Source organism: Cydia strobilella, chromosome 17, assembly GCF_947568885.1.
Source record: "Cydia strobilella chromosome 17, ilCydStro3.1, whole genome shotgun sequence".
NCBI lineage: Eukaryota > Metazoa > Arthropoda > Insecta > Lepidoptera > Tortricidae > Cydia > Cydia strobilella.
Genome location: NC_086057.1, coordinates 12496968 through 12641146, shown reverse-complemented (window position 1 = coordinate 12641146; position 144179 = coordinate 12496968). Strand labels below are relative to the sequence as shown.

General features: G+C 38.2%; 1 protein-coding gene and 1 long non-coding RNA gene across 2 annotated transcripts; one reads left to right on the top strand and one right to left on the bottom strand.

Annotated features, from left to right (window-relative positions):
• The first annotated feature begins 50730 nt into the window (after window positions 1-50730).
• On the top strand, window positions 50731-51464 carry LOC134748889 (uncharacterized). Its single transcript, XR_010128439.1, has 2 exons — window positions 50731-50934; window positions 51369-51464. It is a non-coding gene; the product is annotated as an uncharacterized LOC134748889 (long non-coding RNA).
• Window positions 51465-79242: 27778 nt separating this feature from the next.
• On the bottom strand, window positions 79243-142700 carry LOC134748726 (RNA-binding protein MEX3B). Its single transcript, XM_063683499.1, has 2 exons — window positions 142309-142700; window positions 79243-81572 (listed from the first exon to the last, which is right to left on the bottom strand). Exons 1-2 carry the CDS (start codon window positions 142556-142558, stop codon window positions 80686-80688), a joined length of 1137 nt encoding a protein of 378 aa, XP_063539569.1. The 5' UTR covers window positions 142559-142700; the 3' UTR covers window positions 79243-80685.
• Between the last annotated feature and the right edge of the window lie 1479 nt (window positions 142701-144179).

The window sequence follows — 144179 nt, the reverse complement described above, 5'->3', positions numbered from 1 at the left end:
TGTCGTATCATATCGTATCGTATCGTATGGTATGGTACATATTATAATACTTTTTTTCCTGTTTATTCTGTGTAATTAGAAATACATTTTAACCTTTAATATGTTCTAACTACTGAGGTGAAAAATTATGTGTGCAACACGAGAGCAAATAACTATTACCTGGTGGGAGAGTTATGATTTTTTAAAATCAGTTCGACAGTTTCTGACTTTAAAAAACCGGACAAGTGCGAGTCGAACTCGCCCGCCGAGGGTTTCGTACTTTTTAGTATTTGTTGTTATAGCGGCAACAGAAATACATCATCTGTGAAAATATCAACTGTCTAGTTATCACGGTTCATGAGATACAGCTTGGTGACAAATAGACGGACAGACAGACGGACAGAGGAGTCTTATTAATTGGGTCCCGTTTTTAGCCTTTGGGTACGGAACCTCAAAAACATCTCGCCAAATTGAGAACCTCATTTATGTTTCATTTAAGGGAAAAAAAACAATGCTCAATTCAAAAAGAAATTGCCGTCAGGTTAATTATTTTTGCTACGTTTATTATAATAGGTACATTTTCCAACGGAACTATCCGAATAAAATCTTAAGGAATGTGTTTAATAAAAATCAGTGTGAACGCCATTGTGAAATGATTTAACTATATAATCGCCCGAGGCAGACTTCGATGCCAACATTCGAATAAAATATAGAGTTGAGACAAAATATTCTACAATTTACCAAAACGTCTGGAGGTCTTCGTGTCATTTAGGTAATTTTATATTGCTTAACAACATTATTTGTACCTAAGATATCTAAACGTGAAAATATAGGGGGGCCAGTGATAAATTCTCTTTTCGTATTGACGTCTTTCGTTAAAATGCATTTATCATTGGCCCACCCTATATTTAAAGAATAGGCTAAATTACGTAACCTCTATATATACCCTCTATAACCTCTAAAAAACCAGAAAGGGTAACTTACACAGACACACTTAATAACTTGCTTAAAGGGGCCCACTGACTATCAGTCCGCCGGACGATATCGGCCTGTCAGTTGTTCGGAACTGTCAAATTTTTGTTCTAACTGAGAGGCCGAATTGCACCTTCTCATACAAACGTAGTTCCGCTCTCATTTTAAAACTACATTTTGGATTGTAATGCAACTTTGCACATACAATGACAATGAAATTAGTTTATATACTTAGCTCCAGTTTATAAAACAAACGAAATAGAGCAAAACAAGTTTTGTATGAAAAACTAAAATTCGCTGTATTTTTTATGTTTAATTATGCTATCTGAAGCTACATAAACAAATTACAGACATAGATATACCTTATCCTATTGTAAGTACAAAGTTTCAGAGCAATCTAGCTAGTTGTTTTGAAATGAGAGCGGAACTACGTTTGTATGGAGAACCGAGCTTGCCGGACACGGACTTAATAATACAGGCCTACTTATTGCGAAACTTGTTGCTCAATCTTCATTAGCTGTATTAAATAATAATTCATAATACGTACGTTTAAAACATAAAAACATACGGCGACTCAACTGACAACTGTCTACCAAATGGCTCATGAGATAAACCCACTGACAGTAGACGTACCTATAGACGGACGGAGAGATCACACTTCGTGTACGAAACCTAAAAAAATATACATAAATTTAACGTCGTGAGGTTGCGACAACTATCGCAAAGAATGACAGCACCAACGTATTGTGGAGCACCTGACACATGTGCTCTATAAAACTGTGAAATAATACTTCAATGAGTCATTTTGTGTACAATAAATACCCTATCATATTCCTTGTTGACAACGCATAGCACGCGATTTAAAAACAAATACAAGCGGACAAAGTTCCCCACCTGCATCCCGGAACGTTATCACGGCTGTAGCCATCAGACTCAAAGCCTTTATTGAGAGCCCTCGGAAAATAAATCAAAACATGCCCCGTCTGGCACACCACGCTGTATACGGTTGGTATACAGTATAGAACGCGGGAACGTATAGTCTGAGAGACAGATTTGAGTTAGAGGCCCCACTGCCTCCACTGGTGCGTTGCGTTGCGTCGCGTTATTTCGTCGCTAGGGTCGTCGCAGCGTCTACGCTGCGTTCGTTTTAAATAAAGTTTTTATTACATGCCACATTAAATGCGAGCGCAACGCAACGCGCCAGTGGAGCCTGCTGGCCCTTAGGCGTAATGTTGTTACAATGAGCACAAAACTTGAATACTTATTGAGATGATGTAACTATAACTACCTACATGTGTGAAAGACCCAAAAGTACAAATTTAGTATGGCACCCAACCAACCTAATAATATTATCGAGTTTTGGTCTGCAGGTATGCCACAATAAGGTCATGGAGGTGGAGGAAGAGATGTGTTTGTATCCTGTTCTTAATAATAAGTAATTACTATACATATCGAGTTTTCCCTTATGGGTGCAAGTAGAAATGGCGATCGCGCAAGTGTCCTGTGTTGTAGACAGTATATACCTACGTAATTATTGTGTTGTGTGATTTCTTAGAAATATATCAAATTCAAATTCAAATTCAAATCACTTTATTGCCAAAACATGATAGTACAAAAAATAGCAATACAACAATACAATACAAAAGTTCTAGTTTAAGTATAGTGTTAACTTATTCTAGGTTAAATACTAACTTATTGTCTAATCTAATAGATAATCAAATTCTGCAATACATGTTGGCCATGGGTACCAAGCTCAGCATGTGCTAGACTGAAGTCCAGCGCTGGTTTTCAGTTTGGCCCCTTTTTTGGAGGTCTGACGAAGTACATGATGATCTTTTCTGAGCCGTTATATGTAAAATGATGAGCAGTTATGAAAAGCAATAGTATAAAGAACAATATTACAGTCAAGTGGTTAGCGTATCGTGTGTTTGTAACTGTTTACGAGTGTCATCTATTGTTGTTACTGTGGTTGGGTGAATAGGTATAGCCGGTGGTGCACGGGATTTGTACATGTGTGTATGTGTGTGTGTGTGTGTGTGTGTGTGTGTGTGTATATATATATCGCTGTTTTTTTATGTTTGCCTTTGTAATTCAAGTAAATATGTATATTTTACACAACATAAATTATGTTATTATACAAATATAAAGAAAAAAGGTATCATCTTATAGACAATACGACTGATAAAAATAATTAACGATATTATTTATTTATTTATTTATTTTAAACTTTATTTATTTAAACCTTTGGGAAACAAACAGCCAAAAATAACACACATAGAAAATCAGATAACACATTCACAAGCCACACAGTTTCCACTAATGAATGATAACAGTTATGTTGCTCAGAAACTAAAAAAACAACACACACACACACACAAAAACACATAAAAAGCACAACACATAAAAAGTGTACAACAGGCGGACTTAATGCCATTATAGGCATTATTATTATTGATATTATAGTTTGGTTTCGTCTGGTGCCAATACTTGATGACACATCAGAAAATGAATCTATCTCTCGTACTACATAGACGGTGCAAAGTTAATGTATAGAGTATAGACAGACGGACAGACAGATCAATTTGCGCGCCCCGTCGCCGCTCCGCTAAAAACGGGAAATTAAATATTTAATACCCCTTCTCGGCGAACTATGGGGCGCTTTATTAGCTGACGACGGGATAAGGAAGGATAAATGAACAAAACAGTGATAGAATCTTATATGAACGTATAAAAGGCCAGGTTACCCTGGGTGCGTAGACAAGATGCCAATCGTTAACGCTCTGTAGCGAACGAAACGCAACTATCTCTGTCGCACTAATACGGAAGAGTGATAGAGAGAGATAACTACGCTACGCTACGGAGCGTAAACGATTGGCATCTTCTCTAGGCACGCACCCTGGTTTACCCTTATTAGTTATTATTCTTTAATCTTACCTGCTTACCCAATTCATAAATACCTAACAAACCTAAGAACTTTATGTTGGTAAGCGTGTACGTCTGAGCGTTCATCGTTGTCCAAGTACATGTCATTTTTAAACTTAAACCAGTGATATCTTATGTTTCTTAGCTCGTGACTACAAGTCAAACAGTACCTATGGAAATTTCTGCCCATGAAAGGTATATTTTTATAAATAAAATAAAAATAAAATAATCTTTATTGGTACTTTAAATTATTATATAACATTGGTTACTGGCTATAATAGAGGCATTTAAATAAAATTTTCTAACTTTGTTCAACAAATAATCCGTTCTACTTGTGAGAACCTTATGAAAACATATATGCGACGTGATTTATTCTCATTAGTTTCCAATTCGTCGCAGGAGAAGTGGCGGGAAACTTTGACAGTACGTGACGGGGTTGAGAATTGCCACGATGTGTGCCAGTGGTTTAATATATTGATACTTGACTTAGTGTAAGTAGGAATCTCGAATCGTTTTTATGGGACTTGGCGCTTACAAAACTTCCGAGTTTTTTAAGCGCAACTCAAAAATATGACTCCGTCAACAATTTTGTAAGTTCTATCTAGAGGATATAACCAAACGGAGTAGCCATTAACAGGCGTTCCCCTCTGTCGAAAATAGTCGGCCAATGATCATACACAATGTATGGACTAAGGTATGGACTGACGTTTATCGGACATGGCTATTTTGACTTTACGTATACATTTGACGTTCCCCTCCCCCGCAAAAATTGCCAGTCTATTTTGTACAGCAAATTACATAGCGTAAGCCGTTCGCATAAAAAACCGCAAATCGATGTACAGGTTAGCCGTTTGGCACACGCATACTAGAGGTAAAAACAAATTTTTTGACCCGCAGTTCCTAAAAAAAATTCCCTTAGGAGGAGAGTGCTGAAACATTTTTTTTTTTGTATTGAAAACATCTTTATTTCAAAAACCTATCGTGTGTTGTATGTTTTGAAAATTCTTTGTTTTAATAAAAAAAAATGGCTAAAATGTAATGATGTGGTATATTTTTAGAATCGCCTCAAAAAGCCCTTTCGTATCAAAAAAATTTGGCTGTTTCATACAGTGATTGTGGCTGGTCCATTTTCTATGGGAGGGTATATTTGTTTTCACGATTTCGTGGTTGGTCCCATAGTAAAAGTGGCTCAGTATAATCCCAAGACCTCCCTGGCAACGGGAATGCACTTATTTTTTAGCCACCCTGTATATCAAAGTTGATCGAGCCTGCCGGGCTTTCCCACAGCTGAGAGAATACTGGAAACAGATCGAATAAGTAAAACTCGAATTGGCCTGTTAAGGTTCGAATACCTCTACCTATCACTCCGGGAGGCCTATTTTTGAATAGGTCTCTGCGTAACTTAAAAATGATATGGGGCATTTTCTATGTAAAGGGACCTTATTGTCGATGGCGCTTACGTCGCACAGCGTCGCGCGGCATTGTATTTTTATCGGAGCATCGTTTATAATGGCGTAAGCGCCATCGACAATAAGGTGCCTTTTTATAGAAAATACCACATATTAATTGATAACTAAAATTATTGATAATTAATTGATGAATTAAAAATAACAATAATATGCGTGATATGCGTAATTGCGTATATTTGGTTTAATTCAATATTAGTCCAAACACAGTAAAAAGCGATGTATTCCCATCGAAATCAAATCGATATCACAATTACGGGACTGAAACACGCGTCACGTTTAGTGTTGTTAGAAGACAAGTCTTGATGAATTTCGAACATTATAGACTCGCAAACCTTGAAGGTTCAAGCTTTGAAGACTCGAGCGTTAAAGGTTTTGAGCTCAAAGAGGGTTCAGAACCTTAACGAGTCAAGCTTTTAATGAGCTTTTAAGAGTAAGTGTTAAGGCTCGGGCCTCGTAGAGAGCTCCAGCTCTAAGAACTCGGCCCTATTGAGAGCTCAAACCCCCGAATCTCGAAGGCCTGAGTCAAGCGTTAAGAGCTTAAACAATGACCGCCTTAGGATTAAGTATTATTATGTATTAGCTTTTGCCCATGACTTCGTCTGTGTGGAATTAGTCATTTGGGTAGCTTATTCAATTCAATTCAATTTATTTGTGTCAGGTTGTCACGAATAAATGTCTCCTGTCCTCTCCTATCCTCTCCTACTCTTCACTTCTCCTACCCACCTCTCCTCATAAAAAATTCTCCTCTATAATCTTCCAATAAAAAAATCTAATAATTACCTGTCACAGATTGATCTCATTTGTTTGGCTTTTAACGTTTTCTAAATGCTCCAAACCTTATAGAATTAGAAGGCTTAAGGCCTAAAGACTCGAGGTTTCTGCGCTCGTAAGCAGCAACTCGAGCTTTTTACCACGAACCCGTTGACCACGAACGCTGTAAAGCGTTCGAAACGTCGGGATGTATTATGAATTCAATATACGCGATGTAATTCGTTTGTATAGTTTTATTTCATGAGTAACTATCGCGGTAACCGAAGACAATATTTTGAGGCTAAGGTTCGAGGCTTGTAGACTCAGCAGTCGCGACTCGAGTCTTCTAGTTTACGCCTCGAAGCCTAAATTCACAACACTAGTCACGTTGTTTTGGGCTCGGAGCGTTGTCCGGGGGCGCGCGGAGGCGGGCGGCGCGGCGGTGACGCAACGCTGAAGGCTGCAGCGGGCTTACGCAAGGAAACTCGCTTGATAGCAAGGGTTATGATACGGCGACGGTTCGCAGAGACATGCTACAAACAAAATTAGTTATGAATAATTAACAAGTTTTTCATTTTTTTTCTGGAAATAATTACAGGTTTTATGGCGTTTTTGATTTTAATCTGATAGACCAAAAATTTTCCAATAAAAATGGATAGATCGAAAGAAAATGTGTCTACGAAAATAAGGCGATATAAATAAATAAATATTATAGGATATCTTACACAAATCGACCTAGTCCCAGAGAAAACTCAATAAGGCATGTGTTGTGGGTACTAGACGACGACATTTATATATATATATATATATATATATATATATATATATATATATAATACATATACAGATAATGATCTCTCTCTCTCTCTCTCTCTCTTCCAAGCTATATATCCCACATGGTGATGGGGTCAGCTTTTCGAATCTTTCGCTTTCACTTCGCCCTATCCCGACGTCGAAGATAACTACTTAAATATATAGAAAACATACATAACTCAGTAACAAATATCTGTGATAAACACACAAATAAATGCCCCTTACCAGGATTCGAACCCGGGACCTCCTGCTTCGCAGCCAGGTATGGTAGTAGGTACCTAGTAGTTCTTTCAAGCAAACAATCGATAGAAGAAATATGTCCCACCCTTTACTGCACCCTTTATTAAATCAATACTATTTGACTATCATTATTAGGCTGATTACTAACGTTTCCATATAGCGTCACACGCAAACCTTTTGCCCATAAATCAAGCCCAGGGCGTTGTACCCTGCGGAAGCGGAACCAGAGTCAGTGCACCCTCGCACACACCCTCAACACACACACACTGCAAGTGACACAAATACAGTAAAACGCGGAAGTCTCACATTAGCACAGTTTTTCCACGCACACAGCTACGTTTCTTACTAGGCGCGAACGCACACAGTTGCACAAATTTTCCCGGGGCTTTGAGTGTGTGCGTGCCGCCGTGTAGCGATAAGGTAGGTGTGGCGTATATACGCAGGCCCGGCGGCTGCAGGAACTGGGTGGGTGCGCGTGTGTGCAGGGATGCTTGTGTGCGTATGGTACAGGCTGCTCTTTAATTAACCGGCTCAAAGCTTTGTCTCGTGCCGATTTAAATTGCGTGTGTATGCTATTTTTAAATTATATTGATAAATAATTATAAAAGTTTCAGAGGGTAGTTTTTATAAAAAAAACATTATTTTTAAACGTGGATAAATTTTAGCTCATTACGCTGAATTACATCTATTTTCATGTATCAAATTTAGATGAGAGTAGGTACTTATATTAGAAAAATGGTAATACACTTTAAATTGGTTTGCAACGTGTATGTAAAATTCCTGAAATTGTAGACGTCCAAATGCTATGGTAACTGCTACCCATCAGATGGGACGTATGCTTTATTGCGTCGTATTGGGATATGTGATGAAAGTTTATTAGTTATTTGCTTTCAAAGTAAATGCTATATTTCCTGTGAAACATGCTGGTTGTTTCATCCTTACCAGGAATAACTAAAATTAGAACGTCTCTGAAAGGTAGTTAATTAAAAACAAGTTTTTGCGCAGCGGAAACGCACTTGCCAGCGCTTGTTAAAGTAAGATTCTTTAAATGAAATTCTAAACTAGGTAGCCTTCTGTTATTATTGTACCTTTGACGTTGTTTTTTTTTTTGTTTTTAAATCTCAGTATATAATGAAGTACGGTTTATCCATGATATTTCCCATCACCGAAAAGTGATTGGCAAATAGTAATTGATATTTTGACCATAAGTTCAGAGAAAGTCTTTGGTACGAGCCGGGGTTTGAAGTTTGGTTTGATATCGATGATAATATTGACTAATTAATATTGTAGATAAATAATATTTTAAAATAACAACTTCTATAAACGAATCTGAATATTTTCATAATTGCATTAATCTTTAAACAATTAAGGCGTATTCGTTGCGCGTATATGTGATTTGATCAATTATAAATATTATTATTTATTTTTGTAGCTATAAAATAGCGTCCACTTAAATACAAACGAGTTTACCTCTACAGAAACAAATCGATGTATATCTCGCCCGGGCATCACCCTGTATCTGGGAGGGGCGCACGTGGCCCCCCACCGCCCCCGTTCACGGCCAGGGGTCGCCGACCGCGCCCGGCGCCGTAACCTCGCTACGACGCTACGGCTCGGCTGTAGCTTCCTCTATTGTTTTACTTTTATATAGCTATTTATTAGGTCATCTTGATTTGATTATAGTATATTTCCAATATTTATTTATTTCAATGTTATATAGTAATTACATAAAAGTAATTTAAGGGCGAATAGTAGTCCGCGACGCCGCTACGGCCGGCTGCTGTAGCTTTCTCATGTTTTTATTTTATATAGCTAATGTATTAGGTCATCGCGATTTTGATTTAATTATAAAGTCCGACCAAGCTATTCTGCATAGTATTTGCAATGACAAAGAGTGGCAATGCTATCATTAATGTCAAATTTCTATGAAAATATGTCGTTTAAAATGACACTGCCTCACTTTGTTCTGTTCAAGTTGGTGCAAAGGTAGATTACACGGACTCTAGAATATTTCGTTTCGTTTGTTATTAATATTTATTTAATTTTTTGTTGCGTATAATGCGAGTAGTGGCCCGCTACGCCGCTACGGCTGTAGCTCCCTCTATAATTTTCATTTTAAATACACAGCTATTTATTAGGTCATCGTGTTTATTTTTATTATAGTATTGCGTTTCGTTTGTTTTTAACATTTATTCAATTTTATGTTATATAATGGATTATATTCGCAAATAGTAGCCCGCTACGCCACTACGGTAGTGGCTTCCTTTATTGTTATAATTTCATGTAGACATTTATTAGGTCATCGTTATGTTGATGTTGATTTGATTATGGTAATTGAGTTTGTTTTTTTATGTATTTTTATATTATATAACGTATGAGAAGTAGATATATAAAAATAAGTTATATTTATCTACAAAGCTTGAAGAACTCCTTGCGAACGTACGTTGTTTATATTTCAACGGTCCAATTATAGTTTATTTGTCAATAATCAATACTAATATTATAAATGCGAAAGTGTGTGTTTGTCTGTCTGTCTGTTACCTTTCACGCTTAAACCGCTGATCCGATTTAGTTGAAATTTGGTATAGAGATAGTTTGAGTCCCGGGGAAGGCCATAGGGTAGTTTTTATCCCAGAAGTCCTTTTAGGGGGTGAAAGGGGGGGGGGGGGTGTGGAAGTTTGTATGGAGAATCGATAAAAAGCATTGGATAAAAAATAAGCTACCCAAATTACTAACTCCGCGCAGACGAAGTCGCGGACAAAAGCTAGTAAATTATATTTTTATTGAATTATATACATATATGTACATTCTACGAATATACTCAAGTATAAGTATAAACGTCTACTCCTGAATTGTTGTAAAAACATGGACGAGGGTGGATAATTTTTGTGTCAATAACCAACTTTAAGGGGCCCACTAACTATCAGTCCGCCGGACGATATCGGCCTGTCAGTTGTTCGGAACTGTCAAATTTTTGTTCTAACTGACAGGTCGATATCGTCCGGCAGACTGATAGTCAGTGGGCCCCTTTATGTTCATTATTTTCGTTTAATATCATCACATCATCAGCTTCGTCATATACCTACCTACGAGTATTATTAGTTTATTATTAAGGTGTCCGAATACTCAATATTACTTAAGGACTCTTTATTTATGATATAGGAGGCAAACGAGCAGACGAGTCGCCCATGGACACCCGTAACATCAGAGCAACGCCCGCAACGCTTTCTATAATGCGGACCAAAAAACTAACTATACTAATCAATGATGTAATTCATGTAGTCCTCTACTAGCTTTGACAATTTAACCGTTAATTAAAAACCTAGTTACAAGGACCCGGAAACGGTAAAGGTTGACTAGTTAATGTAACTTTAATCAAAGGATTTTAACAGTGGCTGAGTATTAAACCTTTGTCGGCCATGATTGAGTTGGGAGATAGAATTATGGTGGTTAATTGTCTTAAAATAGGCAAGTTTCTGGAGATGGAATCTGTGGTTTTCAAAAATAATTATAAATTGGATTGATACAAGTCGTTACCCAGAATAATAGAATAATAAGAGAACACGGAACCTCGAATTGTTTGCCTTGCCTACGGTTCCTAATAACAATGTATCCAATAATGCGCCCGTCTTTAGAATGTGTCGTTTATATAATAACTTATTAGATATTGATTTTGATATTTTGAGTTTTTCTTTACCTAAGTTCAAAAATGTTTTGCTGTCTCAAAATTTGTAAGTAAATACTTATTATCTTACCGTGCTAACAATTTATAGTGTTTTTACTGTGAACTTTAATAACAGAAGATTTTATAGTCAAAGTTAGTATTTAGCTTAATAATTATTCCACGATAATGTTGTGTACAATTGTAATCGTAATGTAAGTAATGTGTAAGTTGTTTATGTAAGAAATATTTTACAATGTTGTTTGCCTGCATTATGTTATTGTACCTATCAAAAAAAAAAATGTTATTGTCATTAATACTACATTAGTTAATATTACATAGTACAAAACATGGGAGCCTATAGCCAATTTCACATTCTATAATAGAAAACACTAATCGAAACTTACATAATGTATGGAAATAGTCACGTGACTTTTCGTAGCATCTGTCAAAAAAAGGTATGTAAGAAACTTAATAGATTTATATATGTATCATGGACTCAAAGAAACGGTTTCACAAAAAACAGCTCTCGTAACATACCATGCTTTTATCAAGTCTATTTTTAGATATGAGATCCTCTTATGGGGGAAACTCAGTTGAAATAGAACTTGAATAAATAAATTAAAAATAGTTAATTACATAAATTAAAAACTTTTACTTCATTTTGACATGTAAACTTTTGATATAAATAAGAAAAATAGATTTAACTACAATAGTTTGATGAACTGTAGATTGACTATAGATTGAGGCTGAAACTTGACGTTTGTATTTAATAATTTAAATTTAGATTTTGAGCGCTGGTGGCTTAGCGGTAAGAGCGTGCGACTTTCACTCCGAAGGTCGCGGGTTCAAACCCCGGCTGGTACCAAGGAGTTTTTCGGAACTTATGTACGAAATATCATTTGATGAAGGAAAACATAGTGAGGAAACCGCACTAATCCCAACAAGGCCTATAGTTTCCCCGCTTTCGTAAAAACAAGTGCCTACGCCTCTCGGGATCAGTTTGTTCGTGGCATAAAGCCAAGACAACGCGAGGGAGATGATGATGCTATGCGATGCGGAGGACTAAAGCTCCTCATTATGAAGCAAAACAAGTTTAGCAGTTATTAACTTACAATCGTGAGTGTCCTTTTTACACGACTGCCCATAAAAGGAGTGTATTGCTTTCAGGGTTCATGTTTTGTAATATATTTTTTGTCCTGTATTTTTTTGCTGTTCTGAAAAGAACGGCTTAACTATAAATAGATTTAGCTTCCGGGTTTCCGACCTCTGCACTGGGTTTTGAGAACTCCGATATTTGTTATTATCCTCAATTCGATTCGATTTATAAAGTTCCGGTAGCGAGGTCGTCGACCCCGCGGTCCCGGCAATTTTAGTGACGTTTAGCGCTCTTAGCTCTTCAGGATGAAATATATCAAGAGGTCCTATTTAACTTGAGAAAGTGACAAGACGTGGCTATTATATCGCTTCTTTTGTGATTGGTGGCTACCTAACTACTGTCAAATTTTAATACATGTCAATTGTTAATATTTTGACCAAAAATCATTCAATTGGTTGCTGCGCTTTTTTTTACAAATTTAGTTCAAAGAAAAAAACATGAAACAATAAAAAAAGGTAAACAAAAAACGCCCACGCCGTTCGGGTGATGAAAAAACAGACAGATCGGATTTTACCTTAAACCGCGAAGGGCCTGAAGCAAGGCTGAAGCGAAGTAACGGGTCCTGTAATAAGTGATGGAGGGACGCCGAAATATCAATGAATTCTAAAACAGACCAAAACTTTCAAGATGCATTAACAAGGAATTTTCGTTGAGCTCTTTTTCCCTTCTTCCTCGCGTTATCTCGGCATTTTTTCCACGGCTCATGAGAGCCTGGGGCCCGCTTTGACAACTAATCCCAAGAATTGACGTAGGCACTAGTTTTTACGAAAGCGACTGTCATCTGACCTTCCAACCCAGAGGGGAAACTAGGCCTTATTGGGATTAGTCCGGTTTCCTCACGATGTTTTCCTTCACCGAAAAGCAACTGGTAAATATCAAATAAGTTCCGAAAAACTCATTGGTACGAGCCGGGGTTTGAACCCGCGACCTCCGGATTGAAAGTCGCACGCTCTTACCGCTAGGCCACCAGCGCTTTGAATGCTCAAGGAATTTTCGTTGAGCATTCTTTTTTATTGTTTTATGTTACCGTAATACTAAGACTAATACTTACCCAGATCTTGGCCATAAGCTTCGAACTATGGTACAGTCGAAGTCAAAAATATGTTTACACTTTTGCACCTTACTCCTTTGTAATAAGGCGAAAAATGTAAACAAATCTTTGACCTCGACTGTACAAAACTAACTCGAATATCTTCGTTTTTTTATCGGCTAACGATTTATTTTTATCATGTAGGCCTTAGGGTCTGTTTACATATTGATTAGTGTTTAGTATGAGTGTATACATTTGTTGTGTGTGTTGAGTTGTATACTAAACGCAAGTACGATCGATATTCGAAATGTCATAGTTTTCAATTGTTTGGAGGATTTAAATATAACGTCCGAGTTACCGCAACGCTAGAGTTAGACCAAGAAAAGTCTACAGAGATTTTGACAGCACACGCAGTGCCAGTGTTATTTATACGTCATAATTTCATAGAAGTTTGACGTTTAAAATAACTCTTGCACTGCATATGCTGTCAAAATATCTGCAGACTTTTCTTGGTTAAACTCTATTAATAATTACAAATTTTCACAAAAAAAAACAGGTGCAGGGGGACAATTTTGACTGCGGAATAATTTCAACTAATTGAAATATCTTCCATGTTATACATTATTAACTAGAGTCACACAAATCTTTTTCGCTATCTGGACATACATATATGGCACTCTAGTTAATAATGTAAGACATAGAAGATATTTCGATTAGTTAAAATTAACCCGCAGTCGAAATTGTCCCCCTGCACCTTCTGCCATTCAGTTTCCTTTAATGTACTTAGCCATATTCCGAAGTTAACGGAATCTATTACAGATTTGCCTTAGGCACGGTCAATAGTAGCGGATGAAACAACGTGCCAAAAGTATCAGCCACCCTGGAATACTTTTCCAAATAAAGATGAAATAAGCCTCTACAGTTCGCTGGCCAAAGTACCTATCTGTTAAGGTCTTGTTCTACATATAGATCAATGAGTATATAATAAGATAGAGCGGTACTGTCATAGTAAATTTTGTAACCACTGTAAATTCACTGCCATCTATCGACATACTTTAAAACTAAAAATGAAAATTTATAAAAATACGTTAAAATGTATTTAAATATGGATAAATGATTTTTTTATTTGCATTAATTATTTTTATATGATTTTGACCCATGTTCTTTCACTGGTACGCGTTAAAATTATAAATAACAAACGAAACAGTCAACGCCCTCTATACGAGAGTAGGTCAAAACTAGTGGCGCCATCTGATCGAGAATCAAATTTTCGTGATTTTCGAGGTACGTTTTTTCCTTAGACTGTATCCATCTATTACGGAGTTATATCTATCTTTGATATAGATCAATATACCGGGTGTTTCCTGTAACAGGAGCAATAAATTAAGCTGTAGGCTGTACTCCTCAAACTGACCAACATTAGTTTAGCAACTTTTAAAAATAACGTGTTTTGATTTTTATTACACTTTAAAGTTTATTCTAAGACGCAATGTATTGCAAAATTTGTTATGTTTAAAGGGTGACAAGCAACGTCAAACACACTGATGGCAGCGTACATTGAAAATAATATTTAATAAGTAAATTTCATAATTTAAAAAAATTGCTAAACAAATGTTGGTCAGTTTGAGGCGTACAGCCTCCAGTTTAATTTATTGCTCCTGTTACAGGAAACACTATATGTTTGTTAAGTAGTTAGAAAATGGTAGAAGGTACTTTTGGCTCGTAGTTTGATCCGTTATTTTTGATGCTGACTGTACCTGTTTCCTACTATTACAACCTCCCAAACTATTCTCGTTTAGTAAACCGTAAGTAATTCCTTACCATTAACACATAATTTCCACAGTCTCATCTGAAAACCCTGTACCCGGAAGAACACAACCGCGTCACGGTTACATAACGTGGCTACGCAAGTACGGGGCGGGTGGGAGGGGTGGATCGATGCCCGGCCGTTCACCCGCCTGCAATGCGCCTGCAGCGTGCGGCGTGCGGCCCTGGTACAGGGTACAGGCTGTGTTGACAGACGGGTTTTTTATTTTATTATTAGTTGTTTGGAAAGCGGGGTGATCTTTACCTAGTGGTACATATAGGTTAATATAAGCATATATTATGTAATAAGAATGTTTTTTTTATAGTTCGATATTGCCTCTGAACTGAACTAAATAGTAATGAACAATAAAATTATGGCCCCTTAGGATGTCCACCATGACGTTCAATAAGTATTTACCTCTAATTTTAATTTTATTATAAACAACTTTTTAAATTATTATTTCTTTAGGTATTTATAATTAAGATTTAAAGAGAATAAGCATTAAAAGTCTCGACACACGTCAAATCAAAAATTGCCAATTTTTCACTTTTTAAAATGAATGGCTTTTCGATGACTGATATTGTTGTATTGTTTAGCTCAAAATGAGTCCTACGGCTAGATTTTAACTCATATTTACATTCGGGACAGGACAAATATGAAGTATTTAAATGACGAACCGACTTTTATTCAATCAATGCATACACGGTTTTTCCTTTTTTTTACGTTTATTTCTCCTATCGTATTTTACATACGCATGTCAAGCATTTTTCGTGGGACACGATCAAAAGACAGATGGGCGCAATTTTGGTAATGGGGAAATTTGCTAAAAAGAGGATTTTTTACTTTTTTTCTACTTATAGGCTTCTTTCAAATTTAATTTTGACTGTTCGAAATGTTTTGGTTATTATTGGCTTCAAAAATATTTACGCCACTAAAATGTTATGTTGTTAACGTTCACTAGCTCTATTTTGAGAGTTGCAGTTAAAATATTGCGTACGCACCAAAAAGAAAGGTATCATATAAAACCAAAGATAGATATAACTCCGTAATAGAGTCCCGTATACAGTCTAAGGAATAAACGTGCCTCGAAAATCACGAAAATTTGATTCTCGATCAGAGGGCGCCACTAGTTTTGGCCTACTCTCGTATAGAGGGCGTTGACGGTTTCGTTTGTTATTTATAACTTCAACGCATATCAGTGAAAGAACATGGGTCAAAATCATATAAAAATAATTAATGCAAATAAAAAAATCATTTATCCATATTTAAATACATTTTAAAGTATTTTTATAAATCTTCATTTTTAGTTTTAAAGTATGTCGATAGATGGCAGTGAATTTACAGTGGTTACAAAATTTACTATGACAGTACCGCTCTATCTTATTATATCCTCTTTGATAAAACGATATGTATAGACATAAAACAACGCTCTAATTTACTGTTCTTATTTCGACAATTTTTACACTTCCTACACTTAGTTTGGATAGATTATTGGAAAGTAGTTGTTGTAGTTAATTAGGAAATAGAACAAGATGTATTTAGAGCTGTATTATATACATATATGCATTTTTAATTGAGAGTCGGCGTAAAACAAGGAAATTAGAAAGGAACAAAAGAGCATATTTATATAACAATAAATAATTTAAGCGCATGACAAAAACATATTCATGGATACATTTGGAGGCACCTACAATAATGTCAAAATTTGTAATTAAACTTTTTTTTTGCGTTCCTCTAAATTTGTCCATGAGTGTAGATCATTCAAATAAAATTCAAATCTTAAGGTATGTAACTATTTAATACAATAAGAACAATTTTGCTTAATAATTGAAAGTTTATTAATATTTCTCTAGACGTATTATTATATTCTATAGACGAATATAACATAATGGAAATGATTCGACGCGTAACGCATGTCAAGCGATCCATCAAACGAATGTGCCCTCCATGTAACAATAAAACACATTTTATTGCCGACCCCCCCGTTTCTACCTACTAGTACAAATGTAACCATAGAAACGAATTAATCAATTTGGGTTGCTTTTTACAGGCGTTACAAGTATCTGCCTTTAACTTGAGAAACAGGTCAATTCGAGCGTACAGACGTAGGTACACTGACATGGGAATGTTTTTTTTATACTACGTCGGTGGCAAACATGCATACGGCCCGCCTGATGTTGAGCAGTCTCCGTAGCCTATGTACGTCTGCAACTCCAGAGGAGTTACATGCGCGTTGCCGACCCTAACACCCCGCACCCTGTTTGAGCTTTGGCAACCTTACTCACCGGCAGGAACACAACACTATGAGTTAGGGTCTAGTGTTATTTGGCTGCGGGTGGAGGTACTTCCCCAGTTGGGCTCGGTTCTAAATCTTAAAATAAAAACGTCACATTTGAAACTGACACATCTAATCCATATCGCTTCGTAATATTTGACGTATCTTAAAGTTCGAATCGGGCCGAAAGTCAAAAACGTTTTGAAAATAGAAAGAAAGTTTACGCAAAAACATTTCAAACCGTATTGTTCACGTAACTTTCGATTTGTAGAAAACTCTTATAATTAATTAATTGAATAGCCGTCCAAATTACAAACATAACAAACATTATAGGTACATAAAACTAATACGAGTACGTACACAATAAACATGTTTTTCCTCTACACGACTAACCCGTAGCCGAGCCTACGCCGAACGCTACGCCGTAGACGTGCTACGCATACATCGAGAATGGAAAGCCACTCTCAAACCACGTTCTAAAACATTGCGTGCGCTCGCTCGCTCTAAAGCGCAGACATACGCGTGGGAGTGTGATGCACTGATATTCAAATCAAATTTGTTTAGTATTTTAGTTAGCAAATACGGCTTTTGGTTTCAATTCTTTAGGCATGGATTATAAATGGAGTCCATTAATATTAACGTTCGGGAAATTCAATAGAAAGGGTGTTGTGTTGGAAAATCGATGGGTAATTACACTTGTTCAGCGTTTAGAGGCGATTGGAAATGGGAACAGCCTGTATGGCGATTAGTGTATTCGGTTGTGTATTTTTGTGTACCATAACGGTGGCAAACTAGTGTACGGCCCATATGATTGTAAGAGGATACCGTTGCTTATGAAGACCAGCATGCTGCCGATTCTTTAAATGAATGAAAGTTTATTACATATAGTACAGTACAGTACAGAAGATGTTATATAAGCGTTTAAGATGCCAAAGCGCATAAGCGTTTTGGCATCTTAGATGTAAGTTTGTGCATTTGACTAAAATAAAGAAATAAAACAGTTATTTACGATACAAGTGCGGAAAAGAAGATTATCTGTGGTGTTCTTTAAGGCGGTTTACTTCCCCAGTTGGACTAGTTCAGGTTATATGACATTTCGCTGTACCAACTAGATATCAACTAGATATCCACTAGATATGAAACAGAAACGATAATGAGATATTTAAGAAAGTCATGTCAAATTTGACATTTCCGCGAGTTCGAATGTCCTCTTGAACGATCTATTTAAGATTTGCTTAAGATATTACTGGATATCTAATGGATATCCCAAAACGTCACAATAATTGTAGCGTGATATGACAATTGGTTTCTCGAATCGAACTGCAAAAGATAACTAGTTGAGAACTAAACTATAACGTATCTATTACATCATTGTATTGTTATATCGTACTGTTCTCGTATCTAGTAATTATCACGTTGTTCAAATTGACCGGTAAGTTCTAATTCGTCTCTAATAAAAAGCAATCATAATTTATATCAAATATATTAAGGTCCTTCATTGCCTTAGCGTTGGGTAAGATTAAAAAAAACAATCTTCTCCTTAAATCCAGGAGTCAAATATACATCTCTATTTTACTAGACCAGTTAATTTTCCTAACATCTATGCAAGCAGATAAAAGCATCCTCAACATGCAACATTGCCCTCTAACACCGCGCTACAAGGTTGAAAACCGCCTGGCTTGACAAAGCACAGTGGTTTGCACATTTCCGCAGCTTCCTGGCCTGTCAGACTTCGGCCGTTTCCGGCAAACATCGGCGCGGCTCGACACCCCGCGTCTACCAGCTCTATAGACCCTTTGAACTTTACCTAGCGGCACCATTGACAGAAAAAACTAACCAATATTATGCCTTATTGAAACTAGGTAAGGTGTAACACTGGAGAGTTAAATCTGTTGCTGTGACTACGTGTCTACTCAGTGGTGTTACCGGGAGGTCGCTGCTGATTGGTCGGGATCGTATGCGTTGTACTAGCACTGGTTATTGATAAACTTTATCCCGTTGCAATAAGAATTACGATTAAAATGTAAAACGTGTATGTGTGTACTAGTGAACTTTGATAATGAACTGTGATCGCCCGGGCCCTCGCCCGATGCAACGACAGAGCCAAAAAGCCGTTCTTTTAAAAGCCATTTTTTAAGGATATTGCAGTAAAGCCAAAAGGAAGAGATGATTTTAGCAGTCGGCAGCAGCTTGCTTTGATTATGAACTGACTGCATCTCAGTTTGCTTATTTAGGAACTGCACATTGTCTTGGAAAATACTAATTTGTTTTCTATTTTTCGAAGCAAAGTTGATACTTGTCTTACAATCAAACTTGTTTAAATATTATTTTGCGAAACTGGACAAAATCGCGTAAAGGTCCTTGCCTACATTTTTTATGCGTGTCTTGACTTTAAATAATATAATATAATATAATATAAAATAATAATAAAAGAGATTTTTTCGCCTAAGCTTTATTAATAGGTTATATTTTAGCTAAAATAATGTTCAATTTTCGTGGCTGAGTACGTGCAGCTAGGCATTCTCTTCTCGAAGTTCTGTCTTTAGTACGAGTAGGTATAAATTGTTGACACAGTTGACTCACTCACCATTCATAATTTTTATTTAAAAAAAGATGTAAGTTCTTACCTACGTATTGCCTCCAGTCTTCAGTGTGTTGCTGTTATGACCATCGTCAACCGTCAACACTGTTAAGAGGAGGTTAACGCAAAATTGTAAGTTTTATATTGTTTATGCGTTTTAATCAAAGGTCTTGAAATTCACACGGAAATTAGACTATCGGCTTAAATCCGTATATATTTGCAAGGGTGGACTTAAGCCAAACCTTAAAAGCTGGCTCGATAGGGAAAAATTACGAAAACATGTCTATTTTTCATTCTGACGATTTGTAAACCTTATTGAAATGACATGAGGCTTACGGTGGTCAGTTAAGTGTTGCTGTTAGTAGGTACACAAGCGATAAAATTATACAGAACACGGCTCAATTCCCCACTCGGCTTGTTTTCCTACCTACGTGAAATGTTTACAGGATTTGAATGCGAAAATATTGCGGTGGATTATTCACTTTTTAATATGTTCCGTGAATCTCAATGCTTAGTGAAATTTTTATTTTTTTTATTTTTATTTATTTTATTGGTATTAAGGATAACAACAGCCGTAGATATAACTAAGACATAACTATGTTTACATAAAACAAGGCCAATAATAGTCATCCATTGAGTTACATTATGTGACGATTAAAAATAACAAAAATAACAAAACACGAGAATCTACATTACATAAACACAAAATGCTCGCTGCGCTAGAAGTACTACATATTGGTTGTAAAATATTTAAGTAATATAGTTTAATTTACTTCTTAAAATTATTTTAATTTCACTTAATCTAATTCTGATACAAAAACATGAAACATGCAATAGTTACGAGTCAGACATCAGCCAAAATCCACAAAATAAGCACCTGGACCTGAAGTTTTATAACTAATAGAATAAGTAGGAATTAAAATTTAGAAAGGTATCTTTCTATAACGTAGGTACAACTTCCATTTCCCTGGCACCCAGGAGCACATAGCTTGAAAAAGTTAATATGATAAACCACCACGCCACAAAATATGTTTGCCACAATAAAATGAAATGATAATCATCATCATCATCATCTCAACCGAAAGACGTCCACTGCTGGACAAAGGCCTCCCCCAATTATCTCCACAACGAACGGTCATTCGCTCAACACGCGGACTGAAAATAATATAACATAACACACATATATGTACCTATACATATTACGTAGTGCATTGTTAAAATAATAAATACGAAGATAATGAATAAATATATCCTTTTATTATTATTATTATTATGAGTCCATATTGTCCCACTGCTGAGCAAAGGCCTCCCTCTTATTCCTCCACGTATATCCTCGGAAAGCTCTCATCAGTCTCTGTCAAAGGCATGTCGAAGCCCCCAGGAAACCCTTTTAAATAAAAATAATAATCTTCTAAAAGTCGGAGGACATAATACAATGGCCTCTGACCGCCTAATAATTCAAACTAATGAAAATACTGTATAAAAGGTACTTTTTAGGGTTCTGTACCCAAAGGGTAAAAACGGGACCCTGTTACTAAGACTCCACTGTCCGTCTGTCCATCTGTCTGTCTGTCCGTCTGTCTGTCACCAGGCCTGTATCTCATGAACCGTGATAGCTAGACAGTTGATATTTTCACAGATGATGTATTTCTGTTGCAGATATAACAACAAATACTAAAAACAGAATAAAATAAATATTTAAGTGGGGCTCCCATACAACGAACATGTTTTTTTTGCCGGTTTTTTTTTGCGTAATGGTACGGAATCCTTCGTGCGCGAGTCCGACTCGCACTTGGCCGGATTTTATTTCTCTTGGCGGCTACAGGATAAGAAATGACAAAAATCTCAACTAATTCAGAACATTCTTCTTTTTAAAGTCTGTTAAATACCCAGTAAATATTGAAAACTGCAAAATATTTTAATACAAAATTTCATTAGAAAACAATTTGGTCCAAAGAATTCAATCCCCCATGACGCAGATGCATGAAAGGCTGTTATTTCAAGCTTGTCATGATTAACCACGCTGTTAAGTTAATTTATCTCCCACTGTTATGAAACCATTATGATTGTTTAAAATATACATTTTCCTCGATTCTGAAAGCTAGTGTTACATCAGAGGGACGTTATTTGGTGTGTGAATTTAAATGCAGTTAAAACACCTCGTACTCAAATTTGTGATATTTTCGATCTGATTTTCTATTTAGCAAAAAATAAGTATTTGTAATTTTTTTATTTATATATTTAATCCATAAAAACGAGATTACAGAGTAATAAAAGCAATTATCTGCCAAACTGCAGAACAGAACTGCAGAAAACTAAATCAGCAGACAATTTAAAATTTAGAGGCCAATTTGAACGTAGGTATATTTGACATTTAAACGGTATCGCACGTTGATGTTGCTCGGAATTTTCCGTTCATGTAGTAGCAAGGGAGAGACGCATCGCGCATGGGCGAATGGGAACAAAATGAAATCAGTTAGAGAATGATCAGTCCAAACGAACGTACACTGACATCAAAATCATATTTGAATCATAATAAGATACTAAGATGGCATATAGTCGAGAAAGTAACACCCGTCGAACCGGGGTATGATCATAAAGTGTGTAAAAACGCGATAGGTCACCTATCGCAATTTCAAAACATAATTTCTCCGATGTTTCATTTGAACGAACGTGTTTTATATCCGTCGAATTTTGAGAAGGGTCAATCTAACCTAACCTAACCCAACGTCTTCTACAGAATGCTTTTTTCAAAAGCTTAGAAAAATTAACAGTTTAAAAAAACACGTCGGGGGTGCGAAACTCCTCGCTTTACTTCGGGCAAACTCGGCTCCATTTGGCTCAGCATTGCTCCGAGAAATTATTAGGGTTGGCACAATTTTTTTTTATACCACGACGGTGGCAAACAAGCATACAATTTGATATTCCTTGCACGACCACAAATAAGATAATGACCTGAATTTTGACAACCCTAAATAGCCGAAAGGGATAGTGCCATATATTAGAAAGGGACATCATGGTGCGACCCTGAACCGCTGTCAAACTTCGGTTTTGTAGGACATTTCGTCTCTGTACGGTAGTACTATTATTTATTCTGTGGTTCGGTCAAATGAACATTTCGCAAATGAAACATCAGGCAAACATATTTTGATGTTGCTGTATGATACTAACGCGTCACAAAAATCTGGAATTCCTTCCGTGCACACTGCAGCCATACCTGACCTACCCCGCGTGCCTAACCGGCGGCACGTCGCTACGTATAGCCGCCCAGACTGCAGCACTAAATTATACACCACTAGGTTTATTGCGGGGAGGCGTGCGGACACTAAGGACTTCGACACTCTTTACTACCCCATTCAGCGCACACATTGGCACTCGTAGCGCCTCGAGCGTAGTTTTGCAGTCAGACCAATGGGGTTGGCAACTGTCAAAGGTTTGCAGAGATGGCGCCATCATAGCTTGCCCCTTTTTCTATGAAATTTGACTTAGAGGGCTGGCATCCAGGGCATTAAAAAAAACAAAAAATTGACACAATTCTAGGGATTGACAGGGCAAGATATGCTGGCGCAATCTGCTAAATATTTCGACCGGCCAATCCCATTGGAACGTACACTGACATCGGAATGATATTTGAATCATGCTATTTAGTTATCGTGCGTCTCGCCCGCGCCAATACAAACGGACAAGTACGAGCGAAGTGCACGATAACCCCTAGTGTAAATTTCATTCTATAGCGTGACGTCAGTACGCGTTTCATTTTGTATGGGATTTTGAACAGCGCGTCAAGCGGGACGTTTTGGAAACTCAAAATCCTACTGACTCAAAGGACTATTGAATGACATCGGTTAGATATTACGATCGAACTGGCTGTCAATCCTCAATTTTTATTTTTTATTTATTGAACCAACTTACATTTACAGTAGATTGCTAAACATGAAAATTATAGGTCACAGTACAAAAATATAAAATTATTAATAGCATATACATTTAAGTTTATTGGTAGGTGTCAATTAAAATTTTAGTATACATTAATTTTTGTACACATTTAGACGTAATATGCACACGCTATTTAATATTGTATTGTGGTAGGAGTGTTAATTGACTCCAAATTGCGAGTGGCTTTACAGGCTGTGGCCAGAAACATTAGGTATGGAGCACCAATGCAAAAGCTCGTGCCAATATAAGTAGGTACACCGTACTTGTACGGAGAAGTACGAGCGTAATGCAAAAACAATCATACAGCATTCGACCTTGAAGTATTCGCCCAAGTCCGCAGTTTACCCAGCGCGCCAGACAGTGTCTGCAGTCTAGACGTGGGGTTCCAAGTGCATTTTTCTGTCTGGACCCCCGCCAGCCGAACCCCATCACGCATATACGGATACCATTCATCTCAACCAACATTTTGCATCTTTATCCCCTCTCATTAGAGGCCATAGTTGATTGGCCAATCTAGTTAAAGTCTGATCTGCGTTTGATATGATTTAGTATTTTTGGAGGGTCGGGCGATAATTGAAAAGTCGGTTGTACCTACATACGGCTGTATGATTTTTGATTATGAGAGGGGCTTTAAGTATTGAATTAATTGTGAGGGTCAACCGATTTGTTACTTCGCACATTACTTAGTTATTTTACTATAGTTATAGTTATTTTATTATCCTTTTGCCGCATAAAAGTTTGTACAGATCTTATGTTTGATCTCAAATACACTAGGGGTTTGGTTCGCAAAAGTTTGATTTTACAATACAACTCCGCGTACTTCTTTCATTTGTATTTATACATCATACAAAATATAAGCTGAGGAACTAACAAATCAACCGGCCACCCACGTATAATTTTAACCAAGATGCCAATTATGGGAACTCACAGGTAGTGACATTATACTTCACTTAATAAATTTTTGCTGAAGCTGAATTAAATTTTTGTTCGTTATTTGTCCATATTTTTTGCACATCAGCCAACATCTCTAAAGCATTTGCAGCACTTTGCGACTCTTTATGGCTTAGCTATAAGTACCTACATTGTGCAACATGGGGCGTAAGTTAAATATTTCAAACGAGAGTAGTTAAATCGCGACGGCTTGCCGGAGCGATTTATAGACTCGAGTTTGCAATATTATTACGCCCCGAGTTACACACAATGTTTTTCATCACACTTGCGACACTAAAATGAAGTATAAAGACAAAAAACTGTTAATTATGGTACTAGAAACTTCATAACTCCTTAGGGAAAATGCTTTTTCTATAGTTCCCGCCAAGCCTGCGTGCAATTCCACATTTACTGAGCGAGTGTGATGAAAACGTTCTTTGTGCCTTCGGTTTTTTGGCATTAAAAATGTTAAAGGCCAATTCGAACGTAGGTACACTGACATTAGAGTGATGTTTGAATCATATTTAAATCATATTATTTATTTGTTATTCGTCTCGCCCGCTCCATTCACGATATTTGAATGACAACAGTTAGATGTCAGTCCGATATCAGTGTACCTACGTTCGAATTGACCTGTTATTTAATACATTCGCATACTTCATCCTCACAGGTGTAGCAAACTCTACTTTAATATGTTATTTATATAGTTCAGTTTCTAATGAAACCTTTATTCCTGAAACGGAAAATATATTCCCCTGATATTTGCCTGTAACATGAATTGCAATCAAAGGATTCATTCATTAATTTCATTAACGAAGAAGAATGATAATTAAATATATAATACAAACGATAATTAAATAAAGATAAATGTGGAAGAGCGGGGCTTCCCTGTCACAGGTAGTATACATTCTTACTAGGAAGTCCCAACCATGAGAGTGTTGTACTATTTAACGAAATAAATGCTTTTTTTTAATAGATATAGTATTAAACATACGACGCTCGGTCTGGCCTAGTGGGTAGTGACCCTGCCTATGAAGCCGATGGGCCCGGGTTGGAATCACGGTTAGGGCATTTATTTGTGTGATGAACATAGATATTTGTTCCTCAGTCGTGGGTGTTTTCTATGTGTATAAGTATGTATTTATCTATATACGCATGTATATCGTCGCCTAGTAGCCATATTTAGTACAAGCTTTGCTTAGTTTGGGGCTAGAAGATCTGTGTAAGGTTGTCCCCATATATTTATATTTATTTATTTATTTATATTTATCCGCCATACTATCCATTTACTAGCCATTGTCCGTGATTTTGTCTGCGTACTTACCTTAGACACTGACAGATCATATCCATAACAAATTTATTAAAATTCAAGACCTGTCATAACTATACTCACTCAAGTTTTTTACATTGTAACACCAAAGATAGATATAACTCGTAACACTGAATATTTTCTTTATTTGTTTTAATAAGATTTTATTTGATTCTACTTAGGTTAAAGTGCCACAATAAAAATACGTCTCTAGGTATAAGAATGATTGACTATATAATGCTTAATGCATACGGGCCAATTCAAGTTTTAGTTTTGCGATCTGATTCAAAAGTGACGTTTTCGGTTAAAGAAATGCCAGTTTTGACACACAGATCAGTATCGTATCGGAATCAGATCGCACAACTAAAACTCGATTTGGCCCGCTAGTGCAATACTTGATATCGAGTGGGCGTCAAAACTAGTAACCATAACCATCAGAATCTCCAAAGGGCAGTCAAGTCGATTTATATTTGTTTGCTTTTATCTGCCCACTCTCATTTCCCGCTGCTCTAATTGCCCATCACTGCCTTAGGTACATAAGGAAAAATTTGCAGATTATAGAAGAGTGTTCTGTAAGAAATTGAGTCTTAGAAATCTTTACTCATTAATGCGAACCTGCTTTTGAAAGACATTAAATCATTTTACGGTTTAGACTCACTTGTTTTAGTCACTCGCGCGACATGTTTCGGAGAGCCTAGGTCTCCTTTCTCAAGCACTAATAGTGCGAGCAGCGTTCACGATGACCGTGTATTGCGTACTGCCGCTGCCGCGCGCCGAGAAAGCCGGTTGGGGGAGGTCTTGCGCTATCGTTGTGGTGTGTTTGGGTTTGGGTCACCTAACACTTGTAGCGACACACAGCACGAACTCACCACGTCCACTACACTGTCACAATTGTTTTGCTTTTGAAAGTGTTCAGCAAACTTTATTCACGTGTTAGCCGCACCTCAGACGGGTTATCAGAAAGTTAGTCCTGAATCTTTAAGGTCTGCGTGGAAGCTTTTGCCCGTGACTTCGTCTGCATGGAAAGATGGCGATTGATAAAAACATTAAAAAATTATATGTCCTTCCCCAGTCTTCAAACTATCTTTTTTAATGGGATAGTCAGCAAACGAGCAGACGAGCCGCCTGATGGGAAGCGGTCATCGTCGCCCATGGACATAAGCAACATCGGAATAGCCACTTAAGCGTTGCCGACTCTGGAGAACCCTGAATACCCGATTCTTGAAGAACCCCATGTCATAGCGCAAAGGAAATACCTCAGGAGGTAAGTAACACATTCCACATTCTGCGCGTTCTGGGAAGGACGATAACCAACGAGGAGTTAGCGCACGCGCTGATCCAATTACGATACATGTATTACCGTAGATTAGGAATATTATGATAAGCACTAGTTAATACGGAATACATTAGTCTAAGTTTATCTGCCAAAGGTACCTTTTACTCATTCCGCCGCTGCCCCTAAAAGAACAGAACTATTATGGCTTTGTTGTAGTAACTTAGATAAAAAATTGCGTATCACCAGTATTTTCCATCAATAAACACTGGCGTATGCAAAACTTCCCAATAGCATTAACGACAGCCGTCTGCAGGGGTGCCAGTAGACGCGTTAATTATATTTAGTTCCTTTTAAAACGCATTCCGTCGTCTGGATACACCCTTATGTACTAGGGTTACAGCTTTATTTCAATCGCTACAGAGCAGATGCGAGTATTCATCTCAAGGGCAGCAAATTTCGGCGTGCGAGCCGCATGTGACTTAATATGGAGGACACTCTTTAAAATTAAAAAAAAATTTTTTTTACTTTAATCTGTTTTCTTGAAGTTTGCCGGCCCCTGACGCGGCATTAGAATTTTACTTTTAAACTGATTCTAGGGTGCGTAGCCAACATGCCAATCGTTTACGCTCCGTAGCGAACCAAACGCTACTGCCACTGTCGCACTTATATGGAAGAGTGATAGAGAGACAAAGCGTTTCGCTGTCGTAGCGCAAGCGATTATTACCTTGGCTAGGCACTGAGTTTCTGATTAAGCAACTTGTTAAAGTTTTGAACTTGTTATGATAAGACCTTGACACGACACGCAGTGCATCTCACGCGCACCAATAAGTGCAAGGGGAATGCGTATGCGACCAATCATTGTGCGCGATCGTCAAGGTCGTATCATTACAAGATTTAAACCTTAACAAAATGTTCAATCTGAATCGGCCTCCTGTGCTTTATTGCTTGGAGCGCTACGTCGTTTTCCCGCTAACTATGTAGCGAAAATGGTACGAAGAGGCGTAACGACAGCTTATCGTGATTAGCTCTAAATCTGATAAGAGTGTGGCTAATACTGGGCAAGGCGGCAGACTAATTTGGCCTGCTTTTAAAGACCTGTAGGAAATCTTTGCAATCGTTAAAATTCGGCAAGCTGACGTAGGTACTAATCGAGTTCTATGTTTACCTCGCTACTGGTTCACACTATACTGGTTTCATATAATGTAAAAACTTGCTCGCTTAATAATATACTGGTCCAGCCCACATACATTGAGGAATCAAATGTATAAGTATGTGTATGGAATATCAGATCTGTCGGAGGGTCTCACAATACAGGGCACTAATTAATGAAATGCATTAAAGGATTGGTTTTTTGCGGAGGCTTTGGAGCTTGTGTCAAAACGGTGTTTTATGATTTGTTTTCTTTTGAGGCAAGCTTATTATATTTGAGAGTAATTTTTTTTCATTGAAGTTTTTATTTAACTTACGTTGCAATAATTTTACGTACTTAGTTTACTTGCAAGCAAGTCTATAAGTAGTATTTTTCACAAAGCTTGGGTACGGTGACAGCTGTCATCTCCATACAACTTATAAAGTAAAGTCATGACAGGTCATGGAACAGGCTGAATTGATGTTGGCTAATAGAAACTCTGCAGGAATAGATCCGACATGGCAAAATAAGCGTTTAATGAAAGTAATATATATTTAAAGCTAGAATATCTGCTAAAACCAGGTAAAAGTTGTTAAAACTATTAGTTATTCTGTGTTAAAAGTGTACATCTGGAGCATATCATTATACGATAGCGAAACGTGGGCGATGCTTCACGAGCCAGAAAACGCCTTGAAGCTTTTGAAATGTGGTGCTGTCGGCGTATGGAAAAATAAGCTGGACGGAAAAAGTAACTAACGAAGGAAACAGAAAGGGGGAAGGGGGCATAAATTGTTCAAGTGATGGAGAAAGTGAACGGCGTGTCGTATCAGGCTGTCAAGGAAAAGGCTAAAGAAAAAATACATACTTGGAGATTGCTTCACCGACAAGAGCTCAGCTCTTAAGTTTATGATGATGGTACCACCTTTCAATACAACATCTCCTAGACCTTCTTATAATTTCGCTATTAACTGCGCAATTAACTAATAGCTTATTTGTAAGCGGTCGAATCTGCACCAGACCGCACTGAACTTGTTTTTGACTCCGTCCGTCTGCGTTTCAGCTTTCGGATGTTCAGAATGTTCGGATGTTCTCCTCTGCAGGTCGCATTTCGTAACCGATTCTCGTGAAATTTTGTAAACAGGTAGTTAGATAGAATTTTTTTGTCATTATTTTTTTGGAAAATATTCAATATGACGGAAGTTCGCATAAAGGACTTAAGCGCCAGTAGGATCTATGGCACTTAAGTTGAGTCTTTAAAGTTAGCTCAACGAAGTAAGTTTTTTTTTTCATTTAATCCAGATAACATTGATCCATAATTAAAACATACAAAACATTTGCAATAAAAATTAAAAATAAATAATATTAAGTATAAAAGATAGATCCATTAAAATTAAATTGACTAAGCATTTGATAATTGAATGATAAAATATAAGAGACCTTGACAATTAATTGATGGGTAATAATAAAATTAATTGATTATTAAAAAGATAAAAAATTTAAAACTATAAAATTGAAATATATGCACAGTCAAATTTAGTTAAAATGTCAAAACTTAAAACTAAAAAAAAATCAATAAAATAGGTATATAATATAAGGATCCATGACTAGACATTAAAACTAAAATAACTGGGCATTTGATAAATGATAAAAATGAAATTTATAATTGTAATTATAAAATTCACATATTAAAATTAAAAAATTAAAATTAAACGCTCTAAAGGTATGCGCTCCTGACATTCTAACTAAACTTGACTAGTTTAGTTAGAATGTCAGGACTTAAAACTATTCTTAAGTTAGGATAATGTGGGAACATGGAGACTATCCCTATATTTACTTTTAAATTTTTAACTGCGAGGTTTACAGCTCACAGAGCCACCAGTATAACCTGCACTACGGAGAATATTTTTTTAGAGCACACAAGGTATGCAGAAACATTGGAAGCCGAGAGAACGTAAAAATTCAATATTTGAATATTGCGTACAGTTTATTTTGCAAGTAGGCCGCACCTGCCCGCGGTGTTCGGATATTGATATTTCCCACTTTGCTTCGCGGTCTTAGGAGGTGTAAATACGAGGACACTGAAACGATCGGGAATAAACAAAAGTACATGTATTGTGTAGTACCTAAGGAATAAAACAGAAAAGAAAGGTTGGAAGGTCAGGGGGCAGATCTTCATAAAAACTTTAAACTTAGTGCCTGAGGTACATATTCTTTGGATTAGGTTGCCGAGCAGATCAACGGACTTTAGGCTGATAATGATGATGCATTGTGTTGTACATAAGTACTTACGTTATATCCTTTAGCGACTCACCATACAAGAAAAAATGACAGTCTGTTTAATCAATGGTGTTAGAAAATAGATTTGAATTTCTTTTTCAAATCAAACGAAATAAATCATCAAACATTAAACATTTATTCAGCAAATAGGCCACAGGCACTTTTACATGTCAACTTTTACAAACAATAAAATTAACCCAAAATTACAAAAAAACAATTACATAAATACACAAAAAAAAATACAAACAACAGAAGTACTAAAATTGTTTAGAGATGTAAAAGTCTCTAGATGTCAGAGATAAAATGTATATAATAATAAAAAAAATCATCAAATTATCCAGAGATGTAAAGGGTCTCCAAGACTTGAATTGTTATATAATTAATAAAAAGACAAGATATTAAATCAGACAAACAGACAAGAACCGAATGAAGTGCCTCACGTTAATGCCACTCAAAAGTAAAGTTACATAGGTAAAATGAATAAATCTTTCCATTTAATAACTATTTTAAATTCCATTGCAGGTAATTTTTGTTAGTATTGGGACCGTGGGACGCTAGTGTATATACATATATGGTATACGTTAAGTATGTGTTATATATTTTTAGGAATATAAGATAAATCGTGCATCAAGTCCAAAGGAATAAAATTGTAGGATTTATTCTAATTATTTTGCAGTTTACATAAAAGCACCTACACATTTTTTTTACTCTGTCGAGACTCCTTGAACATGTTTCGTTTTAAAATACCTTTTCACTCAGTATATTAGTAACGCTTGACGTAGTTATTTCCTTTGTCAAGAATATCTTTAGAAATATTGAGTGCACTAACAAAAATAACTTTAGTATCGATCGAGCTGTATTCGATGGAACACAGACGTCTAGGTCTAAGAATACCTATGCGTCAACAGGTAAGTGGTGTAACCGTGGACCTAATATTACACATACACCACTCGTGAAGACAGCGAGCTCAATTCAGCATCGAACTTTGACACCCGTGACATCCTTTTGACAGCAGGCCCAATTTGACTCAAGAAAGTGATAGTGAGGTGACGTAGTATCGATGTCATACACTAATTCGCGGTGGTGAATTTGCCGCGATGCCCAGTAGGCCCAGGCCTAGGGCAGCTAAATATAATTATCGGCCGCGAGGCGAAACCGAGACATTTCTTATTATATTGCCCTAGGTATGTCACCTACTATGTCACATTGCGTCGGTCAATAAATACATAGTTGCATACCAAGGCAGTCATGTCTCGCGCTGTCATCAGCCGAGTGAAATCGGCGTCGCATCCGGCGGTCGCCATGGCAACCGCCCCTGTATCCTGCCTACAGCACTAGGCTGGTATAGATTCGAGAGTACCTAATTAAGTTTCAGAGCATGGACGCATGCTGCAATTGGCTTTTAGTTACATAGTGCTTTGGCTCTTACAATGTGTCCTATCCTGTCCTGTATGGCGTAGGTATATACAAGAATTACTCGGATTACGATCGAATGCGCTCATGTCTGATTTTATGTTGACGAAGCGTTTTCTGACAGATATTTTACGTGTATTCAAATAATGTGTGAAAAAGTTATTTTAATTTTTATTTCATTTACATGTCCATGTTTCACATGACTGACTGACTACAAAGCAGTGAATCCTGGTATATGGTGATATATGTTCCATACACAGGTATTTTTTCCATAGTTATGATATAAATATATGGCTTAGTATACAACGTGTCTCTACTCTCTGGACATTGACCGAGATCCCGAGTAGTTCCTTCTCAGGAATGTTCTAATATGGTAAATTATTTGATTAGATGAACATAAAAAATATATTTTAAAAGTTAAATTAATTCAAATAAATCATGAATAAATAGGAGCATACTGTATCAGTCGTTCACAATGATGATAAGATTAAAGTGACACTAGTGACATGACGTACACTTTAATTACACATACAGGTTGTTCCGAAGTATTAAATCGTAAATCGGTAATTTCTCCGTTAATACTGTGGCGTTTGGAATAAGACTTTACATAGATTAGAAATAGTTTAATCGACACGTCCTATTCATCTATGTCCAGAGGGTAGGGACACGTTGTAGATTACTGTGGAACTAGGTGTAGGTATTTATTTATTTTATTTGTATTTAATTCTCACTCTAACAAGTCTAACCATACCATATTATTTCCTGAATTTCGCTTTTACAAAATATATTTGCTTATAAGTACTACTACCACGTCATTGGCAAACAAGCAAACAATATGCTTAATTGTAAACTGTGACTATAGCATATGAACGTTTGAAATTCCATGCGAAGTTGCACGTGCGTTACTGAAAGAGAAAAAACTTCGGCAAAATTAACCAATACATATAAGTATGTATGGAAATCTAGAAATTAAACATTTATAAACAATTTAGCACCTGGCCTGCGTAACCTGTTTGTATGTTCGTGCAGTTATTAATTTGTCCCTCGTTCCCTATGACATTTTCTTTCTTTCGTCATTACAATGCACCGAGTAGCGGGGGGTAACGCGTTCCGCTGTGAGGTAGGTCTGGTGCATGCCGGCGAGACATCTCTACCACTCGACTCGGAAAATTAACGATAATAAACTTAGTTTATATCCACTGCGGCGCGCGTACTTAAGTTTTTAGAACGGTTTGGAGTGAAACGCGCAATGATAAGAGAGTAACGCGATGTGTGTGAATGTTATCGATCGTTTAGTGCATGCAGAGGGGATGCAGCCAAATTATTGGACTTCCCGAAGAAAACAAAGCGTGCTAGTTACGTAGGTAGTTATAACTTACCTTACGCTATAGCGTATGAGCGCGATTGATAATATATTACCTAGTTCGTTACTAAGTTCTGCTACCAGAGTTTTCACGGGATAAAAGGAAATAGGTAGCGATTTTTAATTATTCATGTATACAGTTGTAAAGCTTATCACTTATATACAACCTAATAAACATTGTTGTTCTGGTTTTGCCGAATTCCTTATACTTACACTCGGAAAAATGGCGTAAAAAATACGTCAAAAGTACGCTCCTTGCTCATGTCGTTTTTAAATGATATTTATTTCTAATCCATCCTGCTAGTACTACTTTTTAGTATAAAAGAAGTATTTAGTTTTAGATTTAAGTGTTAAATACTAGATTTAAAAACACAAACATATTGGTTTAAAATACCCTAGCGTTTTCGGAAGAGCGGGGTTTTCTGTCACAAGCATATGTAATGCTTAAAAGAAGATCCCATTCCATGCTGTAAACTACTTGTAAAAAATAACCAATAAATAAATAAATAAATAGTAAAAAAGTTTTTCATAAAATGCTTTTTACAGCTTTTAAAAATTCAAGCCTCCAGACGTGAGCGTGTACCTAAAGGTGTCGTAATCAACTGACACCCAACTAGGGGAGGAACACACCGTCGTCTGGTGCATTTGATCTGCAGTGATTTTAGTGATAAAATAATATTGTTTTATTACAATCTTAGTAATATTGATTTCGGTGAGTGTGCTTGATTTCAGTGTTTTGAAAAACTTAAATATCCCGCGAACCCTTACGGGAGGCCTATAAGGAGGCCTTCACCACCAATATTTATTTAAATTTAAGCCTTATTAAAAACTGTAATAGATGTCATATATTAAAGAAAAAGTGACGAAGCCCTCCAGAGCAAATCAAAATATTTAATAAAATAATTTGATTTGTTCCCAAACTTGTTTAAGCCTTATTGTTAATTTTAACATCATATATGTCTATAAAGTAAAACAAAAATCGGCACCGAAGTCACGCACCGAACGTCACCTCTGAGAGACGCCCGTCAAATACGAGTTTGTTTAGCTCGGGCGTCAAAGGTTCCATACGAACTTTCAATGATATCACAAATATTTTTGACTAAAAGTATACTTAGTGTACATTGTGTGTATTGTGTACAGCGCTATCTACCAGCTATGTATGTTGGTTTTTCAGGAATAATTCTTTATCATGTGAACCGATTTCAACATTTTTTTTCCAACGAGACGTAAGTAACAGCCACATGTCCGCGGCGCCGCCCTTGCATTATTCACCGGCATAGCCGTCTGCGGCTCTGGTACTGCGACAATAGAAAACGTTTTAACTCACTTCACTGGGATTTAAACTAGGATTTGGGGAAGTAGCTTCTATGGTTCTAGGTACTTTTTGAAATCAAGTCAAAAGTGACGTTTTTGTTTGAAGAAACGTCACTTTTGGCACTGACCGATCCGATCCATATAGTCCAAAACTAGTTTTTGACAGATATTAAAATTAGAATCAGGCCGAGTGTATCTTATGTCTTATAAGATTTGCGAATTGTTATTCGTACACACGAACCCGCCGCCAAAAAGCCACTATCATACAATCGAAGTTACACTCATTTTAAAATGACATGCTTGAATTACTCGTGCAATATAAAACATGCCATGAACAATTGAACATTTACGTAACATATATTTATGTCAAATATGTGCTAGTTTTCGTTGCTATTAAAGAATGTTATACGAATAAAAAAGTTACAAATATATAGAAGTGTTTTTCATGTAAAACTTCTAATCGCTCTCATTTCCGTGTGTTATTCACACTTTGTTATGTATACTTTATCTCTTATTTGCTATCTATTTTACTAGATTTTGTTATAAAAGTCAACATGTGTCATCATCCCTATTGTTAACTATCTCGCGGTCATGCTTTTACTGGATCGGCTGCGGCAACGTGTTTGGGTGTCACGGGAATAATAGACCATATTGCGCATTTGGAAACGTTTTGAAAAACCCAATTATTCTGCATATGTCCTGTCTAAATGCAACGGTGTTCCGCTTGCGACCGCATCGTACACCTACAATTATTGTTAGGTAATGATTTTGATGATTAAGTACTATTTCTTATATTAATAATAAGTTTAACACAGAAATATAATACATTATAAAATAAAAATCATGCTGACAAAAATCTCACAAAAATGTAATTATTGTGACAAGTCTACTAAGGGTGAGCGCGTTAACGAAAAATAGCATGAGCGTTGCTAACTAGCGCGAACGCATGCGACGGATTTAACCTACAATGGCACCCGCGTGCGTGTGCCCGTTCTGTGCACCCGCGCTAGCGCCTTAAAATTTGACAAAATTAAGAAAGATTTCCTTTTACGTTTTAAGATGAATGTTGTGTCACCAATGAATTTACTAGCATACTTAAAACATAGTTTTTGAAAATATCTCTATAGTTGTCGGGTCGAAACTAACCAGGCACAGTGGAAGGGGCCAACATAGCGTACGCCCAGCGGCAGCGTTCGCAGTTCTTTTGTGTCTGGCCCCGGACAGACAGCACCTAATGAAAACTGCTGCGCTGATTACGAGTCCTGCAGCTTATGCTTTCCTGGTACTATTTGGATGAATTCTGATTTGCATTCGGTGCTGGGGAATTTTGAAATATGCTGGTTAATTTACTTCGGTTACGTATAGTTCTTTTCGCTTAGCCAAGTAACAATCGCATATAGAAAACGCAAATTAAAACGTAAATAACGATGACGTCCGGATGGCACCTGCAGCTGCATTACTCTTATTGCAACATTACTGCTACGGCCTTGACGTGAGTTCTGTCATTGTCAATTCCCTTAATAAAATGAGTGACGTCCGTTACTGTTGCGATTTGAACGTTTAAACCATCAATAATTTTATCAAGGTAATTGACAATATCAGCACCCGCGTAGTTGTGTCGCAACAGTAATGCAGCTGCAGTTATCATTGGAACGTCACCTTAATTAAATTAAATTAAAATTAATTAAATTACTTTATTTGAGAGACAACATATGGTCCATAAATTTGTTAGTTATAGCTTATACCTTATGTTAGTAACATCAACAACAGTAACCTAATAAAATATTTAATAAATTATAAACAAAAACGACTTGGTCCGCTGACCCATTGCCCATAACAAAGGACAGAATCCAGTTCGTTACAGCCAAATATCATAATAACGTGTTCCTAGAATATCAGAATGTCAAAACAGATTATTCTCATAATGTCTAAAGCTCGAAATGACTTACGCCTACTTCTTAAATTACCGTATTCTTAATATGACTATAATTCATTTAGACTTTATCGCGCTTTGATAAATTTTCAATTCTACCATTTCCCAAAATGTCTATAACTTGATCATGTTTTGATGAATTTTCAATTATACCATTTCCCAAAATCTCTAAAAAACAAATAAACTAGATACAAAAACGTCACATTGTCAAAAAATATCTAAAACTCACTATATTTAAAATTATGTTGAAGTTTACAGTTTTTAAGCAATGAGTAATTATATTAATTATCAAGGCATCCCAATTTTCGTCTTGTTACTATTTTTATACTGGTTTACTAATTTTAGGTATTATGAGACAGTGTCATTTTAATATGATTTTAATCTTTGGGCCTGTCAACAAAAGGCATTTTTGAATTTTATTCGTCGGATGTTATGTGTAAATGTTATTATGACATTTTATTGTACTGAAAATAAGTCAATTTGGGAATTTAGGCATTTTGCAACTAAGTCAATTTGAGATTTAGTAAAATATGTAAAAGGGCATTATGATATTTGGCTGTAACGAACCGGATTCTTTTCATCTGTCATCCCGACACATTTTTACTTTTTGATTGGCGTCTGTTTATAAACGAATGTCATTTTGGCTATGGTTTGTGTTCTAACTCTCTGTCAATCTCCTCGACTTCGTCTGCGTGGAATGATGATAATGATGGATAAAAACTATCCTATGACCTTTCTCGGGCCTCAAACTATCTCCATACCAAATTTTATCTAAATCGGTACAACGGTTTAAGCGCGAAGAAGTAACAGATCGTCGTATTATTGAGATCTATTTCACCTATTACCTAACTGGCGCAGTCGATCGGGATATCAATATTACAACAATAACCACGTAACTTCGTAGAGTTGGATGGCTTTCCTTCACTCCACAATGCCAGTAAACTAAAAGTGGAGGCCTCCGTAGGTATTTCAGTCCCGGATATACTCGTAGAAACTCGTCTGCCGGTGCCGTCTGGCCCGAAATAAGTGCTTTCAATTGATAGGTAAAAGCTCTCAAAACAGATAATAGTTTCTTATAAAAAAAAATTATTTATTTAACTTACAGTGTTTGTGTGTAAGTTGAACTAAGTTGTTTAAGTAACATTTTAAGAATGAAATAAATAAATATTAGGGGATAAGCTTACACAGGGGGTGGTCTGTGGCTTACACAGATCGACCTAGCCTCAAACTAAGCAAAGCTTGTACTTAGAGTAATAGTATATGTGTATGTTAATCACATACACATATAGATAAATACATACTTAGATACATAGATGACATCCATTATTGGGTTCTACTTGTAATTTTGTAACTAAATTTGTGTAATTTGACCAGGAATCCTACAGACTTGATACGAGCTGCCTGTAGTTTGTACTTTTTAATTATGCTCACCACAAGTGTTTTGTTCCTTTGGCCTTGCAGGGATTCATCATTCCTGATACGCCATACTCATTAGAGTATTATTATGTTAGTATTCGTCTTCTTCTGATGCTGTCTTGTTAATAAAAATCTTATATAAAAAACTTTTATAAAAAAAAGATAAACCGACTTCAAAAAGGATGAAATAAAATATTATCCTTTTTAGGGTTCCGTGTAAGTATATGCGTTACCAACTGATATGTTTGAAGTCGGTGCCAAGCCAAATTTTAAACCAGGGATTTTGGTGCAATTCGATAAAGATGCGGCTATATAAGTATATACGTTGGATTACCTAATGCAGCGTACTACGTAGGCGAACAACACGCGAATGCGAAGCGGCGCGGCACGGTGCCTTAATTAATCCTTTGATACCTATATAGAATTGTCCTACGTGGGCGATCTCGTTGCGAACGCGAACGCATTGGGCCGGCCGCGCCGTGCCGCGTCGCTTCGCTTCGCGTTCGCGACTGTTCGCCTATGTAAGACGCAGCGTTACACGACGACAATAAACGAACTTCCTGTACACCTCAGAACAGAACACACGGTTGAACCTTCTTGGCGCAGTTCGTACCATGCTTGTCGGCACGTTAGTGTAAATCTAATACGTTTTGTCGTCGTATTTTTTTAAAGAGCATTTCTTACTAATTCTGAAACAGTCATAGCACGCAAGTGTGGGATTGGGACTGAGTTATTTTCTGTCGCTTATTCAGAGGACTACATTTCAAAATATAAAACAATTCAAGGAACCTTCATGCAAAATTTCAGCTAAAGCGGTTCAGTTGTTTAGCTATGAAAAGGTAGCAAAGAGGCAGACATAATTGCTTTCACATTTATAACATTTGTACAGTTGTAATGGGATTTATTGACATAAAGCTGATTATTTTTGACTGGTATTGTTACTACTTGAAGTACTTGGCTTGGCACCGACTTCAAACATATCAGTTGGTAACGCATATACTTAAACACGGAACCCTAAAAAGGATAATATTTTATTTCATCCTTTTTGAAGTCGGTTTATCTTTTTTTTTATAAAAGTTTTTATTTTTCCATTTTTAGTTTTAAGACATTGTTAAGAGCGTGACGCATGAATGAAAAACATAATCATGTTTATCTGTAAATTCGTAAACTTTATTAAATAATCAGAATTTTCCTCGAGTCCGTCTGGGAAATCATTCCTGTCAGTAAATCCATTCTCCGCCCCGCCACTGACCCAATCCCTCAAACCCCCCGATCACTCAACCTCACAGCACATCAACCCCTGATCACTGAACCCCTCGACCCTAAACCACCAACCCTTCAACCGCCATTCCCCGACCCCTAACCCCAGACCCCTTAACTCCTAACCCTAACCCCCAATCCCACTCCCAACCCCTCAGTCTCCGACCCATCAACTCACCTCCCCTCAACCCCCAACCTCAAACCCCCCAAACACTAATACCCTCTACCTTCACCTCTCAGTCTCTTTGGTTGTTTCCAACACTACCTACATCAAAAATCATAATACACATACGAGGGAAGTTATCAGTAGCCTTACCACGAGTTTTACATTGATATATTCGCTATCGTGTGCGTAACTTACTGTTTATGCATCTCGCTCGTACTGGCGTATTAGTACAAAGTAAGTTACGAAGAATATTTAGTGCCAAACTCGTGGTTAGGCTACAGTTGCACTACATCAAATTGGTGGTTTTGGTGAGGAAATGCTTGAGTTACTTTAGAAAACACCGAAATTATGGTAATTGCCTTTTTAAATTGAGGAGTTCCCTCAATTCCTCACGGATTCCATCATCAGATCAAAACCAAAAATATTACGAAAACACCTTGAAGAGGTAACTTCTTTTAAACAGAAAAATAATAACTCAAATCGGATCATGGGTGCCGGAGTAATCGCTGAAATCATTATCATCAAAACAATCATCATCATCAGCTCCACTTCATCAAATTGGTGGTTTTCGAGAAAAAATGATCAAGTTGCTTAAGAAAACGACCAAATCACCATACATGTGCCTTTAAAAATTGAGGAGTTCCCTCAATTCCTCATGGATCCCATCATCAGAACAGCACCAGATTAATGTGGAACCACCTTGTAGGTAGTTCCTTTCAAACAAAAAAAGAATTGTTCAAGTCGGACAACGGGTCTCGGAGTAATCGCTGAACATTCTACATTAAAAAAATCATCATCACTACCTTCAAAACAATCATCATCATCAGGTCCACTTCATCAAATTGGTCGTTTTCGAGAGAAAATGCTCAAGTTGCTTATGAAAACACCCAAATCACCATACATGTGCCTTTAAAAATTGAGGAGTTCCCTCAATTCCTCAGGGATCCCATCATCAGATCAGAACCAGGTTAATATGGGACCAACTTGGAAGTAGCTCCTTTCGAACAAAAAAATAATGACTCAAATCGGACCACGGGTCTCGGAATAATCGGTGAACATACATAAAAAATAAAAAAAAAATAGCCACAACCGAATACAGAACCTCCTCCTTCTATGAAATTGAAGTCGGTTAAAAATTGATTTCATGAACGCTCGATATTGGTTTGGTCTGCCATTATCTTTTAGTTCGTGTAGCTACCGGTGGCGCTAGTTGCATATGCAGCTGTAATGTTCAGCCAAGGTATGGTTAGACCGGACCGATACATTGTTGAGTACGATGCTTGTTTTATATAAATAATTTTAATTTAATTTAGTCGTATCTTTTATTTATTTTTTCTTATTTAACTGTGTTCACTGTCATGTTATTTATGTCTTTTTTCTTTTTGTCTGTTACCTTCCGTGATTTTTCTCACTTGATGGTCTCATCGGAAGATCAGCGCTGGAAGTCACCAGCAATGTGCTAAGATGAGGTCATTTCGTGGCGCTTTCATCTTATTCTATGTTTTATTGTTATATTATGTAATGTTTGTTTGTGCTTACGAATAAGATTTTATTCTATTCTATTCTAAATGGCTATGTTATCGTTATCGATATTTACAAACAGTTTTCAAAGTATTCACACACGTACATCTTAATCATCATAAAAAGATGGTACGATAACGGGTAATCCCACCCAAAAGCAAACTGCATTTGCGTCCAATAGTGTGCAAAGAGCCTTTGTAGGTACATGGGCGTTATCCCTATCGCTTACCGAGTTGTTGCCGTGGATCATTAGGTACAGTCAACAGCAAAAGTTCCTAAGCGGGCAAGATGTTCAAAATTCACTGAACAATAAAGTCGCCTCAAGATCATTTTGAACACCTCGCCCTGCTGTTGACTGTATATTGCTTGCCAAATAGATGAGAAGATGTAAGATGACTTAAGTTCACCACATATTAGCGCTCAAATACAAATATACTTAGTATGAAAGTACGACCGATCATTTGAGTTGCGCCCACATTTTTTACCTGACTGCGTCAGAAGGAGGGTAATGTCTGCTTACATTTTAGTTTACTACTCTATAGTTTAGTTATCTTAGTTACTAAACAAAACAATGTCGTAGTTACCAGGAGTCGTAGCACGGTACGCTCATCACCATGCCTGTCACGTTCTAACAAGTATGTGAGTGCGAAAGTGACGGACTTAGTGATAGGGGAAACCATGCTGCGCGGGCAGGTAGGCACAGCAGAATCAAGCGGCTAACTCTAGTCCCTGTAGAATGGTGTACAATGGGCCAGTTAACTGACCTGCAGGGCTAAGATGGTCGGCTCTTTATCATTTGTCACCATGCCTGTCACGTTCTAACAAATATGTAAGTGTGAAAGTGACGCATGGCATGACAGGTGATAGAAATGCGACCATGATACCGCTGCTGTTTAGTAAAGAATATAATAAAATTCATGAATGAAGTAAGCTACATCTGTTCCCCGTAAAAGTAACTACAAAGCCCGTGACTCGAATTCACAGTTACGACTGGTTAGTATATATCCAATGGTAGCTTTATTATGCGAACGGCTAAGGAGTGGAACTCACATCCTGCAAAGCTGTCCCCAGCCCACCATAACTTGGATCTTTTTAATAGTTAGGCAAGCAAGGTCCGTCGGACTCCGTCCTAGACTGCATCGGCACTTACCATCAGTTGACATTGTGGTTTACCTTATTCCAATTTAAAAAAGTGAGCCAAATACGACGTACGCGATAGGAATGCAGGCCCCGTGTTCTGACGCGGGAATAGTAGGGGATTGCATCCCCGGTGTCTGCTGGTTATTGGATTGCTGCGGGGTGCTACAAAGGCGGAGATGTAACTTTACCTCCATCGTTTACTGTTTCTGTTTTTTTAGGGTTCCGTACCCAAAGGGTAAAAACGGGACCCTATTACTAAGACTCCACTGTCCGTTTGTCCGTCTGTCTGTCTATCTCTCCGTCCATCTGTCACCAAGCTGTATCTCATGAACAGTTGACATTTTCACAGATGATGTATTTCTGTTGCCGTTGTAACAACGAATACTAAAAACAGAATAAAATAAATGTTTAAGTGGGGCTCCCATACAACAAACGTTTTTTTTGCCGTTTTTGCGTAATGGTACGGAACCCTTAGTGCGCGAGTCCGACTCGCACTTGGCCGGCTTTTTTTACTTCTGAGTTATTTTTGGGATGGTTAAATAAGCAATGTATATGGTCGCATATAGAGTTAGACCAAGATAAGTCTGCAACGATTTTGATAGCGCACGGCTGCACGCAGTGCGTTATTTTAAACGTCAAACTTCTATTAAATTACGAGTATGACGTACCTATAAACAACACTTGCACTGCGTGTGCTATCAAAATCGTTGCAGACTTATCTTGGTCTAACGAATAAATAAAAGGAACTAAAGGAGAAACATAATGGCAACACCAGTTTATTTGTCACTACAATCACATTTTTAAAAGATTTTTGTAACACGCAGCTAATCTCACGATACGCCCGAAATATGGAATAAAATATGAAAGCGTAATCGATAAAATCTCATTGTCAAACTTTTAATCAACATGATACAACTTTTCTCTTTCCTGTGTCAATCTCAAAATGGACAAAGTTAAAGCTTGAACAGATTGGCTCAAAGACTTCCTTATGAAATGTTACGCTCATTAAGGACAATTAGAAGCCTAAATACAGCAGTCTTCAATTTCGTACAATTAAAGTGGAGGGCTATCAATGGAGTCGGTTTTCAAACAGGAATTAAGGCAGGCTTCAGGGATTAAGGCGCCGAGGGTGGCACCAAGGAAACCTTTATTCACTGCGACAGATAATTTATTCGCTGGAAGTGGAATGAAATTAATTTGTAACATTATTTATTAGGTTTCCACAATCAGACTGTTTCAAATTAACGTCGAGGGTTGGAACTATGGGGATAATGCCTTCGTCCCGTCGATGCAGCATTACAGCCGTGATTAGAACTTTCAATACATCACTAATTTTATCAAGGAAAGTGACAACCCCGCGTCCAGGACGTACTTAATGCCTGGAGAGTAATGCCGCCGGAGTTGCCATGGTCACCTTAAGAAAATACTGGTTCTCCATACAAACCTAGTCCCAATTTTTCTCTCTGATATTGACATTGTAGAAAATATTTTTACATAATTTGATGATTAACAAAAGCTTATTTGAGATATTTTCGACTTTTTTAAATTATTATAAGATTTAGAAAACAAATTCCACACAAATTATGAAAGTTACTAACTCATATAATAATTAAAAATTGCAAAGAAAAAAAAACAAAAGGCTGATGCATAAACATCCAATTGTGTAAATATTATTTTCTATAATGCCAATTTCCAGAGGGCAAAGGAAGAAAGAATATTCTAACAATACAAGTTTATAACACCATTGATATCTTGCGCAATCAAGATTATGAACTCCTAATTGTCTTCAGTCAACAAATGTATCCCTTTGCGTAAATCTCAAAGGTTAAAAAAACCTTACAAAACTCTAAAAAAGTTCCAAGTTCCCCGTAACTCATAAACATAAACACAAAGCCGTAATAACGTAACGTAACCTTTCATATTATAACGTAACTTTTTCTCTTTAACAAACTAATTACGCAAGGCAAATAAAATTCTAATAAAGCTGAGTATTCGAGAGGCGGGTGGTGCAGGCGAGGTGGGCGGTTGCCAGGCAACGACCGGTTGCAGGAAACTGCACAATCGATGTTGCCAGACGCTGTGCCGCCGCCTCTGGATCAATGTGTCTCTAGTACTACGCCCGGGCCCGGGAAACCTACCTACCCGCGTCTGTGTGCGCTCAGCTCCTATCGCCCTCTAACCACCAGTTTATATAGAGCTCCGGACTCGACTTTCATCGCTCCGCGTAGCAAACCAACCTGCTTGTGTAGAGAGGGGTGGGAGCTCAATCTACAGTGGCTGTTTTAGTAGTGTGGGAGATTTCCCCGGCCGTTTCTCTTGTGTGAGTAAATTGTGAGTGTGTGCGAAACTGGTGTTCCATTTTCGAGCTCACGTTGGAAGTCGTGAATCGGTTATCTGTGTGCAGTTGTTGTCGTGAGTGCGGCGCGGACTATTGTTTGTTTTGTTATCATCGCTGAACGCAACAATGACTGATACTGGTACATACTGTACACAGGCATAGTCTGGTCTGGGTGTACATGATTGGTTGTAGCTAGTGTTTGTTCAGTCCGTCTGCGGGCTGTTCATACAATATGCACAATGTTACGAACGAATGCGAGATATAGGTTTAAGCGTATATAGCTTTTATGTATCAAATTCTTGTAAAACCATAAGTTTATGGCTTTACTAGTATGCAACAATAAAGATCTAAGAAATAAAAAATGTTTTCTCAATCTGAGGGGATGAAGACATGGCAAAGTATGAGCGAATATGCTGGTCTAAAAAAGAAAATAAATATTTTATTTTCTAGTTAACCGTAAAAGATTAAGAATAATGGTACGGAAAGAAATTTTAATGTGTCTTTAATACACCAATCCATCACCTTTGTTTGCCATTTTCTAAATATATAAAATGAATGGGAAGTACGTGATTCTCCAGAATTACGGTACAAAATAAACACGGGGGGAAAATTGGCCGAGACGCGTTGCGGGGCGCGCGATAACGGGTCTTATTGCGTGCTCACTGGGTCGCTATTAAAATAAACAATTAGCTCTTAGGGGCGCCTATTGACAGCTTTTTGATGACTGGCTGAATATCGACATATCGGCTTATTTTTTGAAGCCCACATCCCGTATTCAGCGGTACTCATATTTAGAATTTACTCATTATAGGATAAGGTTCTTTTCGCTATAATGTAGTCACCTATAAGTAAGACATTGTGTAAGTTATTGTTGTTTCTCTGTCGGTCAGGGGCCTCTCAGCACCGCTGTAGGATGCTTTTCAAAGACGGCTCAATGAAAATACGAGGCATAATTTCCAAAATATCTTATTGTAATTCCGTTTGAACATAATTTTAACACTCTTGTATGAAAAGATATATATTTACGTAGAATATTCGGTGAGATAGGTACGATGTCTTGAGTGTAGCTAATTAACTACTCTATATTTGATGATGTTTTTGAAACATGAAGTAAATTAGTGTAATGAAGAGTAAGCAGATTGTAGGGTGGGTTTCTTAGATTTAAATTTAAATGCCATTCTGTAAAAGACGAGTCAGTGAGAAAAATATTCTTAATAATTAAAAGTCAACGTATTTTTGGGCCAGCTTGTATTAACACAAATAGACTTGTGTTGTGAGTATTTAGGCAATGATATATAAGTCCCTTAACTTCAATCAATCAATCTTTATGTAGAATGACTCCATCGATACTGTCGATGATTTCGCCAACATCAAAGTGGGTTCGAGTTATATTTCTTCAATCTTGATGTAAATCGGCCAGTGTACGGTAAAAGTATAAATAATACAATTATGGCCTCTAGGGCTCTATCCAGATACGGTTAGAGGTAGAAATACCAAATGCTCTTAGAGCACGACGTTGTTCGGTAGTTGTGATATTATGAGCTCTTGTAAAGCGATAGCAGGACCATACAAGGGCCACGTGGAGCTACTTGGCGTTGACGCCAGGAACGGTGGATAAACTCGTGTCTAGATTAATTCTTCATTATCCGCACACGTCTTCATTAGTTTACTGCATAATACGCTATCAGTATTACACTTCAAACAACGTTAATGAGCAAAAACAAAAAAATAATGGATGGCGGTCGTCAAGCAACTCTCCCTTAACTTCAAACTCGGGTAAATCCATCTGTCAGATTATGCGATTTTGGTATTAAAAAAAGGTAATAGGGTAGATATTTGCTGAGAGGGTCGGGTCTCGATATTTCGTAATATATTATTTTGGTGATCATTTACAATTTCTGGCAGTAAGAATGTTTTTTTTTTGACGTTACATTTTACTATGTATCTGGTGATCAGTTCAATACCAGCCAAATGTAAATATGCGTCAATCTCATGTACCGGTCACATGTACATTAAAGGAGCCCACTGACTATCAGTCCGCCGGACGATATCGGCCTGTCAGTTAGAACAAAAATTTGACAGTTCCGAACAACTGACAGGCCGATATCGTCCGGCGGACTGATAGTCAGTGGGCCCCTTAAGATTTATAGCGACAACGGAGCTCTCGAAATAAACAACTTGCATACTAACATCGAAATTTGTCATTTTCGCGTCCGTATCTTCTGATTTGATCGGTAACGTCACTGCTTACAATCGATTTAACCACTTTTCTTGACATTCATTTAAACCTAAATCGTTTGTGACCTAGGAGGATATAACCAAACGGAGTAGCCATTAACAGGCTTTCCCCTCTGTCGAAAATAGTCGGCCAATGGTCATACACAATGTATGGACTGACGTTTATCTGACATGGCTATTTTGACGTTACGTACACATTTGACGTTCCCCTCCCCCGCAAAAATTGGCAGACTTTTTTGTACAGCAAATTACAGACGTGGCGTCTCCGTTTGGTTATATTCTCCTAGTTTGTGACCCCGAAATCGAAATATAATTAACACATGGGTAATCTTACTTATCGATATCATTTTATCGACATATCTATTATTTCTTAGCTATTCCTGGTATCATTTTATCTGTCAATCTCATGTCAATTTTAGTAATAATAGATAAACGATCATTTACCCAGGTATTCAGTGTTAGCAATTTGAGGTAATTGTGGATTCGAATGACGATACCGACGAAAAGTAGGTATAATGTATGACTAATAATTGTAAGCCTAAGCTAATAATTGTAAGTCCTAAGGGTGGAGTTGAATAGGGCGCCACCGATGCGTCATAAACGTACGTATAAGTGTTAATGAAATTGCCGTTTAGTCTAGAACTTTTTATAGAACTGTTTATGAATATTTTAGGCTATGAATATTCTAGGCTAGTCTATTGGGGCGAAACTTTTAACAAATTCACTGCTAGCAGCCCGCCAGGCGGGTTTTCTGTTCGTAGGCGCTTTTTGCTACATACTTACTGTTTTTCCCGTGATATCGGCTACGCTCGCGCTAGCAGTGTAATATATGCTAGCAAAGAGAATATATAGGATAGAGGGGTACTGTCATAGTAAATTTTGTAGTCACAGTAAATTTACTGCCATCTATCGACACATGATTGAAACTAAAAAATAAAATAAAAATAAATGTATATACATGTATAAATATATATGGAAAAATGTATTTTTTTATTTGCATTTATTACTTTTATATGATTTTGACCCATGTTTTTTCACTGATATGTGTTAAAATTGTTAACATTACAAACGAAACCGTCAACGTCATCTAAACGAGAATAGGCCAAAGGTTGGTATTGGTGATAGAGCCATCTGTGCGAGAATCAAATTTTCTTGATATCCGAGGCACGTTTTTTCCTTAGACGGTCCATCTTATACGGAGTTATATAGGTATATGGTGCTAGTTTATAAACAATACAATGACATTAAAAAAAAACTTGAGCATGTATAAAAAACCGGCCAAGTGCGAGTAGGACTCGCCCACCGAGGGTTCCGTACTTTTTAGTATTTGTTGTTATAGCGGCAACAGAAATACATCATCTGTGAAAATTTCAACTGTCTAGCTATCACGATGAGATACAGCCTGGTGACAGACAGACGGACAGACGGACGGAGGAGTCTTAGTAATAGGTTCCTGTTTTTACCCTTTGGGTACGGAACCCTAAAAATCTGGAAGATATACATAAACTAGATTTGAATGATAATTATTTGTAGATATTTAATTAAGATTATGATTGATTTTTTAAAATTTGGGGAGCAAGCTTGTTTAAAAATAAATAGTCAAGTTGTACCGATAAGCGCCACTTGCACCATCCCACTAACCCGGGGTTAATCGGTTACCCAGTGTCAAATTGTATAGTCCGGTGGCCGACTGCATGAAACCCACCTGATAAAAAAATAGAAAATGCCTACTCTGTAGAGGTAGCTGACTTTCAGTAGTTTCAACTGTTCTTGGTAAATTTTGTGCAAATGGCAAAAAAGTGGTACAAAAATTCATCAAAAAAAAACCTCATCGGAAAATAGAATGAAGCTTGTATAGTAGAATAGCTGCAGGCCAAAGGCCTCAAACGGATAGTAAAAAAAGGTGGTCGGCCAAATCCTGTGTCCGACCGAATTTGTGTTACCACGTGGCAGCTACATTTTACCTTACCACAAAATTTGCTACTAAAACTATTATATTATTTATTTATTATACTATTATGTTTTTTTTAAAGTCAGCTGCCTCCACAGAGTATGCATTTTCTATTTTTTTATCAGGTTGGTTTCATGCAGTCGGCCACTGGACTAGTACTGGTTTACCCATGGTAACTCCAGATTCATTCAGATTTAACCGGTTAACCCCGGGTTACTGAACGGTGCCGCACACCTATCTTACATCAAGGGGCCTACCGCGAAAAGCAAAATTCGCAAATTGCGGGGATCTTTCTCTTTTACTCCGATCCAATGAAGGCGTACAGAGAAAGATGCCCCTCATTTTCGAACTCCGATTTTCGCGGTTATAGCCCAGATAATCTAATGGCACTATATTGTTTTAAGCGGTAAACGCAGTGGTAAGTGCATTGTAATTTTTCCTACATTCCGTTGACGCATGCGTTCAACAACCAAACAATCGCGCGCTTTAGACTTACAAATAGGACATTGGCGCCAAATGTCTATGTAGAGAATGAGTCATGTCATATTGCACCGTATATCGAGTGCAATAAATAAACAAATATTTGGGAATGTGTTTTCTTTTTGCGAGCAATATAACAAAAGCTGCCATTATTCGTTCACCACAATTGAAATTATATTATGTTCTAAATACCTACACTTCAAATCTACATAAGGGGCCCACTGACTATCAGTCCGCCGGACGATATCGGCCTGTCAGTTATTCGGTACTGTCAAATTCTTGTTCTAACTGACATCGTCCGGCGGACTGATAGTCAGTGGGCCCCTTTAGAGTTAGACCAAGATAAGTCTGCAACGATTTTGATAGCACACGTCCAAGTGTTATTTTAAACGTCAAACTTCTATAAAATTATGACGTATAAATAACACTTGCACTGCGTATGCTATCAAAATCGTTGCAGACTTATCTTGGTCTAACTCTAAGTGAATTTGAAGTGTCTATCTGTCCTTTTGACACAATAAAAAGATCGATTTAAAATTTCGAGACAGACAAAACTAAACCTTAACCAAAAGCATGTAGTTATTCTAGAAACTTTAGTTCAGATATAACGAACTCGTCTGACGTATCAAATTACAGTTTCGGACAAATAAAACGCGAAATATAAAATTTGCGCGGAGCGTGAGTACACATTTTAAATGCTGGTGCTTTAATAATTGCAGCCAAACACTTTGTCGCTGAACTCGCGAAGTTGTTCACCTGGCGGCTTCGGTACAGTTACTATTTTGGTAACAGTGTTTTAACTTCACACAAACGCCTTCTACGCATTACTTATGCAAGTGATGTTTGTGTATTTTTATAGCATAATGGCGAATAAAGTTAGATTTCGACATGTTTTACTTTAAAATTCAGTTATTTTAAAATAACAACAAAATTATCCACGGAATCTTAAAATACTATCCTCTTGTATCATACTCGCCTTTTGTACGTTTGTATTTCTTTTGTTCGATAAAAATTAAATAAATAAATAAAAATACAAGTACCCAAATATATGTAATTGTTCAGACACCTAGCCAAGGTGACAATCGTACATCGACAAACGCCAAACGAAAAGAAAAAACCGGACAAGTGCGAGTCGGACTCGTCCACTGAGGGTTCCGTACTTTTTAGTATTTGTTGTTATAGCGGCAACAGAAATACATCATCTGTGAAAACTTCAACTGTCTAGCTATCACGGTTCATGAGATACAGCCTGGTGACAGACAGTCAGACAGACGGACAGTGGAATCTGAGTAATAGGGTCCCGTGTTTACCCTTTGGGTACGGAACCCTAATAAGTATCAAGATGACTGATGTTACGAAAAGGCACGTGACTATTTCCATACATTATTCTAGTTTCGATTGGCGTTTTCTATTAACGATTGTCTTATTAGTTAGGCCCCTGTAGGCCGAGCAAATAATTGACGCGACAGTACCCGTCCCCCTTTAATTCATACAGTTAGTAAAAGACAGATAGTCTATTTCGCGACGAGATACTCTCGCCCCAATCATGTGCTAGCCCAGCTGATACATTATAATTTTACGTTAAATAAAATTGAATCTACCCAAATAAGATTGAACTTACTCCGTTAACATAGTGAATTCGCTAGCTGATTGTTCTATCGATTGTAGTGAGGTAACGGAGCACAATAGTGGCGCCATCTATCCGATCAAGAGCGAACTTGTTCCCCTGTCGTAGTCGGTTCGCTCTAGCGTCGTCGTATCGATGGTAGCGGGGCGAACGTTATGACGTAACGCTAATCAAGTAGAATAATAAGAAAAACTTACCGGTCGCACGCGCACCACGTCCTCGACGAATCGCTAATAGTTGCATTATACGTCCTAATTTAGTTAAGTTCTTGCCTGAATTGATATAAACGAGTGCGAATTTAGTGAATATATTATTATAGTGATTTATTGTTAACCTTTTGAACACTTATGTTATAAATAAAAACGTCACTGACACGCCTAGGTCCCGGGCGCAAGCGAGCTAACCTAAACCTTACTTGAAAGTGTGACGGTTACTTTGACACAGCGTCCGCCGTAACACCTATAGTGGTCCCAGGCAGGGGCGTAGCTAGAGGATATGGCGCCCGTGGCAGTCACTAAATTTGCGCCCCCTGACGACTGACAAAAGTTTCCCTGCTGCTGCCTTTTGCCCGTTTTGGCGCCCCCCTTGGATGGCGCCCGGAGCACTTGCCCCCTCTGGCCCCCTCCCTAGTTACGCCACTAGTCCCAGGCGCTGTGGGCGCGACTAGTAACGACACCTTTAGGGGTTCAAAAGGTTAAGTTCTTGCCTGAATTGATAACGAGTGTGAATTTAGTGGATATATGGCGATTTATTGGTTGTTATCCTGTAAATTAAAATGCTAGTTGATCACATAGTGTTTTAATCAGTTTAATCACGCTCATCGCCCAAACACCCACGACGTCCACCCAAGATAAGGCTATTCCTGCTCCTACAAGTTTAAACCAAGGAACAACAGGCGGTCTAATCGCTAAAAAGCTATCTCTTCCAGACAACCCCCAGTAGCAGCGTTAACAGAGTACGAACTCAACATACTGGTACAAATATTGTAGCTGCGTCGTCTGGAGCGCTCCATTGTTGTCTTTGTATTTGAGATGCAGTCTTGAGGAACTTGTGCGCTACTACCGTCAGCTATTGAATATATCATCATTTCAAAACGTACAAGTTGTGAAAAATTTCCAATAAGTGGAAAAAGTTCTCGGAAATTTCAGGAAAATTTCAAAGGAAACTTTAATTTTGGAGGTACAGGTGGAAATTTCGCAATTTTGGAAATTTCACAACGAAACATCAGAAAGTTTGAGGAAGCCAAATGAAGCCCTCTTGCCCCCGCACCCTCAGACCTCAAAATAGAGCCAAAAATAAGTTCATATTTTTTTCTTTTGTGGCATATTGTTGATAATTTTAACAAACGTTTGCGTTTGTGTATGATAGCCATTGTATAGCTGAAGGAGAAAATTTTACCGTTTTATTTTATTTAAATGATTGTAGTTTTAATTTTTAGGGAAAATTTGCATACCTAAGACTTGTGAGTAAAAAAAATATTCCAATTTTTTTTAAAACTATTTTTGGGCCTCTTTATAGGGTAAATTTGTATTTATGTGGCTTAATTTCAAACTCGGGTAAATCCATTCGACTCTCTCAGCAAATATCTACCCTATTACCGTTTCTTAATACCAAAATCGCATAATATGACAGATGGATTTACCCGAGTTTGAAGTTAAGCGACTCATTTGACAATAATAAGATTCCGATTTAAACTTTCACGATTTTTACTCATTATTATTCACAACGACGGGACTTAATCGCGTAAAATAAGTTTTAAATTTACCTCCGACGTTTCGAGGACGGCGTTGTCCCCGTGGTCTCGGAGAAGACTTGCTAAAGTTTACATCAACATCTAGGTTTTTCGAACTACAACACTGACAACACGATCTGTAGAAAGTATTCTAGGGTTGTGTAGCTCAATCCAGTGGTTTGGCCCTGACTAGTACATGCTCAGCTACGGCAGACTTGTTCACCTGACGATTCTTGACAGCTGCGATATGTTCCTTAACTCGCTCCACAATGGTACGTTTCGTTTCCCCGATGTACCGATGTGTGTTGACTTAGGTATTTTACGCGATTAAGTCTTAATAATAATGAATAATAAGATTTCTAAACATACTTACGTGTAAATAGGTACATAACCAACGAGTACGCCGTATTCTAAGTATGACTCGGTAGTTGTTTGGGAGTTTCAAACCCCTATAATGTACAGTCGCCATCAGATATATCGGAGCGGCCGAGGTGCTCACAAATATATGAAAAAGCACTCTAACGCCTTGACAATAGAGGCGTGTTTAGATATTTGTGAGCACCTTGGCCGCTCCGATATATCTGAAAGTTATTTGTTTTTACAGCCTTTGGAATGTTTCAACGTACTCTAATAAACTTTAGAAACAAAAGTTTATTATAAGCGACATCAGTAGATTCAAAGTAATTACTGTACGTGCCTACTTGCTTCCACCGAGGCTTTTGATTGTGTACAAAACGCGAGGATGTTTTTCTAAGCAAATTTAATTTGTTTTATTTTCACATTGTGGTGAATAAGCAACAATAAAGACCCCTCCTATATAATAGATTGTTAACCGAGGAATGAAAGGCACTCATATCTGCCGAGGTACGTTGGCGCTCGAACGCAGGAAAGTAAAATTTAAAAACATGACTAAGTATACATTCTTATAGTATTTCTTGAGTGTACTTTCAATTAACAATTTAGGCAAAAATATTGTTATTTATGGAACGGATAGTCAAATGTCAGAATGGAAATTGTATAACAAATCCATTTAAACTCAAATATCAATTGCTTATCGTAAAAAAAAATTAAAAATCGTACTTCGAACGTAAAATGCTCTAGTGCAGACACGTATCATTTTCTGCACACCTTTTAGAACAACAATGACCCTCTTTCAGAGCATGAGAAATGAAAAAAAAATTTCACGTAGGTATATTGCTAGGCCGGAGCAGACTGTTTCTTTTTAGGGTTCCGTACCCAAAGGGTAAAAACGGGACCCTATTACTAAGACTCCGCTGTCCGTCTGCCTGTCACCAGGCTGTATCTCATGAACCGTGATAGATAGACAGTTGAAATTTTCACAGATGATGTATTTCTGTTGCCGCTATAACAACAAATACTAAAAAATACGGAACCCTCGGTGGGCGAGTCCGACTCGCACTTGGCCGGTATTTTATAGGTACTGGGGACTGAAGCTGAATTCGATTGTTTAATTTTCCTAACTATAGGCGAGTAACATATCTCAATAAATAATTAAAAATATGAGATATTAAAAGTGCTCTTGGCGACAATCTTAGATACACTTAAATAATCCTACACGGTAGTACTATTAGTTATTCTGTGCCTACACCAACTAACGTAATGTAGGTACCTATCTACTATCATGTGGTTAAACGCAAGCGCGCAGTATGATGAAACTGTTTTCCATTTTCTAAACAATTTGGATATAATACGTACGCCGCAATGCGACCACATCTCAAAATTTATGACTATTGGAGATTATATCCTAATTAAAAATAATAAAATTGTTTTCTTTAAAAAATTTGGTGCCAAGATGGTCGTATTGCAGGCACCATACGAATACAATAACATCTACGAGTATTCATCATAACGGTGGCTGAATATTAAAAGATGGCAAAGAAACACTAAAAATATGGGTCATTCTCTGAGAATATGTCTGCGGTTGCGTCTAATTGCCGCGACTCTTTTCATACATTTTGTACGGGTCGCGTGCGGCAATTAGACCGCCGATATATTTTTAGAGAATGACCCATATTTATCCAGTAAATGATAAAAAAACCTAGTCAGTGTAAATTTTGCGTTGGTGGACTAACTCCTTGCACGTTTATTCTAACAGACTCATTGAGATTTCCCACTTGAGCCATACTTAGGGTGCCTTTCCACCGAGGCCGAGACGAACGGAGATGAGAGGAAGCAACCAATAACATTGATTGTCATCTCGTCTCTTCTCCGATCTCCGCTTATCTCCGCCTCAGTGGGAAGGGAGCCTGACGCAGATTGCCAAAATTTCTTAGTTTTCTTTTGCTTATTTTTTTGTGTAAAGCAAGTAATAGGTATGAAAAAGTCACCATCATCCTTTTTCATTTGCAATGCATTCAACCGCTTGAAAGTCAATGTCTCAAAACTTATGACGTCACAAACTGTCAAATAAAAGTTCGAGCACCCCTGCCAGTCTGTCACACAGATAATTGCATTCTTTCCGCCCTTAAAGCGAAATAGCGCACTTTCGCACTCTTCGTAAAGCGATAAAAGGTTAGCGTCGCGCCGCGGCGTCGCCTGCGCGGTTAACGACTCATCTGCCGACCTGTGACGTCATCAAGTGCATGGCCACTTTGGGATACGTCCAGAGGGGGCAGAGGGTGAGTTTACGACTTCTACAATTCGTGCTATTTCGACCTCTTGTTTAACCTAAACTCTTTAGCATCGGTCTATAATACTAATTTTATTACCTATTAGTGGCAGTGCTTCCATAAAGCTTGATACCTACCGGTCTGTTACATATTATGAAGACAGTTTAGCACTTTTCCAAGAGATTGTGAAGAAAACGCAAACTAATATAGAAAAAGTAAACTCCCTACCAGGCGTATTCTAATTTTAATTATAGGATATAAATTCGATCTGGATTAGACATGGATCGGATTTGTCACTGTCAAAAGTGACGTTTTTGGTTGAAGAAATGCCACTTCCTTTTGCCGCCTACATAGGTAGGTCCATAGAGTTAGACCCAGAAAAGTCTGCAGAGGTTTTGACAGCACACGCAGTGCAGGTGTTATTTTAAACGTCAATCTTCTATGAAATTATGACGTGTAAATATCACTGTCACTGCGTGTGCTTTCAAAATCTCTGCAGACTTTTCTTGGTCTTTAGAACCAGTAAATTTTTATTTGACGTATCTTAAAGTTCAAATCGGGCCGAATGTCTTTTGACAAGGGACGCCACCATAATGGGCTCTTTAAAACATGACGTCAGTAGCACATTGCGGATCATATTACTTACTTGTTATCCACGTGTTAAGTGAGACACGACGGTGCAGACATCCTTTTGCAGAATACTTAAGAATGTTTTCCGATATAAGCGTGAAAAAGATATAACATTTATAACTTTCGCGTCTTGAACACATGTGTAACCTGCAGTGTAACCTCCGTCGAAACGTCGGAAATAAAGGTAACAAAATTAATTAGTGATAGACCCGATACAATTATTTTAATACAAGAAAAAGATGCTAACTAGAGCTATGTTTTTACACCCGAGCGCCGTCACTCGCCATCCACACATCTAAAAAGCAGTAAAAAACTATACAAATATTCTTAGATGAATAGAATGCAAAAAGTCTAGTTAGACCAAGAAAAGTCTGCAGTGATTTTGACAGCACACGCAGTGCCAGTGTTATTTATACGTCATAATTTCATAGAAGTTTGACGTTTAAAATAACACCTGCTCTGCGTGTGCTGTCAAAATCTCTGCAGACTTTCCTTGGTTTGACTCTAGCAAATGCTTCGTTTTTGACACACTTTTCACATTGGCGACTCTTATGTTCTAAGTTCTTCTATCCTCTGGCCATTTTCGGAGAAGGCAACAGGGAGAGCCATACGATATAATGTGTGTTCAAGACCAAGTGCGGGTAGTTCGAAAAACTTACGCAGCACTGCGCAGCACGATGGCAAGTTTAGCCAGCCTATCGCCGACACGAAGGCAATATCGTTTCTAAAAACGTTGAAAGTAATTTTCAAGCTTATAAGTCCTGATTTTGTTACCAATTTAAGGTGTGTACCTATTTCGAGCTTGTAGAGTAAAACCGTTTATATAAAGATTTTGCAATAACTAATTTTCGTAAATTCGTTCCGAAAAGTTGTAGTATGTGCTTACAACTTAAAAAATACAGATGACAATTATTAAAAGTTTGAACTATCGTTATCACACGAATAAAAAGTCGAATTAGTACCCGTACCATGAGTCACTGACAGTGTCAAAACTGACATATACTCTAACGTCTACGTAATTTACTTTCTATATATCTCGCTCACACTAATATGTCAGTACGAGCGAGATGCATAGAAAGTAAGTTACGTTTACGCTCGCGTTTATGTCAGTGCCGAACTGATGGTAGCCGTACTGGTTAAAATGTCGTCGTTTATTTGATAAAATAGAATATCATTTGTAAAAATGGCACATGTTCCGAATTCAGCTTGATTGATCTTTGATATTCGATACGATCTTGGATACTCTCTAAAATAAGCTGAAAGTTATTTTAGGCATTATTTTTAATTCAAGTTTAGCATACATATGTCTTATTTATTACTTTGGTAGGGCGCGCAGTTTAACAGATAGACGGATGGACATGACGAAACTATAAGTCCCGTTTTTGCCTTTTCGGTAACGACACTCTAAAACGGTCTACTCGCCTCGTGTCACTGTGGAAAAGCACCTTTAGAAGCGACGCCCACACTTGGAGACTTGGCTTTTAATTTCTCACCTCAAAAGCTCTGACATGTACCTATTTTACACGTGGAACTTATTATAGCCAATGAAAATACGTGTTCCAGGCGAATTATATAATAAAGCAGGCCGCGTAGCCAAAATGCCAATCGCTTACGCTCCGTAGCGATCGCAACGCAACTGTCACTGTCGCACTAATATGGAAGAGTGATAGAGAGACACAAAGCGTTTCGTTGTCGAAGCGATAGCGATTGTCACCTTGGCTAGGCCGGCAGTACGGCTACCATCAGTTTGGCACTGACATAAACGCTAGCGTGAACGTAACTTACTTTCGATGCATCTCGCTCGTACTGACATATTAGTGCGAGCGAGATGTATAGAAAGTAAATCTCGTAGACTTTAGAGTATATATCATTTTGACACTGTCAATGACCCATGGTATGGGTACAGATACTATCTCTAACTCGTGAAAAGCTTAGCTTCGTTTAAAAACGAGCTTGTTCCCAATAAAAAAAAAACTAGAATAATAAAATTGGGCAAGTTTACTGAAAATAAATTGCGTTAAAATATTTTCCTTATCTCTTCTAAGAAATAATATATTTTTGGGTGCAGATGGAACGAGCTCAGGTCCCTCGAACGGTACCTACGTTGCTTACTTTACCAATAACGTACCTTTTAGAAAATGATATAAAGAGTAGGTAGGAATTCCTTAAACCGTAGCAGTGTATTCTACGGCAAATTTTCAGCGCACTGTGAACTATGATGTCTGAACTTTACGGGGTCAGAGTTCACCCGAACTGGGTCGGCGGCCGGGCCGAAACGGCGTAACGCGCCACTACAGATATATTGGACGAGGCGTTCATATATATTTGTGTCTTACCTCTTGTTTTCCGAGCAAAGCGAAAGTCTCTGTTTCATATTGGACAAAAACGCTTTAGTATTGTCCGGCTGTTTTTCTTCACAGGTTGCATTTTACGGTACGCGGGATACGGTTACCAGTTCTCGTGAAATTTTGTAAGCAGTTTCAATAATTAGTTATAGAATTTTATTAGTCAATTCAGTTGTAATAGTTTTTAGGGTTCCGTACCTCAAAAGGTAAAACGGAACCCTTATAGGATCACTCGGGCGTCTGTCTGTCTGTCTGTCCGTCTGTCACAGCCTATTTTCTCCGAAACTACTGGACCAATTAAGTTGAAATTTGGTATACATTACCATTCCCCCCCTTTATCTCCGAAACTACTCGGTCTACAATTTTGAAAAAAAAAAATACACGAAATAGATCTTACCTATAGATCTTATAGATTACAGGAAAACCTATTATAAATTGCAGTCAAGCGTGAGTCGGACTTAATTACTTAGTTTTTGATCCGACCCCTACGGGTTTTTAAAGACTTTTCACTCACGTTTCACATAAAAAATACATTGTCTAAATTGTGTAATGTACGGAACCCTTGGAACGCGAGTCCGACTCGCACTTGGCCGGTTTTTTTTATGGCGTAGCCATTGGGGTTTGCGAGAGGTCTACAACTCACAGAGCTACTATTTAGTTTATTTGGGCCAGGGGTTCGCCAAACTTGTTAGAACGAGCAAAAGATTGAAAAAAAAATCGTTTCTTTTTGAAAAATTGACTATTTATATCGCTCCAATTGTGGCTATTTGGCTCAAAGGTGCTTCGAAACTGATGATTTTTAATGTGCTAGACTCACCCAGTAAGACTAAAAAGTGCCAAAATCGAAGTACTCAAATTTATTATTTATTTTTCTGCCCAAATAACTATCATTAGGATCACCAAGTTTATTATTTGAATATTTTGATTTTCGCACTTTTTTATTATAATGGTTCAAGCCTGGGCAATTGTGCTGGACATAATATATACACCTGCCTGATTATTATGTTAGTTGGCGTATACGATGTTTGTAGATGGTCCGCTCAAGTAGGCCGTCAGCCTAGGATAATTCATGGATCGCGTGCTCAGATTTGTGGGCGATAGCGATAGCTTTGCTATGTGCGAAGTGCGTGGTGGGGGAACTACAATGATCGTACTTGATGTGTAGAATATGTATATAGACACTTTTGTGATCTAAAATTGTCATATTTTTTTGCTTACCCGCCACCCCGTCTTGTCCCGCTCTCCCCTACTACTAAGCATTAGAACTTAAAAATCTGATCTTGGGTTGACACAGATTTTTTTAATGTTTACAATTAAAGTTCTGAGATTTCTCTTAAATAAAATGATATGATACGGCGATGAGCGCGGGACGCTTTGTCAAATCAATATCAAATCAAATTTAGATGTTTAAATTATGTGACATATATGTGGAGTAATAAGAAAAATATTAACGGGGAAATGATCACAAAATTGTTTAATTTAAATATCATTTTGATTTCAATAATAAGTCCTTTGACTCTGAGGGTCCAGTATAACAACATTTTCAGGGCCCTGGTGAGGCTCCCGCGATACTGTAGTGCCTCTGGCATGTTTGCGGACGCGCACGTAGATGATTTTCATGCCATTATGCGAAAAAATATACCTATAGCATCAGTGGTACACCGTATACGTGGGAGCTCCAACGGGATCCTGAAAATGATAGCCGACAGGTTAGATTCTGATATTTTGGGACGATATATATTGTAAGATTGTATTTTTAGTTTTTGTTATGTAATCACGTTGATTTTCTTTTGCTTGTACCAAATACTAGTGTTATATATTATTTTTTTATATAAATAATACATTAATCAGCACATGTACGACATGGCCCTCTATGTCATCATGACATCTCACCGGCAGATTAGAAGGCGCTGATCGCCGCCCATTCGCCGCCGCAAAGTCGCGTTCTGTGTTTTAAAATAGGGCCGTGTCGTACAGCTGCGTTCGTTCGTGGCCCTCAAAATGGTTTCGCCGGAAGATCAGCGCTGACTTTTGGGTTAGCATTATGCTGAGGCGGGACCATTTCGTGGTAAACTATTTATTTTTATGTTTATATTTCTTTGTTCTTTTATACTTTTGTATGTCATAGTTTATCACGAATAAATGCGATGATTCTGATTCTGATTCTGATTCTGATATATCCAATTGCATGTTCACAAACATGCAGTTCGGTAGATCGGCCACAATAATTTGTAATTTATTAGTATGTAATTTCATGTATGTAATTTAGTGTAGGTAGTGTTCTGTAACATAACATAGCCTGTAAGTTAATACTAACAACTACGGACTGTAACTGTCTGAAAATAAATTATCTTTCTTTTTCTTTTTCTTTTTATTTTATTTATTTATAATAAGTTTAAAATTACTTTTGCATTTTTTCCAATAGCACACATACCAGGCTCGCATAAATCCGCAAGCGTTACTCAGAACACACCACAGCGAAGGGCCGAATCTCGGAGGCTGCGGTCGTACGTCCGCCCCGCGCTTCCGCCGCTCACATTTCAAAAATGTTTACCCCTTTTTTTGTTCCCATACGCAGGATGAACATACTTAACCATAACCAAAACGAGCTGTCTCAAATTTGAACCCGCAACATTCAACTTTAGTACCTGGTAATAGACCTTAAAATTGTATAAGCCTATGAGGGCGTATAAACGCTTTAAAGTTTTTATATTATTATGTTTTTTGAACACTCGATTAAATATTGTTCTGGATCTTGATTACTTTAATATGCTTTTTTGTCCACAAAAACGTGTGAGCGGATATCGGAAGGAAGTTTTAAGCCGAGATAAATCTTTAATTTTAAGTGGTGAAGAGTTTATTAATCATTTTGAAGGGTTTTTAAGAGTTCCGTGTAAATACTTCTACATACCTATATCTAAGGTGGTTGGTTATATGAATTATGAATGCGGAGTGCTTTTCTAGTAGAGAGTAGCTGAGTTTTGGGACTAAAACTAGTTTGTGTATTACATTTTTAGGGTTCCGTACGCAAGGGTAAAAACAGGACCCTATCACTAAGACTCCACTGTCAGTCTGTCCGTCTGTCTGTCTGTCTGTCTGTCTGTCTGTCTGTCTGTCTGTCTGTCTGTCTGTCCGTCTGTCTGTCACCAGGCTGTATCTCATGAACCGTGATAGCAAGACTGTTGAAATTTTCAGCGATGATGTATTTCTGTTGCCGCTATAACAACAAATACTATATAAAAACATAATCATGTTTGGGAGCCGCACTAAAATATTTATTTTATTAAATAAATATTTAAGTGCGGCTCCCATATACAACAAACGTGATTTTATTGCCGTTCTTCGCGTAATGGTACGGAACCCTTCGTGCGCGAGTTAGGACTTGGCCGGTTTTTTACTAACTCAGCTTTATGCAGCCAAGCCATCAACCCCCGTACATCAAGCCCGTAGCTGACGATAATAACTTACCAACTGCCTTAGTTAAACGATAAACCTATAATAATTAGGGAAAATCCACGGTCTGACTCAGTGCATTACCCCGCCACGCCGAAAGGTATATTTATAGCTTTCCATTTATTGCCATGATTACCACCAATGAGTAAACTGCAAGCCCTTAACGTTTGAAGTGTAAATCCCATCAGCTTAATAGGGGGCGTAAAGCCAGGAAATTAAAAAGAAACCAAGATATGGCATGCCACCCGAAACTTGCGATGAAAGATTGGCTATGGCCAACGAGCGGGTTTTTACCGTTTATCTCAATTATTCTGTAAATATACTTTTGTCTAAAATGGGGTTGGCAACTGTCAAAGATTCGGATAGATGGCGCCATCATAGCTTGCCCTTTTTTCTATGAAATTTGGCTTAAAGGGTTGGCATCCAGAGCATAAAACACCAGTTAAAAAAACAAAAAAATTACACAATTTTTGGGGGATGACAGGACAAGCTATGCTGGCGCCATCTGCTAAATACTTCGACGGGCCAGCCCCATTATACTGCCCCAGTATGCAGGGTAATGATACCTAACTGAAATGAAAATTAAGAATTATAAATGAAAATTAGACATGTTATCGTGATTTGTTTCTATTAAACCAATTTTTATTTTTAAGGTTTTGATTATTGTTGTTCCTGGCAAATATATTATAGTCTATTGATTGTTTATTGATTGTTTATTTATGTATTAGACATTTATAAGCATAACAGTTGCACCAAATCGCTTACACCCTCTAGTTAGGTACCGTGTGATTTTTTTCATATTATGATTATAAAATAGGTATTATTTTAATTTAAATGTATATACCTATTTGTAATATAAACTATTTATAACGTAAACTGAAATAAATGTCATATACGAAGGAAAAAATTACCAAAGCCTCCAGTGTCCAGAGCTGGAATCGAACCAGCGTACCCCGTTTACCGGACAGGTGCCTGAACCGCTCGGCTATCCGGTCACGGTGGCACGGGTCGAAATTTCCAAGTAAATGACAATTCCCGGAGGCTTGTGGCGCCATAGCGAAGGTCGAACCATACTGTTCTACCATAGAGATGGCCAGGGGGCGCCACAAGCCTTCGGGAATTGTCATATACTTGGAAATTTCGACCCATGCCACCGTGACCGGATAGCCGAGCGGTTCAGGCACCTGTCCGGTAAACGGGGTACGCTGGTTCGATTCCAGCTCTGGACACTGAAGGCTTTGGTCATTTTTTCCTTCGTATATGACATTTATTTCAGTTTATAGTTTAAATAGTAGTGTGTCTACTTGAAAAACCACAAATTAAAATATTTTCATAAAAAAATAATTTAATTTGTTCTTAGAGTATTTATAAACGTTATACTATGTACAAAATGAAATTATTAAATAAATGCGTGTATATGATATTTTTTTGCCCTATAACGGAATAAGATGTAACGGTATATAAGGCACGTACAAGCATACAATACATAGGTATTATATCATACATAATATATCTTTGGTGTCGACTGTATAGCCACGGAAACCGAAAGTTTGTCAACTTTAAACCTTTACTACATTGAAATAGAATCTAAAATAATTTTCGACTACACGATCATCCCAAGCAGCTTCTCATTGGAATTAGAAGTTTACAAACTTGAACCTTATACCTTAGAGATAAGACCCTAAATATTTGCCAGGTTGAATACAGTTACCGACTAAAGTTAACACCTTTGTACTGTGATGCTAATTAAACGTCAGGGTAGAACTATAGGGTAGGGTGTACGGTTGCTAGACAGCGGACACGTGTGCTGCGAAGGACGAAAGATAAATACGCAAATGTCTCAAATACACGTGTTTAGTCTTAGTTACTACGATAGCAAGATACTTACATTAATATAATAATATCTTATGTATATGTAATCGTATGAGAAATGAGGAAAGTTATGAGATCGGTTTATTTCTAAAGGCATGCGCACACGTGCACGTCTGTTACGCACTGGCAGTTGGGTATGCTCGGGCCCGAATTTGAAGAGGGATTATACCTCCGCCAAAGAAGCTTAGATTTGTAGCTCTCAACCGATTCCTCTTCCGAAATTATAAACTACATTCGACTATTTTCCATACTAGGGATCAGAACTTTATTGTTAGGAAATATCATTTCTTACATACACACATGGATTAGGGTTATATTGTGAAAACATAATATAATAAAAAAGAGTCGGACTCGCTCACCAGGGGTTCCGTACAAATTTAACTTATTTTTTTTTTACAAAATCGTTTCAGATTTTTCCCTGTATGTAGTGTACAATATTACTCGGCAAATTTCATAGTTCTAGGGCAATAGGAAGTACCTTATAAATTTTGATTCCCTTGAGTGTCGAAATATACGTTATAAACGGCCGTATCTTTTTTTTACGTTAACTTAGAAGTTTTATTTTCTCACAACTTCTAGGGACCTGAGTATATATATGGTTTTAATTTCAACTCGATACCTCCACGCGTTCCCGAGATAGAAGGTCTTGATCTTGACAGACAGATAGACAGACGGACGGACGGACAACAAAGGGATCCTACGAGCCCCGATGCTTATGTTTTCGTCTAGTGAGACCATTTTTTGAGGTTCTCGCGTTTGTACAGTAAGTTAAGTTTAAAAATCACTAGCATTTAATGCTGCTAAAGTAGTTTAATTTTATATGGTAATATTCTCCAATAACTAAATCCAAATACAAGAAATACCGTTTGTACTGAAAGTAAAAAAAAAGATTTTTTATTTTTTATTTGACGGGTAGGAATATAACAGATGTGACAAATAAGCTAGGGCTATTACTAGGGAAAGGAACACGGCTCTACCAATGTACTGACAATTTTGTTTCGAGTCCATGCATGCAGCAGTGCTATAGGAGAGGACAATATGATTTGGAGAACGTTTTTAAAAAGTACATTTTTTCACAATAAGAGTCATGCAATTTTATTATACGATCAAAATAAACTAGATTAAACATTACTATTACGGTTCCCATTACTAGGTCATTTTATCTTCATGTGGAAAATTCATTAGAATAAAAAAAAATATTGTGTGGAACTAGACGAACTAATTTGCATCGGGGCTCGTATAAGGGTTCCGTTTTTTCCTTTTGAGGTACGGAACCCTAAAAATATAACGTGTAATTTATCACATATTTATATGATATAGTCCTCTCGCGCATGAGAGGAGGTTTGTGCCAAGCAGTGAGACGTATATATGGGCTGAATTATTATATTTACATATTATACTACAACGAGGCGCAGAGTATAACGGAAACATATGTCGCACGTGCCTGCGCTGCAGCGTACGTAGATAAAGGACGTTTCATACTTTACAAAATCTGCTCTGCCCTGCACTGCGCTGCGTGGAACTGCGTCGCCTGCGTCTCAGCGTACGCTAAGCCTTACTGTGCTGCAGTCTGCAGTCGAATGATACCTTTTCAGGGCTCCGTATCCAAAGGGTAAAAACGGGACCCTATTACTAAGACTCTACTGTCCGTTTGTCCGTCTGTCTGTCACCAGGCTGTAATCTCATGAACCGTGATAGCTAGACAATTGAACTTTTAACAGACACAGACAGACAGTTTTTATTTCTGTTGCTGCTATAACAACAAATACTAAAAAGTAAGGAACCCTCGAGTCCGACTCGCACTTGTCCGTCCGGTTTTTTATGATATAGTAGGCAAACGAGCAGACCAATCGCCTGATGGTAAGCGAGGGGTTGCAAGTGCGTTGCCGGTCTTTAAGATGGGTGGGTTACGCTCTTTTCTTGAAGGTCGTGTCGGTCCGGAAATACCGCGGGCGACAGTTCCACAGTTTAGCTGTGCGAGGCGCGGACGACCTTTATAAAAGAAAACAAATCCAAACGCCAGCTGTCATTCGTCTAGTACCTAGGGGTTAATTTAACCGTCGCCCAAAAGTCGGTTACGTGGGAACCACCTGTGTCACCCCGGTAACCGGTCGTTACCGGGTACCGGTTGGTCTGGTTTGACAGTCCTAGGGCCCTAAATACTGGCTCCCTAGCCATTAGGGTACTTATGGATATTAATTATGACGCGCGTTCGACTAGTGCGGGTGCGAATTGTAAACGAATGCTTCTTACTTATTAGGATAAGTAAAATATGATTAATAAGTATATTCTAATGGTACCTACCAAATTAAGTTGCTTCTTGCCAGTTCGTACTAAGTAGTAATGAAAATATTTAAAAAGAATTCGTTAGCAGAAAAGAGAAAATTATACAAAACATAAAAAGGAGAAAGTGCCTAGAAATGGTCTCATCTCTGCGTGTTTCTGACGACTTCCAGCGCTGATCTTCCGACGAGACCATCCGGTGAAACAATCACGACAGGTAACAAGAAAAATTAACAAAAAAATATTGAAAATACAAAACCAGGTCTCAGACTCGTACATTTAGCGAATGCTGGGAGTAGCCAAGATGACTTTTGTTGCCAACCGTTGCCGTTGATGCCAACGAAAAGTCACGCGATAATTTCCATTCCTGGGGATTTTAAAAAATGGAACCATTTACTTTGTTCGAAAAACCATCAATTTTTGTGTGTTTAGACTCAGAATTACGAGTATTTACCATTGAATGAGACAAAGAAAAAAAGTGGCCCCAGTTTTTTTACAAATTTTGGGTGTCAGTTTTGTAACGGTCCATACAAAATGTATGTGAAAATGCTTTACAAAAACTGATTTTTTTTGGGGACATATTTTTTTTCTTTTTAATCGATAGTCCTCGTGTTTCTGAGTAGAAATAATCCAAAAGTTGATGGATTTTCGAAAAAAGGTAAATGGTACACTTTTAAGTGGAAATGCCCACCTACATTATTTAAGTTTCGATTGGTGTTTTTTATCTTTGCTCTAATTTTGCTATAAAATAAGTACCAACATGTGATCTGCATAATTTTAACGGTACTGAAAAAGCAAACTTGACAGACAAAAAAATAAAAACGTTCAGAAAGTGTCATATGTGTTAACTCGTTCTATATAATTACCAGAATCAAGTCAATCTGCAAAAAAAAAACAATAGTAAACACAAAAAACCGTCCAAGTGCGAGTCGGACTCGCGCACCGAGGGTTCCGTACTTTTAGTACTTGTTGTTATAGCGGCAACAGAAATACATCATCTGTGAAAATTTCAACTGTCGAGCTATCACGGTTCATGAGATACAGCCTGGTGACAGACAGACAGACGGACAGAGGGACAGACGGACAGACGGACAGCGGAGTCTTAGTAATAGGGTCCCGTTTTTACCCTTTGGGTACGGAACCCTAAAAAAGCTCAGAGCCTGTCACATCACATGTATTTAGCGAGCGCAGCGTACAATGACTTGGCGCTGACGGGGTAATCGTCAACTGTTTCTGTTATTTTTTACGTCTGTGATGAAATATGTACCAACATGCGTTCTGCAAAATAAGTTCTAGGCTATGCCTAGTGTAGAGGTCAGCAAATATGTAACACCGTTCGTTACTAATCTATTTAAGAAAAAAAAACAATACATAGAAAAAGTCTCAGAAAGTGACACATTAATTTAGCGAGCGCAGCGTAACGGCGGCGCCGAGGGGCTAATCGTTAACTCGTTCTGTTATTCTCTAAATTCACGATGAAAAACGTACTAGCAAGCGTTCCGCGAAATGCGATTCTAAGTAAAACAAACAGATATTCATACAAATTTAACGAAAATGCGTAGATACAGAGAGCATCAAAGGTAACGGATCAGATCAGACTAAAGGTCAAAAGCATCTCCAGGCCTACCTAAAATACCATTCTCTAAAATAGCCAAACAAAAAAATAGGTACTCTTTAATTAGAATAATTAGACTGTAGCAAATAATTTTGTACGGATTTATCTTTATTTGAAAAAGTTCGAGGGTGGCATATACATTTGGCGCGTTGTTGCTACTCTTGATGCTGACTGTAGGTATATACCTATATAAATTTAATAAAACGTAGTGCCAATGGCTCCTGGGGCTTGGCCGTTCACATCTATTAGTTAATTTAAAAATTAGATTCTTATTAAATTTCAATAAATTAATTATAAAATTACTATCTCTAGTACCTACCGCAAACGTTGCCTAAACTCTTTAAAAAAGAAAAACCGGCCAAGTGCGAGTCGGACTCGCGCACCGAGGGTTCCGTACATTACACAATTTAAACAATGTATTTTTTATGTGAAACGTGAGTGAAAGGTAATTGCGGTTTACCATTTATGACGCATAAAAAAAAACTACTTACTAGATTTCGTTCAAACCAATTTTCGGTGGAAGTTTGCATGTATATCATTTTTTTTTTTTAGTTTTATCATTCTCTTAGTTTAGAAGTTACAGGGGGGAGTGACACATTTTACCACTATGCAAGTGTCTCTCACGCAAACTATTCAGTTTACAAAAAAATTATATTAGAAACCTCAATATTATTTTTGAAGACCTATCCATAGATAGATCCACACGTATATTAGGTTTGATGAAAAAAATTTTTTTGAGTTTTAGTTCTAAGTATGGGGAGACCCCAAAATTTATTGTTTTTTTCTATTTTTGTGTGAAAATCTTAATGCGGTTCACAGAATACATCTACTTACCAAGTTTCAACAGTATAGTTCTTATAGTTTCAGAAAAAATGGCTGTGACATACGGACGGACAGACAAACAGACAGACAGACAGACATGACGAATCCATAAGGGTTCCGTTTTTTGCCATTTGGCTACGGAACCCTAAAAAGTAGAACATTTAATATATACATCTAAAACATAAAATAGACAAAAAACTTACGACAATTGTCTAATCGTAACACTTTTACTGACAAACTCCCTAACTCCCTTCCAAACATAAACCCGTCTAGCGAGTACAGTACTACAGAACTTGCTGGGCGGGCGAGGTGTTCAAAATGATCTTGACGCGACTTTATTGTTATGAGAATAAGAGTGTGTCAAGGTAAATTTGAACACCTCGCCCGCTTAGCGACTTCTGCCGCTGTCAAGAGCCATTTACGTTACACTTTCAAGTTTCCTCAAACTGTAATAAAATCCTAATTAACTCTACAATGTCGTCCTAAAGGCACCAGTAGTCAGCCTTTTTACGAAATTTCTATGTTCAAGATCATTTAATTTGCTTACTAATTGACCTATAAGAATTAAGTTTTTACTGTTCAAGAATTTCATATACTGTAAGTTTTGTAAAGAATAAAACGTTTTTAAATGTTGCTTTTGGAAATATTTAATTAAATATAATGAAAGGGCGTTTTTACCAGTAATCAGCCCCCTGTGTACCAATAGACAGCCTTTAAGTACCCAGTGCCCAGCCATCCCATTTAAACTATTTTTCAATTAATAGTTTATCAATCTATAATATCACCTACTTTTGACATGAAAATTAGAAAAGGTTTGATAATAACAGCCAAAAATAAGCAAGAAAGGCTGACCACTGGTGCATGGCTGAGCACTGGTGCCTTTCTTTACCCTACCTATATTTTATTACCACTGGATGATGTGGCACCTACAGCGGTAGTTCGTGTCTTTATCGTTGTAATATTTAAAATTTAGTATTTTACTAGGTAACATTAGCATTTAATTTAATATTATAGTATTACTATTAAATAATACAATACAATACAATTCTGTACTATTAAATAATGTGGGTTTATGACTGAAAAAAATTGAAATTGAAATTATTTAGCTTTACTCCGTATATTTATGTCAATTTTAACACATGTCACTAGAATTAATGATTAAGTTAGCAAATATCAATTTCTCGTTTGGGATACGAGTATATACAAAATACCCTATAATGTGCTTCAAATCTTGTAACTTAAATTAGATGAACCACTTCCCGGTGTCTGATTTAGTTTAAATTTTTGGCGTACTTCCGTAATTCCGATGTCAATGCAATAATATTCTAAAACGGAGCTAATCTGCATGATGGTGATGATAAAGTCGGAAGGTATTTAACCAAAAGCACTCGATGGAAAAACACAAACACATCGACTTTAGGCTCAAAGTTCTAGAGTAGAACTTGATAGACATGTAAATGAGAAGAACAGTTTTGGCAGTAACTTGTTTAGCTGCAGATCATGCTATACTGGTAGCCCAGTGCAGCCTGTGCTACTTATAAAGCTTTGGTAAGCGACGGCTTGTTAGCCAAGTGCTAACACTTCGCAATCCAGGATACATTGTAATTTGATCCTGTTTTGAGATCACGCCCGCCAACTTAAGTTTAACTCCACCAATATAAACTTGAGCCTTGATCTTATAGCTATAGGGTTAATAATCATTTGGCGCGAAGGTTTTGGTGCGTTGGGGTTTTTAATGGTACTTTTAAGGTGCATCTGCTAGTTCCGCTGGTGCAGGGTGCGTAGTGCGTACCCCCGTCGCTTACCTAAACTTTGACGAAGCAAAATGTCATGATTTTATTAATTAAATTATTTCTAAATAAATATGTCTTTATTGCATTTTTATGCCTTAAAAGTTACATTTCTAAATAAATAAATGCTAAACTTCCAAAAAATTACTACAAAATATTGTCTTCAGTTACCGCGATAGTTACTCATGAAATAAAACTATGAAAACAGATTATATCGCGTATATTGAATGTATAATACACGACGTTTCGAACCCTTTACAGCGTTCGTGGTCAACGGGTGACTGAGGAAAAACTACAAAGTGCAAAAATACCCACATACTAAAAATAATGAACCATCATAGACTATATATAAACTTTAAGGCTGGTTGTACATGCAAAATCGGTTCATAAGGCTAATTATACAATACAACTATTTTCAAGTAAAGAGATATTTATACGCGATAAAAACTACGCCGGCTCCAACCCTACACCTCGGACCCGAGAAGATTTAATTCCCTCCTAAATTCAATATACGCGATATAATCCGTTTTCATAGTTTTATTTCATGAAATTACTACAAACTTTTTACGTGAAATATGTATTAATAAAAGGAACTGTACTAGGGACCATCATTCGACGCGATAACTGGGATCTCGAGCTTATTTTAAACCGGGCGCTTGAGCCAAAGGCTTGGCTAGCAATAGTAACCGTGAGCCGACATTGTCCCATGTTTTTTTCCCGCAGGATGTATATACGCAGGTGCTGCATGCGGGTGAAGGTTGCTCTATTTATACTCTCACCACTACTCACTAAACACACACATGTTCTACTTTGTGCAGGATGTCCATCTGATATAAATTCCTGAAATCACCAAAAATGTTCCTGTTTCATGACAAACCTACAAGTCGCGTCGTGCGTAAATTAACTACTAAAATCACGTATTCTTGACGTGCTTGTGATTAGATTATTATCAGAGCCCGGAATTCTCGTAGCATTTTTGAGCTGTGATAAACTTCTCGTTTATCGACTTCCGATTATACATAATATATGTATATCGATAAAGTGTCCTCTTCACGATAGCTCAATTGAGCATCCGCAGAATACACGTGGTGAATTTTTATTTATACATAAAAATTACTTTTTACGCAACATTTTGGATTTCTGTCAATTTCTGACGCAAGCGGAATGAGGGAGACAGCCAAAAGAATCAACCAAAAACCAAAGCCTAACGGACATTCACGGCGTTGAACCATCGCTAGAGCGGGTCGATGGAAACGCTCCATGATAGTTGTATTGGATACCAAAGTCCGAGTTCTCGTAAGTAACATGCCATATTCTCTAAAATGCCACCATGCAATGCACAGAGCCAAAACTTTTTTTTAAACTAAATGAAATGATTAGACTATGTCCAGATGTTCTTTTTTACGAATCATGTGTAATTGCGGTTTACGATATTTTTTGTGTAATATCGTCTTGTTAGCAAACCGTAAATTTTCTTGTTAGTGCGGCTCCTTAGCTCGATTTAGTATGGAGGTATGTATGTAAACACTTTATTGCACATAAGACCAGGGACCGGACAACCCTTTCCGCGATAAAACCCTTTCAATGGGCGACACTTAAACACGGCTAACACATTGAAAGACTTTCCCTTTTGAACTGCAAGCCCATTCATACCCCTACCTTTGACTAACCCTTACCAAAAAGCTAACCAAAAATAAGGCTAGCCCTTAATAAGGGTTACCCTTATCTTTAAGCGCTTTTTATAAAGGTTTCCCTTTGCGTGAAAGAGACAGGATTAGTATATATCTACGGTAGTGTATGAAAAGGAAAGAAAATACGTGCCTAGTCAAAGAACGCCGCCGTCGCCGCCGACGATCGCTCGGATTCGAAGTAATGTGTGCTTTATGAACAAGGTAGACGACTTAAATTAGCACGCTTATATGCTAAAAGTGAAGCCCTTTATAAGGCTAACCCTTATAAGCAATATGCAAGGTGTTGGTGAGCGGATGATAAGGGTTTTGTAAGGGTATTTGGGCTACCGATTACTCAAATGTGGTAGCTTTATATAAGGGTTTTTAAAAGCAAAACAAAGGGTTTCGTCTGGCAAAGGGTATGGTGAGTTAAGCCTTATGCGATACCCTTATAAAACCCCGATAAGGGATAGCGGGCCGGTCCCTGCATAAGACAGGTTAAGATATACAATTAATCAGAAAGTATACAATGTACAAAAGCGAACTTATTCCTGAAGGGACCTCTTCCAGTTAACCTTTGAGCAACTGAGAGTAGACAATGGAGGTTATGGTCCCATCCGACAGGAAGCACGGAACTTTGCATGCATATAGCTTTAAGGTTTAAAAGAATAAATAAAAGTAGAAACACGCCGAGAAGTTATTGTTTCTCTCCCTCCCTGCCGACCCTATTTAACACCCCGCACCCTCGTTGAGCTCTGGCAACCTTAAAATCTACGCAGGTGTTGCGTGGTTGAAGGTTGCTCTATTTATTTATACACTGTATAAATACAATGTTGCATTTGACAAACCGCAATCATACACCGTGGGCCGGAAACACACAACAAGCTTTACACGTCAGGTGGTGCATGCGTACCACCATCAAATACTAATTAAATCACGTATTCTTGTGAACTTGCATAATATTGTCATTTATCAACTTGGTCGAATTTTGCCATTTTATTTTAACTTACAGATTATATTTAGATTGCCATATTTATATTGAATGCCTACAATTTCTTCGACCGCCGTTTTTGCGTGTTCTCTTGCTGCTCGCAGTAAGTATGTGTTCTGCGCAGGTGGTGCGTGCGGTTGAAGGTTGCTCTATTTATACACACTTAACATGTTGTATTTGACGAACCGCATTTAATACACGGTGGGTCGCAAAAACACGATAAGCTTACCTATAATATACGATACTATAAGCACACGTCAGGTAGTGCATGCGTACCACCAATACCACAACCTATTTAAATTAGATTCTTGACGTGCTTATGATAAATAATATTATCATTTATCAACACAGGATCAATCTTGCCACTTTATTTTAACTAAGAAATCTAGCCAAACCCATCCTAAACAAAACATTACCTGCAAAAAAATATTCGGGGAGGAGCGCTGTTTACCCTAAAGCATATATGTATAGATTGTAATACCTATAAATATATTAAGAACGGGTCACTCATGTATTTTAGGTCGAAAAACGCTTGACATGTTTCACTCCGTACCGAGAAGATCATCAGGAGCTTGCGTTGACGGTAAAGGACCGGCGCAGACAGCGGGCCGGTTCTTAATATATTTAACTAGCGACCCGCCCAGGCCTCGCACGGGTTATACAAAACCTTCCTCAAGAATTACTCTCTATTGATAGGTGATAACCGCATCAAAATCCGTTGCGTAGTTTTAAAGACCTAAGCATACATAGGGACAGACAGACAGCGGAAAGCGACTTTGTTTTATACTATGTAGTGATATGTCTGTGTCTCACGGAAGTTTTGTTGTTATATTTAATACCTACTTAGGAAACAGGGTTTCTAGTTTAAAGGAAGTATTTGTAAAGGGATGTTTATTCATATTCATATTCTTTATTTGTATTAATCATACTTTGTCATGGATGCGTAATTTACATTATTATGTTAATAAATTTATTTATGAATATTAATTATATTAATTTATGAATAAATAAATTTATTTTTTATTGATTATAATCAATTGAATGTCATTGACGCCTTTAACTTGTTTAATCATCATGAAATAAAACTATGAAAACGGATTATATCGCGTATATTGAATTTATAATACATCCCGACGTTTCGAACTCTTTACAGCGTCCGTGGTCAACGGGTGACTGAGGAAAAATTACAAAATGCAAAAATACCCACATACTAAAATAATGAACAATCATAGACTACAAACTTTAAGGCTGGTTGTACATGCAAAATCGGTTCATAAGGCTAGTTATACACTATAATTATTTTTCAAGTAAAGATATATATATATACGCGATAAAAATAAACTATGCCGGCTCCAACCCTACACCACGGACCCGAGAAAATTTAATTCCCTCCTAAATTGTAGGAGGGTATCCCAATATGGGACCGGCAACAAACTCGGCGGGACACATCTTTTCAAAACATCAGAATGTCCAGCATCATCCAACACTACGGTCTCACAGTCTATGTCTCGCTTGCTCCTTTATCAGGTGGACTACAGGATCCCAAGCTGGTGGTAGAGAAAAGCCATCTTCCCTATTAAAGTTTGGATATTTCTTAATCTCAATGGCCTCGCGCAGCATTCTGGGTATGTAACGCTTCTCCTTGGCAAGAACCAGAGGCTTATCAAACTTGATTGAGTGATTGGCTTTATCCATGACATGCTCATTTTGCATGCATGATTTTTTGAAAAGATGTGTCCCGCCGAGTTTGTTGCCGGTCCCATATTGGGATACCCTCCTACAATTTAGGAGGGAATTAAATCTTCTCGGGTCCGTGGTGTAGGGTTGGAGCCGGCATAGTTTATTTTTATCGCGTATATATATATATCTTTACTTGAAAAATAATTATAGTGTATAACTAGCCTTATGAACCGATTTTGCATGTACAACCAGCCTTAAAGTTTGTAGTCTATGATTGTTCATTATTTTAGTATGTGGGTATTTTTGCATTTTGTAATTTTTCCTCAGTCACCCGTTGACCACGGACGCTGTAAAGAGTTCGAAACGTCGGGATGTATTATAAATTCAATATACGCGATATAATCCGTTTTCATAGTTTTATTTCATGAGTAACTATCGCGGTAACCGAAGACAATATTTTGTTTAATCATCACTTAATTTGCACGTTCTCTCGCAGGATGTGATCTACGCAGGTGGGACATTGCGTGTGAAGGTTGCCTTATTAATATTTCTGATCTTTATTTTAAAACTGTAATGTTATGTTATATGGAATCATAAAACTTAAATCTTAAAATAGTACCATAGTTATTTTTCTTTTTTCTTTTTGTTTTTATTTTTATTATAATCTTGTTTTTTCCTGTTAATTTTAACTGTAATTCTGATTGTACATGTAAATTGACTTTTGTTTTTAATATTAATATAAATTTTGATCTTGATTTATTTTATTTTATTTTTATTTTTGTTATACCTAATTGTATATTTATTTTAAAGTTAGATCTTAATTATAAGTTTTATCGCAATTTATATTTTAAAGTAAATTGGTTTTATGAATAAAATGATTATGATTATTTATACACTCCTAATTCAATACAATGTATATACTTAAGGTGTGTTTCGGTGATACCGAATTGCTTCTGATTGAGAAGTGATAGAATTATAGCTGATTTTCGGAATCAGTTGACATTTGGATGTGATTCGGAATTTACCATTATACCTTAGGTTCTTATTATTCTCAGTTGATAATTGCTTCTTTCATTTACTGCTGATAAAATTCGGGCATGAGTGGGCACTGGTACGTTTAATGTGTTGTGGTTACCAGTCGCCCTAATGTGAAATCTAAACATTTTGAGCTTTTCGTTGCTAATCGAACTGAGATTCTGTCAATCTGTTGGTGCCACGGGGAGTAGCGTGTCCATTCTGTCTCAAATACTATGACTTATTCTGTGCTCTTGATACAACTGTATCCTTTTCTTTGCATGTGTGTCAGGATGTAACTGTGTAACCACACGCAGGTGGCACTCGCGGCTGAAGGCTGTGCTATTTATACTCTAGTGATTGTTGTTGGTTGATGAACACGATAATGTGTATGTATATGACGACCGGTCTGGCCTAGTGGGTGTGGTGACCCTGCCTGTGAAGGCGATGGTCCTGGGTTCGAATCCCGGTAAGGGCATTTATTTGTGTGATGACCACAGATATTTGTTCCTGAGTCAGGGGTGTTTTTTTATGTATTTAAGTATTTATATATTATATATATCATTGTCTGAGCACTCATAACACAAGCCTCCTTTTGGGCTTACCGTGGGACAGACAATCTGTATAAGAATATCCTACAATATTTATTTATTTATTTACTTTATTTATAATAAGTTTTGAATGATTCACGGTTAGTTTCACTAGACTTATATTGACCGGGATATAGACCTTTTGTATTGTTTATGAGCTCCCGATATTTCGACGCAGTTACATGCATCTTGTTCACTTGTGACTGAAGATAGCGGGTGGGTGTCAAAGTTGTGTAGACCGCGCTCGGTCTACCCTCATTCTTGCGCGTCGGTTGCGTTCGCTTTCAACGTTACCATCGGTCGCTCGTTAGTCTGTCCAAGCATACTACACTCACGGTGTCACTACGCGTGTTTGATTCGGATATCACTGGTTGGTGCTTCGAAATATCGGGAGCTCATAAACAATACAAAAGGTAATCACGGTCTATTTAAGTCTATTATTTATAATGTATGGAGCAGTATTTATAATGAAAATATGATGGTAATATTATACTTATCTCAGTTCAGTCATATAGTCTTGGGCGGTGGCCCAAAAATATGTTGATATTTTTTTTTAGGAATTTCTAGGCCATTGCAATCTCTGCATATAAATTAGCAATTTTTCGCTCGAAGTCGATGTCGAAAATTTAACTCTATTTATTTATAATTTGTTCGTAGCACCAAAGCTTTTAATCCTTAAATGCATGATTTTTGCTTTTTGCCTGAAATTAATATATGTCTTGCATAATTATTTGCTGATTCTGGGAAAAATAAAATAAATTAATAAATCGATTTTCACTGCTTAACCAGTGTTAGAATTCACATCGGGTAAATCATTTATGTAAATTTATACAATTATTGGTAAAAGATATATAAAAAATGTCACTACCAGTCCATTAGAAATTTATATTTTTTGTAATATACCTATAATAAAGATTTTACATGTAAATAATTGCAAACCCCGAAAAAACCGCCTAAATTACGTAACATACTAAAAATAATCAACTACCAAATTTTATTTTTAAACTTAAATACTGCGCAAATTTGAATAAAACAACGGAAAGTGTTTACGACCAAAATAATTATACAGAACCGAATAGATTTTTGACTAATTATGCATATATATATTATGTTGTGTTTTGTTGTTACATACATCACTATGCATTTAAGACAATTAGCACAGAGTGGCAATTATCTCTCTCAACTCTTTGTAATAATATTTGCTAAGATGAGTAGGACACTTGCTTATCAGGTACGTACTTTTCTAATACTTACTTGACTTGACTCCTATCCTTTACGGGCGTATTTTTTGCATACTTACTTCCCTCCAATACGCTTACACTACACAGGTAATTACGTAGTGTATTTCCTAGCTTGCCAGCCGTAGAGCCCGTAGAATATACACTGTAGCGCGTCTACGGTGCAGCGATAGAATGCAAATAGATTGCACGATAGACGCACCGTAGCTCCGCTACGCCCGTAGCACTTCTAGCGTAGGTGTTACTAGCGAAAGTCGAATCGTTTTCCTGCGTTTTACAATACACCATTTTTATTATTAATTTCAGTTAATTTCAAGGGTGCATTCTTAAGCTTAAATCAAGTAACTTTCTCAAATTCTAATTCACGCCATTTCGGAGATAATCAATATTTTTTTTATTCTGATAAGGTCCCGATGACCACGTACCCTTAGGCGGAAAATGTAACATTGGCATTTTCAGAAAAAAAGTGTTAAATTTTTTGACCAAAAAATATCAAGGTTTGGGTTATTTTTACTCAGAATCACGAGGACTATCGAATTTAAAAATAGTTTAGAGACGCATTTTCCATCAAACTGTCACAAAATGGACTCTCAAATTGTATTTCATTAATAGTCCTCGGCGAAATAACCTATACTTTGTGTTTTTCGAAAAAAATACTATACGGTACTTTTTTCTGAAAACGCCCACATACCCTTGACGTTGATTGTACGAGAGGGTTAAATAGATTGGTATAAATTGAAATCATATTTTTAATATCTGAGGCTCCTCAGTTGGTGGTCTCGATTCGATTTCAACAAAATATTTAGGTTCTATGAATATTCAGTAGCTTATTTTGAAATTTATTATAAAATAGAATAATTAGTGTACAAATATTTAGACCTAGATAAGCCAAGACCAATCAATCAATTCTAATTAAACAATTTGTTATGGTTTTGATACGACCGTGACGATTTTTTTGGTGGTTGGCGCGCATCTCACGTACGACTCACCTCATTTCGCATGCACCAATCAACGTGAGCTATCTTCAAGGTCGTATTAAATCAAAACCGTAACAAGTTGGTAAATTTGAATCGTGCTCCTGCTTTAAATATTTTTTTGTAAACTTAAGACGGGAATACTTGTTGTTTCCGCAAGAATAATTTAAAAATAGTTTTCTCTGTTTTTCAACAACTACCTATTTAAGCGAGAAAATTTTCCTTAGTCTTGAATAAATTTAAGAACACCTACTACTATAGTCTGTATCTTTAGGTAGTTAAATAAATGTAAACAATGTATTTTTACATTTATCAGTTAACCAACCAAATAAAAACTGCCTGGATCTGTCCCTCATTGTTTTGGCTTTAACCTATTCCATTTGTTTGTGTAATTGTTTCATCTACCCTCAAATGCATACAAATGATACATTGAAATTAATGATACGTCTCGTTTTAGGTTCTTTACTAGGGCGAATTAATAGCAAATATTACAATAGTAAATTACTATTGAATGATCAAATCATCCAGAGATATTCCTATTAACAAAATAGCACTATTATAGCAGCTTCACTGTTACGTTCAGTAAGTACATAATATATCGTAGTAAAAATGTAAGTTTTGACCCAATCCATAGATTAACTTGAAGAATAGTCTTGCCCAATAAAAGACCTTATTGTGGTTTGTTTACATTTATTTAAATACCTAAAGATACAGACTATAGGAGCCCGATACAGATTTAACAACTGGTTACGGTTTTGACACGACCTTGACGATCGTGTTGGTGATTGGCGTAGGCCCCCTTGCACCGTCCCACTAACCCGGGGTGCATCTCACGCCCGATATTCACATATAGTTGGTCAAGCAAATCTTGTATTATCTGTACTATATACAATTAAACTGCTTCTTCTGTTGTTTAAAACATGAATCAGGAATGCGGTTCTGATTTTGATGCATTTTTCATATAGAGCGGCTGGATTTTCCAGATGCTTCATGGAACAGGTACTGTTTGACGACATTAAAATTATACATACGAGTATGTTAGTAGTAACGTAAACTGTTTCCTACGGATTTGACAGTTCCATGGAACAAATGGGAAATACTCAAGGTTTTGCAAGGAACTGACTTTTGGACAGCCGTCTTTTGTTTTTATTTACACACAACGACGACTAACAGATGTTTGACAGTTTGGCTGGCAAAAAGTGAGCACAGTGCATGGAGGGTGAAATGAAAGATTCAGGTGGAAAGTTATAGTTTATATTTAGATTTATAATAAGATATGTAGTCTACAAAATTTCACAAATTTTCACAACGTTATTTGAACCTAAAGCGTTCTACCCATTTTATTATGAAAATAAAATTATCGAAATCACTGGATCTACACGCGGAGGGGAGGTTTACGAAACATTATTTTTAAAATATAATCTAATAGGCAGTATTTTAAATCTCGCGTATCTTTACATGAGTAAGTCAAAAACTTATAACGGTAAAAAAATAAAAAAATATCCATCCATAAACCCCTCCCCCGGAACAAAACAACGCCCTCCCGTACATATACAAACATATTTATTATATTATAGTTACATTAACTAGATTATACAGAATAATGATTCCTATGAAATATAATTATGCATTCTTTAAATTTATTCAATAATGTAATAATAATACTTAATAAGTATCAATAGGTAATGGTTAGTCAATGTTCGTGCTACGGACTACAATAGTTATAATAATGAATGAGTCGTATTATTTCTTTATTATTTTAATACTATAATTTTATTACTCGATATATATATATACTATAACCACTAAACGAACATGCAGCCTCGGCCCGCATAGCGGGCTCTCATAATCACAAAAAAACATCGTCAACACATAAAATAATAATCAATAATAATCATACAGATAAAAATCATTCATAAAAACATTACAATAAAAATCTAAACATTAAAACACACTTAAAACAAACATTATATTAATATTATCATAATCATAGTGTGTACGTATGTATAATATCATTTAAGCGAATAATCGTATAGTCAAAAATAGTATGAGCATGGCGCGCCGGGGAGCGCGCGGCGGCGCTTTAGTCTAACCCGCCCCTCCTGGGGGCACTACCAACAAACATTAGCTAGGGCTCTCGCCTATCGCCTACTCTCCATAGACTCCATAGACTCTGAACAGTCAACAGGCCACCCGGCTCCCCGCGCCGCCCGTATCGCCTAATATATTATTATATCTTAATACTTTACGCTATTACGTTAGGTAAGCTTTATAAATTTTCGATTTCTCATTTACGCTATCAATAATAATAATTATACAACTTTTTTTATATTTTATGTTTTTTTTCGAAATTCTATCGTAACGTACTTCGCTCTCTCTGCGGCCGCCAGCGCTCAGCTGCGGCCTTAATAAAAAACGTTCATAATAAGAAAATATATCGTGAATAACTCTGCCGACTTACGATAGGTAGGTTCGGCGCGGCGGACGGGCCGTGCCGGCGAGGCGCCGACTTTTGGCACCAGGATTTCGATTACGCGATTTTTATTTTTTTAATATTTTTATAACGATTTTTAAGTAAAAAAGATCGATCCCTATTACAAAACGTGCTCGATAAAACCACCGGTGTCGGGCGGTAGCCCCCGTCTCCGCGCCCGCGTCAGTGCAACTACCGAGGTAGCAGTCTACGAGATGATGCGGATCGCCTGGTGCGCGGGCGCCGAGCAGGCGGGGCACGGCGCGCCGCCCGCCGCCAGCCGCTGCGCGCACTCCAGGCAGAACAGATTGTGTCCGCACGGCACCAGCGCCGCCGCCACGCCGCGCTCGCCGCACACGGCGCACGCGCGCACCGGCGACGCCGCCGGTGACGGCCGCGTGCCGCCCCACGCCCACACGCCCGCCGCGCCGCCGCCGCCCGGCGACTCGAACGACGGCGATTCGCCCAGGCCCTCGTCGCGCTCCGTCGATGACCAGATGCCAAGCAGGTCGCCGAGCCGCGCGGACGAGCCGCCGGACGAGCACGAGCCCGCGGACGAGAAGGCGGCTTCCTGGTCGGGGCGGGGCAGCAGCGAGGCGAGGCCGGCGCGGTACAGCTGCGCGAGGGGCTCGCTGTCGGTGGCGGGCGTAGAGCCTGCGGGGCCGCCGGCGGCGCCGGTGCGAAGGGCGATGTGGGCTTCTATTTCCTTGCGAGCGGCCTCGACGCTCTCGGGGAGGCCGGTGACCTCGAAGACGGGCTCGCGCTCGCGGGAGGGTGTGACGATGTAGGTGTGCGTCGTGTGCTGGATGCGTTTGATGGTGGCGCCCTTGGGGCCGACGACGAGGCCGACGACGCGGTAGGGCACGCGCACCTGCGCGGTGACGTGTCCGGGCGCGCCGGCGGGCGGCGGCGGCGCGGCGCCGCACTTGCGCGAGGCGCGGATCTGCGAGAAGTGCTCGGCGGCGGAGAGGATCTCGCGCTTGGCGCGCGCGACGTCCTCCTTGCGCCCCGTGACCACGAACACGGGCTCCTCTCCGCGCACCGGTGTCTTGATGTACGTGTTGGTCTTCGCCCGCAGCGCTTTGATTTTGCAGCCTGAAACAATAGAGATCAAACGTTAATGCCACGTTATTCTAGTTGAGTGGGCGACGAGAGCTATTTACGGGTAAAGGGCTTTTATAAAAAATAATTTCATCATACTTCACCGGCGGCGATTTTATATGTACATAACTGATTTTACACACAATATTATGTCGACTTGCTCATAAGATTAATGGCAGGATTTTTTTACCAAGCTACTCATAGATTTAAAAGCAGCGCGCCTACCGCCTAGGCGCCTACCGACCACTAGACCACTTTAACTTGCTCTTTCCTTTTGCGATTAAAAGAAAGCAACTATTTTTACTTCATCTAGTCGGCACAGACCTACTGCCCTAACCACATACATATTCACGTAATTATTCCCGCTAATCTAAGTAAAATAGCACCTGTCGTATCGCCGTCTCAGTCACGCCCCCACTGCGGCAAAAGCGTGGCAACGTAGCGCAGCATCCAAGAATTACAAGATGCGACCACATAAACTTGACCCGAGGATTTGCATAAATTTTCCGTATGCCTTGCGTAGTATTCCCCAAGGAATTTTCAAGGTTTCTATCGTCTATCTTTTTTTGTGGTTGACAATCCAAAACGTTGATACAACGAAATTAGAGAGATTTTTAATCTGACCAAATGCTTAAAAGATGTTACAAAGAAAGTTAAGTTTTTAAATTGCGTTATTCACTTATTAATCCCACCTTAAAATCGAGAGCTAAATAAAACAAACTTCAGACTCAACATAAAATACTACGTCTAGTTCCGTTTTTAGACTACCTACTAGGAGTACCTACTACTAGGCGATTTGAATATATCATAGGGCATGAAATTCCTAAACAAATAATGCCACATTTGAATATAAAGTACTTGTAACTTTTTTCCTCTAAGATTCGGATTTGTTTATAGTCATAATTTTGAGGGTCGCATGCCAAGGCCAGACATGAAGGCTACAATGCCACTACGAATTGAACGTATTGTGAATTCGAATACTATGTATTAAGCTAAAAGAGCAACTTAGCATAGTCATACACGATAACCTAAAGTAGGGGTCGTTTTTATAAAGATTTTTCTAGAGTTAGAGTTAAAAAAAGAGTAAGAAGTAGCATATTTATATTATTTTGCATACGCAACCCAAAACTATGTAAACGTTAACATGTGTGTAAAACGGTCAAAGTTCTAACATTCAGTTGTCTTCCGTCTCGAGGCTACTGCAGCCTTCAGAACAACCCTGTAAGGCTCAAGTTCACGAACGGTCGTCTCGCCTATAGAACCTTATCTGTTATACGACGTTTATTCCGATTCTGTCGAAAGAAACCAGGCTATCGTGACCTCGGTATATTTATTAACCGTGTGGGATCGGAGAGCGCTGTTAAGGCTGGTTTTTAGGATCTGTTTCGTTCAAAATGGTCGTCTGCTTCCCATACAACCTTATACGACGGTTATTCCGATCCAGAATAGAACCAACACACCAGTGTATCTTGACCTCGATTCACGTATATTAAGTCCCCGGCAAGCTCGGTTATCTCTCTCGATTGCTCTGAAATTTAGTACTTACAATAGGATAAAGTAAATATCTAGGTCTGAAATTAGTTTATGTAGCTTCAGATCCCATAGTGAAAAAAACAGCGAATAAATTTTTCGTACAAAACCTTTTTTGCTCTATTTCGATTGCTTTATATACTATTACAGACTATTACTAATTACGTATGTCTGTACTAATTACCTATATAACGTTGATATTTCTAAAAAACCCTGACACTCGCCATGTTCCCCCGCAATCCTGGCAAAGACCAAAAATCCTGACATATCAGGGAAAATCCTGACGTATGGCGACCCTACAATGTAGGTACTCCCTAGAAACTAGAAAGGTATGTGTTATTGATGTTCTAATTATAATTAGCTAGCGGATGACTCATACGATACAAAATAAGCGTTTTGGGCTGACAAATAATAACCGCACGAACTACGTAAATGAAATCCGTCATTCCTTCAAAAGCTTCTTTGATATTAATCCATACTTCAGAAACGCAGATTTTTTGTATTGTTCTTAAAATAGGTACAATGGGCAAAATTATTAGCTTAGCATTAAAGCTAATAGTTTTGCTGACTGTACTTAACTAAAATTAAATGGATGTTGCAGTGGCCATCTGTATTCCATTTTAACCACTAACATTTTTAGGATACCTAATCCTAAGCTAACAATAAGACAAGTATGCGAAGTGCGAACCTGCTTTTCAATAGGATTAAACCGGCCAAGTGCGAGTTGGACTCACGCATGAAGGGTTCCGTACCATTACGCAAAAAAAGGCAAAAAAAACACGTTTGTTGTATGGGAGCCCCACTTAAATATTTATTTTGTATAGATTTGTGTAGAAAATGTTGCATTTGTATCTTCTCTTAGCGCTTATTCTTCACCAAAAGGGTAAAAACGGGACCCTATTACCAAGACTCCACTGTCCGTTTGTCTGTCTGTCTGTCTATCTCTCCGTATGTCTGTCACCGGGCTGTATCTCATGAACCGTGATAGCTAGACAGTTGAGATATTCATCGAGGATGTATCTCTGTTGCCGCTATAACAACAAATACTAAAAACAGAATATAAAATAAATTTAATACTGTTTCATAATTCACGTCAATTTATTAACTAGAAATCAATCAGGCATCAAAGCAACCCGCGTTAAGACGAAGTATCCATGTTCCCCATCCTCCCCCGGCCACGCGGCACGAATAGCGGCAACGTCGCCCACGCGGTTCCGTCGACGTTGTAATTGCTGTAAATAATGCTGTCTCGCTCTGTTTGACAGCTTGTGACGTCGCGCAATTCGATAATGTCTGTATGAGGCGCGATTTGACCTATTTTTTATTAAACTACGGAACTTATACTGATGACTTTTATCTATAGGGATTGTAAGCTCTTGGTCCGAATTATGTCATTGCAAAAGATGAAACAAATACAGTGGTTTTAACATAAAAAAACAATGAGTCAAAAGCTATGGTTAGATTGCCTAATTTCAAAAAAGTCCTGCTTAATTAATACATATTTTTTTCTGAGATATAGAAATACCCATATAGCCACCATACATAAATATTTGCTATTTACACGTACCTATATGCTACAGATGTGCTTTCGACATAAATGGGATAAGTTCGCCTTTGTACACGTGTTTTTGTATAATAAAGTGCTACTACTATCATAGAAAAATACTACCTACTAATTATACCAATTTATATCATGGAAAAGTTTAACAGAAGCTTATTAAATGAGAGTATTTAGTTTCAAACGTTTCCACGATCAATAGTTCCACGAAAGGCGAAGGTGATATGTAGTCAGCCTGAGCTTGAAGCTAAATAAATAAAGGCAGGTTTTCTCGGAAACTCCTCGACCAGGGTGAATTCACGGAAAAGCAAAGGAAAAAGAAAGAAAGGAAGGTGGAAGGAGAAGGATTGTTTTTTAAATAAAAATGAAAATAAGATAAAGTTTGAAGGGAAGCCAACTGTGCTTTAGTTAGGGTTCCTTACCCAAAGGGTAAAAACGGGACCCTATTACTAAGACTCCGCTGTCTGTCTGTCCGTCTGTCACCAGGCTGTATCTCATGAACCGTGATAGCCAGACAGTTGAAATTTTCACAAATGATGTACATATTTCTGTAGCCGCTACAACAGCAAATACTAAAAACAGAATAAAATAATAATATAATAGTTTTTTGCGTAATGGTACGGAACCCTTAGTGCGCGAGTCCGACTCGCACTTGGTCGGTTTTTTATTTATTTACTTGTAAGTATTATACGAGTCAGGAGTTACCTAGAGTTAGTTAGAGAGAAGTAACACTGTAAATGTTTGTACAAATTTTCAGCACAATAGGTTGGGTTACTTATTCTTTACCCGATTACCGAAAGGATATGATGTAAGTATAAAATATCTATATGAAAGCAACTGTTTTAGGGCATCCTATGATCCTAACCTATAGTGATAGACCCTGCCTGCAAAGCAGGAGATCCCGGGTTAGAATCTCGGTAAGGGCATTTATGTGGGTGTTTATCACAAATACCTATTTGTTCCGTTTCCGTATAAGTATTTACATATAACTTATATATTTATATCGTCGTCTAGTAGCCACAAGACAAGCCTTATTGAACATACTCTGGGATCTCAACTTTTACTACGTTCAATCGTTACTAGTACGGCTACCATCATTTCGGCACTCGGCTCGCTCGTACTTACATATTAGTGCGAGTGAGATGTATAGAAAGTAAATTACGTAGACTTTAGAGAATATGTCAGTTTTGACACTGTCAGTGACTCATGGTACGGGTATAGGTCGGTATGTGTAAAGTTGTCCTTTAATATATACTTATTATACTGTATTAACTTAAGAGTTAAAGGGTAGTTTCACATTAACCCCCAAAATGCAAACTATATTAATCAACTAAACATCACCCGTATTGTAGTAAGTCATCTAACGTTTAGCTATGACGTAAATCTGAACGTTTATAACCTCGCATATTGAATGGATTTCCGTAACACGTGATCAGGTGCTATCATAACCGGGGGTAGTTCGCTCAGGCCGTTGAACCCGGACATTAACCCCGGGTGTGACCTCCGACCTGATTTCAACTCTCTACGCGCGGGCTAAAGTCGATTTTTGGGTGCGTAAACTAGACTGCAGTTATTTTAGGTCCTAAATAAGGCTGTAAGTAAAAGGGGCTGTTTTCGTGAAAAATGCGAGGGCACAATCGTTTAGGATGATTAAATACTAAGGTTTTCAAACGTCAATAGCTCGTGTATATAATGAAATGGCGACTGTTTTAACGCTAGAAGAGCTTAATGTATGGGTGCAATTAGGAGAGTGGTCTAGATTTTTCTGAAATTTAATAAAGCAGACGTGAATAAATGGGAGAATTAATCTTGACTAACAGATAAAATATAATATTTTTAAGCATACAACTCCGGTGACTCAAATATATTAAAATTATTTCGGAATTGGATCGAAACATGTCGACTTAATAATATGCGTGAGTGACCCGTTCAAAATAAATGTAATATATGTAATATTTTTACACAAGAAATTGTGAAATTTAAAAAAAAGTTTGATCATGCGAGTAGGGTAGTTTGATATATTTTATTACTTTTAATAACAGCTGTATTTTTGAGTGACCTGTTAAAAATAAATTTAATATATGTAATATTTTTACATAAGAAATTGTGAAATTAAAAGAGTGATCATGCGAGTAGGGCAGTTCGATATGTTTTATTATTTTTAATAACAGCTGTATTTTATTATTTTGAACGTAAACCAAAGAATTTTTAGTCGCAAAGCAAAGCCCGTGGTACCAGGAGAACAGTACGCGATAAGAGTTGGCTCGCGACCAGCAGGCTACGTTCGCACGAATTAGCATCTTAAACAACTTGGCAACACTTTCAACCGCCTCGGATGGGCCACTACGTTAAACAGCTTCAATTTATCAAGCTACAATACAGAAAAATAAATATTTATGGGAACGTGAGCTATCTATTTAAATTTAACGGAACTTTTGAACAATATATCATAATTCATAATTATCATAAAATACGGTATCAGAAACATCGTATTTCGTCGTAAAAATATTCGCAAGCAAAGTAATGAAAAAATAAAAGATAACTAGGTAAAGTACTAAGCAGGCATAAAAGTAGTGCATAAGCCGTAGAGCATTACTACGCGCCTACGCGGGCAGTGCACCCTGCTACGGCGTAGCAACCGGGTCAGTGCGCTCGCCAACATGCTGTTAAAAGGACATAAACGCCAAGAAATGTATACACGCTTAGGCCTTTTCGGTTTGTTGTGATGCATAAAAGCTCTACGAACCGCTGATTACTTCTCTACGTGGTTTGGTGTAAATGCCTATGTACTGTAGGTACTATAAGTATACGGTAGCATTTGATGGATTTACGTATATGGGGCATTTTCTATGAAAAGGGACCTTATTGTCGATGGCGCTTACGCCGCACAGCGTTGCGCGGCATTATATTTATATCGGAGCATCGTTAATAATGGCGTAAGCGCCATCGACAATAAGGTCCCTTTTCATAGAAAATACCACATATAAATACAGTACTCGTTTGATACACCATTTACAATCCCAGCAACTTATTTTCATATTTATTTTCACGGGCAATACGCTTTTCCCTGTTATTACGCAGGTTTTACTGGATGTAGTTTTATATGATAAGAACAAGCAAACAAATATCCATCATTTTAACTAAAATTATTGAATTAAACAACGAAAAAAATTAATATCTCAGAAATATAAATACCAGGGCGGCATGAATGGAAAGAGTACCAATAAACGGAGAACAAACAGCTGTTTTCAGGTCGTTGAGAACAAACTTTATAGGATTGTTCTAGTACCAACAATCCTGTATCGGAATACTGTTTTACCTGAAGTTGTCTAAGTTTATAAGTTTTTAAGAAGCATTTTAATAGTATTTTGTGCAACAGGTTAAGACAGCGGCAAACACCTTAAATGATAAATAAAATCAGTTAATATTGAATTGTAGATCTTTGCCTAGAAGTAAGCATTAAAAAAAAAAACAGTTGCATAACAGTGTTCCTAACAACACTGCTGTATTTTTAGGCTAAAGGCCGCAACAAAGAAATAGTCATTCAAATATATTTATAGCAGAAATGGGACGATATAAAGCATTTTATCCCTCACTCAAAATATAGGTCAATCATGGTCATAGAAAGCGTATTCCGATTTTATCAATGTATCGTTCTATCACATTTCCAATCTAACTCGTTTAGTCTATATTTAGTTATCAAATAAATAATTAAATAGTAATTGTGGAAATATTACTCTCCCAAAAATTGACCGTTGAATTTGGAACCAATATGGTAGATATTTTTTTGTTATGAATTAAAACGAAACAATAGAAAAACAACTGGTCCAATTGAAAAAAAGTGATTGAAGTGATTAGTACTACGTATATGAGGATACTTGAAGATCACACAATAAATTTTACTTAATACTTAATAGGTATGTCTAGCCTCGTGCCGCCCGACAAGGAAATTTGAATCTAGTTCTTTTTTTAATTGGGTTGAATTTCATTTGTTCGAAAACTTTATAAGACAAATGAAATGCTACTTTGTTTGTTTTTAAGAAGGGTGACATTCTATCAAAACGTAGTGTAAATAAAAGAGGTCAAGAAAGACTGGCCCAAACCAACAGTTCAATTCGAAAAGCAAATGGCAACACAGCCCGGAAAAGTGAAGACATCTAAATAATGAAGTGGTCTCGCTCGCACTCTGATTGATGAGGATAAAGCTATGACACGGCTCTATTCTGAATCTATCGCTTTCTCTCAGGCTGTGTGAGCGGGAAGGAAGTTAGCGATACAATACATATTTGAAATTTTCGCTGGAAGAATGGATCTCTAGGGGAGCGTTTTAATAGACGAAGGAAATACATTAAGGCGGTTGAGTTTGTCGCTCTTTTTTATTGAATTTTTCTATGCTAGGTGTTTAGTTCGTTTTTAGAACTATTCCAAAGATGTCGTTGTTCCCGACGCAAACTAGGTAACGATAGTATTTGCTGGAGCCTACATAAGAATATAAATTATACATATACATTTCTACAACTAAATACGCCACTTGTGACACTAACAGATCAGATCCATATAGTATAATCCAGATCTAATTCATAACTTGCTATTAAAATTAGAATACGCGTGAGTGTTTAAATCTCTTATCTGTGTATGATAATAAGAATCATGATTTAATCATCTTTTTGCATTTTTTTCGAGAAGGATATTTTCTGTTCACGACTTTTGACACCACATATAAAACGTTTAACAAGTATTAACAATTCAAAAGTTAACAATTTTACACCCCTTATTGCGAAAATACCCGCACATACCTACCTACACACGTGAACATGGAGAAGATTAAATCAAAATCGCAAAAGTTTGACAAGCTAATAGATGACGCGAACACACCTACAATCTACATGTAAATATGTATGTATAAATTCACTTGTACTATTTATAGCCCCAAATTTGATTCAGCTTTATATACCGAAAAACACACCCAACTTACTCGTAAATTGTCAGTAGAAAAAGGCGCGAAATTAAAATTTTCTGTGGGAAGTCTACTCATCGCGCCTACATTTTTTAAATTTGGCGCCTTTTTCTACTGACAAGGTCGCTGTGCCAGTGTATATTAAGGTACAGTCAGTGTCGAAGATAGCGCATGAAATAAAGCGCCAAAAGTATAAAACCCTGGAATACTTTCCAAAAAGATATACATATCTATGTACAGTTCGCGTTCAAAAGTATCTGTTAGTCTAATTGTTCTACAATCTACATACAGAGACATATAACATACAGTAGAATCCGCTTATAATGACATCGAAGGGAAGTGACAAACACGTCATACTAAGCGGATGTCATATAAAGCATAGTTGTATTGTACAACTTCTTAATTTTGCCAAGTTTTCCAAATTAATCTCAAATTCCTTTGTGAGAGATGAGTTTTATTAAACTTGAAACAATTATTAACTTGTCACTGAGAATCAAAACTAAAATAACTTACACGCCACGAACGCACAAAGTCGTTGCAGGGAAAGACGTGGTGACCACGAAGACCAGCGAATGTGTCAGTATAACCGGACATACTTTCATGAAAATAGGATTTATAGCGTCACAGTAAGCGATTTGTCACTATAAGCTAAGTCATCTTATCCGACTTTGTTACAAAGAATTTTATATGAAAACCAAACTTCGCATAGTAATAACGCCGTAAGCGGTTGGTCTGTATAAGCGGAGTCATAATAAACGGATTTCACTGTATTTCTTTTCGTTAAGCTGCTAGAGAATGGTTGGTAAACGTAGATACTTTTGACGCTTAGTATGATCCGCTACTTTTCATGCTGACTGTACCTCTCCAAGTCTCCACAGACAAATCAATACTCGCAACAGAAATTGAAGTCATGCTTCTCGACGGAAATTAGGCTGTTTTGTTTATAAACAGTCTTTATTGACACTGTATCAAACGAATTGTTTTCGTTTAATACAGTTACGTTTGATGCATACTTGAATTCGAATTTTACGATTCGAAAATATTATCTATAGCCCTTAAGGCAGTAAAAGTTTTTTTATAGGTGCATGAAAGATTTAAAAAAAAACTCGTAAACTGAAAATAGATGTCGTGTCCGAAAGAAAATGTGACCAAGGCCTTCAGTGCTCAAATAACTATTATATGTACAATAAAAACTAATTAGTGGATATTAAATTTCGGCATAAAAATAGCGGTAGTGTCCGATCGAAGTTTCGGTTACGGTTTCGGCAAAAAATCCTGTTTGTCGGACTCTTGTTAATACGTTTCGTTTTCAGTTAAATTGCAGCCACGTTAGTTGGCAAAAAAAAAGACGTTATGAGCATAAAATTTCATTTCAAATTCGTCCTTATTGATGATGCCTTATTCGTCCAGGGATGTTACGGACATTTGCATCGGAACTTCCGCATTATTTAAAAATCGACAAAAATCGATGCGGAGTATAATGCGGATGCGGATGTGGAATAAGTCGGTACAGGAACATCTTAGCGGCGGCGCACACAGTGCTAGGTAATTTCGTCACTACCCAATAGGAATCTCATTACGTTTTTGTGATTCGTCGATCAAGCACTTACGCCTTTGTATGACGGACAACGACAAGAAGCGACGAGTTTGTTTAGTTTTGATTTTTAGTATTGTAATGCGATTGTAGGGTGTTATATGAGGAATGTTGTTAAATTATAAATAAAAATTGTGAATGTTTAGTTTTGTGAGTGTTTCGTTTCGAGTGAATAAAACTAATGACAACGCCGGCGCAAAGTGCAATTTGTACTTATTTTAAACAAGATGAACATGATCGTGAAACAGCTGAATGTAGAATATGGCACATAGGTACCATATTATCGGAAGGGACGTGCAATGCAACCACTTCATCAAATAACCACCTTTAATCTGTGCACCCGGATCAGTTCAATTTGTTCAGCGGTGAATTGGCGGTGCAAGAAATAAATACACAACTCGGGTATGTTTTTATATTAAATAGAGAAGAACTAAGTTTAGTTTTCTTAATTACTATTAAAATGTAATTTTTTACGTTTTTTATATACATAATCTTACGTCCGCATCGCATTCGCGGATGTCAAAAAATCTGCATTCGCAACATCCCTGTTAAGAACATCACAACATCAATACGCAAAATCACCAGGCAGGCATATAAATCAGGAGTTGTCAGTACAACACGCCATGGGTCGCCAACCGCACCCTTACCCGCCCTACACTACAGCTGTTCCCTATACAATGCTATATCATAATGCCCGGGAATGATTTTCATCTTCGCTTTACTATGTTTTTCTGATTTTTGTCTCGTGATTAATAGTTCGTGAGACAGAGGAAGCGTTTTCGTCATAGCGATTTGGCGCTATGCCAGCGCGTCCAACGACTCGTACTGACTACTGAACCGCAGTGAGTATACCTTCTACGTAGTTACGTTTCCTATATCGTGAATTCGAACGTTTTAAGTTCCTGTCGTCAGAATAGATTGATAGTAGCTATCGAATCACTTGGGATATTGAGTACCCCTGAACGTTGCGGCTTGCTGTGACGTCATACTGAATGGTATCCATTATTCAGTGCTATAATTGCTTTTGGTTTTTAAGCTGGTTTTTCAGTTTCATGTTTTGCGTTGTGGTATTTTTACGTGCAATAAGTAGCTTTGGCTTTAAAATTGCTGGCGTTTTCTGGACCGATTGTAACGTTTTATAAGGGAGATGTCCCTTACAGATTATTTTATTTTTGATAATTTTACGTGAAGAATTTTGCAGTTTCTCCCGTTGTCTGAATGGATTGCATCAGCGTCATCCAAAACCTTAGGTTTAGTTTTCCCATAATTTCACATTGTTTTGTATTAAAATAACTACAACAAGTATTTGAAATGAGTTAAATTCTGCCGCCTGAATCGATTGCAACGTCTCAACGAATACCTTAAAAGCTTCGCAAAAATTAACAGTACTTTACCAAAAAATAAGTATTTTTTTCATGAAATAATTATTTCACTACACTAACTAATTAGTTTAAACATTAAAAAGCTGTTTTATTCTAAATTTAACCTAACGTCTCAACGAATATCTTAAAAGTTTTCCCGAATGTCGCATGAGGTAGAGTTTCCCGCTTGGCGCGGGGCGCGGGGCGCGGGGCGGCGCCGCAGGGGCGCGTGCCGTGTCGCACCCCCGATCGATAGCGGCCAACGACCCCGGGCCCGGTGCATTGGCAGCCCCTGCGAATTTAACCCACATTCCGCGCTAATTGTTCTAACGCTGATTACGCATAGGCTGCATTTTAATGTTAGTCGATATGATTTGAAAATGATATATTCCTATTTCCGCACTAAATCGATTACCTACGCGTATCCTACCTATATACGTGTATGTATAATTACGTTTGGGACGGGGCCGAGCTTCGACTGCGAGAATCATTGTATACAATACAATATTTTCTAGAAACGTTGTTTTAGTTATACGCAGAATTAGAAACGTTGTTTTAGTTACACGCAGGATGATTATATACTGTTTAGGACTAAGATACCAGTCTATCTAATAATATATCTGTTCCAAAGGAGTGCTAAAAAAAATCTAATTTGTTGCCCACTTATACCTATGATTGAAACAGGTTAAAACAACTTATTTTCTAAGCTTTGTTACTTTATTTTAACCACATTTACTACTTAGCTCAGCTCCCTGTTTCGAGCCCTGAAAACGAGCTAATTAAAAGTGACAAATGCTCTGAATCTGCAAAGTAGGTACAAGCGCTATAAAGGCAACGAAACGTGAATCATCAACATATTTTAAGCAAAGTGCCTAGAATTAAGGTTGAGGAAATCAAGCGCGCAGGAAAAGCGTCGGCCATCGCACCCGCCTTACATAACACCGGGGGTGCAGAGGTAGCAGGAGGTAGGCCGCCGAGCAATAACACCCACTCCGAATAGGCTCAAGTCACGCCCGCCGCGTGATTTAAAAAACAACTTTACTACAACAGCAATAAATCTCATTCTTGAATACGCTGCGGCTGCGAGATGCGTAGAATGATTGATGATGCGTCTTAAAGGGAAGGGGGGTCTCGTGGGGGGAGCACGGGGTTGATCGAACTGAAGTCAGCCACGTTCAACGGCCCGCGGCCGACTTTAGGTGCTCAGCTAATTTATCATAGCCTAACAAGGGTTTGACGGCCTAAATAACGACTACGCAAAAGGTACCTATGGAACTGATTAACGTCCTAATATGAGCTCTATTTCTAGGAGCTCTATAAACAATATCCATATTAAATATTACGGATAAAACTGTTTTTTTCATGAAGTGGAAGGTACCCTACAAAATTATATTAAAATGAGTGCGATGCAGCATGTTTCAGTTTAGGAATTTCAAATATCGAACGCCTGTTTCAAAAAACAAATGTCTACAAAACAATATGTACCTTGCTCCTAAAGTTAACAGTTCAATATCCTAGGCAAGCAATGAGTAAATAGTTCGTTCTCATTCTAGTTCCCTTTAACCGAGTTACTCGTAGCGAAACAATTGCGACCTTGTTTCGTGAACGATAAACATCATTTTAATTTGCGCCGGATGTAGAGTTGTTACGTTCTGTGAGTAGACGCTGTCACGTGGTGTCTAGGGATTCCCGCGGGTACGAGCGAGAAATGAGACCGTGCGTCCCTCTCTAATCGCCGGAGATAGACATCTATCTGACGAAAGGGAAATGGTACGTGTGGTTATTTTGGTGGCTGTTCTTTTTGTAGCAAACGTTCGAGACATTTGGGTTACTTTAAGTTAGAAAATTGAAAGTATCAGCGGATGCCGACGCGGTAACAAACATCAACGAAGTTTTTTATTGAGCTTCCTGAGTAACACCTGTATTTCATGTGAGCCTAGTACTATCAACGATTTTCACGGTCGACATGCATTGAAAGTTAACCGACTTTGCTAAAGGAATTGGTCATGCTAATGTGTTTATCCGTCTGTGGCAACGCGTACTTATTAGCAAAGTGTTAATTAAGTTTAGCAAGGGCTTCAAAACAGCTAATATGCAACTATATGTTTACCGGCCCGATTTGATGTTTAAGATACGTCAAATATTAGGTCTAGAAACGATATGGATTAGATATGTCAGTGTCAAATGTTACGTTTCTTTAAACAAAAACGTCACTTGACACTGACACATTCAATCCATATCGTTTCTAGACCTAATAAGTATTTGACGTATCTTAAAGTTCGAATCGGGCCTTATGTTTAAGTCGAAACGATGACTTAAAATTATATTCTATCGGTACTTGTGGGATTCTACGTAGAAACTCCAATTTACCTGAAAGAAAGAAAAAATAATTATTAGTAACTAGCACTCAATTAGGTATCAATAGTGTTAACGTATGTAAATATCTGTCAATAAAGGGCAACATTTCAAAACAAATATGTTGTTTTTGCTGTCGGATTAAAATTTAATCAGCGTCAATCATGATTAAGATGTAACAGATAGGCCAATAAAAACATTTAATGTAATAAATATAGTGGACGATACATATCGCAAGGTCGAGGGGCCTGTCTCGTCACCTGGGCGATAATACTCAATGCTCGAATAGCATTTGCAGTGCCATTACACCAAATTAAACATTATTGCGATTGTTATCAGATGTCGATGTACGCTTAAAATGGCCTTAGCTTGAGCAGAACGCTCGTCTACGATAAATAGGCAATGAGAACATAGATATGGTTATCTCTTCTTATTTAAAACGTTGTTATTAACTGTCTCTTTTAAAGCCTGACCAGTAATATATGAAGGGTACACGGAAAGAACATGTCTAGTCATGATTTTTGTTTTTTTTTAGGTAGGTTTAGTTTTAGTCGGTTTATTTTATAAGTAGTCATAATTTTGTTTTTTTTTCTGTCTAGTCGCTTTTTTTGTAAAATTAGATTTTCATTTCAAAATGTAGAGCTCTTAATGAACTATTAGATATCTTTTGCTACCACTGCTCAACATATGTAACAATTAATTTTTTTTTAGTTAAAAAAGACCTGGTCACGGAATTACCATACATTTTGACATGGTTCCAAATATTAAAACCGCGTTTACTCAAAATGTTACTAAAGTGACTAGACATGTTATTTCCGTGTACCCTTCATATGATCATTGTCAAGAGGGCGCTGATATTCTCATGTATAGGGTGACAGTTCAGTATAGTATAAAAAAATAGGTAGTTTCAGTGAAATTCCGCAACATGGCGTGTGATCATTATAATTTTGACCCAAAGTTGTAACTATACTAATTTATGTCAATATATACTATTTTAGAGACGTCAGGCAATTAAGAAGTGTCAGTGAATTGCACTGACAGCTATAATATCATATCAAACTGGCAGGACCCTAAATTCATGGGTGGACAACGCGGATCAATTGCCATTAGATTTTGAACTTAAAACTGCTGTCATTAAAGTTGAAAATAAGAGCTTGCGAATACTGCTGTTGGATTAAAGTAGGGTAATTTGACGTTTGAATGAATTCATTCAAAGAGTGACTATATAGTCACTCGAACAAAATCATGTCATTCTGTGTTAAAATGATGACTGTGGATATCCTTAGTAGATAGGTATGTCGTACAAGGGGTTGAGAAAAGTTCACCTGATATTAGCACTACTATAAGTTGTTTAAGTACATAAGTACTGGAATGATGGTTTAAGAACCCAAGGATAACCGATTAGCGAGAAGGAAGTGCTTTGCACGTATCTGCCGGCCTTGGACTTCTAATGTCGTTACACCCGACTCGGACTATAGTCACAGAATAAAGTAATAGTATTATCATACAGAACGGCCACGCACCGCCCCGCCCCGATTCGAATTACCTCGCCCCGCGACAGCAGATTGACAACCTTTTGCCGACCGCTCAGTACTGTTTTTAAGCATCTTACTCGCATAATGACGCATGCCGCGTGCACAGACGTGCCGTTCACACATAGAAACGCAAGTGATTTTTGATGTATAGCGTGTCCGCCCCTGTGCTATATAGTATACAAGTATGACAGTGAGGAGTAGACGAATTCGCGAATAAATAATATAGTTAAACCGTAGGAGGTATGCAATAAATGTTATGATTTTGATCAGGGATGTTGCGGATGCAGATTGTTTGACATCCGCCGACGCGGATGCGGTAATTAAAAGGCTCACATCCGCGGACGCGGATGTCAAGATTAGGTACATAAAAACGTCACATATTACATGTTTGTAATTTTTATTTAAAAAAAGAAATGTTTAGTATTTCAACAAGAATATAGGCGTTATATTTAATAAACAGTAACTTGACCGACTTTTCTGGATCTAAACGATTTCGTTGTAGGTAAAATAACTGTTTACTGAACTTTTGTAGTTCTACACTAATCTATTAAATAATAAATATATCAAAATAACAAAATACCTGAGATGTCTCTTTTCATGTACCGCACTTGATCTGATTGTATCAAGTTGAACTGATCCGGGTGCATAGATTAAGGGTGGTCTTTTTTGATGACGTGGTGTAAGTTCCGATAATATTAATACATTGAGTTTTTCAAGATTATGTTCGTCTTGTTAAAAATAAGTTCAAATTGCACTTTGCGCCGGCGCTGCCACTGGTTTTATTCACTCGAAACGAAACACTTACAACAAAACTGAATATCCGCAATTACAACTTCTATTTATAATTTAACAACACTACTCGTATAACACCCTTCGCTCTACAATCGTCCTACTAGAGTCCTACTAGCTACTAGAGTCCAAATAAGACAATCTCGTCATCGACGAATCACAAAAACGTAACGAGAGTCCTTTAGGCAAATGAAGAAATTACCTAGCACTTACGCCGCCGCTAAGACGTTCCTGTACCGACCTGTTCCACATCTGCATCCGCATTAAGCTCATCATCGATTCTATGCGGATGCGGATTTTGAAAATAATGCGGAAGTTCCGCGGATGTGGATGCGAATATTCGCGACATCCCTGATATTGATGCATACAAATTATAGGGGTTGCTTTTTGAACGGGCGTTGCCTAGGGCTCCGCTACTGAACTGCGAAAAATTAGTGAGTGAACGGTAATGCGACAGAATTTAACCGCGAATAATGTTAGTTCGAAAGCACGGCTGCTGCGACAAATTATTAGCCGACGCACAGAAGTTCGAGTTGCACAAATTTTCATCGCATATATGGACGGTGATTTGCTGTTTTGTTAAGCAATTTAAGCATTTTCTCTCAAAAATCACCAACTCGAGGAAAATCCTAAATATTTTAGAATCTAGACAAAATCCATGCTCGACCCCAAATTTTAGCCAAAATTTGTGCGACAAATGCTACTCGTACTTCGACTGTCACGTGTAGCACGCTTTCACTGGTAACAACATACAATAGCTTTGTTTATTAAGAGTTCGGTCTGAGCCGAAACATTTTCCTTACACTGTACCCCGAAGGGATTTGCAATAAATTAACGTAAAGTTGTTCATTTATTGCAAATCCCTTCGTTGCGTTATGCGTGAATGTTAAACCAACATGTTTCATGTTCGATGTACTAAAATTGATATTACTTTGTGTACATTCATGCCTAAAATTTATAACCTCATTAACGACATAGTCGCGTAAATTGTATCCATACAGTCATAACGTCATCACACGTGGTGCCCATTCATTTCGGCGCTCAAGGCTGCGCGTGAGTTTTGTTTGAATGTAGACCAGTTAACCGTGACCCTGAGGTCAGTAGCAAGTATGTAGTAAACGAGAATACACTTATACTGGTCCTGAGCTAATGACTCGCTTGTGATAAGCGACTGGAATTGATCGGATTAAGGATGTGCTGAGTGATGTATTAAAATCGGATATTTTGCATTAACTTCAAGAGAATTAAGGACATACTCAGGGGAAAAAATAGACATGAATGACAACAGCGTCGTGCCAAAAAGTTTATATTTCCGGACTGGATACTGGATCAAGAAGAAGTTTTAGTCAAAACTAATAGTGCTTTCGAAAAAAAATATGAAGTATGTAGGCAAGAGGACCATAGTAGGTATTTCAAGATGCTACCGCGAGAGCGCTGTAATAAAGAAACCATTATTAAAAACGGATTTGAACCAAAATGTGGTCTAACATAACTATTGACACTTAAATAAAGATGTTCTGTCAAACCTCTAATTAATTAACCACCGAATCGCCTCCGAACATGATTGATTATTGTATTGTACCGAATTAATTTGTCCATTTACCGACGGATCAGCTTTCATTACGTCATTTAATAGATCATAAAATTCGCGAATCGAACACGAATTTTATCAGCTATTAATTTATGTGTGAACCGAGTAACGTTCTAAAACGTGCCGCGTAGAACAGTCTAGAGAAGTCAGTGCATCGAACCGAAACTTTTGACAAGTGTGTGTCGAGACCGTTCCGAAGAAAAACATCTTTATATCATCATTGTCGTAAAACTGGTTATTAGATTTATGCAAATGCGTTGTGCGAACCCTGTATATTTGGGATATCCCAGCAATGCACCGAAATAAAAACAATTGTGATGCCTGGGTGAACGCTCTAAAGTGCCCTGCTTGGCTCTCTGCCAGAACCATGGCTAATCACCAACTGAGCTAGCAGTTAGTATGCTCCTATTAGCTTATAACCGCCTGTTACCTGCTGAACTGTAGCAATGCTTCTTGTTGGACATCATGCCTCCCTAGTACCTTATTAGTACTATTACTATCCTCCTCAGGCCCATCCTACAAGAAAATTGACAGTTGTATTTGAAATTAATAGTGAAGGAAACATGGTTGAAGTTGAACTTCTTTTGTATAAAAAAAATGCTACTATGTTCTAATTGAAAATGGTTTAAATCACATTGAAGTTGTATTTTGTGAGTAGGAGTGTGGGTCTAAGACTGACCATTGCTAGCTTTTATTTCGCCGCAATAAGGTTTACGGACGATCAAAGTGTGGTATCTAAAGTATCTAAACAAAAGTTCATTTACACTGGACTGATTGCCAAATAAAACGGGCGACGTCTGACAAATGCTCGTCAGAAATGTTCGCGTTTGCGGATACATGTTCGACCTTATTTGGCACGTGGAACGCATATCGGGGCAGTGAGGAAGCGCTGCCAAATAACCATTTCATTGATCCTACCTGAATGTTATAACAACACTAAAAAAAAAATTAACTAACTATATACACAACAATAATATTTATTGGTCTGCCGGCATACCAGAGTTGGTGTAAGTAGGAATGTTTTGCCAACCGCTCCGCTCCGACCAGGCCACCATGACCGGCGTAGTTTAGATGCTGATAAGTCAGTGCTATGACCTGCTTCATTGCCGAATACATCTTAGGTATTCGACTCCGTTTCCGGCTAGCTACAAACATAGTATATAGACAGACAGTTGGGTATTTACAAGCTTTGTACGGATCGTTACAAAACTATGACCGGCGTTGTTTAGATGCTGATAACAGTGACATCATTAGGTATTTATTGCTGTTTAATGCGATTTTTTGCATTGATCGTCTCATGGAAAACTGACTTAATAATTTTTTATAAAATAATAAAACGTCTTTCTTTATTACGGTACCTACAGTACATACATTTCCTTCTGAGTAAATACCAGAGGGGGAACGCGGCCAGTGTCCTGGGAACAATGCCTCAGACTAATTTAGGTTTAAATTTTGTTTTATCTCTGTTTTGTGATAATAAATTTACTTTAAATGACATTATGATCTAATTTTCTTATTTTTTGGTTTGACCGTCTAGCATGAGTTGCGTTCTCGGTCTCGCTACTATACTTCAAGTCGCGCGCAACTCATGCTAGTAGGTCTGGAACTGTTACGGATTTGATATTTTCTTTTGACAGCTGACAGATCAAATCCATAACAGTCAGAACAAAAAAAAACAGAATCGGGCTCCAGAATACGTTTTGAACCTCCGGTCTACGTTTACATTTCAGATGCAGTGCAACGACTAGTCTGCTACAAATCAAGTTTCATCCCGGCTACAAACGCCTTGTAGAGAACTATAGTATATCGTCACTTATTTCTTGCGCGCAAACCGAGTGATATTACGTTAGAAGATAGACTACTGTACATGAATATACTCTGCCACAAGTTCGCGAGAACTCGGAACGTGAGCTAACTTGGACATTACATAACTAGTTTAAATCCAATGTCATTGTAGATACACGACGTAGCATAAACGTTGAGTTTTTGCACAGAATCACGTTAAAGTAATTTAATTTTAGGTAACTGAATAGGTATTCTCCGTGATATATTATTTGACTTGGGTGAGAGAAAGCATTAAAGGTAAATCGGACGAATTTCAATCTTAACATAGGCCGCTAGGGCCCACCATACCTACAAGAAAAATTGGTAGTCAATTCAATGATATTACAAAATTGTGATTCACAAAAGCGACTCTGTTCCATTGAATAATGATTCAAACTTCATTGAAGGTGATTAAATTTGTACTAGTTGGTACTAGTATTACGACTGTGGACATCAAGAGGATAAGTAGCTTCTATCTCATGAATGGCAGTAGCTTTCGAGAAATGAGAGCCTGCGCTAAATCTTTGGTAGCCAAGGGGTTTCCAGACTCCTTTACCGAGCTAGTAGTAGTGGTAATAAAAAAAAAGAAGGTTTTACTTAACTTTTATCTATTATTATAACGTACTAGCTTTTGCCCGCGACATCGTCTGCGTGGAATTAGTTCCAGCAGTTAGTAGTAGTAGTAGTAGTAGTAGTAAATCACTTTATTATACAAAAAAAACATAAAACTCATATAAATTTAGGTACAAAGGCGTGCTTATCCCTATAAGGGATCTCTTCCAGTTAGAGTAAGTATAGCGCCTGGATGAAATCTAATGGCAATAATTTTCAAAGTTTTAGTAAAAGACAACCTAAAATGAGAATTGAAAATGTTTCGAGCTTAAAAACATTTTAAACTCAGGGTCAACATACCAGTTCAGTTCGTTCAAGTTCAGTCACATTTGTACAAGCAGACGTCTGGATTAATTGATGCCATGGAGGAATGAACTATAGAAGACTGACAATGTCTTTTTAATAACAAAACTTTCGTGAGCCACAGACATATTAAATATATCGAACCGGGTCACTCAGTCGACGTTTGCTCGACATGTTTCGCTCCATAACGAGGAGCATTTTCAACGGGAGCACGCGTTGGGGGACCGACGCAGATAGCTGGGTGCAGCTCTTAGCGACTGATAAATGCGTCAAAATCGCGTTCCTCCAATATACAACGCCATCTATTAAACATACCTTTTTGACAGAGGTCTAAGCTGCGAACAAAGTAAATGGAACAAAAATAGATTCGATGGAAGGCACTGCCTGAAACCATATGGAGCTGCGTTAGTGACGCCACTCTGCAAAGCCTGAGGGCCTATCGCCAACATAGAAAAATCGATAAACGTTATCTGCCTCTCTGTTGCTCGACTAGACAAGATCGATAGAGAGAGATAACGATTTTCGATTTATCGATGTCAGCGGTAGGCCCTCTGAATATCGGCGGAACACGATGTTGTATTAGGTAGTCATTACAATACAATACAATACAAATACTCTTTATTGCATACCTCATTACAGAAAACAATACAAAGAGTACAAAAAAGAAGTGGTTAAACAACAGGCGGTCTTATCGCTAAAAAGCGATCTCTTCCAGATAACCTTTAGGTCATTGTGTTGTGAGTCGTCTTGTTTTATTCGTCTATGTTTGTACAATAAAATTCAGCTGTAGTTTAAGAAATTTAGCGTAGCACCTTGCGTTGATACCAGGATTACATGCGAGACGTCAACGTTCCAAAAACGGGCTTATCAAGCATGAGCTCAAAAGCTTTATTTTTATACCATTCCATGTTATTTGACAGGAGTATTTTGTGAGTAGCGAATGAATATTAATCAAAAAAAGAAAATTGATTCCGATATTCGTTACGAAAAAAAGTGTTTATAGTACTAAATGAATGTTCCTTGTCAATAAATAACCTAGTCAATACAATCACGCAGTCGTAAACTATCAGATATAAAACCATTAAATATGTACTGTGTTCATTAATTCTACATACTTCTACTGAATACATTAAACAAGTAGAGTGTGAAACAAGGAAATTACACTAAGATGTATTCGGGTAATTCTGAATGTTGAAAACCGTCGGATAATTCAGAAAAGCGACTTATTATGACGGAATTATTAGGCGATTTTCATAAGATTTTCGGAATTATCTGACATACCTACGAAATTACCCGAATAGTGTAAAAACTTTTAGAGGGCGGTCTGTGCTTCAGTGTTAAAAATCAAATTTATTATGTACTTACCTATATATATCAAACTAAACAAAAAATTCTTCAAAACAAAGAATCAGTTTTAGCATTAATAAAAAGCATCTCACTGCGTGACACAGACAGACAGGAAGAGTTACTTTCGCATTTATAATATTAGTATGGAATTACCGTTTAGAATATAATCACCCCAACATTGTCAAGTCAAGGGTGCCGGGGTGGTCGGCGACGTCACGCGCCACGCGCGGCCTTGGCAATTCGGCTTTGACCTGCGCGAGAGTGCGATTACAACGCACGCGCAGATCCAGCTAATCGCAGATACGGTGGCGTTATTATATTATAAAAAATGTGATATTGCTTTAATATTAATCCCAAGGCTTTTCCGTCACACTGCCTGCCCGTAAAAAGAGGCGTTATACCGAATGTCTAAATCACGTTATAGGGATGACGAGTCAAAAACTGGAGATTACAAACCGCCAATAAAACTTTTTTTTATACATGGTGGCAAATAATCATGCTCATAATACGAATATGTCCAGGTATACTCGAGTGATCAATAGTTGATAGTTAATAGGCACCGTAGTCTATTAAATTTGTAACTTCCGACGCGTGGATGCAACATGTAGTCATAGTTAACATATTAGTCATTTTTATTTCTCTGAACTTGGGATCTAATTCGGCAACGGTCAAAACGATGTGAAACTACAGCGCAAAGTACAGTGCACACTTTGCAGATATATTTACTTGCCTATTTAATTGACTTACTTGGATATTTGACATTTAAAATAACACTTGCACTGCGTGTGCTATCACTTATCTTGGTCTAACTTTAAATACGTTGCAGTTACACCTTTCAACCGTAAATCGTGTAGACGTGTCTACGACTAGCATCCATCTACAATAGACTGGCTTGTGAATGGGTTCGATTACACCTCCAATAGATCTAACGAACGATCGGGCAGCACCGATCTATCGGACGTTAGACTGCGAAAAAATTCCATCGGCAAAAAACTTTGACCACCTAGGTGTAAACACTTAAAAAAATGCTTTAACGACGTGAGACTTAATGAAAGATAGATGAAAGCTAATTGTAGATGGCGCTCTTCTATATTCCATAAAATTACCATGATAAGTATAATTGGTCAAGCAAAACTTCAATATACCATTAGTACCATTACAAGGCCCTCCTTCCTCTCTTAGCTAGGACCCGACAGCTTTAATCCACAATTTTTAATTTTAGGGTTTTTCAGAAAACTGGACTCCCATTTCGTAATTGACATTTAAGATATTTTCGCAAAAATGAATTAAAACAAATTTATTTTGCCAGTTCTGATGCTTCGAATGTGTATAAGTAGGTAAGGTAAATGATATAGTGACGTTTCTGGATTGATATTTTGAAGCATAAGCAACTGCATTTACATTTAACAGGTGAACGATAACATTTGAATGCTTAGTAAACATTTTTTTATATAATTGAAATTAAATAAACACTTCGCGGGAGGTGACTTTAATCGAAAATATAAAATAATGAAGTATTTTATGCATTTTTAATCGTATCCACTTATCGAACGTCGTAAGCTATTAAAATATTGACCTTAAGTAATTAAAAAGGATTTTTATGTCTTCATTTTGTATTAAGCTTTCGTTTGGCAATAAATGATTTTATTTGTCCTTAAATGATATTAAGTAAATTCCATCCGAAATAATTTGACGGTACGTATCACAATTATCAAATGTTTGTCAATTCTTGAGCTAGTAATAGCCTATTCGTGCTAAAGAAAGAAAAGTTCTAATGACAGTTACGAGTAGGTGCGTTGTAAAATAACTGAAATATGGTTTTTTTAATGATAAATTAGGAGGCAGACGGATCACCTGATGGTAAGCGATTACCGCCGCCAATGGACACCCGCAATACCAGAGGGGTTGTAAGACTTTTAAGTACGTTGCCGGCATTTAAGATGGGATTACGTTCTTTTCTTGAAAGTTTAAAGGTCGTATCGGTCGGTTGGAATTAAATCTGATAGGATATTGCAAAGTGGATGATCTTGTTCAATCTGCAAACTCCGCCAGACGGACTCGCAGACGACACACATACGTATTACAATGTACTTAAAATACATGTACCTACGCGACGTATTTACGACCTCCGTTCACATTAAACTTGCGCGTAAGTTGTACACATGAGATTGTTTCACAGATTATAATACATACTAGCTTTGTAAAAAAATGATTTAAACGATCATTGCCAAGATGTGAAGATAGATTAAATGTTTTTGCGGGTTTTAGTTGATTATTCAACGAGCTTTATATCAGTGGGTATTATATTATTATGTACTGAGAGTCTCTATTTAAGTACTAGCACTTCTTGTTGCAGATCAAGCATTGCTTATCGAAAACGCAAAGAGTTGAAGTTCAGAAACTGTGGTGTAGAAAAACCCTAAGTTGTTTCTGGCCGGAAAGAAAGCTGGAGTGATGGATGCGTTCGCGAATATTTAAGGAATAAGCATGGCCGCCCCCGCAGAGACACGTGTGGATGCGGTTGCATTGTCGCGGGAATGGGAACAACGTTTATTTAGATATATGAAACGTGTTGGTCGAATATTTAGCATGTTTGTGTCCTACTACTTCCCTCTTCTTACTCCTACGCGCTAAGCAAGATCCCTCCAATACCGCTCACACCAGCTATATTGGCAGTTTGGTCAAGCGTCAATGAAGAAAACATTACAAAACAATGACAATGCCTTAAAAAATTGTGTGTACTTTGTTGTTCGAAAAGAAGAAAAGATTTTTAAAGATTAAGAAAAAACATTTTTTGATTACTAGGTAAGTAGGTATTATTTATTATAAAATATTTATCAAGAAAAATAAAAACCTACCTTATTAAAACTGACATCTTCGTATGAAAAGCAAATTTACTTTCGCATTCGGATCGTAAAATTAATAATCGTATGCAAAATAGTACCACCTACTCGAACGTCTTGCTTGAAATAAATCCGATACTGGTCAGACGAGTAAAGACTTTTAATAAGATTTAAGACGTCCATGTTATTGTGTGTTTAAATCAAGTTGTACTTACAGAATATCGAATACGGCATTCGTATGATCGAGCGATTCGATTTATTATGGCAATATATGCCTTTGTGTTTTTGCGTAGCGAAAAATGGCAAAGGTCAGGCAGCAGGATAAAGTTACGGGGAGTAAACAAAGCGATACCAGCAGGCGGTTCACGGCTGCCCAGGTATGTTACAGCCTAAGCTAAAGCGGAATCTGAGGAGCCATGGGCGCGGTAGTAATCGCATCCGAACATAACAACTCCAAAACATCGTACGCGCAACCTCAACTCCAAAACACATACGACTTTTAAACGCAGCGCGGCGGCATGTGTCGGGTAACTCGCCTTTACGACGTGCTCGCGAAACCCGAGCTTAAGATCTTCATTATCGCCACCATCAGCCATACGTTAAAACCTACAGCTCATAAACAATTTCAATTTTAATAAAAAACCTCATTAACTTAACTGTCAAAACCGGCAGCCGAAACGAGAACGGCGATCACGATGTTCCAACTGACCAGGACTTGAATGGATACGATATTAGCTCCGCAAATAACGCTGCTGAATGCAGATGAGAGCAGTCTAATCTAAAGTTGGCGCCTGTCCTGTCAGGCCGCTTTAAATAACAAGGTACTGTATGTCGATGTCCAACGCTGGTCGGCGCGCTTTCCCAACGACACATACCTACTGAAGGATAGAAAACATGTGTTTACAGAATAAACGAATATCGGTGTCGAAGCGAATGGCATTCGCGTAGCCCAATGACCGCCTTCCGGTTCGCTAGATAGATGGCGTGGGTGTAATAAAGCAGCTGTTTGGAGCGCCGCCACGGAAAAAGTGTAAATTATGCGGGATGTTTACAAACACCGTCACTATTACGAGACCTTTGACTCCCGGACTCGGTACTCGTAAAACCTTCCAGTTCGCTAACCGTAACTGATTCGCTCGAGATTAAATGCATAATCGACATTTATTTTTTACCTCTCGAAGGTGTCAACATTTTTTGCTGCACCGTCATTATGACAGGTCGAAATTGCAGCGTATCTTAGCGGTTTCATTTGAAACGAACACTCAATTAGTTTCGAGTTTGATTTGACAGCACAAATTACCGGGGAACTTTATCCTACAGCGCAACTACATATTAGTAACCTCAATGCGTCAGCGCGAGGGGACGTATGAAAAAAATTTCAGATCTATGTTGCGAAGGCGAGCGTGTCGCTATGTTTCTAGTGCATGGCGCGGTATGTACGTGGATTAAGTATGTTGTTTAAATCATTAGCGCCAATGGAAAAGGTCATCGGCGGCGCGCGGATCGGTGACGAATGCAAGAGGTTGATGAACGCGAACGGTCTATTTTAAAGCGAGTAAATGCGGACTCGGGACCGAGTGACATTTAGAGTTTAGACGGGCTAGGTGCATCCGAGACGGGACTATGAATAGGACCACGCGAAGGCCCTGAGCTATGTAGACGAAATGTATTAGACCACAGCAGAATAGGACTATCAAAAGGCTTACAACTTAACACCCTGAGAAGCTGACTTGACCGTCAATTTTGGTAAATTGGTGTTTTTACCACAATTCTTCGTGTTGTTTGGGCTGTTTTGATGGGTTATGATCTTATGATCACATTTTAAGGTTACAAAACAAAAAGGCTTAATGTTTGTAAGAGGACGAAAATCTGTATACTTTTTTCTGATAGAATGATTATATGTTTTAGGTCTAACTCGGCAAGGAATTCAAAGACTGACGAGTTGTTGTTTACGCCTGGCGCGAGTTTGAGGCGTTTGGAGCCGCGGAGGATGTTTAGCGAGCTCGAACATTCTTCGAACTACTACTGACATTTAACAAGTATTAACCACTTGAGATATTTCAACGTAGAAAGAAAATTCAGTTGCAGTTTTCTAATGCAATTGTAGTTATTTACAAATTGTTTCTACGTTATTAGATATAGTATTTTACTTTAATTGATCAGTAGTTTTCGTATCAAGCTCTTAGTTGTTGGGTTATTCTGGCGCGTTGCGTGGTTAATTGCTTTACACTGTGAACAAATTAGTCTGCTGCCCAAATCGATCACTCACACGCACAGGTTTTAAGAGATATCCACGTTTCTCGACTCATAAACGGCTGTAATTACAAGATCTCGCGTCAGCGCTAGAAAAATAAACGAAAACCTATCCACCAATACATTCTTCTAAACGCTCTTAATGGAAAATAACCAGTAGGTAGGTATCAAAACCCACTCGAGCTTAGACACTGATGATCAGACGTTATTAGCAGGGGCTATAGGCGAAATAACCCATTAAACAAAAATGATACAGATCGTAAACATAACCACGAGCGATCCAATTCGGAACATTTTAATTAGGGAGCGGCGGCTTAATGCGATACAGTTTCGAGATCCGAGACAAAGCCAGTAACAAGTACAAAATAAGTGGCCGGACCGGTCCGGCGGAGCTTCGCAGAAATTAGTTTTTTTCTCAAATGCGATCCGTTTCCACGCCATCGCTCCGAACCATTAGGTCCCCTTTTCGGCCCACATCGACGTTCACGACCCATTTCATGTCCCGATTGTGAGTATCGAATTCGCGCTGCACCGGCATAAATAGGTTAATTGATCTATGTTGATTGGTACATTTGGTACACAAATCAGGAAGAGTTCAGTGACCGCCGCGGTGACCTAACGCGCAGGATATCTGCGCCCATCGCTATGTTCGCACGCACTCCGCTCGACACTAATAAGAATAAACGAGCAATGACTAACAATCGATTAAAACGTCCAGCTTTATCGCGGAAAAACTGCATGTGCTTTACAACCGTATTTAAGTAAGATTATTCAACAAAAAAAAACTAGTTATTTGGGGCGAGTACTAGGCGCGCATAAGGTAAACAGTGCTTTCATTTTTATTCGTCCTCGCATTCTATTCAGGTTTGGGCTGTCACTTTTTCTTTCGTTGCGGCGTACTAGTGGCGCGTTCGGAGTAGGATCTCGATCGCTGGCGGGCAGCCTTGACCTTCGGCGGCGATCGGTCGAGCGGGCGAACGTCGACCCGTGCTCCAGCGCGTCGCTCGCTCGCCGAGGCTCGAATGCACGATGCACCGAGTTTGTCTACAGGCGTGCTGCACCCCACACTCTTCCGCAGTTATGTGCTCCGAGTTGCGTGACAATATCTCCGCCCTACCATTATTAAGTTCTTATTACTTAGTTTCATCCCAGACCAATTCGTTTCATAATATTTTCGCAAAGCAATTTTAAATTTTTAAGTCAGGACCTACCCATATTCTCTATTATGATTTGACATTCTTTCACGAGCACACTAGAATGGGGTAAACATCAGAGATGGCCGCAAATGAGATGGAACAGTGTTTGCGAGTATCGATGTCTTGAGGCAGCAGGGGCGCCGCGCCGCGAGCCGTGACGCGCACTTCCGCCGGCCCACACAAGTCACACAACTCTACCACTGTCTTTGCAGGTACGCGATTTTAACATATGCAGAACGGCTAAATTGGACTATTTTCGCAGTTTAAAGAGAGCTCAAAGAGGCATAGATAACATCGAGACGTGTTGAGCAGTATGTATTCAAACATTGAGCGTGAGGTGACAATCTTTCGAGAAATTCATGGTAGGCGTTGGATGCTTATTATAAAACATGAAATGTGTGCATTAAAAGTATACAGTTATGCATTTTTTTAAATTGATTTATTAATGTTGTGGTATGGATGCGTCCGCCAGTCGCAATTGTACGACGTCCCACACTCGCTGAATTATTATGCCTTAACGGCTCACGTGAATGGCTCATACGCTACGCGATTCATTCAATTTGTTTACTCGGCACAGTCGGCACTCGACGCTCGGTCAAGGGCAGCGTTCAACGCGCGCCTGCTACTGAACACTCCATGCCCCACCTCTACTCGAGGCGCCATGGAAACATACAATAACTCAATAGCTATACAATCGTTACCGCATTTTAGTAAGAGAAATGTTCCCGAAGTATTATTAAGCTAATTCCAAATTATTACCCTTCATTGTTGTCAATTGTTGTATGTTGTCAGCTTTTGTTTTCAGTCGTTTTCTGACGCCCTACATCGCACTACGTCATGCTACGCTAGCTCAGAAGATGGACCCTAATTACTCCATGTGAGGTAAGTCAACCCCATGAGGTCCCCAAGACCTTCGGCGAGACCACTAACTCTTAGGTCATTTACTCCAATTACGTAACACCCGTGTAACAACTATATATAATCGGTGGAATTTTTATTGACTAATTATTCGCGTTTTTTTATAAGCGGTGAAGTCAGCGGATATGGCTAAATATTCAAGGAGTGTACATTTGGAGGCTAACAATAAGGCATAAAAAAGATATCGCACGTCGATATCTACAGAGCGGCGGACTAGGGTACTAGCCGAGGGAAAGAGTAATGCGAGCTTGGAGGCTGTCCGAGATGCAGCCACATTCCGCGCCGGTGACTCGACCACCATTGTACCATCCGAGTCCTAAACGACGCATAATAACTAACAAAACCAAACCAGTTAAGTCCTTCTCCGGGACTGTGCCCAGCGTCGAACTTGTAATTTCTTTCTCATATAAACAAACACAACGCATTCATTAGATTTAACAACTTTCGAGGCTGAGTGAGCTATTGCCGGAGTCAACGGCCAGACGGATTAAAGGGACGATTAACGAGCAGTTTAATTTATAATCAGAATAATAAACTCACGGAAGGACCGCGTATGCCCACATCGCTCGTAGTGTTAACAAAACGGTCTCCGCTGTCCCACCAGGCTCTCTCTTGTAATTCAACGAGTTTTGGGCTTTCCTGGCACGCGACAGAGGCGACGTTCCTACGCCCTCGACGACAAGCGACACAGACTTTCGGTTTCGCTAAACTTCGACGCTCATGATTTAGAGCACGATAAAAGGCACAAAAGAGCTGATATCGAAACCGGTCCACGGGTGCCGAAATCTCTAATTATGATGTTAACGAGGAGCTGGTTTATTAGTGCGCTTTAGGATTAAAGTCGTCAATAACTTGGATCGGCATCTTACGTGGTTTCAGCCTTTTGACATCTGTCTGATAAAGCTTTATCGACACCGGAAAACCTGGTGAGATTCGCCGGTAAGTAGCGGCGGCGGTACCAGGGGAGCGTGGCTGATAAGGAAGTTACACAAGCCAGGAGCCAAGGTCGCGGCAGATGTGGGAAGTACAGGCGCGCCGTTCAGCGCTTATCTGGAGTGTTTGCCAAGTATAAATAAGCAGCGGCCGACACACGGCCGGGGCTTGGTTACGTTTCCCTCATCGAACAAGAACGACGTATGTCACGTGTTCCAACTTCATGCTACGGTCTTTTGGTTCTGAAGTATAGCAGCGCGGGTGTGAACGCACTCGTTACCGTGACGTCGTGAGAACTTGAACTAGCTCGTGTTAGCAGCCACACGTGGTCGAAGCTCAAAGCGTCTTGTGTACAATATTGCGCAACGGATAATTCGGTACAATATGCTGATAGGAATGTTCGGAAAGTAGAACATTGCGGGTTGTTTTGACGACGCCGCGGCAATCGACGTTTACGAATGATGTTTCTACAGTAAAATATGCCTAAAACGCAGCCCAAACAAGTAGAGGTTTCAACAACAAACTTGGTCAACCATAAACGATTATTAAGACTCAATAAGTTGCGAATACTTGTTTTGAATTTGCTTTGACGAAGTCGTCGGAAAGCTACTGATGGAGGCGTAATATTGCCCAAAACAGGACCTAAATTGTTATTAAAACTTTGGGTCTGTTTATAAAATGTGGTTTCGACCGATAAAGAGTTCATGCCATCTCCGCGGGAGGCGGATGGATGACGCTAACATTCCAAAACCGAACGTTATTAATTCTTATTAATGCCAATGAACGCTTAAGACGTTTACCTTCGATTTGTGGCTACTCCTGCGCTTCCTGTTCGATGGGAATTTATAGGCTGGCGCAGACCACTGTTGTAAAATGTTCTTAGGGTCATTAAAACTGCTTCGACAGTTAATTGTTTCCCATCATTGAGTAGTGTTCATTGAGCGCGTCGTTACATTAACCCAGAACCAGAACCAAAAGGCGCTATACACATTTCATATAGCCTTAACGCGTTTACCTCGGAGCCGGCGGCGCGGAACGCGCTGACGAAGCGAAAACCACCGACAGGAATCCGGTCACAGCCAGTGGGTCAGTGGTCCCAGGAGCCACCCCAGACATCCCTGGCCCAAGGCCGCTCATAATTAAAATGACATCAACCGCGTGGGACCATACGAATGGCAGCAGACCGGTCTGACCGGCGGATTTAATTGCGCCACTTCTGATTAATATTGGCATAAACGTTTGCTTAAACAACGAACGAAAGCGCATTAACAAAAAGGACACGACTGTGCAGACGGATGCGTCAGCACGCCCCTCCCTCGAAACACTTTGTTCAGTTAAGTTTAATGCCATTTCTAACTTCTATCGTTCAAGGAAGTAGGTCTCATCCTCTCGCTATTTCTGTTTCGAGCGGATTATAGCAACCGAAGGCTCTAGCGCGCGTGTGGCCGCGACATTTCCCCCATAACAATGAGTGATAGCATCCGTCCCTTTCGCGGCGGACCTTGCAGTGCTGTTGCACCGGCCAGGTTCAATATCCCAGACCTTGGGCGAGCGAGAGTTCCCGCCAGTTCAAACTAGTTACTCATGCCACCTGCGATAACTTGTAATTTTGCTATATTTTAACATACCGAAACGAGTTGAGATTAATTGCTTTAAAATAACGATAATGTTTTCAATCAATCCTCCTTCAATTATCCATGAAACTTTTGGTTCTGGCCTTGGTTTGTTATCGCAATTGGCTTGTTTGAAGCTGTCCAATTAAGTCGAGAGACGACAACAAAATGCGGGTGTCAATCAAGTATGCCAATGTGCATGCGCCTGCCGGTGGTAGACTCGTCTCGTCTTCAATTTAATGCAATTTTACGAAACCAGGTCACTTTAATTTTGACCATACTCGTACCTAATAGCTGTTAAAATATGCTTTTATTGCCGATACTTCTAGTAAATGTTTAATTAATGATATGTATGTATGTACTACGTCTCCGGGACGCGCTGAAGTAAATTGTTTGTCGGCAGATTCGCACGGTCAGCGGTCACGGTTCGACATATACGAGCTCCATAAAAACTGAGTAGTTTATGATTTCTCTACCAGGAAAACTAATGAATCGCCAGTGTGGTCGCGGTCGCGCACCTACATCAAATATACGACCGGCCAATTAGATGTCGGGCGAATCATGAAAATATAAATATTAGTAGACCCGACAAAGGTTTTTAATCACCAATCTCGATGCGTTTTGCTCCTTTTGCGGTCCGAAATTACAGGTTGCGCGAGTTCGCTCACCCCGCGCTTAGGGCAACTATGCGCCGTATCGTGTGAAAAATTACCCAGGATTTTGCTCTTATTTCGCATTATAAGTGGCATTCGATACATGTAATTTTTGCCAGCTGAATATATTAAGGAGCACGCTCTCGATTAGCCGAATTAGCATTGGTTTAAAATACAAAATATGTAGTTGAATTTAATGCATCGAAATTGGAAGTAAACGAAAGTAAGCGTCGGAGTGAGCGCTTAGCGCGGCGCGCGAGTGGCCGCGCTCAGCGGGCGGCGACCGGCGGGCGTGTGACGTCACGGGCGCCGGAAACCGCCGCGCCGCCATCATAGTTACGGTAACATTTTGAGTTTAGAAGAAAGTGCTGTGGCCTAGGTCAGTTTGGATCTCAATTACTCGCGGCGCGTGAGGCTTCTCCGGCCTGCTAGATGATGCAATATTGGAAGGGATACTTTCGTGTTTACAGAGCTTTTAAAAAGTTTGCGCAGTCTATTTTTAGGTCTTTTTAACATGATATGTACATAATATTGTCTTCGGTTACCGCGATAGTTACTCATGAAATAAAACTATGAAAACGGATTATATCGCGTATATTGAATTTATAATACCACCCGTATCACCCGTTGACCACGAACGCTGTAAAGGGTTCGAAACGTCGGGATGTATTATAAATTCAATATACGCGATATAATCCGTTTTCATAGTTTTATTTCATGATATGTACAATTAAGATACATGATTCGGCGGCAAAACTTGAATAGTTTGGTTGCTAATAGTAGCGCTATTAAAAATTCAATGGCCTTTTTTCTATGTGAACATAAGCGATACCTAAAAGATCATAAGTCCAAACGAGTTTGATAGTTCATGTTAACGAATTGAATTGATGATTGATTCTTTTAAGACTGATTCGTGTTTAACTAATAAATGGGGAACAAAAGGCCGGTGGATTGGAACGTTGGGAGCAGATGTTCGCGCTAGCCTCCAAACCACCAAGTCGAGTCGACGATATTTGCACCGTATTATTTTGTAATAGGGCATCGTTCATATGTTTTTGATATCGACTGTTAGTAAAGGCACGGTGCGACGACAACAGTTAGTTTGAAATTTTATATGACCAACTAATAATTTTATTTGATGGCGACTTAAATCAATTATTTAACTAGGTACCACTTTCCAGTCATTGAGCCTAATTCCTATCCTATCTAGGCTTATATTATAATCTAAGGATCATGTGCAAATAATGTAGTTTATAACAAAATGGTTGTCATCGAAAGCTGATGCTAGAAATAGAATTAAAGCTTTACATGTTCACAAGAAAAAAAAGATAAATCTTAGTTTAGGGTCTGATAATAATTGTATGGCTCTAAAAGTACATTTATTCCTTTTTGTATGTTTTATGGCCTGTGTTCAATGCGTTCTTATTGCGATTTCGCGCGCGTGCCAAATTTTAAGTTACTCGGATAATCAGAAGTGGGTCAAACACACAAAAAGATTGACAGACAGCTAACAAAGAAATAAAGAAATCTAGGAATATTGTTTGAAAACTGAATTAAATTTAGAATAAAGGGCGTTTTTCAACGCTTAAAGCTATAATTCACGACATGAGACCAGCCCCTAAATCGGAATAAAAAAAATTGGCTCTCATATATACATATAATATAACGTTCAACACTTGAACAAATCAGCCAAGATGTATGAAACAACTTTTTTTATGCCGTTGGTCCCATAGTAGGTACCTAAATGTTGCTCAGTACCTATATGAATTCACCTCGCAAAAATTGGCTAAGCGTTGAAAAAACTCCCCGAATAAAAAAACCATCGCCGGACCTATAGCTTTTATAAACATATTATATAGCAATAATAAAGACATATAATTGATTCTGAAGTGATTACGTATTTTAATTTGAATAAACCCGAGTATTGTCTCAGTAAAACGTTTTATTCTCATTAATATTCCTTACTCCGCGACGGGAATTAGGAATGAATAGGGATTCCTCAGAAGGGCCGAAATTCTTCTCTTGTCCGCTTTCCAATAAGATTTGGATAACTTACAAGTTTTTATAGGACCAAATCTTCGACGTCTCGATTATTACCTGCAAAAGAAATAAAAGGTATTGAGTACAAATTTAGATAACTTTTATTACTTACTATGTATACATAAGGAGTCGAAGTGCGTTATACCTACTATGGGATATTATGTTTTAGAGACATTAACATTAAATAGGTCTGTCTAGCAAAAAAATGCACAGCACACGACATTTATGTATTTGATAATGTATTCAAAACTGCAAAAAGTTTTTATTTCCTTACACGAAAAGAAATGTACGTTGATACATCACAAAATACCTACTAGCGTTATGTACAAAATCAGGATTGTTATATTGCTCTTTCGTAAACGATTGAGTGAAAACAATGGTCATTACAAAAGGGCTTTTACCACGTTGCGTGTAGTGTTTTCATTTCATTACCTCGAGTCTTACCAGCGAACAGTACGTCATCGCGAACAATAAGGTAAAAAAACATGCAGTCTACCTCAAATTTACTCACGCACGATCTTTGTCTCGAGAAAAATGGAATTTCAGTAAACATCCAGCGAGATGTGCGTCGCAAGTCGCAATACAAACACCGAGGAAACGCATGCGCAAAGCACTATGATCGCGCGCATACCGATAAATCATTCCATTGCCTTTTTTAAGCATGATGACACAGTTTGGGTTTATTATATGAAAAGCTTGGTGTCGAGGGCCGTATCATCACCGAATTCCTTCGGTTATCGCGCTCCTAAATTTAAATTTGGAAATTTCTTTATCGCGCTTTGCCGAGGCAGTTTGAATTGAATCCACACGACAATTTTTACTCTTTGCTGTCATGCTCAGCAATAGTCATTATTGTAGCCAATTCAACGTGACCGACTCCAGACGGACGGGATTCTTGATTAGCAGGAACCAATGTGGAATGAAGGGTCGTAGTTAACTGGACAGGGTATATTTAAATACGCCTCAGCCGTTAGCGTTTCCGATAGGCGCGTGACGTACTTGCACTCGAGGCGAATACTAAGTGAGTCAGCTAGCCCGTAGCCGGGGTCAGCGCAAACACTAAACATTGTGGACCCCACGGCCGCTCCCGCTCCGACAACCGCGTGCGAGCAAGCACGCCTTGTTCGATGTACATCGAACATTTGTAAGAGAAAAATCCTGTAATCTCGGCTTTAGGCTGCGTAATGTATAGCGAGTACAGAGTAATGTTAATATGAATATCGCGGTAGACTCTCATGATAATTTATCATACTTTGCAGGTAACCTATTGCCAATACGACGCCTATGCCATATCACGTCGTTAATCTTGTACAAATTATACGGATGTATTTTATTCGACAACGTTTTGAAAAATATACTAATTTATTTAACTGCTTTTTGTAATTTGTCGTATTAATGGTACGGATAAATTATACAAGTAAGGCTTAAATTACATCCAATTTGTGCCAATTATCGGGTTTTAATAAGCCGATAAATGGATGTAGCAACTCGACGTGGTTCAATTACAGACCGGCCAGTCTCCAAAACAAGTAAGTTAATGAAAATAAATAGACTTGAGGACATGCAAAGCCCAGATGGCGTTTTTGCATACATTCAAGTTTACTGTGCCTACATGACAATTTCATGTTTATTTTAAGACTTAAAGCGAACGATGAAAACATTACAAGTTGTCGGCAGATGCCGGAGACGCGGCATTATCACCATTAAGCTTGATTACCACCTCTGAGGACCCTGGTGAAAAGAACAACCGCAATTCGTATATTGAAGCTTTGATGCAGTTCGAAAGATTCTGTCAAAATGTGGCTTCGACTCAGTATACGAGTAAATAAGCCATTTACAGTCCTCTGTAAAGATTGTGGCTATATTGGATGGCAGTCGGGCGTCAATATCATCACGAAACAGTTTAAGGCCGCTACGTGATAAAAAGCAATGAACAAATTCCGCCGGTTGATTACTGGCAGGACATAAGTCCCGGGCAGTAAAATTAAAAACGCGTAAAGGCTGCGGTGGTCGCTTGCCGCCTTCAATTAGATTTCGCGAAAGGCGAACAATAAGAAATAAAATCTGATCTTTTACGAGCTTTGCGAGCACCGGTCAGCCGCTCGTAAATGGGGGAATGCAACGGGCCCGTGTAAATTAAAAAAAAGCAACAACCCTGAGTTCACCCGAAACCGACGAGACGAAATTTGATGGGCACTTTATGGTGCCTAAAGTAGGTCACGCGCGCAACTGTACCCCAGAGCGTGAGTCCTGACGCGGACAAAAGGGAAACATACGCATAATAACCACACGACTCACGCACAAACATTGTCAAACGGACGCATTGCCGAAACTGCCGATTCAGTCGTGATAACAGAAATGGAAGTGAATTCAGATGGTGAATGGTCTTTATTTCACCGGGTACGTGTACCTTGGATACGTCGTTTCAACGTATGTTCCCTCGCGTCCCTACAGGAAACTCATTTCAGCGGGCTCAGCAAGACTGATTAGTTTTCTAGACGAGGATTAACGTGGGAAACTTCGTCCCCGAACGTGACGCAGATTTTTTGGCTCATCGATTTATAAATTCGAACGAAACGTAGAATCGGTCGGTGGAACCGCGGAATGCAAAACGGAATCTTTGTTGCGGATTCCCAGACGGCGGCGGAGGTAAAAAGCGGTCGCCTCGGCCGCCTTATAAATTATTAGCCCGAACCAGGGGTTATTAGATGTCGAAATGACAGCACTGGGCCCCGAAAGTGACGCTGTACCGTTACAAAACCTAGCGAAGGAGCGAGGGGCGACATAACAAACGAAGGGCGTTAGGGTCAGCTATCCAGTTTGGACTCGTTTCTTTTGCGCATTCGAATTTCAAGTTCGCCGGTTAACCGATTCGCGTTCCGAATTAACAATACGATTGGGCAATAATCGATTTAAAGAGAGCAGTCGTATTTATTAATTTATAGCGACGGAGCATACAATAACATTGTTATCGTTATGACATATTGAACTGTCCGAGACCGAGTAATAAGTCAACGACTCGAGTGAAATGAAAGAATCCCTTGATACTCTAAGAACAACTTTAAGTACTTTCTATGAAAATATTTGATATCGATTGTTACGCGGACGTCAAGAGATTGGAAGGATACTGGAAATGCCTACATGTATATAAAACAACGATGAAATAAATGACCCAAAATGGAAGCCACGAAGCTTGTCGGCCAATAAGGGCTAAGTAGTACGTATAGTTACGCGTCCGCGCACACCAATATCAGCGCATTACGCGCATCCGGAGCTTTCGTCCGGCGCGCGCGTCTTTGTCCGCCGCCGGATGCCTTGCGGTCGCACGCAATTTCATAACCTCTGCACTCTCGCTGCCCATGCCGCCCTGGTGGCGTATATACGAGAACATTGCGAAGTAAATGGATACAAACGTCACTCAACCAGTTTTATGCCTTGCTGGTAAGTAGATACATACATAAGCATTATACGAACCGCTTCGTTATATTGTGATGAGAAAAAATTTGGCTGGGTAGCCAGAACTCTTCTTATACACATTTTATATATATGTGACGTTTTAAACCAAAAGGTACCACATTGTCGCTTACCGATAAGGTTGATTTCAAATTGAAGCTATATGGAAATAACGCCTTATTGACAACCGACAATAAGTACCCTTTTGAATGAAAATGGAACATATATATGCACCATGCATATTTAAAACAATTAATTTTACGTACGAGTTATTGTTTTTGATACTGTCGTCAAAATTTAAACACAAGAACATAAAGGAAATCTGATTAAATTAGTGAACAATGTATTAGTAAGCGATTATGGCCCGCTAGACGTTGAAACAAGCGAAAACAATGATCGAATTAGCAAGGTCGGCCATCCGACCGAATAATACATCAATCATTTATGATGTTTTAATAACAGAAAACTCAAATTAGGTATCCAGTGTCTGAGTAATAAGTTTCTTAGAATTTTTACGGCTTTATTAAATGGTCTATTAAATTTAGTTGGGCGATAAAAACAGTTTTTTGTGTATTAATTGGTGACCTTATGCGTTGGGGACGTTGGGGTTAATTTGTATGTTTGTTCCGACCTACCTCGATGTATTGCGTGGGAGCCGGCCTTCTATCTTATTTATGCAGTCATAAATAGTCTTATCTCCTCCGTTTATAATCAATAAGCGACTATTTCAAGATCTGTCAACACTTATTTTATTATTGAAATGCATGTGCGTCTAAAAATAGAATCGTTGCGAAACTTTTTATTTGAAAGCAGGAGCGTCTGGAAGTTTTTGCTTTATTTAAATATAGACTTTACCAGCAAGCCAATTTTGTGATAAACGACTAGGTATCCAATGCATTGTCTACTTTCCACTTTAGGTACTTTACTAAAACTTTCCAGGCACAGGGTTAATTTTCCTTATCACAAACTGTCATAACCTGCTATATAAAATCATACATATAAACGGTTGGTATTAAACCTTATGACCCTCTAGAGCTGCAAGTGACCATAGGCTACGCTATCCGCTTATCAGCCATACCATAAAGCTTGTTTTCCACTGTTGTGAATAGAATAGAATAGAATTTCATTTAATCAAGTAGGATTTTACAATCTCTTTTGAATCGTCAAAAGTACATTACAACTAAATTAAAAAAATAAATAACAGCTTACAAAATACAAAATTCAACAATTAAAATTTCAAATACAATACAAATACATTTCATAATTTATTCATTTACTTATAGAAGGCCATGCATTTTTATCATTAATATACTCTTCGACTGTGTAATATGCCTTATGCAGTAGACCAGATTTAACATATTTTTTAAGTCCAGGAAATGTGAAAAAAGTTTAGTCGTAAAATTACAAGAACGGCGCTCATTTGGTCGTTTTTAAGATGCTCGGGCTCCCGAATATGCCGAATTGATTGCACTCGTGATGTGCATCAAGCTGCGCCTTGCACTTTAACGATGCATTAATCAGGTCCAATTGGAAGCCAGTCTGGCACAAATTCCTCTGGACAAGATAACAAAAAAAGTTAGGCTCTAAATTATTAATCTAATGTACCATTTGGCGTTTACAGTTTGACGTTATGAAGTTACGATAATGTCGATAACAGGTATATACATATATTGTATATAATTACCTACTGTACATAGCACAAGTGCACCAGGGACACATGATCACGAAGTGGTGGAAGGTATTAAATGAATCTATCAGATCAGCCACAAGGAAGCCGTCTATGTGTGGGAGTGCTTACTGAAACTAGTTAGTCTAGTCCTAAAAACCAGTAAAACGCTCTGTGTTTTTTTCCTTTTGTACTATCACTAACAAGCGTACATCCCGTCTGAGCGTACATCCCTGTAATCTATGGATATTCGGCATGTCAGATATGATCTGACTTCATCTGACCATCTATAGTCGGTCGGAATAGCATAAAAAATATATTTTATAATTTGACCCTTATTTACACATAAAGCTGCCCATCTGTTAAACGATAGGTCTCAGCTTCACATTATAATTAATTAATAACTCTCACAATTAATAACTGTTTCAATTCTTACTTAACTCCGATTTTTTCTACGCCGACCTTTTTGACCACCAGGATTTACAGGACTTTTTTCTTTTTATTAAAAACTAAACAAAAATTAAAACACTGTACGTATTGTTTCCCCGAACTGAATCAAGATACATTGTTTTTAAGGTTCCGTACCCAAAGGGTAAAAACGGGACCCTATTCCTAAGACTCCACTGTCCGTCTGTCTATCTGTCTGTCTGTCTGTTACCAGGCTGTATCTCATGAACTGGATAGATGTTGCCGCTATAACAACAAATACTAAAAAGTACGGAACCCTCGGTGGGCGAGTCCGACTCGCACTTGTCCGTTTTTTTTTTTAAATTATGTCTTTCCCCTCTTGTGTGTTTTGGCAGGAGGGATTTTGACAATGACGACGTTTCAAGACGTACCAGGCCACGCACGATAAGAATGTACGGGGCATAATTAGATACATTGATTGATGAGTAGGTATGATGCGTAAAATGTAAGACAATTTTGTGCTTCGAATTTGACAGGTAAACAAGATGGCGCTGTACAGCTCCATACATTATTCGGTAACTCTTTATTGTCAAAAGTTGACGTTTGACAATTCAGCGACCGCAAAACATGGCGCTGTTTTGGATGTCAAACTAAGGGGCACGTTTTTTTCTTAGACTATACCTCTCTATTACAATTAATTATCTTTGTTGCAACTAAACTTAGGCGTAAAGTAAGGCAGCTCCGGCAGTGTTGACGCTTTGTTTCCTTATTTAAACGCTTTCCCGAAGACCTTTTGTGAATCTTGCTTCACGCATCACGATCCAGTCATTAAATTGGCGATCCTTTGTGCTCCACCGTGCCTGTAATATCTGTTAATTCGACTGCACCCAATACGTAAAAGCATCAAAAGATGTCAAAACACAAGTAAAATAGCGCTTTGTTCGGAAAAATGAATGGAATTGATTTCTTTTATTTGAAATAAACGGTACTCTGGGGTGCGCACGCAATGCGTACAGTCGGTAATCTATCAATACGTACACTAAAAGCTCTAATGTTGTCTGTCTACACTCTACATAATATACCTACATTTATAAAACCCAATTTCTACACATTATTAAATTGTAAAACGGGACTTAATTGCGTACTTAAGTTTTAAGATTTAACTCCGACGTTTGAGGATGGCGTAGTCTCCGTGGTCTCGGAGAAGACTGGCTAAAGTTGACATCAACATCTAGCCGCGCGAGTTTTTCGAACTACCCGCACTTGGTCTTGTTTATGAACGACGAAACTACGTTTTACACTTTAATAATAGGTATAGGTTATTCTGTGTTGTAAAGTAGGAGCCTTATTGTTTTTTTTTATTCAAAGTAGACTGTCCGAATTACACCCCCGATTTAGATATCAGCCAGAGCTGGTAGTGTGTCCGGCCAAGTTTAAAGAAAAAGTCGAGCAATACTGACGCCAGTATGAATTTTAAATATTATTCTTACTTCTAGTTTTATTGACGAATAAAATGAAGTATTATTTCAACAAATAAAATGAATTGTTATTGGTCGTCTATCTTAGCAATTTGTCTGTTGAAAAAAAAAATGAACTTCAACAAAATGTCCCTACTTAACAGCAGAAATAACTCAGGCTATTGGTAAATTTTGGAGACTGGCGTATTTATTACAGTATGACCGTATTATGAAATAAGGTGCCGAATAAAACCTATACATTAGCCACGGCCTCCAACACTAAATAACGCCTGATAGGTTAATTGCTGTGAACAGATTAGCTTTTGGCAGTTTTTTCCGGACACTAAAAACATAGCTTTGTTTATGATCCATAATTACAATACGGAGAGGCAATCACCGAACCCGTCATTATATTGTACAAATAACTACTTATTTATACATTCACAGTGAAACAAGTTAATGCGATACCATTACAGACCTGAGAAAACGTATAAAAAATAGATTCATACATACTTAAGAACGTTCTACGCGCCGACACTATAGTACTCTCCAACCCAATCGGCTTATTTATTTATGGCCAAATTGTTGTCCCAAAAAAAGGGACGGTATCATTTTATCGCTATATTTCATCGACGTCGTTTAAATAAAAATAAACCGGAGTTGTTCTAACGGAAAATTTAGATTAATATCAAGATTTTACACTGTAGCCCGGTTATGATTTGTGGTCATTAGGAACCTACATCAAACGGTTCGCGTGTGACCCGTACATCGCCGAGCAAGCGAAAAAGGTTTTATTTATTTGAAGATCAAAGTTGTTTAGAACCTTATTCGCATGGGAGTGATGCAATGTTGCACCGCTGAAGCGAGGGCAAAAAACGTCTCAAATAACAACAGTTACGGATGATATGAGCAAAATATTATAATAAGATAATCATACGTCTGCTCTAAGCGAGCGATTCTTTTTTTTTGTCTGTCTGGAGACTTATCCCGCCCCGTTTAACTAGTTCAAGGTTGTGAATAGCGTGAATGGGTCTTTATATTTGCTTGTGATAGGTCGTCTGGTCGTGCGGACGCCCTTCGGGAGACCAATCGACAGGGGCGTATGGATTAGCAATTATTACCTCTTAAGTTCCTATTAATAAAGGTAGGATTAACAAAAGAGACTAGAAAAAGAGAAGGATTAACAAAAAAAAAATACAAAAACTGTAGCTTTTTTAATTAGAACGATTATAAGGATATTGGAAGCTTTACAATTCACGTTCTTGAATTAAGCTGCATGTCCCAAAACGGGAATTGATCAGATGCATTTAGGGTTTTACGATAACAAATCGCTAAGCCCCACGACGCCTTCTCAAATTAAGTTGATGATTCGCCAAATTGGGCATATAAACAAATTAATAAGTCGAGCGCGGCGCGAAGATTTCGGCGAGACGACCGCCGCGGCACCAAGGCTGCATAGATAAAAGGAGCCGCCGGTTGACAGATATTTTAATACTTAATGCAAACGATATAAATCTAACGATAATGTATGCATGCATGACTTATTCCGAGCCAGTGACCTGTTTTTCTGCAAAGTTACTTGTAAGTGACTTTGTGCGTCCGCGGTGGTCTCCGCTCTCAGCTCCACCTGGCGTTCGAACCCGGAAAGTGAAATGTCACATTGCATTTACTTTTAATTTTATTGTTTTACGTGACTCGATCATGGTTCATGCGTGAATTGCCTGGTGGCAATTTAATTTTTTACAGATAATTTATGATTAAGATTAAATAACATGTTGGTATTTTATTACCGTTGGCGAAATATCCAATTAATTTTCATACTAAAACGACGTGGGTATAATGTCCGCAAAACATCAAACAAATTAATAAACTAATCGGCCATACCGTGTTGCTTATTTGAATCTGGACGCGCACGACCCGTGACGTGACGTTCGCATGGCGATTAATTTAATTGTTAGTCGTTTTATTGGTCACTTGTGGACCTCCGCCCGCCGCTGCGCTCCTGGTCGGTCACTCCCCGACCGTTGCACTCTGTTACAAAACAAGGTGTACCTTCGTCATCGCCTTTTTGCCAATTTGGCGATAAGTGCATTTTGGGCCGCACCTTAACTTATTGTAATAAACGTCCAATTAATTTTTCTAATAAAGTATTTTAGGCTTGTTTGGACAGCATCAACAGATACTGTCCAAACAAGCAAACAGAACTTTTAGTACAAGTCGTGATAGACTACGCGTAGTAAATAGGAACTATTGGTGTTAACAGGATTAAGCAGGCGTTATTGAGTTCGTACACGGTCGAGCTTTAGCCCAGTCGACTGCGACTTTACGTACAATGCCGACAATGTACTTACCCTCTAATATATTAACTAGAACGTTTTACAATTAGCAATGAGTTGACAATTAAAAGATACCTATCCTAATAAGGCACTACTGTTCCAACTAGAATAGGTTCCAATTGGTAACAAATTTGACTACACATGTAATTAATTTGCTTTTAAAGAATGAAGATGAATACCTAAAACGGTTCGCCGCCGGCGAGCTATATTTCAACTGCCATTGACGTTATTAGTTTTTCGTCTTAAAAGCGATAAACATCTAAATGAATTTTGTATCGTTGTGAGACTTAAGTGGAAAACGAGGCTGGGAGCGGTTCAGATCAAACGGAGGCACCCGACAGACCAACGAACGTTGACCCCTTTAAAAACGTACAATCATAGACAATACCTGTAATCACAAAGCTGGCGAATTCGCGAGAAGGTCAAGCTAGGATAGACGTGAATCTATTTTGTCCAAAAACCGTACGATATTCGCGGCCTAAAGATTCCCACGTTGGAGTAATAATATAGGCCAAGTCTTTAGTCGTAACTTAAAAGTTGAACAAGGTGTTATAATTATAATGTTTTATAAACTGCATTACATTTTGCATTAACCTTGACATAGCGTTGTTAATATATTACTGGAATTAACTAGCAGTCAGTTAATTATATAAAAAGTGGTCCTGAAAATATATTGACACTGTAGAATACACAACTTTTCCGATGGTCCGGAGTCTTTTTTCTGCTACACTGTATTTGTACGAATTGCGATGACATCGTAGCGTTTACTGCTTTTGAAAATCACTGAAGAATCACCTCTCAAAAAAGTCAATATGAAAAAGCCTTAAGCAAAGGTGTGTTGGTTAAAGAATGTCCGGTCCTCGAACTTGGCGGGCGCACGCCATGCGCATTAATTAGTCGAAATCGGATACTAATCGCATACAGAGCGAATAGGCTCAAGCAAACCTATATAAGTGTGGTCACTGATTACGCGCAGTTTTAATGGATCCCAAGGTCACACTACACTGGTCTACTGATAATTCGATTGTGTGTGTGTCTGATTAGGAATAACACGGTCTGATTCCGTTGTCGGCATTAGTCCGAACAATGTCGCCGGCGATTTAATGTCGGTACCGACATACCTTAAATTAAATATCAGCGTTATTTATCTTCGAATTTAAAAATATACTCGATATTAATTCTTAATTATCGGATCCGCGACGTTTGGCGTTATTAATGTGTTTTTCATGTGATTAAATATTTTGGATATGCAAATGAGTCGGTCAAGTACCAGAGTCGCAGAAATGCACTGGAGCATCACAAATGATTAGAAAACAGAAGTAAAGCCGGCCAACCCGAGTTTTAACACTTTTAACTGCCAGTAAAAACTAATCGTGGGTGGGCCTAGATCGATGTTCAAAAACAGAGGCTCTACCGCGAAAATCGAATATTCGTTATATGCCTCTGTCGCTCGAATATGCACGAGTGGTTGAGAGGCAGACAGCGAAATTCCTATTTTCGCGGTAGGACTTCAGTGCCGTTCTACTTGTATATCCTCTCCCAGGGAACAACATTCTGATATACGAGTACTAACGAAACTTGTTTTTTTTTTTCAACTCGCGCGCATTTAACATTAACCCTCCAACTGGCGTGTCCCTCGGGAACCCTCGGTAATCAGTAGGAGTGTGTTTCTATGTCAACACGCGAGCCAAATAAAAAACACCAGCTGACAGTTGACGCTGGACGAAGGAGCCACTTTTTAAGGGAAATGCACGTGGGTCTTTTACCGTAAAAGTTTTAGACTTAGGTGTTAAAAACTTTTAAATATGTATATTAAGTACAAAAAAAAACAAAGATAGATTGCATAAACATACAATATAAAAACAGGTAGAATTAACACTTGTAATATTTTTTATTGTTTTGCTGTTTTATTTTGCCAATCACGTTAATTTAGTTTTTAAATTGTAAATATATGTGTATTTGGAAATGGGGTTAAATTAAAAGTTAATTTTGCTGTAAATACTTCGTACGTTGACATAAAAGGATAATGTGAATGGCTCGCTCATAAAAAAATATTTTAATGAGTTGTTAAATATAGCCCTGATTCGATAATTTAATGTTGTTTTGACATCACTATTGTAATAAAATAAATTAGCGGTTGTATTACAGCTGTTCATTTTTTGCCATGGGATTTTACGACCATTGGGTCAATTCTGAAATTTTCTTGTGACGTGTTAAAATTGAATTGTTAACCGAAAATAAGGACAGCCCAAAGAGTTCGGGGCAGTCCAAATGCAGAAATACATAATTAAAAAAGTTATTTTTATGTAATGGTAGAACTCCTATAGATCTTTGCTTTTCACTTTCAACGTTTTCCTGAGTTATTTAAAACAATGCCAGCCCATCCGGTGCAAAAACAAGACCCAGCGAAGGAAATACAGACTTGGCTGATCCTCTACCTTACCGAGTACTCGTCTCACAACGACCAGAATATCGTGACCTGTACGTTCATAAAAACTGCTCGTAATTAGAGATCAAATTTAAACGATACGCCCGATGCGCCTAGAGCTCCACTTTCAAGAAAATTTCGCCAATTATGGGATCACTTTAATATAAAAAAGTCCTATCTACAAAATACATTGAACAACGCATAAATACCTTTCCAAAACAACAGAACTTCCTCACTTCTAGAACATCGTAACTGCAATTATACCTATTCGTCTACATACAATACACGTACGATACTATCATAGTGAATAGTTTAATAATATTCATAATAATAACAATTATAGGTATAACTGACGAACTGACCTTGTATCTAACTTACAAGACTAAGCTACTCAGATAAGATTTATAACTTTAGATCGAACCGATACCCTACGAAACATCACTGGCAAAAATATGTTTTGCCACTTACCTGAGATTAGAGAGACCCAGACACTAACAGATCAGGGGGCGTTCAAATATTACGTAACGCTATTTGGGGGAGTGGGGGGAGGTCTTGTAAAACGTTACGAATGTCGTAACGTCAAAAATGTTCGATTCGAAAATTGCGTTACGTAATATTTGAAGGGGCTCAGAGCGACAGTAAGGAATTCACAGAAAAAATGTTGTTTCTGATAAATCTGAAGTACCTCCGTTTCCGTCATCATGATTGAAAACCAATCACAGTGTTATTATATTTATAATATTTAACTGTTTTTAGCATTATATTTATAAGTTTATATTACCTATATAAGATTTATCTATGTATATTTTTTCCGAAACTTAAGGACATAGGCGAATCAAGTGCCCACATATATTTGGTACCTACGTAGGACCGACGTCGCAAACTAATTAGTAACTTGTATCCTTAATTTTTAGGGTTCCGTACCCAAAGGGTAAAAACGGGACCCTATTACTAAGACTCCGCTGTCCGTCTGTCTGTCCATCTGTCACCAGGCTGTATCTCATGAACTGTGATAGCTAGACAGTTGAAATTTTCATTTGTATTTCTGTTGCCGCTATAACAACAAATACTAAAAACAGAATAATATAAATATTTAAGTGGGGCTCCCATACAAGAAACGTGATTTTTTGCTGTTTTTTTCCGTAATGGTACGGAACCCTTCGTGCGCGAGTCCGACTCGCACTTTTCCGGTTTTTATTGGATGTTAATTTTTGTTTTGATTCCTGCTGGACTTCGAACTTTTGTGCTTTGCTTTGACAAGAAACACTTGTAAAAACTAAAAAGGAATTATAACATTCCATTTTAGGTTTTACAAGTGTTTGCTCAAATCAAATTATTTATTTTCAGGCAACTAAGGCCCATAGATACATAACTTATAAACTAACATAAATTGTATATACAATAATAAAAAACTTAAATACTAAAAAAACATTTTCGTGACGCAGTATTCTGTTGCGGCGTAACCTGTATATGTTCGAAGGCGAAGCCGAACGCTAGCCTGCGAATAAAGCGCTATATTTGAGGTACGATTGTCGCGAGCGATGGGCTCTAAGGACTATTACAGCGGAATGCTGCTCCGCGACTCTTGCTCTCTTCCATACAATATTCTACCACAATCCAGAAAGTACTATCTACACCATACCTCTGCGCACATACTACCTTTCTAGAAATACAATTGCCAGCGTCCGAACATCGGCAGTGATCGTTTTTTATAGTTTATTTAATACGGCTATTATCTCGACGAGTTCTCGAAAATGATGGCGGATAGGGGTGAGCCGATGCGAATATATTTCGGAAAATTTACTGTATTAAATCTGCAGTACTTACTGTTTAATCACTTAAGTATAATTTAACCCTATGAACGCCAAGAACGAAAAAGCATGTAGCTACAACGATAAAAAAGAAGAAATAAATAGGTAGTTTATTAAACAAGGAGAACGCCACAATCGAAATTTCAATAAGTAGGATAAAATTATAGTATGTATAAAATATTGTACAAAATTAGTGGAGGTAGTGGTTCGTGTGGCCGTTACGCCAGCAGCTGACGGGAAGCGCCATCTGTCGGCGCCCCGGAAATGCAATTTGTTTCGTTTTCGAATTTCGTTCGATTCCCAGTACTGTATGCAAAGCAGCCAGACATTTGCCTTTGCGGTTAACGGAGCCGTCAGCCCGTCACACTTCGACAATCGTAATTTTTCATTTAGATTTTAAATAAAAACTAAGACCATTAAAGGCACGCCACGCTATCTTAACGTGAAACATACTGAAGCGGTCAAATTAGATTCGGTGCGTAGTTATAAGACACGTGTATGTCAGTCTGTACCTACCGGCAGATGTGGGGTTCGGGTGAACAATTCCTTTATAGCTGAATGCGATCGTTATTGTAAAATAATTACACGAGATACAGCGAGCTGTTTACGCTTAATCTCTGATATTACTTTAAAGGTCAGCTGTAAATTATCTCTTTGATTGTTTCAAAATAAGAAAGCGAATCAGTTTTAAGTATACCAGGGACAAGGACATATAAAATCGTAGTGCGCATTTGGAATATTCGGGTTTCGAAATCGTTAACCGCCCGAAACATCTGCCGCACGAGCACCTGCGAACTTTAGTTTTTTTCCGTCAAACCGAATGATCACGATGAGATGAGAATGGTTGATAACCCCCAGTTTTATGTTCCCCTGGTGAATCTCAACGCTTCAGCAGTCCAAAGGCTGTCTGCTACATTATCTTGAACGATCAAATCTGTAACGATCACATTTTCATAATGAAATGTGCAAAGGAACATTTTCATTTCTGCAAATCCTTCAGTCTCGAATTTTGCAAATTACAAAAGCTTGATGGATCAATAAAATAATTTTTAAAGTGAGTCGTTTTGCGTGTAATTTGACTACTTTACGTTGCAATTGACACCTGGGGCACGAAGTTCGCCTTTATTTCGCTCGTTATTAAGGAAATAAGCAAAAGTTGAGCGCACGCACGCACGCCGGCCTGTAATTTAGACTGCTGCGAGTAATTGAAAAAATGTCTCCGATGATTGCACGATTTAATGCCGACACCGACACTAACAATGCATATTAGTTCAGATTGAGGTTACACTACTTACAATTACAAACGTACGTAAGCTGGAAAGGCGAGATCAAAGCGTTGTCGAGATAAGCGCACTTAATTCCTGCACTCGACAATATTTGGGACGTCTCGGACGGCCGTCATCCGTTATCCCCCTAACACGCTTTAAACTGTGCCCCATTTTGCGATGCAGTGAACGTTTGCAAAAGCGATTCGTTGTTTTAGGATGAATTGTTTGCAATATTAATGCACTAACCCCATGTTTAAATTTATTTTTCACCACACCGGCTCGGTAAGGCTCTCTTTGTACTTCAAGAACTGATGAGAAAGTTGCAATTTATCCACATGTGAAGCGAAGTAATCGGATGCAAATTTTGAGTTGTTTGCTCATGTTGGCTGATAGAATTGACTTTTTTGAATAACTTTTTTGAATGATAAATATTTAATAACGTTCACTTGGGTTTGATTTGGTTTCATTTTGTTTGATGTTTTACAGTAGGTATTTTGTGTTTCACTTTTTGGCAAAATTCGTTTAACCCTCGTGCCTTGAAACCCTCGCAACGCTGAAGATTCCATTTTTTTGAATCTTTCGCTTGCTCGGGTATCAATATTAGCACGAGCGGTTAAACAAAAACTTGCAAAACAAAACTATTCTTCCTACTTCAGACGGGTTTTTATCAGTGCTTAAGAGATTGGAGTTACGTATGAAACCACATTCTCAATTATTATAAATCTCCTACACTATAAGCCTCACACCGGCGACGTGACAACTAGTACTCGAAGACTGGCCATCTATAAATATCTGATCGAAGGTGAGCATGTAGCGAGCGACAATACCGGACTTCTTGGACTATCTTTAATTACACCAGCAGGTGGCTCGCGCAAAAAGCACACAATTAACGACGCGAAATAATGCGCCAGCATACGAAAATCTAAAGGCAACTCGACACCGAGCGAAAAAACCGAGCGTTTCATAACCGTTTTTCTTGAACGCTATTGAACGTTTCCATGGATCGGGTATCAGCCACCCACTATGCGGAGGCTGCGAAACTCTACACCGATGACATTCGTGTCGCGTCGCGTGCAAGAGGGTTGCAGGTTCAGCGACCGCCCAGAGTACTATTTTTTTAGGTTATTGCCTTTGATAGACAAAGGCCTCCGTGATCGCAAGAAGGCCCTGAAAGTACTTAGTCCGTTGCTCTAAAAATGCCGTTCACAGGATCATTTTACGACCAATGTGCGGGAGGTCTGTCTTAAGTGTTAAATCTAACCAGACTACGCGCTTTTTTAATGCTGAATTAAGTAGGTATTCAGACCCTATAAATTAGTATAAATCGTACATGTTTCAACTAAAAGTCAAGCCAATTAAATAACAACTCTTTTAACTCATTTTCTGTCAACTCGATACCTGATAAACCCGCCAATGCAAGAATAATGAAGTGAAACCATAAATCCCGTTCGCGGCATTTAATTTATCGCCATTAGTTCTGATTAGAGCAGGTATGGGGTATGGGCCCAGGTAGCTCAAAGGCCCTTCACGCGGTTTTCGGGTACAGTTATAACACCCTGCCATGTCAAAAAGCAGCATGTCCATTGCATGGGCAAAAACACCTTTTTGATTGTATAGTATCGGTAAAATATATGATGAGTTATGACGACTCTAACTTGGTTACTTAAGAGTTATATTCGTTTGGCTTTGAGATAATATTTTTAAGTAGTTGGTGCTTTTGTTGCAAGTGTTAAGGCATTTCACAATAATGGACTTTTAACAAAGGGAGAGATAACATTTTTTTTAAATTCGGGTAATTATGTTCGCTTTTTCATTGAGTCCTTGAAGGTTCTTTGTGTTGCCGATTCTCCGGCCTATAGTTAAGTATGTAATGTAATTACGTATGTATTATATATTTCCGCTTATTGTGATAGAAGCGATAAGCACCATGGCGTATGTTCCATAGTTGATGTGACATTTTATTTTGTAACAGTAAGATAAAATAAAATGTACTCTTTAATATTAAGCTCGTTACAGACGGAGCGATAATATATCTGCCGATATCGGTTGTAGGTACTAAAAAAGGGTAAAAAAATAGACCAAAGAGGTCAATAAGGACTACAGACTTAAGAGGTGCATAAAAGTACATAAGTCTAAGATTTGTACACACGATACCATTCACAACGATTGTTTTATATAATTTTTCAATAACAATAACACAAAGTACAAGCAATTTCCTTATGTTATTTCATTAAGTAAATTTATGCATATGAGGAAAACCTCATTCTAATCGTGTTTAATTTTAGTTGAGCTAATTTACCGCAAATGATAACAAATAAATATGTAAGCTCTGTTTATTACATTTCGCGCGTTGACTATATATTTTTTGCATTTTCTAAACAGGTAGGCGTGTATTTTTTAGATTAAGTAGTGCTTATTCATTTTACGATGATAAACAGTTTTATTTGCGGCCAAATAGGTCATTAGGTACCACGCAAAATAAATAAGATTCATACTTTCTTGAAATATGGTAAGTAAACCAAAACTCACTAATTACTACCACAAGTTAATAGCCATGATTTTTATTTAATTATTTTTTCGTAAGTTTTGGTTGTCGCCTGACGAAATTTTCAGTATTAACCGTAAACTATTTGACTTATTTTTTTCGATTCATTTCTATTTAAACGTTATTTTCGAATCATATAAAACTATCGCACCAATACTAGAGACACCAGGGTATTATAAAACATAAAGAGGTGTACGTTTGTAGCATTTACTATATAAATAAAATAAAAATAAAATTTGTTTATTTCAGACTTCATAATGGTCCATACATGTTAGTACTTAATACTTAAAATAATCTTAAGCAACTAAACTTAAATTATTTATATTATTATTAGTGTATTTTTATTTTGGCAGGAGCCAGGGTACACTCATCGGCTGCTACATATACACAGGTACACATAGTTACTATACACAGGTAAAGGACTACGTTCACACGCCAACGGCAGCTGCCAACGGACAAGAAAGGTGTATCGACGGTTGCAACTTGAATGTAACTTGCCCTTTTAAATTAAGAATGGACTGCATTCAGCGAGGGACAAAATACCCTTTACATTTTTAAAAGTAGTTTAATTGTTTCGTTAATAACTAGCTGTAATTAGTATTTATTGGTCTATCCTGTGCCAATTAAATAAAATCGTAATAATGCAGTGTCTTAGTCTTCTTACCGAGTAAAGTGTTTAAGTATAAGTAGGTAGAGGTGTAGAAGTGTTTTATTAAATTTAAGAAAAAAAGGTACCACCTACAACGATACCAATTAAGCGCTAATTGGCCTAAGATTCCTTTTCACGTGAACCTTAACATTTGTTTCATGCAGATCGCCAAAGCAAGTTTGTAATTTGTGGTATAACTCGCGCCTCCCTTGCGTGTATTAATATAGCAATCATACGGCAGTATGTGAAGACAGGCAAAAAAAACACCTACAAACTACATATACTACAAAACATTGGCCCATCTCGTTTCCAGTATATCTTGACCCGTAGATCCATATCAAGTGTGTGTAATCATAGGTCTGATACGCTGGTAGATATACTAGTGTTGTGAATAAGTTAAAGCCAGCCATGTAAATTAAATAATACTTATAAAGGTTGGAATCCGCTCAGACGTGTACAACGAAAAAGGACAAGTGTTTTAAATGTCTGAAGTCTGAAGAATTTAAATACAAAAATAGTTTTCCAAATAAGACGCTATATTTTCTTAAATACGTTTTATTAAGCTCCGTTACTGTGTCAGAAAAAAATACGTTATTAAGGCCTAGGTCTTTGAAAGTTATAAAGAAATGTTTTCTTCTCATACCGGAGTCCTATAACTAAAAAAGAACTATGTAGTTACCTAATAGTTTTATGGTAACTAAAAGTTGTCTGGTTCTTGGCTTTAACGGTCTTAGACAAATAAAACCCTTAAAACGTCAACAAAATATCTACAAATAGTTTATCATGTGACATTTGAAAGTAACGTTTTTCAACGTAACCGTAAGTTGACGGTTAGGGGCAGGTGGGCCCGCGGCGGTTAGCGCAGATGCCAACGAAACCGTTCTTGTACGTTTTAACTATTGCATAATGAATTAGTTTAAGAATGAGGTAAGAAAATATATACATATTTATATTTTATCTCATACTTAAGAAGTTAATAGAGCATTTCATAACGAAAATGTTAGACGCCCATTTTTGTTTGAGACTACAGTTTTTAGGCTAAGCCAGAAAATATTTTTAGTGCTCCGGACAAAACTTAGTTCACGGAGCATTTATGGAACCTAAATTCGGCATATCCTGAAGTATACACTAGCATACTAACGTAAGATACTTAGTGGGATGATGGTGGAATGCTAATGACAAATTTAAAGAGCTCAAGGCCGATGTCATGTCAGATGGATAGATAAACTAAAATTAGAATGCTTAATTTCTTCTTAATATATTTCATGAGTACTCAGGAAGGGGCGCAATAGTATATAAATAAAATATAAATAATGTTCATCATCATTCAATGGAGTATCTTCCAGCTTTCCCTATCCCGCGCCAGCTCTTTGACTTTCAATGTTCAATGTATTTAAATAATTATGTCATTTCATTAGCAAACTATGAAAAAGATCAGACACACAGCGCTGGCTTGAAATTTAACTACTTAACAAAATTGAATGCAAACATGCAAATAAAGAATTTACTTTACTTTACTAAATAGTCTAGCTGTCTTGGGGTACGAAAAAGTACCTACGTGCCTACATGAAACAAGCACTGACACGCCATTTAAACTGGTAAATCAGCTTTTGCGTTGCCAGTTGAAATAGATACGCAATTTAAAAACATACTTGAAGGGTTGTCCATGTCAGTTTGACAAGGTTTTCCGTCGACGTGATTCCATCGCCGTTAAAGAGGTTAACAATATCATAATCGTCGTAAACATGCGTACGATACACATGTGCTGTTGCTAGGACGGAACCGTTTTTCATACATTCGCACATCTGCGTCCTCCTCCGTATCCTGTCATTAAACCTTACAAGAAAACGAAACGGCTTTTTTGTTCAGTAATGTAGTCGACATTAAAATTGCTCTGAAATTGCGTTTATAGTAAGTACAGAATATTGAAGGTACAGAGTAAAAGCTACATACAACTGTGGGAACGCACAGCTTCGTTGTTTGATGCTGTAGCTCTGCAAGTGATAGTCTCTGTGGCAAGGGCAGTAATGAGCGGTGGTTATTATAGTCAGTAATCGAAATGGGACTGTGACTAACTAACGCCTTGACAGCCGAGATGGATTGTCAACATGCCTGCAAGCACATCGACTTGCTCGCTCGCCAGAGTAACCTATTGAAATCCGCCCGACGAGGAGAATTTGACTTAAATGTAACAAAATAAGACTGCTTTTCACATCGGCACTCGATCGACCACTAACCGCACATCCGAGCCGTGAAGCGGTAAGCGTCGCGACGCCGCACATTCGATTCACAACTCAGAAACAAAAGAGCTTAAGGTTTATAATTAAATGGGAGTTGTAGTCGCGCCGGATTACGGGTTTATTTGTACTGCTCGGCAATTAGGAAGTCATTCATTAGGGTCCCTAAGTTTCGCAGACGTGGGGGTGCCGCGTGACGTCATGCTGCTTCTTTCGCAGCGCAATGATTTCTAGCTCGATGCACCGACTAGCTCAAGATCACAAATAGTAGCAGTGGAGAATGCTGAGCGACGCACAATACAAACAACAAGGCAGGCCTCCTCCCGCGCGCTGGCGCCACCGCGAGCGACAAGGACAGGGAAATGCTAAGGAGCACAAAAATAACCCTCGAATTCGTCGTAGTATCGTAGATCCCTTTCTTGAGCGATAAGGACGCAAGATACTTGTGGCGTCCCAGAATGCATCTGTCAAGTTTAACAAAAAACGCGGCCCTGGAATTTCGGGATGTCTCAGCGCGGGACACATGCTCGTTTATTTTTTAGTTGAGTTTCATTCAAAAATTGTCAACGGATAGGGAGATTTGTGTAATCTTGTTAAGTTAAAGCAGGTCACTTAAGAACTAATTTAGCTATTGAACGTTCGAATAGTAAGCTGACATTTATTGGTTCCAATTCAGCCGGGACGCTTATGAGTTTACGTGGCCGTGTGGGGTCAACGGCTAGTAAGGCGTATGGCTAGGCGCTTCGTGGGAAAAGGAGCTAGTAAGTATCAGTTTCGCTTTTAGCCTTCCGGTGAGCGGGGAAAGAGCAAGACGAAAGTACCAGCGGCGCAGCAGCGTGCAGAAGCCTTGACCCTGAGTGGGAGGCGTCGACCGGAACGCATAGCGAGCTACATTGCGAATCTTGCCGATTCTGCCATCGTCGCTCGGCTGCTGCTGCGATCTTGGTACATTCCGCTCGCACGCGTACCTGATTACTCAAATACTCACATAAGGATTTACAAAGAAGAAATGAAGGCTAAAGAAATTGAAATGTACATTAAATAAAAAAAAGTACAAGTGAAGTTGGTCTACGCGGCTGGATAACGTCAAAATCGAGAGTTATTGTGTATAAAAAGGCCGAACATCAAAAGATGGCGGGGAGAGGGGCTCATTGATGTGAAACCGGTCCGCTCGTCACGACGGGGATGGATGGCTCCAGCCTCTAGCCACAGACACAATATCGGAGTGGATAATGTTGTAGGAATACGGGAGAAGCAATCCGGTAAATGTTATAGCTTAGTTACAAACGACCGTTGATTCAAGGGAAATTTACGTTCCGTAAAGTAAGACACAAATCCCATTTCATAAGTCTTGTAAACAATTTAGAAAAGCTGACTCCGAACGTGTTAAAAAATATTGTTACACTCATACGCGTAACAACATAAGTTTTAACTAACATTTTGGACCCACAACGCATCGATGCAAATGTAACTTTAAAAGCTACACGTTACATTTAAAACACCTTGCGCGCATGTAAATCGCGACAGGATAAAGTATCGTTTATGGAATTGACACATGCAAAGCACACGCTGGTGCTACAAATCAAAGGATCTGAGAGGCCGACAGGAGGTCAGATCGACAATCTCAAATCGAAACCGATAGTCGCGGCGACCGGACGTGACGCGTCGCGTAAACGCGAGAATTTTAAACACAACTTGTTTCAATAAGGCTGTCATTCTTATACAAGCAAGCCAAATGTATCATTATAGAACCATTATAAGAATGATTATTGAGAGCCACAACTATCCTTCGTTAGAGCTATCAAATGTTCAGTGGAGTTCCACAAGATGCATGCTAGGGAACTTCAAGTTCATTTCATGGAAGCTTTGGAAAGTTATCTAGATTGTTACTTCTTTTTATGTTAATACTTGAAGAATTTTATTTTTCTACTGTTTGATATACGGCATAAAGATAATATCATAAAATACATACAACACCAAAAAACACGCCATTCTTGCGCGGACCACTTTACACATCAAAACTTCTGCTGAAGCTTAAAAACTTGTGTGGGTCTCATCTTAAGCTGGTTCGCTTAAGGCGAGATGCTAATGTCACCCAAATGTAACCAGAACAAAAATGTTGTCCAAATTCGAATAAACTCAGTCCTTAAATCAAGGGAATAAAGACGGTAATTGATAAACGGAGCGCGATTTTATTTTGCTATTCATGTCATATTAAACTGCATTGTTTAGACTGTTTTAGGAATCGACAGGAATTAGTAATAGGTATTTAAACGCCTAGCTTTCACAAATGTATAACTGTGCAGACTGTGCGCAACACGTGCGTGCGCTAACAGAAAATATTGCGTAGAATAGTAGAAGTAGTATTAGGTGTTACTGCATTAAACCTTAAACAGATTTTATTTATCTGCTATTTTAAATACTATCCGCCCAGACTTATATTGACCGGGATATAGACCGTGATTACCTTTTGTATTATTTGTGAGTCACAAATAATACAAAAGGTAATCACGGTCTATATCCTGGTCAATATGTCTAGTGAAACTAACCGTGAATCATTCAAAACTCTAACTATCTGCCCATTTTCTTTTAACTTAGGAAAGAGTCGTGGTGGTCGACTTAAGAGATGGCGAGAAGACTAAAGATACTTTATTATGGAGGATAGGAAGTATATGAATGAGGCCTTTGATTTGGGCATTTGGGAAACTTGATAGGTTACAAAAACATGGGATATTACGCAGCTACCTACCGAACCGGTGTTCAGAGATTATGAAAGCGAATTCCCTGTTTCAGTCATTTCCATTTCAGGCGTACTTCCTATCATGTTACGTTACCTACGAACCTATACACAACTTTGTAATTTCTTTATTAGAGTAATTTCTATATGTACCTACCTATTTGTGAATAACAAAATCCAATACTTTACATGGAATTATAGATGTCTCGTTCTGAAGTAGGTAATGAAAGCGCACAGACTTGTGTTGTTTTAAATTAAATACCATGAATGATTCGAATATAATAATCTTCACAGCTTTAAAGGTACTCAAAAATACAGGTAGAAATCCCGTGAAAGCTCATAAAGGCCGTATTGAGTTACCCATTGTACCGACTGCAAAAAATTATGCTTTTAGATGTTCCTGGAACCAAGGCAGAGCTACCTGAGCTGAGATTCAATAGAAAGAAAATAAACCCAAGATAAAGTACTCATTGAGCGTAAATCGGTATTATTATCAGGGAGTAATTTTGCGAAATTGAGCGGTAGGATAATGAACTTTAATTGCTTTGTATAAGGTTGATTTTGTGTCGCCTAGTGTATAGCACGTGAATGTTGTTTATTTTTGCCTACGACGATGTTTTTTCAGCACCTTGTATAAACGAGAACAAGCTAAATTTTTCTGCGAGACTATACCTACCTAAGGTATCAATACTGCGCGCCATACCCTTACAAAGGGATGCTATCCGTCTGTTTTACCCTAAAGTAAACCTTTTCTAAGCCGGGTAGGTACTACAAGTAAGTACAATACTTGCTAGACAGCCTTTCTGGCTCGATCGAGCGTCATCTCACAAATAAGTACCTATACTAGAGATAAGTTTTTGTCATTTAACAAAAGAAACACAACAAAGATCTCATTTCTTAAATAACCCTAACACAAGACGAGCTTTCGCGAAATGTTGATTTAATATCGCGCTCGAATAAAAACAAAACGCGGCCTAAATATAACGACCTGGCGTGATACCTTGTCACATTAAACGGCTTCGGCGTCTTCGTAAACATTGGTGCGTGGAGCGCGGCGCGGTAGTTAGACATGGTTGTAAGTAGTATGTATATTTAGGGCAGGATGAAAGGGCTTGTCTGGAGAGCTGCTATTCAAAAATCTTTAGTTACAAGTGCATCAAAAACCGACCAATATACTGGTGATAACTTTAGCGTAACTTTTATGCATGTTTGGGTCAGGTTATACTGGATATAAGATATAAGGCTCATAGTAGGGAATGTTATGTGATGTAGTTTTGTATATACTGTATACCTACACATGCTAGGTGTGTGGGGTAGGGTCAGTTACTGGGAAGTTTACATTTTCTTGTCTGTTGTGTGGTTCTCATGATTTTACAGTGCAGATTCATTTTGTGATTGCGCAAGTTTTTAGCCGACAGCCGAAATGTAGGTAGTTTGTACATGTTTGTACCTATATATATCGGTATTACGTATGTGTGTAGGCGGGTAGGTACGTCTAAGAGTACATATTTGCCCTTTCCTGCTTATGATAATATAACTACGTTAAAAACATAATAAACCGCTATTATTATCCAAGAAAACAAGGCTAAATATATAAATAATATGTCTTAGTTTTTACAACATTATAAATTTTCATTTATATTATTTTTAATAATCAGATTATTACTATAAAATAAACAGTGCTCCGCTCGCGCTTTGCCGGTTTTTTGCTCTCATTTTACAATGTCTGGATGCAAGTCTGCGTGCACCGTTTCAATAGCGAAAGGACGTAACGGCTACGGTAAGTGAATGTTTCGAAGCTTTTATAAGTGTTGTTGTATCGCTGTATTCGAATCGCTTACAAGGCTATCGCTTCAAGTGTTGCCAGTGAAAGCTTGATTATGTATTTATTACTGATCAGTTTAGCTTATATTGGTTTGCGCGGTAAGCGATGCGTATAGTAGCAATGGTAACAACATATTTCTTATATGTATGTTGTTCTGTAGGCAGGTCTTTTTGAAGGGTTGTATTGTACCTATGGTTTGTATGTGTGTAGCATGGGAAATGTGGAAAGCTTTGTGTTTATTTTGAACTGCGTTCGAATTCATTCTAAAGTACTTACTAGGTAACTAAATGAGTTAGGGGAACATACTATGAGCTTTTTTACTGTATTTAGTTTCTTATCTATCGTTCTTACGCAACGCATTTATTGTAGATAATGCAAATTTTATGTCTACATAGGTTAAAGTTCACTACATAGTATAAAACAAAGTCGCTTTCCGCTGTCTGTATGTCTGTCCCTATGTATGATTAGATCTTTAAAACTACGCAACGGATTTTGATGCGGTTTTTTTAAATATATAGTGATTCAAGAGGAAGATTTATATGTATAATTTGTAAAGGTTTTGTGTACTTAAATTAGTTGAACTACCCGTGCGAAGCCGGGGCGGGTCGCTAGTGTGTAATATGGTGTAGCTATGTGCATGAAGTTCTTAAAAGCTTAAATTAATGCTACAATCTACTTTTACATTTTGCTTAAAAATAAGCTGACCAAATAGGCTTAATAGACAAAATAAGCCTAACCTACAACCTACTACAGTCGCCATCGGATATATCGGAGTGGTCAGTGTTCACAAATATCTAAACAAAGCCTCTATTACCTTTCAAAGTGTATGTTGGATGTAGCAAACTGGATAGGAAAGCTCCAAGTTCTAACCCCTGTCTAGCAGGTTAGTTGGCGCGAACTAATTTCATGCCAAGCCAATTACTGCACTGACAGATATTAGGTAACTTGTGTAAAATAAATTGCCTATTGTCGACACCCTACCAATGGTAGGCAACTTTAACTTTATTTTCAAGATGATTTTTGATGAAATCGACATAAATTATACCGACATAGTAAAACATGATGATTTCTCATAACGCCAAAGTAACGTTATTCTTCTACACATCAATCTTTCTATTAAATAATAACGTTCATAAAACATGCTTTAACAACAACAGTGATACAGAAACAAACTAGTAAGGATACAAAATGCCACATATGACAGTTTGGACTTAAGATTTGGAAAATTTAAATAATGTTCAAATTATCGAGTTGCAAAAAGTAATAAGAACGAGTGTATGCACTAGAACTACGTTTGTTTACACAAATTACAGTGAAAAAGTTGGAAAACAAGACGCGCACCAAGAAGCCTTCACGCAAGCCTACAATGTTTCACGTAAGGCGATACGAAGCTCTGTTAATGTTAATTATTAGTTCCAACACAGCCCGAGCCTATCCTAACAACCCGCAGCCGATCCATCCACATTCTACCATCTAAAAAACATCGGAGAAAAGATGCGATCTTCGCGCACAGTTCAACAATTCCAGAGAAACCGACCCGCGCCTTTGTCGGTGTTTTACAATAGAAAAAACAACATCCCTCGATTTTTTGCCTAAGGGTAGGTAACCTTAATTAAATCCGAGTTTTTTGCCACTCGAACAACTTTTTAGACAAGTTAACGATTACACGATTAACCACGAAGGCATGCTACACCTGCCTAGCAACGGTAAACATGCAACGAAACCATTCTACCCCTAGAAAGTTAGAAACTAGCGTCCACCGCCTACCTAACCTCACTTTAGCAGTCGAGCTTTCGTAGAACGAATAAACAAGCCGCCTACTTACAACGATTAAGCGACACCTACATTAAACTAACCGAAATACAAGCACCTTAGCTACTTTTAACAATTAATCGATACATTTAGCGGGTCTCGAGACACGAACAACCAACCACTCGTGGGGTAGGTAAACAAAACACTACCTACAAAGCACAGATATTGTGAATTCGGTGCGAATTACTGCGAATTTCGCGAGCTAGGGGAGGATCGAATATAACCTAAAAGCCAACGCACGTGCGCCCTTACGTAAGGGTTGAGACGCCGGTTTACAACAGCTGTTAACGTACCTTGTCTGCCGACGATCTCGGCGACGTGCTCCGAGGATGGTACAGGGACGCACTCGGTCATGTTTTGCGACTTCTTCGCGCGGTCGTCCGGCGGCGGCGCGAACCCCAGGGGGCTCGCGAGAGGGTTCGCCGTGGGCAGGCTTTCCCCCAAGTTGAGGAGACTCAGCTCCAGCGCTAGTTGGAAGGCGCGCTGGTCTTCTACCATGCCACCGCCGACCGAGCCGAGCTCGCCGAAGAGGCTCGACGGCATTTCCACTTGCGAAGCTATTTTGCTGGTTAAAGAGAGGTAGCCCTCTCGTCACTGGGTTAAAATGTGCGTTCGATCGTCTAGGTGCCGCGCGGAGGCATGGACGCGTGCGTGCGGGTCGGCTCGCGGCGGTGAACTGTCGCTTGCCGGCCGGCGGGAGCAGCGCGCACGCGTGGCGCGCGGCGGCGCGGCGGCGCGGGGCGCGGGGCCGACTGCATCAGGGCGGCATCGGGCATCGCACAGCTTCCGCCCGCCCTGTACTACGACCACGCTGTCCACGCTACCTGCCTACTAGTCGGCTAATACCTATACACAGCCGGATTCACATTTGTCTGTCGTGTTGTGTTGTGTTGTGTCGTGACGCATCAGAACGGCAATCGGTTACATACATTTAATATGGGTGCGTGCACATTTGTCTGACGCAGCGTGCATCACAACATGTCAGACAAATGTGAACGCACTCATATTAAATATATGAAACCGATTGCCGTTCTGATGCGTCACGACACAACGCAACACAACACGACAGACAAATGTATAGCCGGCTTAACTTATAAAATATGTAGTTTACATAATAACTGACTGTGGCCGTTGCACTTCTTAAAAAGTGTTGCACAGGGCAAATCACACAACTTGTTAAGGCACTGAACTCATTAGTCTCATTACTTTTTACTTCAATACACGCAAAATACCAATGGAAACATTAACTTAATTATTAAAACTTTAAACATATGGCAGCTTACCTACTTACAATAGGATTTATGTTTGTAACTTTTCCAGGCGTGAGGGTTAAATAGGTAGGTAGGTATAGAAAATTTCTGAAAATTAAATATTTTAATCAGAATCGTGGACCGTGATATAAATAAACTTGGTATATTAATTGTGTTGTTTAAATATATATATTATTGTTAAATTTCATCATCATCATCACCCACCTTTGCCGTGTAGTCTGATCTGCTACTTTTGATGCTAATTGTACTGTATTATGGAACTAAACAAACAAATAGGTACCGTCAACCGGGGTGAATAGGGCTGGCTGGGGTGAATAGGGACAAAACTTAAAATGTGATTTACCTGTCTTTTTTTTTAATATACCCACACAAATTGTATTATACAAAACCTACAATTATTTTTAAACATGTGTCGGTATTTTTTTAAGAAATTGTCAGGAATCGCCTGACCAAGAATATATGATCACGCGCCATGTTGCGGAATTTGACATGGAACTATTTTTTTCATACTATACTGAACTGTCACCCTATACCCTATACATGAGAATGAACAGCGCCCTCTTGACAATGATCATATATTACTGGTCAGGCTTTAGATCATATCATTGCCTGAGTACCCATAACACAAGCCTTCTTGAGCTTACTGTGGGACTTGGTCAATTTGTGTAAAAATGTCCTTTAATATTTTAGATCACATTTTAAGTTTTGTGCCTATTCACCCCAGCCATCCCTATTCACCCCGATTGACTATACTTAGACAAGTACTGCAAGTAGGTACAAGTACAGGGTTAGACGGAAGTGGGTTCAGATCCGGACGGCGTTCGCCGAAGTGATAAAGAATCAGGGAAACTGATTTAGATCACCGAATATTGGCGCCATAGGCATTTGCTGCT

Coding starts and splice junctions, on each gene's coding strand:
- LOC134748726 (XM_063683499.1), bottom strand. CDS start 142,558: ATGCCGTCGAGCCTCTTCGGCGAGCTCGGCTCGGTCGGCGGTGGCATG. Junction 81,573..142,308: donor CGAGATCGTCGGCAGACAAG/GTACGTTAACAG, acceptor CTATTGTTTCAG/GCTGCAAAATCAAAGCGCTG.